Here is a 144,179-nt window from a genome sequence, read left to right as displayed (position 1 = left end):
ATTGTCATGCTGTTTGGCTGACATGGGGCTGTCAAGATGTGATTTACAATGTTGTATGGACCCTCTTACAGTACAGCCTCCGACCCATTACTGCGCTATTATGCTGATATTTTTCGTTGTGATGATCTGACTTCAGACTTGGCCACCCCTGACTGATTTGTCTAGAATCACCTTAATTTCCCCTCAGATGTATCACCATGCCCCTCTAAACTGCATATTACAGATCCTTTCATTAGTACTTTCTACTTAACCTGCTAGTTTAATACCTCTACTGTAACCTGCTCAAACCATTTGACTATTTGCTGTGATAGATCCCTTATTACATTTCTGTTACATCCATTCTACCTCTACACCAGGCCAGCTAGCGGAGGATGGGCTCCCCCTCTATAGCCAGGTTCCTTCCAAGATTTCTTCCCACTGGTGATTTTTTACCTCACTGTTCACTTATTGGGGGTTCAGGCCTGGTTTTTGACAGTTCTCCTTCTGTTAATTTTTAAAGCATCTTTGTGACAGTTCTCTGTCAAAACCGCTATATAAATATAATTAATGAATGATGATGATGATGATGATGATGATGATGATGAAAAATAATAGTTTTGTTGAGAGAGTTTAAGAAATACTTTGTTCAAATGTATTTAGACTCTGAGAGTTTATACAGTATGTTACCTTCACCAATGGCACCATAATTGTGATTCTGATAATAATAATAATAATAAAAATAATGATGAAAAATAGTAATAATAAATACACTTTATTATTAATTAACTAACCTAATCTAATGTATGGCGAGGCATACAATAAGGCATGTACAATATCTGAAATATTGTTTATGAGGAATTTTATATTAGGAAAAACTTTTTAAAATTTATTTTGATAATACGCAATATCTGGTGTCTGTATTTGATACAGCAGGGTTGGGGGAAATAGATGATAAATACATTCAAAATGTTTAGTATACTTAATATATTAAAACACATTCAAGTAATACTTTTGCAGAAATGTATAGAATATATACGGTTACGTAAAGAAATCTGTATGATCATATATTGAAAACTATTTTTGGTATGGACGAGCCATGGTGTTGTATCGCTTATGTATCAAAATGTACAACCAAAAGATGACAGAAATTGGGAAAACAAACGCTGCAGCAGCCGCAAATTGTTTTACAGGATATAGTAATGTGTTTGTCAACACAAACATATGAGAGCATATGCATGGAGCTCAAAGAGTACTTCTCTCTTAATATCCACTGTGATGTGGCATAACTGAGACTCATGGTCACACTAGTGGGGTTGTTTAGGCCCTCCAGGGTGAGTGGGAGTGGGGGCCTAGTATTCCTGAGAGAGGGAAGGAGACTAGACTTGGTTGATGCTGAAGAGAGAACTGGAATGCTTTGTGAATCTCTGAGTGGTAAACATGCACATAAATATCGTATAATCATATGTATTCTCCTGTGTATTAATTTCATCTGGTCAAATGGCCAGGAGACTCATTCTCGATCCCTTGCTATTATTCTTTCACTACTATCCTATGATCAATTGTGCAGACAGGCACAGCCACTTCAAGGCCAGATGAGGTAATCAGCAGAGAGTTGTGTTGGATGGGTGATGGTGATTGGGTGATTGCCAACATGGTGAAAACAATTAGTGGATGAATTCTATGGGTGTGACCCACATATGGGATTTCTGACTGTTGTCAATAAAGGTTGAATGTATCAGGAAATTTCTTCAGAGTTCTCTTGAACTGCGCAGGAGGTGCTCTCCCTGTGTGTGCACATAAGTTAATAAATTGTCACTGATTGTCATTTCATCTTTTGGGGTTCCTGGGGTGTTGGTCACATCACCTTGTGACCCACAGAGAGGAGAGGACTGTTCTACACCCTGTTGCCAGCCCTTTATTATGTGTTAAGCACAATTGATCTGCAATTCGTTTAAATTTGATTTGCGAGCAGTAATTTGTGTTCTGTCCGAAGGCTGGGTCAATAACCAGTGTCTGACATAGAGGGGTGACACGTCAGGGTATTGATGGTGTGATGGCCTGGATTCTTGTAGTGGAGTGGGGTTGAGGTGATGTGCTAACATGATCCCACAATTTTTTCAACTTTTTTTTGATTGAACGATAGCAGGTGTAAGTTCACTGATATGTTGAATATATCAACGGTTTGTGCAATCGCTAATAATTAGTACCATCTCTTCATCTTCAGATGTTCAAAACTGTAGGCATGATAGTGAAAAGGTGGCGTTCACATTTACTAGCCAGGGAGATTGCTATGAATAACATCATAGTGGTGCATTCCATCCAGACCCAGTATCTTAGCAGTAGTAGTGTTGCTAAGGTGTGGAATGGGAGACCAGGGTTCCCAGCTCCAGCAAGAAATCATTTCACATTCTCAGATGCTTTTCTGCGCAGTGCAAACATTGTAGTAATAATCTAAATATGGGTAATATGCAGTGAGGTACATGGTTTGGAAGACACTGGGTAGGATATGCCCAAAAAGACAGAGAAGTTGTGTGCCTTTACAGCAGCTTTTCCTGACAATATTTTTTCCACAAATATATCTGTTCCATACATGTGTTAATATATTCTGTAGTATGCAATGAACAAAATTGACAAAGGTGTTTCCAAGTGGCTATTGTCTGCAAGAGTGATACGCAGAGATTTGAGCAAGCCCCTCAAGTTGTTAGCCTATCACAATGCAATCGTTTGTGTATAACATTATTTTTGATGCCACCATGGTGTGTTTTTTAATCTAATTAATTTTGTTTTGATTTGAAATCCACATTCATATTTGTCTGGAGGAGTTGTGGCCTTACATATTATATTATAGATTAAGCATTTTCCTTCATTCACGGTAACACAGCTTTCATTTTTTTTTTTCACATTTGCACATCAATAGAGATATAATGTACAAAATATATCTAATGATTCTATCTGAATCTTACTGAAACAAAATGCTCTGATTAGGTGTTGAGATATATTAGCTTCTGTTATCGCACACCAATTAATATTAAGTATTTTATTTTTCTCTTTACAGGATTTGGACATTTATCTCTGGCAGAACACACCAGACTCATTCAGAAGGGGTCTAAGCTTGCTTGAATGATTGGAGTTAGTGTGTATTCTCTAAATAGCCGCAAGATTGCTATCCACCCCTCCTTACATCAATTAGCAGGACACAGGGCTCAAGAGAACTGGCCATTGATTTTCCAATGAAGAGGCTGGAACAACATTTGGGGTAAATAGGGTCCAGTTAGGCAGAGTCATCAGCATGTATGTCTCTGCATTTGCAATGTAGGGTTTCACCTATGGAGTCTTGGCTTGGTAAGCATCTCCTGAGAAACATGCTATGAGTTACATGGAAAACCTATTTTCAGTTTTTAAAAAATCAGCAGCGTCATGTCTACAGAAAATAATCTGGAATTGCTTATTAAGGCACACCAAGATACTCTGGTGCTGGATTGCTAGTGCTGGTATCAAGGAACTGCAGAAATTGTCTAAACATGATGAACATAATCTGTAAAATTATAAACTACTGCTAATGGTCATAAAATCTACACCAAATATTCATTTCAGAAAATGATTTCTCTTTAATATCGTAAGGACTGTTATGATCAGTTTTTCTCCATAAGGATTTTAGACAGAAATAAGAGACACATCTCATTTTATCTTTTTTATAAAAGGATATATGGAGTATTTTATTAACACTTTTTGACATCAACAAACCTCTCCACTGAACACAGCAAAAGAAGCCATAAAACCACACTTTTACTTTACTCTGAGGCACAAAGCAGGAATGGTACCTTTAAGTCATGTTATACATCTGTCAATTTTTTGTACATTTAAACACCTTTGTAGACAATCCTTACGTCAGTATATATTGCAACAGTGGAGGGGGGGTCAGTGCAGGGTAGGATGGAAGGGAGGGGAATAGACACTCCAACCACAAACACGACACATTTCAGTCAAATCCCAAACAAAGGAGGGTATCAAAACAGAACAGTAGTACATCCTCCAGAAGGACCACTGGGAAAATACAGAATACTAACAGATGATTGGACATCAAGGAAAAATAAAACAAAAACCACGTAGTTCAGAAATTCTGGTCTGGAAACGATTCCCCTGTGTTCCCTGCGTCATCAGCTTGTCAAATAGGCTTATGTCTGGCCCTAGCGATTTTTAAATGTTTTTTTAAACGTTTTCTTTTGTATTTTTGTTTCAATCATAACACGACTCAAAAAACACCTACAGATACATTAGTATTACATACATTTTTTTTTCAATGGAATGACGGCAACTGTTACCATGGATTTATTGCTTTGTACACCGAATGCATTTGCTCGGTCAGGAAGGCCCTTGGGGCTCCTGGGCCAAAGCTTACTTGATTCCTTGTGTGGTCCCCCTACAAATCCGGCTCTTGATGTTGCCTTTGGTTAACTGTGCACTGAAATAGACACTAGTAACAGCTCCAAACAAAGAGAAGAATAACAAATGTCCGACCATGCATTATTATCATTCACGGAAAGTCAAAATTGAATGACATTACTTGAGGCCTCCAAAGACACGCAAATGTTCAGCATCACGAATATCAGTAAAGAAAGAAAGGAATGGTCCATTCTGGGTCGCAGACGGTTTTGTCAACAAACCGCTCTCCCGAATGTTACTCCGATGTCCCCCTTGACCACAGCTCTGCCTGAGCGCTAGATGTGCTTCAGCAGACAGAACCCTGAAACAGCCCTGTCTGAAGAATATGGCCTTTTAAAAAATCAATGTGCTCTTATAGATCAATGACCTAAAGTCCATGATAGTCTCACAGAAACAGTATATATATATACGCATATATATATATCATATGAATTTGTAAAAACACATGAATAAGAAATTAACTTGCTCACTGCATTAAAAATGATGGGAATACCTCTCCATCTATGCATGAAATAACAAGTCAAATGTTTTGGTTCAGGTATGAAACTATGATAGTCGACTAAACCATATATTCTTTTATACCACAGTATCTGGCTCATGTGGAGGCTTTAGTCCCAATACCATCTCAGGGGGTTAGAGAACTAATGAACTTTAAACCTAGCCTACAATAATCTACAGGTGAAGAAGCTGGATTGGTGAGATGAGAAATATGTCACAATGTCATATATAAGATTGCACTCCAAATGAATATTCCATTTTTACATGTACAACTTGCCAGTCTGATATGTTACCTCTGTTCTATTTAAAGTTATACATTACTTTTTGAAGGTTATAATTTTTTGACTTAAGATTCAATTTGTGCAAACATACCACAATGGATTTTTTTTCCTTTTTTTCTGAACTCACAAACACTACAAAATAGATCTACTATGTATATGTAACTGGTCTATGAGTAGTCCTCCTCCTGCTTGTAGCTGTAGCTGCTTTGCTCTGCTCCCTCCTGTACGTATTCCTCCTTCTTCTCCCAGCCATTGGGCCAGCCTCCATTAAGCTGGGTGGTGGCCCCATAGGTCTTGGCGGGACCACCAAGGGCCCCATAGCTCTGGGTGATGTCACCTGTTTCTTCAGCCAGCTCGTCCTCATCAATGAAGCCACACTTCTCCTCACTGGTCACCTCAGGATCCGCCCATGGCTGTTTCTCCCCTGAGGCAAAGATCCCGTAGAAGATCACGCCCCCATAATGCACCAGGGCGGCGATCAGGAACACATACTGCCATTCCTCCCGAGTCTGAAGGTACAAGTATGGGAGATGTCAGTCAGTACAACAAAGGACACACGTATGGGAGACGTCAGTCAGTATGACAACGGAAACAGGCATAGGAGACAGTAAGTCAGAGGACACAGTTATAGGAGACATCAGTATGTAATACGACACAGGTATGGATCAGTAAGTCAGAGGACACGGGTATGGGAGATATCAGAAAGTGGGAGGACACAGGTATGGGAGATCTCAGTAAGTCAGGGGACACCGGTATGGGAATTAGCAGTAAGTCAGAGAACACAGGCATTGGAATTATCAGTAAGTCAGAGGACACAGGTATGGGAAATATCAGTAAGTCAGAGGACACAGGTATGGGAGATATCAGTAAGTCAGCGAACAAAGGTATGAGAGATCTTCGTAAGTCAGAGGATACGGGTATGGGAGACATCAGTAAGTAAGAGGACACAGGTATGGGAGATATCAATAAATTAGAGGGCACAGGCATGGGAGATATCAGTAAATGAGAGGACACAGGTATGGGAATTATCAGTAAGTGAAAGGACACAGACATGGGAATTTTCAGTAAGTCAGAGGACACAGGTATGGGAGACATCAGTAAGTCAAAGTACATAAGTATGGGAGATATCCGTAAGTCAGCGGATACAAGTACGGGACATATCAGTAAGTCAGAGGACAAAGGAATGGGCGATGACGGTCACTTGGAAGGAGTGTGAACACAGCCAGTCACAACAACAACTGCAGACTACAAACCGGCATGTTTCCTCTAAAGCATATGTAGCCTGTTCTTTTCCCTCTACAGTCCACCAGCTGAGTGACATAGCTGAGAAATGCACAGATGGTGTATGCCGACTGCAGGTAGCCAGTCAAACAGATGAGCTGCTGTTGCACAATGAGGTAGGTGAATACCCTGCAGACCATACCACCTCTCCCTTTGCAACCTAAATTGAGTTGTGTGCTGCAGAGCTACTGGTCACAGCATGTTTCTCTGTACCTTTAAGTCAAATACCACATGATCTGACGGTATATGGACCCTCCCTTTGGTACAAAACAGCTCCGTCTACTTGGGGATCCAACAGCTGTGCTGAAAAACTGTTGTTTGTTATTGGTCTGGGAGCGAGCTGCTAGCTGGGGACTGCCTATCCAGTGCCTATAGAACTGAGTATCTTATCAAATGAAGCTTAAACTGTTAAAATTAGGATCACGGCAAGGATTCCAGAACAGTTCAATGAAAATAAATAGTGGTTGTATGAAATCACCATGACATAAGTATGGCATAAAACCAAGAATGTTAACAGAATCAAGACAGTGTATGAGGTATGACATGGTTCACTGTCAAATTAAGAAATAAGAATCAATAAATTACTTAGAACCTATAGTACCACAGAACCAAGGCAGGAGAGCAAAACATGTTTTGCTAGAAATGGGTCTTTAGCCCCCTAAACCAAGTTTGCTTTAAAAGAGTGTTCAATTATCAAAACCAGATATTATTTGAAAGGGACATAGTCATCTAAACAATGAAAAATATGCTCAATCATCTAAATAGGTTTTACAAGTAGTTTGCCCACCTTATGTTTTGTCATGGCGCCAACAATTAGTGGGCACACCATGCCAGAGAGGGTGCCCACACCATTGGAGATGCCCATGAGGATGCTGGCATACCGAGGTGCTATGTCCAGGTGGTTAACATTGAAACCTACAGAAAGGAGAAGATAATATGTCCAGTTGGTTAACTTTAAAGCCTGCAGAAAGGATAAAATCATATGACCAGGTGGCTAATATTTAAACATACAGAAAGGAGAAGATCATACATCCAGGTGGTTAACACTATGCTCAGAATAGAGAAGAACATTGCAGCCCTGTAGAGGGACCAATAGGACCAATAGGACTGTTTTGAGTTTATGTTTACATTACATTCACGAAACAAAAAAGAACTAAGAGGAAGTTCCCATGAAGCCTCATTTTATATTTTAATTTTTAAAAATAATTTGTTAATTTATTAGTGGGAAGGCATTGTTGAGTATAGACACAGTTAGATTCACATATTTGTTTACAAATGGAAGGCCAAATCATCCAATCTATTCCAATTAAGTCAAGTGGGTCCAATTAGCATATAATATTCACACTAGGGGGTGTTCTTTCCCACCCCCTAGTGATATGGGCGCCGGCACCCGCAGAATTTTGACTTATCACATATACACAAATTACTCAAATAAATTGATCAAACATGCAAAAAATTTGCATTCAGAGCCGTCCAGAGATTCTTCGGAAGCTAACCAGGCCATTTGTTCCCATATCTGTTCTTCCTTTAGCTCAGGGCAATAAAACAAAAGGAGCCTCCCTGTTCCCTGATTGCTCATCACACCCTAAACCACATCATACACATATTAATGGGCTGGTGTATATGCATCAGTCTTCGTCAGTTCATTCGTTCATTTGTTTGTTTGTCACACTGTAGTATTTATCATGTGTCCACCACAAGGTGGTCACGAACCCATTATATCCTAGAAGTGTCCATTACACAACAAGTTAGCTCAGTCTCAGCAAGACACAAATTGAGGAGTTTCTGTTTTCACTGCTGAGTGTTGGTTACACATGTAGAAAGTAAGTAATTGTTTAATTCTTTTTACATTTTTATTGAGGTATCATGAAATAGCTGGGCTATGATGCGCCAGTCCAGAAGAGACATAGCTACATTGTTCTTGTGGGCTACATCACTAGCTTACAAATCGTAATGTTTGAACAGTAAATAACTAACAATCTTAATTATTCTAGTGATTACATACCTAAGAGCATACATCACATTTCCAAAAGTATGTGGACACCTGAATATCACACCCATATATACTTGTTGAACATCTCTTTCCAAAACCATGTGCATTAATATAGAGGCTGCTGTAAGAGTCTTCACTCTTCTAGGAAGGCTTTCCAGTAGATTTTGGCTCATGGCTGCGGGGATTTGCTTCCATTCAGCCACAAGAGCCTTAGTGAGGTTGGGCACTGATGTGAGGCGTAAGGCCTGGCTCACTGTTGCCATTCCAATTCATCCAATTCATGGAGTCCTCCGCTGCTCCAGATTCCAATGACGGTGTGTTTTACACCACTCCAGCCAATGCCTGGCAGTGTGCACGCTGATTTTAGGCTTGTGTATGGCTGCGCGACTATGGAAACCAATTTCATGAAGCTCTTGACAAACATTACTTGTGCTGACATAGTTTCCAGAGGTAGTTTGGAACTCTGTAGTGAGTGTTGCAATGAAGGACAAATGATCTTTACGCATGACATGCTTCAGCATTCGACGGTCCCATTCTGTGAGCTTGCGTGCCCTATTGCTTTGCGGCTGAGCTGTTGTTGCTCAAATACATTTCCACTTCACAATAACAGCACTTATAGTTGGCTGGGGCAGCTCTAGCAGGGAAGAAGTTTGACAGACTGACTTGTTGGAAAGGTGGCATCCTATAACATTGCCACATTGAAAGTCACTGAGCTCTTCAGTATGACCCATTCTACTGTCAATGTTTGTCAATGGAGATTGCATGGCTGTATTCTTGATTTTATGCACCTGTTAGCAATGGGTGTGGCTGCAATAGCAAAAATCACTAATTAGAAGTGTTGTCCACATACTTTTGGAAATGTAGTGTAGTTATATCATAAACACCCTGGCGTACAGAATCAAGAAGTACTGTTTGCTTCCAGATTGAAGCTGTTATAGATTAACATATCAGTTCCCAAACATTTATAGTTGCCTCGTTAGTACATTAGCTGAATGCAGTTTTTAAATGCAGAATGTCCTTGGGTATTGTATGTGTAGCTTAGCTTTGGGTATAACCAAGACAATAAAACGTTTCAATTGCATAACTCGAGAATTTTTAATTCGAGCATTTCTCTGGCAAAAACGTAAACACCAGCATAATCGTAAGCAGCAGGTCGCAGCAGTGGGTTCCATTTGTATTAGGTGAATTAGAAAACTGAACAAGTGGTTATCTTGGCTAATGCAGTAGCCACAGTGAAGCAGTTTTTTTTATATGTTACTTTGTTAAATTATAAAAGCACCAAACCAGTAGTGTCACTTCTATGCCTATCCTCCAATACAAACTACATAGTTATTATCAATATGTTATGTATATATGTATTTAGAATTTGTACTTTGGTTCTTGGTTACCATAGTTAACTTGTACAGCTGCATTACTCGTGACTTATTTTACACAATATTCTGGGAATTTTGTTAGATAAGTCTGGCAATATTCAGCCCTTGCACATATCAGCAGTTTAAAAAATCCAAGGTGGATTTTTAATATTCTGCCATATTCTGTTATCAATTTTTTTTTTCAAAAAACATGTTAGAAATGATTTAAGTTGCCTCCAATCACTTTTGTATTTTGTATTTTGTATTTTGTAATTACAATTTAAAAATTAACTAAAAGTAAATAAATAAAAATGCATTTGTAGCACTTCAGCATTGCCTATATTTAACATTGACATTACTAAATTCATACAGTATATGCACTTTAGTACACTTAATGTGCAGACGGTTCCATAAATGTTGTTTGTCAGCGCAGGCATTCACAGAGTTTAACAATTAACAATAATTTTAAAAGTATAAATAGAAAAATCAAGCGGAAGACACACAGTTTAAGTTGTAAGGTCTTAGGTATACATGCTACCTTGTAGTCAATGTACATATTTTAACAAAAATAAATAATAAATCCAGTTCTGTGAAAATCTTATAATCCATTCATCTTCCAATACAGCACGCGAAATAAATCAAATAAATAAATAAATCATTCAGAAAAAGTTTTAAATTTCCAGTTCACTTTCGGTATTTCCTGTTGGATCTTTACAGTTAGTTTGTCCATATAAATGTATTTGTAATCCAAAACAGACCTTTTTATAAGCTGTAGCTAATTCTGAGCTCCAACGCCATTTTGAACTCAATTTGAACTGTTGGTGATCAACTGGTTTCAGTTGTCTGAATAACAATTGGTGTCCTTACAAGTCAATCGAGCAACTGAGCAAATTAGAGTACTCTTAGCCTAAAAACAATCACTCAGAGGAGTTTCTGTGTTTACAGCTGAGGCCATTTAAATGGCTTTCTTAAAGAGGTAGTGCACTTTATAACAGTCTATAACCTAATAGTGGTGCATATTCAAATAAATTTGTTTTTCACAATGGCCAGGTTATTGAAGAACTGGACCAAAGTGAATTTTCAGAAACCCTTGTTGAATTTCACAGTTTTTACGATATATGCACAATTTCTTTCTCCAGCGGTGGGAAACCGCTAGAGATAAACTGTGTACCATAATTTTGCCACTGGCTGATATCCATTTTGAGAAATAAACAGTAGAGCAGGTAATTTATAAGGTGCTTCATGTTTTTTTTTACATTTATATTGTGTACCATGATTAATTCCTCACATAGGTTTTTATACTTCAAAAGGTTGTGATGGTACACTTGTGCCCTTCAAATACTGCCGTCATCCATGTCATTCACATCATCCTGTGTGTTGCCACAAGGTTATATGGCTTTATTCAAGTCAAACCAGCAAAACAACCTTTTTATTTAATTGAAGGCTTATTGTGGGAATATGGGAATTCAAGGTTACAACATACACTCACCGGCCACTTCATTAGGTACACCTGTTCAACTGCAAACTGCACCCGTTAACGCAAATATCTAATCAGCCAATCACGTGGCAGCAACTCAATGCATTTAGGCAGGTAGACATGGTCAAGACGATCTGCCGAAGTTCAAACCAAGCATCAGAATGGGAAAGAAAGGTGATTTAAGTGACTTTGAACGTGGCATGGTTGTTGGTGCCAGACGGGCTGGTTTGAGTATCTCAGAAACTGCTGATCTACTGGGATTTTCACGCACAACCATCTCTAGGGTTTACAGAGAATGGTCCGAAAAAGAGAAAATATCCAGTGAGCGGCAGTTCTCTGGGCGAAAATGCCTTGTTGATGGCAGAGGTCAGAGGAGAATGGCCAGACTTGTTCGAGCTGATAGAGAGGCAGCAGTAACTCAAATAACCACTCGTTACAACTAGGTATGCAGAAGGGCATCTCTGAATGCACACCACGTGAAACCTTGAAGTAGATGGGCTACAGCAGCAGAAGACCACACCGGGTGCCACTCCTGTCACCTAAGGTAGTGGCCGGTGAGTGTACATTTGCACACTACATAAAGGCTCAGATTTACTTAAGGATTGTGACTACTTTTCTGATACAAAAGCAGATGCTACAAGGTTGCAATATCTATGTTGTATTTACTAAATGGTTTCAATGGTCAAAATTGCTATTAGGATGTATTTTACAAGAATTACGTCACTCTGTGACTTTCATTTTGACGCATAGTTAAATGGTTTCATGCATATATCACCTGGAGTGAACATGCTAAAAGAGGGTGGAGATGCTAATGGTCCAATTACTTAAAGCATGCATTAATTGCAACTCCCCTCTTTGAGAGAAAAGTTTTAGAACTTCTGAATGCAGGTGGTAATTTGCGTAGATATAGCCTATAGCCTATAGTTCATAGGCTGTCAGGCGGTACACACACCCTCCACAGTAGAATTAGTTTCCCTTGTGGGCTGCATGGAGTGGAAATGAATGAATGCATCCTCTGATGCATAACACTCTGGAAAGGAGGTGGGATTTAAAATATGTTTTACACATTTCTACTTCATTTCACTTCTAATTTATTTTCAGATAAAATTACATTTTATTTGTCTTACTGAAAGGACACAGGACTTCTGTTTAAGTCATCGGCTAGCAGTTAGTTTAAAAATGCAGATCTGATTTTTTAAAATTTAAACAATTGATCTGCTTATGTATTCATCAAGGTTCATAATGAATTTAATAAACTATAGTTTTACCTTCAGACATTATGTGGCTTTCTCCCATCACAAGTTCATCTGTGTTTATTCCTTCCACCCCACACATTTTTCATTTTGGTAGGGATTTTCCACCTGTTGTTCTATCAAAATATCTTTGACCTTTGACCTAACAGTAGAAACAAAATGCCCATCACAACCTTTGGTTTGGGAGTGCGAAAAACAAGCATGACTGCAGTCAATAAGTCAGGGTCACACAGACATGAGATGAAGGAAGACACTTAATGTGCAGCTTGACAGGCAACCCAACCACTGGGGGCTGCTAGCCTGTTATGAGATCACCTCTATCTATGTCATTATATCAGCTGTCTGAAGCTCTCCCTCCCTGGATGATGCTAGTGCACATTATGCTTGCCCTGTGAGGCTGGCGGCCACAGCTGTCACATGCATGGTGCAGATTTGATTCCAGACATGGGGGAAAAACTGCTTATTAACCGTGTCCTTCCAACTACCAAGTGAATTAGCTAATTAGTTAGAACTAGCTATCTAATTACAGGAGATAAGCCACTGTATTTATGTCTACATCAATGCCATTAGCAAACCTTAGCTAGCTATGATGGCTAGTAAGTTATAATTAGACTGTGGCTATTTTCTTACAGTTGTTACAGCTACTGTTGCTTAAAGTGCTATTAAACCTTTAACATTTTTCATGGTATTTATGATAAATATACTGTGAATATCAAAAGAACAAAGCTAGGGATTACAGTATGTACTTGCTGTTTGAATACCTGCAGTTTGGAATGTACTTAGGACAAACAACATGGAAACTTGTGTTGCACTCTAACTACAATATAAGTATGTACGACAGTACACAGCCTTTATCTTCATTTTGCAATGTTTAACTTGTTTAATATACTTGCATAATTTTGGAAAAAAATGTTTTTATTTTTTTATCTAAGGGGTTAGCGTTTTTTTTTTGTTGTTTTTTTTTAATCTAAGGGGTTAATGGTTCTCACAGAAAGACATTTAGAATCATGTAAGTTCTATATTTCAGACATAAAAGGAAATTCAGCCCAACTGTTCTATTTTCTCCAGCCATATTGTGAGGGAAATGGCGTTTCCCCTCACCCCGTTACACCTCTCCTCAGCTCCTGCTTGTATGCTCGGCCTCCTGGGAGTGCTACTGAATTATTAAAGGCTCCAAGAGAGCAGTGAGCAAAAAAAAAAACACGAAAAAAGAAAAGCCTCTTGCGCCTGTAGCTGAATGCATTGACCGGAATGGAATCCTCTCTCAGGGGTGTGAAAGATCGAACGGGGTGCTCTGGTTGAAAAGCGATGAAGGACAAGACTTGCTGTTATAGAATATCACCATTCGATCTGGAGCTGTCCCAGGCTGCTCTGCCCCACAGCGGGTCTTTAATTGGTAACAGAGGAAGCAGATGCCAGTGCTCACCCAGATCCTGGGCCTAAAACAGCATTTTTATTCTGAATCCTGAAGAGGATTCATCACATTTGCCTGGAAAGGAAGCCTTCCCTGTATTCCACATTTTCTTGGTGGGGTGCTTTCTGTGTCCACCACAATCATAGCTATGCATTGAATGGATGCGGCACAGGCGAACTAAACACAGTGTATGCTCTGCTGCCACTATATTACAGGTATGATAAACATATGACAGGAGACATGATTGTGATTTTTACATTTTTTTTTTGGCCATTTTCTCCCTAATTTAGTCATTATACCAATTCCCCTTGTGTATCACATTCCTGGTCAATGCGCTATCCTCTGTCTGTCTGGGGAGGGTGTAGACTACCACATGCCTCCTCCGATACATGTGGAGTCGTCAGCCGCTTCTTTTCACCTGACAGCGAGGAGTTTCACTGGGAGAGCATAACACGTGCGGAGGTTCACGCTATCTCCCCCAGATCCCCTCCCTGCTGAACAGGCGCCCCGACCAACTAGTAGGAGTTGCTAATGCAACGATCAGGATTCATACCCTCACCAGCTTCCCACCCGCGAACACTGCCAATTGTGTTCGTAGGAACGTCTGACCAAGCCAGAAGCACCGCTGCCGGGGATTGAACCCGGGTCTCTGCGGTGGTAGGCGAGTGCTTAGACTACCCAGACGGCCCCTGTTTTAACGTTTTTTTAACATTAATATTCCCTTAAGTCAAATATCATTAGACTGTAAAACTAATGCATTTGAAAATTCAGTTTATAAATATAGTATCCATCCATCCATACATCCATTATCTATCCTGCTCATTCCAGGTCAGGGCCGTGGGGGTGTTGGAGTCTATCCCAGCATGCGTTGGGCAAGAGGTAGGAATACTCCTTGGACATGTCACCAATCATTGCAGGGCACACACACCATTCACTCACATACTCATACCTGTGGGCAATTCAGACTTTCCAGTTAGTCTAACCTTCTTGTCTTTAGACTGTGGGAGGAATTTGAAATGCCATGAGGAAACCCCTACACGCACATGTGGAGAACATGCAGACCCAGCCATGATTCAAACCCAGGACCTGCTTTCTGTGAGGTTATCCAATGCAACACCATGCCACCCAAACTATAGTGTAGGCATATAAAGTGACTACTGTATCTATTAGTTTTTTTTCACCTAGGTTTCACAAGATGAAAAGGTGTCATCAAAACATTCTCTACTAGTAGAAAATATAGTATGACCCATGTATTATTTACTGAATTAATTGGTAGAGCACCTCTCTGGTTTTTGGGAAATGTGAAGACACATCTGTCTTATTCCTCTTTTATTTTCCCTGAACATCACCAGGAAGTGACGCAGAGTGTGAACTCTCACCAGCAGTGTGAAGATGGAAGCTTACCTGATATGGCAAAACCACTGAAGCCCACAGCGAGGACGAGAAACGAGATGGCCATGCCTTTACTGTGGGAGTACCCTACCACCAGGAGCAGCGTGGCCTCCATCCCAAACCCTGCAGGAACAGGCACACAGCATCACAGAGGCTCACTGCATAATGTACATATCATAAATACATATCTGTTGTCACTCTTCCATCACCACACGGACCTCACCTGTCAGGCTCATAGCCTTACAATAAACACTGGACATGTGTCAAATACTTTATTTAAAATAATTTCATCTTTTAGACATCAGTCAATTCCTGCTTATCACTGACAATTTAAAAAGAAATTTCTATTTTAAAAAATAATAATAAATAAATAAATAAACCTTTCAATATATTGCAATTTTTGGATAGTAATGTGCCTTTCAGAAATTCTCCTGGATTTTCAAAAGTATTTTCAAATTTGACCAGAATCTAAAAAGTTAAAGGAATTTAACAAGCGAATCCACAATAGCTGCGACCACACACGCGCATGCATCCATGTGTGCATGCATCCACGCACACACCCTCACACAAACACGTGACCTCTTCTTTGGCTCATGACCAACCTTTCCACAAAATCTTGTGCAAATCTGTGAATCCATTCGGGAGTTATGCGCCTTTTTGTGATAGACCACGCCCATCACCACGCCCCCTCTTGGTCAGTCGGGCTGAAAGTTACTCTACCTTCGGTCATGACCAACATCCATGCCAAATTTCAGCCTCCTAGGGCGAAAACTGTGGCCACTACGGGGTGGGACACTTTTGTGGACCAACCGACCGACCAACAGACCGACAGACCAACAGACAGAGCTATAGAGCTGCGGTCGCAGCTAAAAACATTTGGCCCAGGTTAAATGTGAAGTAAGTCCAACTAACTTCAGGGATGTGCTTTGCTGCTTGAAGCCAATGGTTAGAGACATTTTTTGATGAATCATGATATTATATATATATATATATATATATATATACATATATATATATACAGGGGTTAAATTGGGGGTGGACGGCGTCCACCCACCTTTGGTAAATAAAAAAATAATTTTGACTGGCAGTTTTACAAATAACTATGACAATCCATTTTTCGTATGCTCCATGTGTTCCCTCTAGCCAGTTACTCGCTCAACCAATCAAAAATCCGAAGAAAAAAAACTCAGGAGGAACAGTCGTTTATATAGACAGGCACAGAAAGAAAAATATTGTTGATTGTCTTGATTGTTTGGAAGCGGACGCGGTAGGTAATTTCATTAACATGTAATTTAATCTATGCAACATTTTAAAGAGAGATGAATAAACAGCCCCCACGAACGCCGGCTATTATTAACAGCAACTTTGATTGCTTGAGCAAAATCATCAGGTTGCTGGTCAGCAGCTAAACTAGGATTGAATAGCTATTTCCCAGATAACGTTTTATTCAGCGGCGACTGGTGACTGGTGAGCTGAAAATTGGTGGGGCGCAAAACTTTCTTTTAAGCTAATCATTGATCTCAACCTGTTTTCATTAGTAATTTTCCTTTATAATCAAGCGTGCCAATGATCAGATTAATCAAATGGCGAGTAGTCTAACACACAGCGTCTTCATACCGTGTTAGGGGGATTAAATCATAAATTCAATTTATCCGTTAAAAATCAGTTTTCATCACCAAGTAGTCTACACTTAACAAACAAGATACACCCGTCTGTTATCTACCGTGTTAGCTTTCCGAATAACCAGCAAAAACAAAACCTGCAATTCAATTTTGTTTACAATCTACGCATTGCAGATATTTGCCATGAATACGAGTGCGGAGAAAGAAGTGTGGAATGTATCCGCAAATAATGTTGATTAAAAATGTGCACAATTTTGTACTGCAAATGAAAATACATTTGATATAAGGCCTAGGCCACTCGATAAAACTGCCTATTTGGGGAGAGCTGGTTATATACATGATAGTATTGAGTAGCCTATTTTGTGGATTAATTGTATTGATACTTACTGCTTAGTGATTAAAACTGATTTTTCTAAATCGCATTTATCATTTAATCTCCCTAACACAATTTGAAGAAGCTGTGTGTCCCTTTCCAATTGATTAGTCAGATGTTTGCACGCTTGTTAATCACTGAAAATTAATTAAAACAGTTTGAGATCAATGATTAGTTTAAAGGAAAGTTTTGCGCCCCACCAATTTTCAGCTCACCAGTCGCCGCTGGTTTTATTTTGTTTCAATTCGACAGTTTAAGAAAGATGGATAAAGGAGGAAGAAAGGGAGGACAAAAGAGAATGACGACAGATTATTTTCGGGGGTAAAACAATTCTTAGCATTAATGACACTCAACAAACTTGAAATATTTTATGTAAAAGCTTGCATCAATAGTATACATTCTTTTTAAAACATTGTTTTCCTTAATTACAATTTTGTGCACAATACATTAAAGGTACAACTATTTTGAGCTGAGACATTCATTGTACCTTTTTTCGCCCACCTCCTACCGGATCTCAGCTTCCACCCACCTCCCAAATCCCAATTTAACCCTTATATATATATATATATATGGGTACCATTGTGGGGCTGATCATGTCCAAATTGAAATGATTAATCATCTGCAACCATAGCTACGTTCAAACTCCTCTACCAAATTGCAAGTGTGTAGGCATCCATGGTTCTCTTCTGAAACCCATTGTGTGCCAGATGTTTCTTTTCACACTGCAGACTACAGTTAAGCTTGCTTGCATAGATGAGGAAGAGCTTTCATATACGGCTTTAGCATGCAGTCAACATACACTCAATCGACCAGCATGGGTTACTAGATAGTGGTGAACTTGGACCCTGAATCCTACCATACAGGGGCGTTAGAAGGGGGGGTGCTGAGGGTACACTCATCCCCTGCAGGCCAAGAGTGGAACAAAGTGAAAATAATATTTTTACAGATGTTTTAACAAGTAAATGAAATATTCACTGATAAACTATTGGAATTAGTGTAGCTAAGGGTGCTTGTGGGGATGGCTTTATACTATTTGGTGCAAGTATGAAAAGAAACGTGTGCCTTGGTTCACAATCATGTTGCAGTCCTGCATAACATCAGGTCAATGAGAACAACGTAGCGCATTCAAAATTGCACAAAAAATAATTTCTTATCTTCAAGCAGTTTAGAAGTAACAAATACAAAGGCACATGGCATCTTTTACAACCCAAACCATAGGACATGGGTCTAAAGAGAATGTAACATCTCTGTGGCATCTTTCTCCCCAAAACCAGCCACCCTCACAGCAAGAGCAGTTGAGGAGTCTCAGCCAGCAGTGCCGGAGACAGCAACTTTGGCGGGTGGAACTGAAGAGCCATGTCAACAAAACATAATATTTCCCAGAAAGAGATTTGGAACAAATTTAATTTAAGGCAAGCTAGTTTTCAAAGTATATCTCTGATAAAGACTGTGTTTTTTGCTTGGAATGCTGCAGTGTGCAAGAGAAGGGGTTCTGGCACATTGATGAAAAGATCAGTTTGTTCACAATAGGAGGATTTTCCAGTTGGCGTAAAGCCACCATAAAATTTGGCCTGCACAGTCTATCTGACATGCATCGCGAATCAGTTGGACTGCTGTCATCTCTCAACAACAAACTGATTACCGCCTTATTCTCTGATCAGATGGAGAAAGGTCAGTAAATTGCCAGGAAAGTTTTAGAGCTGCTTTTTAGATCTATTGAATTCCTCTGCCATGAAAGACTTCCAATGAGAATCCATAGTCACCGGACTGGAATTTGCAGACAAATGTATTATGGAGCAAACAAATGCATTGTCCAAAGCATATGAATGCCTCCAGCAAAGAGACAACTGGATGTACGATTCCAGTCAAAATGATATATTGCACATCTTTGCACATAAGTCATTCCACAGAAAATGGACTAGGCTATCGGGACTTTCTTCAGAATTCTTTCATTTTTAACTGGAATGTCAGGTATGCCATCCCGTGAAGTTACGCCTTGGCAGGGCGGCATGCCCCATACCTATACAGCACAGAGAGTTTGCCACTTTTCGGGGTTTCCTACAGAAATAACCAATGAGCACAGACTCTCAGCCCTTAAAAACATTCACTCTGTACCTTCTGATATCATGTCAACAGACAGAAGGAACAAACAACTTCACACATCCGCACATTAAAGCCCCAAACTTTTCCTTTGCTACTTCTTCTTCTACTTCTTCTTTTTCCTGTCTATTACATAATCACAAATGTTCCAGGCCCAATACGTCTCCCCATTTGACATTTTAGGTACACCAGCCAATCAAAGCGTATACACACCCAATGCACATACAGTGAGCACCATAAATCATTGGACAGTTACACATTTTTTGTTATTTTGGTTCTGTACTCTAGCACTTTGAGTTTGAAAGGATGCAATGAGGTTGAAGTGCAGACTGTCAGCTTTAATTTGAGGGTATTTTCATACATATCGGATGAACCGTTTAGAAATTATAGAACCTTTTGTACATAGCCCCCCCCCCCCCCCACCACATTTTCGGGCATCGAAAAATATTGTACAGTTTAACATAATGTAGAATAAAGTAATCATTTCTAATATTTGGTCACGTATCGTTTGCATGCAATGACTGCTTGAAGTCTGCTATGCATAGACATCACCAGACGCTGGGTATCTTCCCTGGTGATGCTCTGCCAGGCCTGTACTGCAGCCATCTTCAGTTCCTGCTTGTTTCGGGGATTTTTGCCTTAAGTCTCCTCTTCAGCATGTAAAATGCACATTCAATTGGATTCAGATCCGGTGATTGACTCGGCCAGTCAAGGATTTTCCACTTTTTGGCCGTCAAAAACTCATTCGTTGCTCTACCAGTATGTTTTGGGTCATTGTCTTGTTGCATGATGAAGTACCGTCCAATGAGTTTGGAGGCATTTTGTTTTATCTGAGCAGATAAAATATTTCTGTAGACTTCAGAATTCATTGTTCTACTTCTGTCTGCAGTCACATGATCGAAGAAGACAAGTGAGCCCGTTCCACTGGCAGCCATACAGGCCCAAGCCATAACACCCCCTCCACCATGTTTCACGGATGAGGTGGTATGCCTTGGATCATGGGCATTTCCTTTTTTTCTCCACACTTTCCTCTTTCCATCACTCTGGTACATGTTAATCTTTGTCTCATCTGTCCACAAGACTTTGTTCCAGAACTCTTGGGGCTCTTTTAGGTGCATTTTAGCAAACTGTAATCTCGCCTTTCTGTTCTTCAGGCTTATCAGTGATTTGCATCTTGTAGTGTACCCTCTGTAGTCCTGCTGTTGTCAGAAGGGTTTTCTTCACCAAAGAGAGTATTCTCCGGTCATCCACTACAGTGGTCTTCCTCTGTCTACCAGGTCTTTTGACATAATTGAGTTCACCAGTTGTTTTTTTCTTGTTAATGATGAACCTAACTGTTGACTTGGGCATGCCCAGGGTTTTTGCAATGTTCCCGATTGATTGATTCTCATTTCTGAGCCTTATGACAGCCAGCTTAATTTGCATCGACACTGCTGTCTTCCTCATGTTGTCACACCCCAACAACAATCTTCAAAGGCAATTGCAAAGTCTAGAATCAAGACTAGACATCAACAGCTCTCTTGTGCATTCACTAACGACACAAATGAATACACCTGCATAACGAAACACATCTGTGAAGCCCATTCAACAAATATTTGTAGTACCTTAAAATGGGGGACCATGTACAAAAGGTGCTGTCATTTCTAAACGGTTCATCCGATATGGATGAAAATACCCTCAAATTAAAGCTGACAGTCTGCACTTCAACCTCATTGTCATTGTATCCTTTCAAACTCAAAGTGCTAGAGTACAGAACCAAAATAACAAAAAATGTGTAACTGTCCAATGAATTATGGTGCTCACTGTATATATTTTTACTAAAAATATGGCCACTGCGGCTGAGGCAAGGGAGGCAAGGGATCAAATCCCACTTAAGGCTCAGGCAAATAACAATTGCGTATTACTTTAAAATTATTGCTTTTACAACTGTATAATCATTGTGGGAACTCATTTATTTTCCTGAAATTCATTCTCTATCATTTCACATGCAAAATCAACATAGTATCGTTTCATGCCTACAAATGAGTTAATTCCTAGTGAGCACCGAATACAGACAGTATCTAAATATCTGAAGGGATAGAAATCTAGGTTGACAGATGTTTTGACATAAACAAACTAAGTTAGCTCTATTTACCACTAATTTGCTCATGTTTTACCCTGATATAGCCTGCCTATGTCCTAGCCAGCTAGAAAACTATCACACTTCAACCAAATCTAGTTGGTCATTAACCGAAAGTATAGACTGTATTATGTTAGACCATCTAAATGTTCAGTTAACCAGCTATATTTGGTTGTAGTGTCAGTGTTCTTGCTGGCTAGGATATAGCCAGGCCATATGGAAGCAAAATCTCAGCTGAATTAGGGGTGAATTGAGCCAACCTACTTATGTCAAAACATGTCAGCCAAAATCTCCACCCCTTAAGACATCTAGATTCTAGCTATATCCATGCTTGGGCTTCCTGGGCTACCTTCTTCGCAAGAAAATGGTGGCATTAAAGAACCACTTTTTATTGCAAAGCCGTTCATGGCCATTTAACTAAGTAGGTGTTTATGACTTTATTCCCTTATGCAATATTGAAATTCAAATTATATCAGAATGTTCAATCCATATGTTTAGAAAAGGTCACAAGCAGGGAGCCATATACATTTCATGATGGCAGATCTATTGATTTTCTTAAAAAGTGACAACAGCTGACTGCTGTGGCGTTTCTACTGTTAAACTACATTTTTACTAGGCTACTGTAGCTAACGGTACCTGCAAACACCAAATTTTTAAATTGATGTTAGCTAGCCCTATTCTCTACCAATTTACAAAAAGTCTTTCTTACCATGGGTATATCAATAACCTTCCTTGCTCAGCTGTTGTCATTCAGGGTTTTTTAAACTGAGATGGCCAACACTCAGTCTCCTGACTTGCAAAGATGCTAATTGCATCTGATGAAATACATGACTTCAACATGCAAAAATGGAAAGTTACTCACACGTACAGTTAATGCCAAAAAATTACATACACCTAGGTTAAAGATATTCAATCTCAGTTTTTCACATCTCCGCACATTTCATGTTACCATACATTTATTTTGGCAAGTCAATTAGAGCGTCTACTTTGTTCCCATCAGAGGTCATTTTAACAATCGATTAAAGACAGATGTATTTCAGCTTTAATTCACTATATCAGAATTCCAGTAGGTGAAAATTTTACATACACCTAGTTGACCGTTTCTTTAAACAGTCTGGAAAATTCCAGATTCCAGAAAATGATGTGATTACTTTTTATAAGCTTCTGTTTTTGGGCTTACTTTTTAAAATTTGACTCCTTATTTTGAAGTGTACAAAGTGATCCTTTTTTTATCACAATAGTGGTTTCTATGGCTTAATGGTACATGCTAACTAAATGTAGCTATTAGGTATTTCCTCCAGTTTGCAATCTCCCCACTCCCACGTTTGCAATAAGTTTGTCCTTATTCATCTTATTTGTCAAACCAGTAGCAAACAAGTTGCCATTATAGCAGTATAGAGTTTGAACAGTATGTTCTGGAAGTCTCCAGGTAGATAAAGTCTTATTAAAGTTTGATATCTTGCAGTAATACCGATGTATTCTATTTCAAAGAAATGCAAATACATTTGTAGAATAAAAGCAGAATCGATTCTTTGATCCACTGCCTCCTGTAGCCATTTTTTAACTGCTGTTCATCAATTTAATTTCCCCTAACCAGGATTCAGAAAGTCTGTTTTTAAAATGGACACCTCCCCATAAGAGTGCCTGACTTTAGATATCAATTTGTGCTCCCACACAAATTCATGGTTAAATTATTATAAATTTGTGAATGGCCGTGCTTGTTTCCGGTTCTGTCAAATATGGAAAGCTCATTTTATCAAGAAAACTGCTTTACTGACTTACCAAATGATTTAAGTAGTTCATTTAAATTAGTTAAATAGCATTAATATGTTTCAATGTGCTGACCATTCTTTTCCCTTTGTCCATTTTAAAAACAAGTTTCTCTTTACTCTTATGACTCCATTACATCATCTCCTTACTTGCACTTCAATAAAGTATCAAAAAGAACTGAAGAATGATCGACTCAGTACAGACATTTTTAAGAGTAATTCAGATAAAGGCCAAATCACCTCCACAATTCATGATCTTCCTGACCATGGTGGTTGACATGATGTTCTTGGTCCGCAGGAAGTCAGCAATCTGGCCTCCGATGGGGACAATGATGGTCATGACCAGATGGGGTAGGGCAGACAGCATGCCGACCTGGACGCAAAGTTGAGTGAACATCATGTCAGTTTACTGGACACTTGATCAATTAAAGGTGTACTTAAACATATGTCCATTCACAAACAATTCTTCACCAATTGTTCTGTTTCATAAATGTCTGTTAGCAAAGACAACAACATGTATTGGATGCCTCACAACCACAATGACAGGCTCTGAAATGTGCCAGTTTGTGAAGGCCTTTATAGAGTGTGGATTGTAGGCGGAGTAGTTCACTCTGACCATTTGCCAGACTGCACATCTGTATTTTCAATGTTCTGGAAAAAATACTGTCTAAAATTAGTATTAGTTATTTAAAACTTAAATAGTTTAGTTTAATTTGTTTAGGTTACTATTCCTGGATCTTAATGGAGTGCACAAAGAAATAGCCTTGCACTGGCATGTGGTCAAGATCAATGGGAAATCCTTATTAATCTTGACAGACAGAGAGAACCTTTGCCAGTGTGAAGTATTTCGAATCAATCAATTCTATCAGCTATCCCAGTAAAATGTTAACAACCTCAATGTTATCCTTGATTATGAACTAGAAAAAGCATCCAAAATGTATCTCGTATTATGATAATATCTCTAATAGCTATTTTAAGTAATTTATATATGAATTACAAACATAAAATACTTTATGTCCAAAAGTATGTGGACTAGCCATTGCTAATCCTGATGCCCTTCTGAATATTCTAAACTTGTCAGCCAACTAGCGATACAAACATATTCAACAAAAATACACATGTTGAATATTACTTCTTGTTTCATGTTCTAACCAGTAATATTTGTTGGTGCCTGGAAGGCAAGGGGCAAGACTGAGAAAAATGTTCTATGAAATATGTTTGTTCAGACCTAACTGGCAGGAAAAAAGGGTTTTTTATTCAATGTTAATGAGATCAATCACTATAGTATGTTTATAACTGTCAAACTGGAATCTTTTCTGAAGGAATTTGCTCTTGCATCAAGAAAACAAATATGACATTAGTTATATTACTAAAAGTTATGAAAGATTTTTTATTTACAATGTCCCATGGAAGCAAATGCTCCTATTCATTATTATTATATCCTAAACTGTAAAAAAATATATATTTTAAAAATCCAATGCAATCGAGAATTTTTTGCCAAAAGGAAAACATGTACAGTGCCATGAATATTTGCACCCTTCCTGATTTGGGACTTTGTGCATGAGCTGTCGCTGCACCCTTGGAGAAATTTTGGCTGGCTGGCCACTTCTGGGAAGATTCACCACTGTTCCAAGTGTTCTCCATTTGGAGATAATGGCTTTCACTATGGTTCAGTAAAGTCACAGAGCCTTAGAGAAATTGCGTTGTAACCCTTTCTAGACTGATATATTTCAACAAATTTTTTCTCATCAAAGGAATGCCCTTTGATCGTGGCATAGTGTGCTTCTAGAAACTTTGTGGTGACTATTTCCCTCTGAAGGTAAGGTTCAATATTAGTGAGATTTATATTGAACAGGGCTGGCTGCAATCAAGCCTGGCTGTGTTTAATCAGCTAAATTTAATTATCAATAAAATTTGGTTAATTTGTTGATTGAGTAACTGAGGGGGCAATTGGATTTTCACAAACGTGATGTGAGTGTTTGATAATTATTTTTCATAAAATAAATTTTAAAATAATTTAAAGAATATTCTTTGTGTTTACTCAGTTTCCCTCGAATATTACATTTTGTCTAAAGATCTGAAACCACTCAGTGTGACAAATATACAATAATAGAGGGAATCAGGAAGGGCCAAATACTTTTTCACAGCACTAGCTATAGCTGGAAATTCCATAGTTAGGAAACACACGTCATTGGATCTTCTCTCCATGACAAATGGAGAATGACGACCCAATGCACACACAGTCTGATATGAAACACCCTGATTTTCATTGACCTTTGTTGTGCACACTGCAAGCTGAACCTCCAGTTTCATATCCAGCCTGATTTGCTTGCAGTAAGTTGCTTGCAGTAATCACCCACGGTGACAATCAATCCTGCTACCGAACAGCAGCAGTCAGCCAAGAACGATTCATATTGCTTACTTTCCCTGTGAGACATAAATCAACTGTACTGTTGGGATATGTTTTTCTTTTCCTCCCTGGTATTGGTAGTTTTAATCATAGTGTGGCAGGAGACCAATGCACAGCACACATTTACTCATGACCCCACTGACACTAATATGTAATGTTGAGGACCAATTCTTCTGCACAAGAATTTACCTGCGTCTCCAATGCATACAACCAAAGCCTAGAAATCACAAAATGGCTGCACATGCAGCTTTGTACCACAGTACCAGCAGTACAGTGGTTAACTGAAAACAGCCACATGTTTACAAAAGAACTGCATAAGTCCAGGATACTGTTAAAAGGAGATTATATCATCAACAAAGAAGAAATAAAAAACAATTAAGACATAATTGAGTCTGAGATGCATACTTAGCTTTCATGTGAAAACGTTCAGTTTAAGAAGTGCAGTTCTTTGAATTTTTATACCACACTTCTACCATGCTTCTGCAATGCTGTCAGTAATTATGTCAGTAATGATCAGATAACAGAAGACCCCAATGAAAACTATTGGCATTTCATAGGCTGATGTGCAATTATCCATCTGGGGGTCACCTTGCCTAGAGGGACACTGCAGTTTCCTGCATGGAGTGTCAATGCAGTCAGGAGATTAATATCGGGGAGAGCCATTTGCGTGATCTCAATGTCCAATATGCATAACACCCTCCAGTGTGTTATAAGGCCATTTCTGAAGCATGAGTTTCATAGAGGATGAACATATTACAGTTCAGAAGCATCATAATCACATTCATACGGTAAAGGTAAAAAGTACGGCAAATAAATGGAAATAACTATCTAAATAATAATGAAGAATAAAAACCACAGATCCGAGCATGACTGAGAACACAGGTCACAGGAACATGTGAAGGGTGGAGTGAAGTAGTGACGAGTCACTTGACCTCACAGGAACACTCGCTCTTTCTCACAAAGGCTCTTACCTTGCTAATCTCAAACCCAAAGACCTCCTCAAAGTAGGCGGGTTGGCTGATGAGCAGCAGATAGAAGGTCCAGCTCCTGCAGAAGTTGGCCACGATGATTGCATAGACAGGCATAGAAGTGAAGAACTTCTTCCATGGGGTCTTATATTTCTGCAGAGCAAACAGTGCAGTTTATTTCAGTAGGTAGGGAAGCCATGAACCAGTGAGTTCTAACATGACCCTCTTGTATGTCTACATGGGTCAAATAAAAATAAGGAATACTTTAAGAATAGTCAAGGTTAATGGCATAAAGACAATAATGTTTTATGCTATTTCTTATGCTTGCACAGCTATGCTTGTCATTCCCCTAAATATCATATATTCCCTTGTTATATCAGGTTGCACCCTACAGTATAACACTCATATGCAATACATTGAAGATAAAAATTACAATGACATAAAAGAGTAATAATTACTGTAATCGTGTTTAGTTCCACAAGAGGTCTTAATCAACAAAATATATATATATATATATATATATACACATTAAAAATAAATAAATAAATATATAACTACATGGACAATGACAGAAATTTTGTTGTTTTGATTCTGCATTCCAGCACATTGTATTTTAAATGAAACAATGAATATTGCCATACATGACCTGCCTGTTGACCTTGCTACCTCCACCTTCAACTCATGCCTCTCCCTATCTCTTGACTCAATTTGTCCTCTTGTCTCCAAACCAGCAAGATTATCAACCCCCTGCCCGTGGCTAACAGAATCTCTACGCTCTAGCAGAACCTCGCTGTAGGCTGCTGAGAGGAAGGATGTGGAGAAAATCCAGATCCTCTGACAACCTGACCTCATACTACACTTTGCTGGCAGCCTTTTACATTTGCTGTCACATTGGCTGAGACTTCACTTTTTCAATCTAAGTTCAGTGCATGTGTCCCTAATTCACGCGAACTCTTCTCCACCTTCTCTTCCCTCCTCATTCCCCCTCAACCCCCCTCTTCCTCTTCTTTTTCTCTTTCTGGCCTACTTTGAGGGGAAGGTGGCTACTATCGGGAACTCCTTCTCTCATCCAATGATGCCCCCTACTCCCACATCCCTCTCCTCTGTCCAGACCCTAACCCTAACCTTAGACCTGTCTGCAGCATTCAACACGGTCAACCACCAACTACTCATCTCCACTTTGGCTGATATGGGTATTTCTGGGACCTTGGTTTGCTTCCTATCTTCCTATTCCAGCACCTTATCCCCTTGTTAAAGGAGTCCCACAGGAATCTGTACAGGGGCCTCTGCTGTTCTCCATTTACACCAAATCTCTTGGTTCAGTCATTAATTTACATGGCTTCTCTTATCACTGTTATACACAAACTGATGCCTATGATACACAACTCTTCTTCTCTTTCCCTCCCTCTGCAATACAGGTACATATTTTTTCTTGATTTGGCTCTGTGCACATTACAGTTTGGTTGCAATTTTAAATCTGTAATCAAACACTGCACAAGTGGTTAGAGTACAGACTCTCAGCATATAGTAAAGGGTGTGTACACATTTTCACCATGTAGAAATTACAGCACTTTTTAAACATAGTCCCCCCAGAGCACCATAATGTTTGGGATCTATTAATGTTATATATATGAATGTAGTCATGTTTAGTGCTCCATCATATCCTTTGCATGCAATGACTGCTTGAAATCTGTGACCCATAAACATCACCAAGGGCTGAGTATGTGTGTTTGAGTAAATGTATGATGAATTCTGATGTGTGTTTTTGAAAGTGTGAAAAATAATGGCATTTCTTACATTGCTAAACAGTTAGGACCAGCATGGCACTGATGTCTATCAGATTAAATTGTTATGGAATGCTATGGAATTGTGAACACATATGCCCATTGATCTACCTATTAACATCTTCTTTTAATGCCCTCTGGACATCTTATCATTCTGGGTCAAATCAATAATATTAGCACATTATCTTTTTTACTTACTACCTAAACAGATTACATGGAATTTGGAATGAGAAGTGTTAAGGGGGGATTATGTTTATGACATGTGGGTAAAGGGGAGAACACTCACTTCTGCAGGGCCCAGTAGCTTGGCACTCTCCCCAATACTCTCCTCGATGTAGGTACGCTCCTCATCAGTGATAGTGGGGTGCACAGCGGGACTCTCATATGAAACCAGGATCCAAAACATATACCAGATCATTCCAAAAGACCCTGCAAAGAGAAATCAGGCATGAAGCTCAAATTCAAACACGCACACCATGGGTGTGTCAATGCTGAAAGCTGAGCTGTAATGTTCCAAGCAGGAGATAGCACATAGTGATTTCAAAGTCTAGATAGCTGTTTTTCTCCCTTTCTTGATAATATTAAAAGGCATACACAAGTGAACGTTTTCAGTGAAATAATTGGATGACTGCATTACAATACGATTTGTTTATTTTCATGCAAAATATTAAATAAATTTGACAAGGTCATAAAAATGTACAGATATTGTAGAAAATACTAGTTAAATTGTGTCAAGGAAGATGTCATTGCTTGCAAGGGTATTTAAAATTAATTTTAAAACATGATGGCCTGGTCACACACCACCACTTGATAAAGTGAACCAGTCAATCGCAAATAAAGATAAAGAAATAAAGATAAGGAGACAGCATGAGATTTACAGAGTGGTATCTGTCAAAAAGAACCAGACAAAAAGTAAAGTGAGAGAAAGTCTTTCTCCAGAGTGAGTCATACTGAAAGCCATGACAAACAGGCTGCACTGCATGTTTCAGCCCAGATAGGGGAATGTGGGGAGGCAGCTTTGATACAGTGAACGGTAATGTGCAAAATGGGTTTGAGATTTGCTCTCATTATTGGGCGGCTGTGTGTTCAAATCCCAGCAGGGCCTTAGCAATGTACCGTAGAGCAAGCATTTTTATCTGAAATTATTTTACAAAAAATCATTACATTGCATTTTCTTATCCAGACCAACTTATACACATTACATTTTTGCATGTACTCATTGAGGTTATGTAACTTGCTCATAAAATGGGGCAGCACCACAGTTGGAAATCAAAATGACTCCTTTTAATTTACAAGCCCAGGTCTAAAACCATTGAGCTATGCTGTTACACTAATTCAAAGGGTTACCTATGTTACCCCCTGAAAGAAGAATAGCGCCAGAGCATCCTGCCACCTAAAGAAACAGTAACAAGAAGATCCACAATTTTTTTGCATGCAAGCATCATAACAGTATACACCATACATTATTTAAAAGGCTCCTATTTAGGTCAAAGACAGCCAAACAGCATTAAATACTGCCTTCAAGCAATATCCCCCAAAACCCCTCAAAATATAGCACTAGCCCTAAAGCATGATAAAGGTGGAAGACATTCCACCTAATTAAGTCACTATCAGGAGAAAAGAGCAAATGAGCAAAAGTTAATGAGCAAAAGCAAATGACCAAAAGTAAAATAAAGGCCTTGCCGACAGCCAACATACCATACAAATAGAAGACAGAGGACCATCCAGAATATTGCACCAAAATCCCAGCCAGAGGCATGGCAATTACTGCACCAGCATAGGAACCTGCCAGAGAAAGAGAGGAAGAGAATGGACCAGTCAGGCACCATGATGTCAATTTGTTTTGGTGGCCATTAAGATGTAGTTATGTCCTAGAAGGCCTGCAACAGATTATTCTATTCAATAATAATCCCTTACACTTTATAATTAGTTTTGTATTATACTTAAATTTAAGTCAAATTGCTTCTTGTTTCAATGCTTCTTGGGCATCTTTCAGGGACAAATTAACCAATTGATAATAGTGTTCAAATTAATTGGCTTTTTGTGTACTTTCTAGTGGAGAATTATACATACATTATTGATGAAAGATGACAAGAAAATGAGAGAGAAAAACTTAAAGGAGGCATTTTAAGGTTTTTTTAATACACGTTCAAATAAATAAACTTTCAAAAAAGGTTTGTTTTGTTGAGAATTTAGTTTATTTGTGTGATGTCAAGCATTTTGCCAGTGGCTTCAATTTAAGGGTGATTTTTTTAATACAAAAATGGTCTTTGATTTTTGCTGACTGGGCATTTCTCTGGTGAATATACTTGAATCAAGGGGAATAGACAAGAGACATTAGCTTGACCCAAAAAGAAAAGTACTAGATAATTACCACCACACCTAAATTTAAACACCATCAGTACTGTCCAGCCAGTAATGCTGCTACCCAGTGTAATAATTACCACAGAAGGAGGTGGTGGCTAGGCGACTCCTCTCCAGAGGAGGGGCCCATTTGCTCCAGATCCCATGGCATGCTGGGTAGGTCACTCCCTGGGCACAAAAGCAGGCATTAGCTCATAAATAATACAAGGTTGGTAAAGGAATTGATGTTTAGCAAATACTCCTTGCCCATAAAATACTTAATGAATTATTATTTGTGCGTCAGATGAGGGTCAGAATTTCTCTGCAGCAGTTTACAGATTTTACAGGCAGCTAATACAATCAAAGCTTATAAGTATTCTCATTGTCCTCTTTTACAGACAAGGCATTCAAACCCATTGATGTAATGTGAGCGTAGTGTGTTTATGCAAGGCTGTCGTCTGCTGCGGAACTGTTGCCCCACTGTTTCAAATGGATGATGCAACAGAAAGCACTGAGCGACACTAAGCACTGCATGCTCCGCACTTTGCAATGGTATCATTGCTTACATTGTTTCATTTGAGGATCAAAAAGTGTCCATTCTCTAAATCACACCGTTACTGCAGTGTACACCAAGCAAGTAGGGCATATGAGATGCCCACTGAGACAGTAAAGGGAAATTAATTCAGTGTGACAGAGTACCATGACAGAGTAATAATTCCCCAAACACCACTGCCTGGCCACAGTGACAAATTGAATCTAACCACTAACAAAAACCAACATTCTTCTCTAATCAACTTTTTAATATAAATTAATGACTAATGCACGACTAAGGGAAAATCCAACCTGGTGAGCTACTTATTACACCAACTGATTCTTTTTCTATTAAATCTTCATTACTCACTAATTGGCACACAATCAGCCACTGGTAGACACAAATTGCTGGGGCTTGCTGAGGGGAGAGATCTGAAATCTAATGTTTGATTTGTGGTAATCAGCCAATGCAGATGGAACACATGAGCCTCTACTGATACGTACTGTGCAATTTCACCTATAGAATTCCTCATATTGGAATAAAAAGCATAAGAGGATGATGGAAGCCTTGTCCAAACCTGTACAGCCCATTTAGTCAGAGCAAATCCTGATTTCTGGAGAATGAAGTGGTTGGACGTACAAGTATACCCTCCAGACTGGACACAACCCTATCACAGGGTCATTACACTCATCCATCTCTCTATACCTGAGTACAAAACACAGACATGGAGTGCACCATTTTATGAGCAATTCAGTTGCTTCTGAATATGAGACTAAACCTACCACCACAAACTAAAACAGATACTTCCAGTTTTCCATTTGGCCACGATAGTTCACCTCTATTTGTTTGGGTGAGAGTAGACAGACATTCAATTCAGCAGCTCCCCTGCATGTTTGCTCCATCCACACCACCTCTCTCTCCTGCATTGTCTGCTCAGAGGAACCGGATTCTGACAGCTGTCACACAAAACAGGCTTTTAATGGTGTTTACAGAGAACTTAAAAGAGCCGCATTAAGGCAATCGCGCCAATGCTTCAGTATTAGCCAGGGCACTTTGCTGGATCCCAGGTGTGTAAGTGTTCTGGGAGTGAGTCAGGTGGGGGAAGGGGGTAGGATGAGGGGGATGGAAAAAATTTATATGTTGGGTGTGGTGGGTTGAGGGGGGTTCTCTGAAAAGCGTGAAACCACAATTTTTCTTTTGAGCATATGATGAAGTAATGTCTTATGCTCTAATTAAAATTATGAACACCACCTTGAGGACAGTGCGGTGTCACCTTTTCCAACCGAGAAGCCTGCCTCTCCAACTGAATCTACCCCAGGATGTAGTCTTGGCAACAGTGAAGCCACCGCCACCTGTTCTAGACCAAACGCCCACAGAGCCAGGGACTCCGAATGAGAAACCTGCCAGCGCATCTCCCAGAAAAAAACCTAAGCAAGCCTTTCCCTTAAAATCTCACCTACTATAAATCATCATATGGCAAAAAAGAATAGTGAAACCAAAAGTGTATTCTTCCATCTCTCAGGGATTCAGTTTGGATCCATCAAGGTAGCCCATAGGTTCCATGTTCAGACAATCGACCACTTTATTTACAATTGATCTTAATATGATGATTGCAAGGTACACAGTAATCTATCCTTTGTTAGTCCAATGAGGCTATGAAGTGCAAGTCTTTATATTTAATTGTGTTAGGACATGCCTGCAGTTTACTACAGTGTTCTTTTTTAACAAGTAAATGGAAAGAATACAATGTATAAAATAGCAACTAATAAGATCTTTGGCAATATCAATTCTTTCCAATCTGCCACATAATTTCAAGTTTGCTCCATTAATGCATTAACATCATAGCAAAACATGTTTAAAAGCACACACAAGATACACAATCTCTTTTCAGAGTGACTTAGAACCAACTACAGAACCAACAAGCTACAGCAAAGTGTTTGGATTGAATTTTACACCTTGATAATATTTTGCCAGTTGGGAACAGCTACCTTAATTTCCTTGTTAGAAAAAAGACCCCTGGAAGATTTGTTTGAACAGGTGATTTTGGTGAATGGCGGTTCAAAATAGTCAAGCTGATCAAATGTGCTAGCAGCTGCATCGCTTCAGGTGTGCACACTGTATTCCTAACAAGGACTGGCTTCACGCTCCCAGGCAGGTATCTAACTAAAGCATCATACCACTGCTGAATTTACATGGTTACATGGTTGTGAACGTAAAATTACAGACTATTCTGTAGCTGCTGAATATCATTTCAGTGATATTTTTCTGTTTTACAATTTGCAAACAAATTGTTCATTTGTTTCAGTTTGGGTGAAGTCTTTTGTCTGGAGACCTGAATTCTGCATGATTATATTCTGTAGAAGTAGACATACTATAGAGGAGAAACCTTTGATGATTATCTTGGAAAAATAATCTTCATCCCATAGTCAATCTCAAAAGTGATCAGCAAGGTAATGCTGAACAGGAGTAAGGAACCCAAACATGACCCCAGGGCCACCACTGGCCCACAGAAGGCTGTGTGGGCTAAAGCAACAGAATCTAACAATAGCTTACCAACATTTTGTGTTATACAGCTTTTAAAAAATGGTTACATGTAAAAGAATACAGTATGTGATGGAAATATTCTCATCTTTTAATTGTGAAGTATTACCTTTACATTAAGCCACATATGTGAACAATTAAAAACCATTAACATGCTAACAAGTATAAAATGCAGCAAGCTGTTCTACTGTCTAAAATAATTCTCAGTTGTGCCTTTGTGTTTTTCGATATGTAGGCTACAGTATATCACATGGTATGCACATTAAAATATGGTTCATGAAATGGGCTGTACCTGGCCCATGGTCCATTTTCCTGGTCACTGGTGTAAACGACCAAGTTAGGGCAAGGGCCGTTTCACATTCCCTCTAGATATGCAGTGATCAAGAGCCTCAAGAACCTTGCAGCTTCTTTCAGCCTACTGGGGGAATTGCAGCTCCTTCAATGCATCATACTAACGCTATAATAGAGTCTAGACAGCTTTTGTGGGACAATACTCCCAATATCAGCCATTTTCATACATTTTCCATAGTGTGAAACAATTCACGTATGAGGACTTGCCTCAGTTACTGCAATATGAGTTCTAACTAGCCGTCCTATGGCATGGTGTATGATCCTCACCAGTCGTATGAGCCTCACTGCATGATAGACTATTATTTAATGGAGGTTCATATAATAATTCCATGCAACACGAAAGACAATTTGTTTAGCAGTACTAAATCCCTCTGTTGTGTCATTTTAATGATGTGTTCAATTTCGTTTATTATTAAAATGAATGTATCGATAGTACACAGTTTAACTCCTCCATTGGAAGTTTATTTTTATCATACATTCCAGCAAGGAGCATCTGCCTCCACCAACATATCAAACAAAACGCTAATGAAAATTTTATTAAATCAGCGCACGCGTTATCTGCTTTTGTGGACTTCACTTTTAAAACATCGATTGTTACTATTTAAAGGCTAGCTGCATCTTTCGCGCATGCTCTTACCTCCACAAGACCTTGCAATATTCTTACAAACATCACACAACCGTAGTGCACACGTGCAGCCGAGGGGATGAGCATATTGAGCGTTGAGGTGAGAAGAATAGCTGCGCCGAAAACCCTGGAATCATAAGAAATATGCTCATTTTAACGGGAACTCAAAGATAGGAATCAGGATTTTAGTGTTAGCACGGCTTTGTCTCATAAAATACGCAGTAACCTATGGAATTCCTCGCTGTTTGTGCTTAAAAATTCGTTTAACCAACCTATTCACCCACAAGCGTATAGCCTACACAACTTCCACACTTTTTGTCATTTGTTTCTTACATTGATATGGGTGAAATGCACCAAAAATGTACAATTTGTAGCTTCGCTTTCAATATAAAAAGTCGTGAAGGGTGTTGCCTGGCTACTGATTTAGTTTTCATCAATCGTATGATCAGCCTCGCCTTTTATGGAATTAAATTAAATAATCGTTTTGAAAAACAAAAAAGCACGGGTCTTCACGTAGCCTATTAAATTGACTTTACCACACCTAGGGTCCATGTCGAAGGAGGTCGTGGAATTAAACAGATGTATGGAACCTAGTTTATTTTTAGGCTTACATGAAGTTTGCAAAACCAGGTTGGATGGAGAATCTTTAGAAATTGAGAAAAACGTGCAGTAAAATATGGCGACCGTAAATTATGACAATCAAAGAAGCACGTACGTGCTATAAAAGTCATTAAATGCTGTTTTTTTTAACCCTATGGAAATTTGCTATAACAATTTGCTAACAGTTATAATTTCTACCTGCGATTTTCCTTGATATATAACTACAAAGCGAAGGATATGGATTTTATAATGTACATATCATTACCTTTCATGGCATTTGCAAGCATCTTCTAAATTAACCAGTTTGCTTATTCGACAATACAACAACATCAACAACAATATAATAATAATAATAATAATAATAATAATAATAATAATAATATTCATATATAATATAATAATATAATATTATCTAGGCCTATGACTGCAAAAAAATTAAATTTTAACATGAAGCCATATATGCAGCCAGAATTATATGGGGAAAATATTAATTATTTAAACTTTCTGGGGAACAAATTACCCCTGAAACACAAGTAGAATTCATAGAATTATATGAATAATTCAGAAAAGCTCATTTTAATCGTGAGCATTGGTAGGAGTCACATGATACAGGCTCTAATATTTTATATCCTCTGTACAGTTGTATGGGTTACAATTGTACGTTATCCAAATCACATTATGTGATTATTGTTTTTGTTGTTGTCAATAATAATAATAATAATAATAATAATAATACATAAGATGGCTCATGGTGGTAAGATATGTATTACAACTACATATAATATTGATGCAAAAAGCAAAGCCCAGTGAATTTAAATTTGTAAATGGTAATTATTAAAGGATGAATAAAAAAATAGGACAGTGGGTGTTGACGGCAGGCCGCAATGCTTTGTTTATTCAGCTGAGTGGGAATAGAAGCGATCCCTAATGAATTACGTGGGCCTGCCATACTCGCAGCAATTTATTTTTCCATACAAGTCCTGTCACAGTACACCCGGAACGCCCTGCCAACCCCTCCCCTCGGGACGTGCAGGGGAACAACTGTAATCCGATTGAGAGAGGTCTCATATATGAGACTGGTTGATTCGATTAACTCTTAGTCTCTTATGTCGATTAGAACCAGCGAATGAACAGACAATACAATTTCTTGTAAAATCATACATTTTGTGAAAGGCTCACAAAAGCGTTAATGATTCGAATCATTTTCATTCTGAATATTGTCGTAAATAGGCTATATGAATGAATGTTAAATAATATTTTAATGTTAAATTAGGCCTACCATATTATAACTTTATTTCCAAATATGAAATTGTTAAAGACAATGAAAGATGGCCTACTTCCGCCGACATCGATATTGACATTAAAACTTAATAACACGGACACATGCCACATGTGAAAATGTTTCAGCATCACAAAATCATATGAAGCCAAGTCTGTACAATATCAATTTCCGATCATAGATTGATTTCTATTGGATTTTTTCGGTCTTTTATATTATATAAGCATATAAACATTGTAGACATAAATAGTGTGTTGCGCTGTAGCCTATTTAGGCCTGCATCGTGTAATTATATAATAAATATATGCTGACTGCGTGCATGTGGACACTTATGACGTTAAGATTCAGTCTGGTCGCCACGCCTCTAAACGTAAGCGATTAGACACGGCTGTCCTATGGGACCTCATTAACAGGTGGAGGAAAGCCCTGTGGACAAGAGCTGCTGCCAGATTTCCCTATCCCTGCAAGGGTCAGTCGCTCAATCTGCATTTTCTTCCCCATTAGCACCAACCGGTCTGTCATGTCAGCGTGTTATTGTGAGTGGTGTCTGTTAGGTCTTGGCCTACAATTCGGTGATTACACACACATTTTATTTAAATAACGCAATTAATATATGAAGATACTTTCAACGTTACGCCATCTTCAGTTCCACATAAATGACATAGAACATTATCTTCATAGCGGTAATCCAGGAAAGTAAGACTAGGCCTAGTTAATTAAACATCATAATTATCCCAGAGATTCCCCTATAACGATAAAATGTTTACGGTTTATTTCCTCAACAAAACTAAGAGGAAACACCCCGCTTCATCTGGTAGTAAGATTCAACATGCATTTACACTTCAGCCTTTCAACCAACTGTGAACGCTTACAAATAAATTTCATTATACGTTTTTACCTGTTGGCAGCCAGCCTCGAGGATATATAACCTCCCGGGATCTGTGTGACGATGTATCCCCAGAAAAACGAGCCATGGATCATTCCCACTGTTTCCGGGTCCCAGTTAAACTTTGCTTTCTTCGAGAAAAAATAAATGCATAATCAATAGCTTATTTCGTTTTAATCTGTCACTCACATATTTATGCTATATTTAACTAAATGCAACGATTTCTGATACACATGTTTGATTTCAGACACACATAATTCCTTAATCTACAGAGGAATCTGGCACAACAAAACATTATTATTATTTACTAATTTGTGAGACGGTGGTATTGGGTGTTGTATTTTTGTATGGATGGGGAAACAATTATTTAATTTAAAGGGTCATACTTCACACAAAACGAACATTGAAATACGTCAATTTTAATAGTCTATACATCGAAAGGTACCAATTTTCTCATCTAATTCTATTCTGTCAGGAATTTTAAACATTCAAAATAAAACTAAATAGTTGGCTCAACGAATCAAATCATGCAAATTAATACCAAATAAACTGCCATAATATTTTCAGTTTATGTAGGCTACAATATTTCCGACAACTATGCTACTCCAGATATACAGCGCAACATTTTTTTTTAAATTGAAAATGTCTTTAAAGCTACATAATATTATGTAACTATGTAGGCTAATTTTAGCTTTACATTGTTACTATTCGTTTATGGTGTTTTCTTTTTCTACCACGAAATAGGCTACAGTCAATTATCTAACTGTATTCAATGTCATGAAGGGCACAGTTGCATGTCAGTAATTGTAGGCCTACTCCAAATTCATAATACGCATCGCTTTTAATACGAAAACAAGAGGAATGACTTCATAATAAACAAAGCTGATTTTGTAATGGTAACTGAAACCGTGTTAAATTCCATCATTTCCAATATGGTGTATGTAGTAGCCTACGTCGATCTATAATTGAATGACGCATTTTCTAGTGCAGTTAATTTAGGCCTGAAGAGTCGGTAGTTGTGTAAGGGGGAGGGGCGTGCCGCTTGAGCACAAAGGTACGCGCGTCCCACACCTCTTTGATGATTATTTTGCCGCCTTGGTGGTAAGTGCTGTTGTTGACCATGCCCACTATGGCCACGCCCAGGTTGCAGCGAATTCCGAAGGAGATGCAGAACCCGAGGCCACTCATGATGGCGATGATGTAGCGGCGGGGTAGCCCAAAGCACGTGCAATCGCACAGCGGGGCTTTCTTCTCTTTGGTCTCCGAAGGTCGCCCATCTTCGGTCAACTCGATCACCTCTCCAGTTTTCTGTTTCTTCTCCATAACCCTGCACCAGCCAAGTTCAACGCCCAAGTTCATTTCTCACATATTTATTTGGAATAGTCAGCTTCGTACTGATGCAAATTGGAGACGCCCAATTAAAACCTCATTTTAATGCTGAGGAGATTTTATTTTTTTAAATGGCAAAATGTTTCAATTTTAACATTTCTATACGAAATGGTACAACATGATTTAACATAAAGGATGAATAACTCTATTAACAGCATTGTTTTACGTATCAACCTTGTAAATTATGCAGGTCGAAAAACATTCGTTTTCGTTCAATGCAGGGTTCTCTAATGTATGATTTTGGCCGATAAATGCAATGTTGGACATATGACATATGATGATTTTTTTTTTTTTTGCGTTGTGTTTAGAATTTATAATTTTGTATTCAAAATGCATATCTTGCGTAAGAAAATACTTATCCTCAAGTACAAATTTAATTATAGGGGGCGCTATAAAATGGACATGCACCGGAACAAATTCAGGCCAATATATGGAATAAAAATAAGGACCCTTATACAGTAGTCAGATTTTATGGAGACAGTTATACCTGAAAAATATCCTGTAATCCTGTATTATCTGTCATACATATATCTTTGAAAAACGAGCAAAATGTCAATCTATGGGACAACTTACGTCGGTGCAACAAGCCAATAAAAATGAACTCCATACCGCATTGCAGCAAGATAGCCAAGTCGCCTTCATCTTAATTTACATTTACATGGTCTTAGGCTCACGATTTACCGCCATACACTAGTCAAAGCATCAATTTGAACGTTGTATTTCACATGTGTAGGAAAAGAGAATCGTAATGGAAATACATTTTTATTTTTTAGGTATTCTTACCTTAGTCGCATTTTTCAGACATAAAACCATATATGCACACACAAACACACACACACGCGCACACACACAATCTCTACATTTGACTAAACTGGTATTTAGGATATATTGTAAGTAAACATTAAACAGATTGAAGTCCAAGTTAAAGGAAATCTCAAAATGATGCTAAATGCTGACCTATATGAAAAGCCATTATTCGATACGCATATAAAGTATGAGTATTTAGTCTGGAAGGGGAGGGCTACATTATGTAATATTATTCTTTCAATCGAAATACAAGACAATGAGTCAAGGACTGCAGTTTTTGGCATTTTTATTTCAAAAATATATCCATCACCCTTCTTAGTTATTTATCGAAATATATATTTAATATACAAAAATATTTTTTCTACTCTACTGACACTACTTCAAAAGAGAGGCCAACTAATATCCGTATATAATAGGCAGAAATTACATTTACCATAAATAAACGATGTAGAACAAAATAGTGAAGGATTTGACTCTAAAATAATATAATATAATAATATCAATTTGTTGGAAAATCAATCATTACACAGATTTAATATTTTAAAAATGGGGAAACCTGCGAATGTTCAGGAATTCGTCAAAGGAGACAAAACCACAGCAGCCATTATTTTGTACATATTCAAATTAAGTCTTTCCCACTGAATACAAAAAAATTGCGAAATTTAATAGCAAAATAGATCGATATGTATTCATACAGGGAAATAAATAATGTAAGAGATATTCTCAGACCTGATGCCAGGATCAGCCTTATTTCTACATTAATTATTAATGTCATCCACGACAGTTCCAATAGGGATTATACTCTTGGGAATGCTCAATCGAACGCTTACTATTCCGCTGTAGTTTGGCAGAACCTCAGTTATGCAATTAAAAATTGCGTTCTAATAAACCGAACAAATACTTCTCAGGTTGCATTATGAGTTGGAAAATGTTCTTTTCAAGTCGTGCCTAAGACAGGCGTGACAAACACATAGGCTACAAGGTACCTACTTATGTATGTAGAAAATCATTCAGAAAGCATTTCCCACTTGATAGATGTACAATAAATGTTTAATAAAAAGGATATTTCTGATATCTTTCTAAATAAATTATTTATTTTCTATCCTTATTTATATTATCTAAATGTATTGACAAATGGTTAAAAAAACAAACAAAAAAAAACAGTCACTTCGATTTGGGTTTCAGTTAATGAAATAATGCATCAACTTGTACCTGTACACTTGCCCCAACGCCTTCCCAGCAAAATTCTTCAGCCCTTCCTTGCTGGGGGCAAAAACTCGGTCCTTCACGGTATCCATTTCCAAAGACGATGCTCCAGTCGATTTTTACTAATGTTAAAGTATCATATTATGGTTTAAGATTACAGAACATACTGCTGAAATAGAGACTCGGTAAATATTTTAGTCGAAAGATAATGATCAACGAGTTACTGCTAGAATGTACGGAGCGAGCTGTAAAAACGCCTACATATGCGAGAAATCAGATGTGGTCTGACTGCACATTCAGAATTATAAAGTCTCCCTTCACCTCGCGCGCAGTAAACGAGTACAGTGCCATCCTATTGAGATTGAACTGATTATCTGAGCAGAAAAAAAGAAAATGTGCAATTAAAAAAAAAACAATTAAATCAGTTGCCCCTTATTGGAGCAAAAAAGGAAACAACTTGACACCCAAAAAGAAGAAGGGATTTGTAAGTTTGTTCACTAAAGCAAAGACGAAATTCGACTCCGAGAAGCGCCACGGTTTATCTGACGTCAGGAACACCTTTGGTTCAACGACGACAACGGCAGACCATTCAGCACCAAGGACAGCGAAACTCCAAGTCCTGCCCAGCTGTGCGTGATGTTCGCCGTCAGCTCTTTTCCACGGCGCACATTCAATATGCAGGCAGCGCATCTCCTCTCTGCCACCACCTGACTCCTTTTTTAGGGAGGGGTGAGGGGGCACGTGCAAGATGAGGATGGTATTCAGTGTTATTAATTTTTTCTGCTATTCACTGAGCATATTTGGTTTCATAACCCGCCCATTAATCATTGAACCAGCACTATTGTCAATGAATCCGGATCTCGAGATTAATGCAGGTTCTCAACTTTTTTGCCATGCAATTATTTATTTCTTTGCTGGGTATCACCGTATATCAAAGGGCCTTCCAAACCTCTCGGGGCGGTACTATGGAAACCAGATGCAGGATGGGATCATGTCTCTCCAGGCTTTCAAAGTGGAAACAGCCAAGCCTGGAGCAGGAATTTATTTTCAGTCATTTATTTCGCCGTCTCTTTCAGGCATCCACGCTCCACACTCACTGAGGCATTCTTCTTTTCTTTAATATATGAATTAAAATACCACAGTTCGTTCGTCGGATTGTTCTGCCGCGAAAGCAGAATGTTTATAATTAAGTTTAAAAAGAGTAAGGACTTTAAAACATGAACATTTGGTTTGAAGACGCATACCTTGACCAGAAGAGAACGACTGTATAGAAAGACGTGTTTGTATAAAGGCCAGTTATACATACATGAAGAAAAAAAGGCGAATCTGTGTGGATTTAGGGTCTGTCGCCTCCTAGCGACCATGATCGAATAATGCTAAATTAAAAAGCAGAAGTCCCTCTCTTAGACTAGAAGGCAAGTCTATAATGTATTATTACGCAAAACATTACAACATAAAAATAAAATATTAACAAAAATTCCAGCACAACACCTGAAAGTTTCCTTTCCTGTTAGCTACTGTAAAAATTACTAAGACCATTGTAAACTGTTGGAATCAAATATGGTGTTCTACAATGTTCTATAGGTGGCCAAGCTCAAGCAATAATTAAAAAATGTTGACTTAGAACCTCAAATTTTTCCCATGAGAAATATCCTTTTTTCAAATTGGACAACCAGGAAGAAGTAGGAATCCACTTGATGGATGTCCCATTGTTCAGTAGGTCTTGTAGAACTTCTAAGGAGGTGACATTTTCACATTGCACGAATGCATAATGATTAACAGGAATTGCATCTGATGAGGAGAATGGACATCATCAAGAAAGCAAGGGATGTTTCATTTGTCTGTGTTACTGTCATGATAATATTAGAGAAAATGTTTGGCAAAACAAAACAAATAATAACTAAAGAAATTTGATATTTTAGCATGCTCTCACACATTTGTTGGCTAAATTGTTTCTCCTGATTAATTTTCCTGTTTAACTCAATGGAAAAAATATTCAGGAGAAACAATGCTTGTAGTATCTATTGCATATCTGGCTACAGCACGGTGGTTTGAGGCTCATTTGATACCTTGGACCCTTGATGACTTAAAGCCATTTAGCCAGCAAATGTGTTCCATACTCTATCAGCATAATTTACAGCTGAATCTAGTCCCACCCCCAATTCCCATAGAGATCCATTCAAATGCAAAGAGTTTTTGTATCGCTTGTAGGACAACCTGACAATAAGATATCCAGAGACTCTGATGATGTTGATAGGTCACAGACATCAGGAAGTTATAGCATGCAAAGGATATGAACCAAATACAAAACATGACTCTTTTATTTGACATCATGTTAATTTGTCTAAAACACTTAAATGGGGGACTACGTATAAAAAGTGCTGTAATTACTACATGGTGAAACCAAAATGTATAAGAATACCCTTTAATAAAAGCTCTGAGTCTGCGCTTTGACCACGTGTGAACTGTTTGATTACAAACAGAGAAAATCAAATATTAAATCAGAAAAAAGCAGAAAAATGCAGGTGGTTTTAATGCTGTTGTATGCTCGGTGTATAACGTGCTTATATTCCTTTAATAACGTCAACGTTGAAGCTCTGCAAACACAACTTTTACTTATTTATTTTTTACTCTGACTTTAAATTGTAAAAGCAAAATACCATTGGCGGTGAGAAAATAACTACACGTGCAGGCTCATGCAGGCCACAGGGTTAAACCGAACACTGCGACAAGCCTACTTTCTTTTCTTTTTTTGCAGCGCTAAATAAACTAAAGCGACTCTGCAGTCATGGACACCCATCTATCAAAGTTTTTGCTCCTTTACCTTGCTGCGATTTTTTTCATAGAAAATGCTACCAGAAGGTCACCCGCCAACGTGGCTGGAAAGAGTGATGGAGTTACACGCCACTGCAGAATACTACCGCATTTGGCCTGCGCGGGTGTTGAAGGGGAACTGGACCAAATGTTGTAGTCTGTATCTCCCCAGTACTGTATCTGTGTCTGTGTTCCCTGAGCTGCTTCACTCCCCTGTATTTGTGTGATTTCACTATTCGGGTGGTTCCGGGTTTTTGTGGTTTCCCCCCTTCTTTCCAGTCTCGTTTTACTTACTTCCTGCTTATATCTAGTTTTACTAATTTCTACTAATCTTTACTAACTTATAGATTGTAAAGTACTAACCTCATTAATATACTAACATGTGAATATTACTAATGGACTAACACACACTAGTTTTGGGTTTTTGATAGTTTAGATCACTATACTAATACATTAACCATTCTCCCCTTTTCCATGCTGCGCTGTAGCTCCGCCCCTTTTCTTTCTAGCCTGCTCTAACGCTGAGTTCTGCAATTGCCTGCACCTGTCTCTTGCTCTGACTGCACTTCTCTCTCTCTGCACGCGTACCTGCTAAACCCAGGCCGTCTATTATCATTGTTGTCTATGTGATTCCAGTCCGCGTTTTGTCAGCCCCCTGTCATTTAATTAGTTATCCTAATGTTCTTCACCTGGATGTTTTTTGTTACTCCGCCCTCACTCACTTAACCCCTCCTTGATTGTTACCTTCCCCAGTGTATAAATGTCAGTCTTTTCCACCAGCTCCCGGTCAGAACGTTGATCGAATTCACTGTGCCGATGTTTAGTAAGCCTTTGATTATCGAGATTCCTGAGTCACTCTTTCTGAACGACTTCGAGTTTGCCTGCCCCTTTTGGTTTGTTTGCTTTCTGGTTTGACTTTCGCTTTGCTTTGACTTCTCTTTTGCCTGTCCCTTTGTACCTTCGCCGATCTGATCTCCTGGTTTTTGATTTTTTGCCTGTTTACCACAATTCTTTTGGGAACTCGATTTTGCACCGTCCTTTCTCTGATTACCTGGCTTCGAACCTCGGACTGAATAAAGACAACGTTTTTCGGATTTCCCTGGTCTGCGTTTGAGTCCTTGCACAGAACATCACAGTACGTTCTGACCAGGATGGACCCAGCGGACCCTGCCCAGGTACAATTTGTACTTGGGCAACAGAGAGCCATGTTGGGACGCCACCAGTCCCACTTGGAGTTGGTCTCTCACCAGCTGCAGACCCTAACCTCCTGCGTGGCGGAGCTGACATCTGCACTCCGGGCTTCCTTGCCTGGCTTCGCTCCCCAGCCACCTGCAGCTCCCGCTACGCCTGACATTCCACCTGCACCTGCTCGTGAACCCCACCTTCCTCCTCCGGAGAAGTACAACGGAGAACCTGGTGGCTGCCGCCCATTCCTTACCCAGTGCCGGCTGATCTTCCAGCTACAGCCAGCTACCTTCCCCACTGAGCAGGCCCGAGTTGCCTACATAATCATGCAGCTCACCGGGCGAGCTAAGAAGTGGGGAACGGCTGCCTGGGAGGAGGGGCTTCCCTGCGTGACATCCACGCTGCTCGCAGAAGAGATGAAACGGGTCTTCGACCACTCCAAGCACGGCCATGATGCGGCGCAAGAACTCCTGCGCATGCGCCAAGGGGGAATGACGGTGTCGGACTTCGCCATCGACTTTCGTACCCTGGCTACCTCCGGTGGCTGGGGGAAGAAAGTTCAGTACGACACCTTCCTCAATGGCCTGTCTGAGAGCGTGAAGGACGAGCTGCTGACCCGGGACCTGCCCGAGGACTTCAACGATCTCATTGCCCTGGCTATCCGCGTGGATTCACGCATCCAAGAGCGCCAACGCGCTCGCAGTCAAAGGGTCTACAACAGAGCAGTCACTGAGAGGTCCTGGACCACTGCCGCACCTTCTACCAATCTCAAACCTCCTCCAGTCATGATGTCGGACCCGGAACCGATGCAAGTCAACCGTGCTCAACTGACCAATGAGGAGAGGGATAGAAGGATGCACACCAGATCATGCCTCTACTGTGGGAAACCAGGCCACTATGTTGCAGCCTGCCCGCTAAAAGACAACGCCCACTAGTGTGTCGAGGAGCACTAGTGGGCATGATTCCAACCGAATCCTCCTCAAAACACCGGACTTGCCTGCCTGTCACTATTGAGTGTTAGGGACAGACCAAAGGGACCACCGCCCTCATCGACTCCGGGGCCGAGGAGAACTTCCTGGACGCTGGGGCCGCCGAGAGATGGGGGATCCCCTTGGAGAAGATATCATGCCCCCTAGTGGCCAACTCGCTCAATGGTCAGAGGTTGGCGAATATCACTCACACCAGCGTTCCTCTGAAGGTTCGGCTCTCCGGCAACTATCAAGAAGAGCTTTGGCTCCACATCATTGAATCTCCCCACTCACCCATCATTCTCGGGCATCCCTGGCTTGAGAAGCACAACCCCACCTTGGAGTGGAACTCGCACAAGATTTTGGGCTGGAGCCCATTCTGTTTAGCATCTTGTCTGCGAGAGGCCCATTCTTCTGTTCCTGAGTCACCTCCTCCCAAGAAGCCGACAGACCTGTCGGCGGTTCCTCTCGAGTACCTGGACCTAGAAGAGGTCTTCAGCAAGTCCCGAGCCACCTCTCTGCCTCCTCACCGCCCTTACGACTGCGCCATTGACCTGAAGCCCGGCACCACTCCCACCAGAGGTCGATTGTTCTCTCTGTCTCGGCCGAAGACGGAAGCTATGAACAAATACCTCCAGGAGTCCTTGACTGCCGGCATCATCCGTCCTTCATCCTCACCAGCAGGGGCCGGATTCTTCTTTGTGGGGAAGAAGGATGGCTCACTCCGGCCTTGCGTCGACTACCGAGCCCTCAATGACATTACGGTCAAGAACCGTTACCCACTCCCCCTCATGGCTTCCGCCTTTGAACTCCTGCAAGGAGCCACCATATTCACCAAGCTGGACCTGCGCAACGCCTATCACCTGGTGCGCATTCGAGAGGGCGACGAATGGAAGACCGCCTTCAACACTCCTACCGGACACTGGGAGTATTTGGTGATGCCCTTCGGGCTCACAAACACACCAGCTATTTTCCAGACACTGGTGAATGATGTTCTGAGGGACTGGATAAATAAGTTCGTTTTTGTATACCTGGATGACATTGTAAACACCTCACAGCTAGACCAATGAGGGTTTGTAGCTGGGGGGGAAGGTATCGCGTGTTCTCCCTTGGCTGGTGTGATTCAAAACCGGAGACGTTAGTTATTTTCCTCTGTTCGTAAGAACAGGGCACAATTATAATTAAGAATGCACTGGTTCCGTTGCCACGGGTTAGATATGAAGGCGCTGCTTCATATCCCGCTTAAAACTGGCCTGAAACGGATCAGTAGCATTCAGGTTACTCTCCGTTCGTAAACGGGGCTATGCTGTCATCAGAGATATATCCGATCTGTCGCCGGACTGTCAATATCCTAATGGGAGCATCAGAAAATTCACAAATGCGCGGAACAACACAACAGATATATCCATGACCACAGCAAGAAAGCGTAACAGTTACTATGTTTTACTCTCGTGTTAATCTGACTCCATTTTACATGATAATTTAAAATTTGGGTTTAACTATACGTGGAACTTGGGAGTGGTTACACTCGACTCTATCTTGTGCCATCATTCCTCAATATATGCTCCCGGGTTTAGCATTATTGTTAAATCTCAGTTCGGCGAGGAATCCAGAGGGTAGGAGGCTGACCACCATAATACATGCCTTCCATGCCTGGCTTACATGGATAGTGCATCGACAGTTATGAGCCCAGGACGGTGCGTATTGTAGGGGAAACAAGATGTTCCCAAAAACAGGTAAAATGACCGTTAGCCCAGGAAGAAGCAGATCAAAAGTTTGTAGTAAAAACAGGAAGATTTATTACGCAGCCGGCTACGGGAACAACTCAGCAAGGAAGTTCAAAATAGTATTGTTGGGTGATTAGATTTATACAGTGGAATTCTATTGTTGAAAGGGATCACTGCCTCTGATTGGTGATGAGGCTGTGCTTCCTTCTGATTGGACCATTCAAATTCAAACCAATCCTACCTATTCAAACAGGTACCATTCACATTGAAATTGAATTACAACAGGGGGGCTCGTCCCCTTCCCCCCTGGGGCCCAGCGGAAACTTCCCAAATGCAGAATACACAAAACTGTCTGTTTCCCAACAGTCCCTCCTTTTTGACCCAACATAAAGCATATGGCGAGGTCAACTTAGTTGGCTTACAGGAAATCAGAACAGTATTGTCACTTGGTCAGTTACACCTCCCACATATAGAACCCAGGCCTAAAATCCCCTTGTGGCACGCCTATGGCAACCGTGGCAAGGAAAAACTTCAAGATTTTAATATGAAGAAACCTTGAGCAGAACCCGGCTCACAAAGGGGAAGCCCATCTGCTGCTGGCCGGCACTGGGCAGACAGTAAGAGAGGTTGACCAATATTCTAAAAGTGTAGTAAGCATGATATATGAGAACCCACTGATATGGGTAAGGCCGGCTGAATAATGTAAGAGTTAAAGAAAACAAAGGAAAGAATTCTACAAGCGTCGTGTACAAGGCCTATTACCAGGTACAGGCACCTCTACTTACAATGTGACAATACACACAAATACTACCTTCTAGCCACTGGGCCAAATGCTGCATTTGTTATCAGGGTTTAACACCCAGCTATGAAGTGCTGGAGGAGAGGTGTTTACTGGTGACATCGGGAGTGATTAGAATAGAGATAGTGGTAGAGGTGTCAGTTAGATTAGTGCAGTAGGAAATGTTAGGCATTGAGTAGTTTGGTTAGAAAGTAGTCCTCCTTTTGTCACCAATATTGTGCCATTCGCTATTGACCCAGTGGCTGGCTACCTTTCACATTTAGACTATATACAACAAAACAAAAAGTACAACATTAAAACAGGACACCAAAAATGTACAACATTAAAAATGTCTTTTGTGGGGCCATCATCCAGGTTCAACTTCCGCCTGCCGTGTTGGTGCACATCTTGTCCTTGAAAGATGTGTCTGAATGGAGAGATAGATAGCCCCCAGGGGCTATAAGGGTAGACGGGGATTATTGTGCCCCATGTTGGGTCTCACCCTTGTATTTTCCTAACTATGTGATGTAGGACCACACCAGAGTTCCAGTCACTGGAAGCAGCTGATGGAATCATGAGCCTGTGTGGTCCGGACCAAATTTGGATAAAATGTCGTCCAATTATGTTTTTCACGAGGATCCAGGTTCAACCAGGAATGTTGCTTTGTCCTCAGCCGGGTCAGGTCCAGTTCTGTGATCCTGTGAAAGACACTTGGGACACAAGCCTGCAATATTCACTCAAAACAAATGATTAGTCCATTTGAATTGATTAGTTGGTTTCTTGTACCAATCCCCCATTTTGTATTGGGGGTTCCTGCACTAGTCAGGAATCTCCTATCCACCCACAAGCTCAAATATCACCAGTCATTTAAAATCCTTCCTCCATCTCTGGTGTATTTACATGGCCTCAGTTGCCCTTGGTAACCCCACAGATCACCCACAGTTACATTTTAATGTTGTATAATATTTATAAATATATGTAGGGCTGATAGCCCTATAGGATGATATCTTATTTATTTATTTATTTATTTATAGCTACTCCCTTATCTTGGGCTCATAAATTAAGAATATTTAGGGGCTTATGGTGTCCACATCCTTATATGCAGCCCATGCCCAATATATCACTACAGTCTCTCAAAGCGTAACCAATTCCTCCACAATGCTTTGTTTCTAAAAATGGGAAGACTACCATCAATTACCATGGTCAGGAAATCACCACTGCCTCTACTCAATTCATTCCCTGAATTACCATAAGATAGCAGCGTATCTCTAAAGGCCCGTTCTCACCTTTTTCCCTAGCAGAGAACACATAGCAGCCTTCCTAACCTTCTTCACTCAACCTGTCTTTCACCATTTTTAGTCCCCACAATTGAAAAACTCTTCAGAGATCTGTAGATTAGTCATTATTAACCTTACTCCATTATTTCAGGCTTATATAGGGTCCGCAGTCCTTAGGCTATTAGACCGGAACCTCAATCAGTTTATAATACTATCTACGATTCTATTATATTACTTAGGTAATATAATCTGTCAACTATATTGTGTACACTTCATATCAGTCTGTATCTAGATATAATAATATATAATTATAAATGCGCGTTACTGGCCAACACTTAACAAACTATCAAGAACAATACGAACACGAAACAATAAAGACTCAAAACAATGTCAAACAACAATAATGACCCAAAACGGTATCGAACACAACGGAACAAGATCAAACAACAATACTGACCCAAGACGGTACGGACAACGGAACAATGACGTGATTTACGTTGGACACGAGTAAGCTTCTTAGGAAAAGCAGCTATAATAGCCTGCTCCCCTAATACTCCAGGTACGGTTCAGATCTTCGTCCCCTGGACTGAGGGCCAAAAACTCAGCCTGCCTCAGCACAAACTCACAAAAACCTAAGTGAGAGACCACTCCCTTGTCTCCCACTCTAGGCCGAGGCGCAAATACTCAACTCTCCTCGGGACATAAAAACACAGACAAGAGTACGCTTTGTAGGTATTTCTAAACCTACTACCCAAGATATGAAAATAGTTTGTCACCTTGGACTGCGGGTTGAAGTGTCAACGTGCCGCGGTAACGTACTCACAGATACTCAAGTTAGAGACACTCCTTTGTCTTTAACTCTGAGCCGGGGCGCAAATACTCAACTCTCCCCGGGACATGAAAACACAGACAAGAGTACGCTTCGTAAGTATTTCTAAACCTACTACCCAAGATATGAAAATAGTTTGTCCCCTTGGACTGCGGGTTGAAATGTCAACGTGCCGCGGTAACGTACTCACAGATACTCAAGTTAGAGACACTCCTTTGTCTTTAACTCTGAGCTGGGGCGCAAATACTCAACTCTCCCCGGGACATGAAAACACAGACACAATATACGCTTCCTCGATCCACATAATCGAATAACCAGGCGTGAAAATAATTAGTCACTCTGGGCCGCGGGCCAAAAACTCAGCCTGCCGCAGCTACGCAACCACGTATTCACCTTTTTGGCGTGAAAACTCACTCTCCTCAGGTTAGGATGAACCTCACCCTGTCACCATATAGCTATATTCCAAAACATAAACAGCGCTGGTACATTCAAAACATTACCTGATCAGTTAAAACATAACATATGTTTTAAAAACAACACAATAGACACAAAAAGACGCAGCTTTTAACTACAAACAATGAATTGCTTCTACACCGGTCAAGTTACAGTATAGGTTACATACCACTGGGTGGAGCGTTCCAGACCTCCGCAAGTTTGCCTTCCAATCGCCTATCTATATGGTGGTAAAACAAAGTACTCACTCCTCTTGCATCAGTCGGGGAACCCACGGAGGTCAGGAATCGAATCCACCCTGCTCGCAGCGCCAATTTGTAGGGGAATCAAGATGTTCCCAAAAACAGGTAAAATGACCGTTAGCCCAGGAAGAAGCAGATCAAAAGTTTGTAGTAAAAACAGGAAGATTTATTACGCAGCCGGCTACGGGAACAACTCAGCAAGGAAGTTCAAAATAGTATTGTTGGGTGATTAGATTTATACAGTGGAATTCTATTGTTGAAAGGGATCACTGCCTCTGATTGGTGATGAGGCTGTGCTTCCTTCTGATTGGACCATTCAAATTCAAACCAATCCTACCTATTCAAACAGGTACCATTCACATTGAAATTGAATTACAACAGGGGGGCTCGTCCCCTTCCCCCCTGGGGCCCAGCGGAAACTTCCCAAATGCAGAATACACAAAACTGTCTGTTTCCCAACAGTATCTATCGGGCTCCTTAAGGCGAATTTGACAAGAACCGGCGTACTACGCCCATGGGTTCTCTTAAGCCAAAACACCAGAACCAATACCACCAATTAGTTATTGAAACTATGTTTTATTAAATTCTATTTGGTATGAAACATATTTCATTCAACTGCTTGAATTTTTCTGAATATTTCCATACCAAATAGGTCAAGTGGATGTAATATTATGGTGCAGTTGTCATGAAAATACCCTTCTGTTTAACCATTGTACATGCAATCCATGTTATTATTACATAAGGCATAATACAATAATACAATGAACACATGTGCATGGTTTGTAAGGTTTTCCGGGGTTTGTAAATAGGATATACAGATGGTTTATAGTCCAGATCCAGAAAAGAAATAAAAAGTGTAATGGCAGAGGGGCCCACTGCGCAGTTACCCCACCATTTGGCCAGAGGCCTGATGACCCTTAATGACCCCCACAACCATAAACAAAGAGACCAGTTCCCCTTATCTTAGTTGTGCCCAGGTGGCAACATTCCAGAGAGCCAACGACTTGCTCACACAACCATAAACAACCAGTTCAGTTCCTCTTATCTCAATCTTGTCCAGAGGGTAACAGTCCAGAGAGCCAAATGGCCTGCTCATCCCGAGGAAATCCGAGTAGCTTATTGTTTTACCACAAGGCTCTCGGGTCCTTTGAAGTACAGGCTGCGCCCCAGCATGCCGGCTCATTCAAATGCCAGCCTTTTCTGGGTCCCAGTTTAATTTCCCTCTTACAGCTCCCCCCTCTGGCCCAATGGAGGACACTTCAGAACGTCCGCCCAAGGGGTCATGGACACTTTCCCAGATGGTTGGCGCCGGAGGTCCAGGGTCGTAGGGCTGATGGTGGGAATAACTGGGAAGGCTGATATCAAGGGTTGTGTGGGTTGAGGTGTGTATGGTATGGAACAGATCAGATGTTGGAGTGAAGATGGGAACTTTTGTGCCTCAGATGACCTGTTGCACTAAGTCCATTCCATCAGTCGGGGCCCGCCGTGTTCTTAAGCACAGGAAAACTCACAAGACAGCTGACAGTGACGTAGGAACTTTGTACCAGGAGGTGCCCTCTCGATTGAATCTATCGAAGCAAAGTCTTGGAGAAGCTGTACTTAAGGTTGATATCCACGGGGCTGTGCAGAGGTTGAACCTTAACAAACTTGGTGGGATTATGGGGGAAAAAGGTTTGTGAGACATGGTATATATGAATGAGGTAGTTGGGAGTTTTCATGACAACTGCATTTTGTGGTAAATATGTTTTTTGTCCTTCTCATGGTAATATCCTTTGTAATTTTGGATAAACTGGATTTGGGAAATTAAAAAGAAAGGAGACAAAACTCAATACATTTTGTATGGATGGGTATTGAAAGTGATAGTATGAAAATAAAGAACCATTATAATGAACATACAGTATAAAAATAAAGAAAAACACAAAAAGCATAATTTAAGACATATAACACAAGTAGTGTTCAGAAACATACAATGCCTACATACATACATACAAACATTTTTGAAAAGTTGAAAATCACTGGAATGGTAATTACTGTAAAATAGTTTAATTGAAACAGACTGAAGAAATGTTGTCTATACTATGCGTTAATGGTAGAGGAGAAATTCATTATTGCACCAAGAAACTCATAGAATCACATAGGATAGTGTTTCTATTGTGTCCTATATGTGTGCTATTTGGGATTGGATGTGTGCTGGTTTGTGTGCTCTTGTTAGATTAGATGACTGTGAAGTTCTTAATGGGATGGGTGGATCCCCTAATGTAACAAATTGGGTGTTGTAAAATTTGCTCTGGTGCTACACCAGGGGGCCTGTTTAAAGTTAGGAGTTGGCTAAATGAGCTGCTGACATGTTTATGACCCCTTCAGAGATTTCCACCCAACTGGTCTGTCACCGATGCTTGAGGTGCTAACTTCTTTGCCTGTATTTGTGCAAAGAAGAGAAAATCTATGTAGGGTTACTGTCTGCATAATTTGGGGGTTAAACCACAACTGACAAAAATAAAAAGATGAAAAAACAAAAAGAAAATCAGACACTGTCTTGGGAGTGTAGGTTTACTGCTCCTTAAATATTCAACAACTGACAGAGAAGGGGGGGAAACAGAACAAGACAGACCGGTGGGGAGAAGAGAGAAAGGAGGAGGAGGAACAGTAAATGAAAAAGAAGGAGGGAATCTAAGGAGAGAAAATGTGGAAAAGTAGAATAAAGTGAGACCAGTAAGCCAGTCCTTGCCAAAAAATGACCCCCCTTTCAACATTTTAATGCTGAAAGAAAATTTGATGTAAACCTAGGAGTAAGTGCTTCTTCTCCTTATTTATTTATTTATTTATTTATTTGAGATATGTAGTTTGGAAGACTTCTTCCTTAAATAATTTTCATTGCAGGCACAGATGATACTGGCCCTTATTAGTTGAGTTAAAGTTTGATGACATTATATTCATTTATGGCATTTGACTGGCTTATCAACGGTTTGCTAAAGATTCTAATATGTATATGTTGTGCTATGGTGAAATTCACACAAAAATACCATTAGATCTCTAGTATCTAACATGCCTTAGCTAATTTAATTGGCACCCAAATAAGTCTGTTAGTGAATTCTAACAGTTTCTAAATGGCGTGCACAGGCATGCGTTAATAATTCATATATTATTAGTTAATATTATTCGTTTAAATCCTCTGATTTCCTCCTTGTGCCGCTAAGACACACAGAATAAAAACCCAGATGAAAACAATAGGGTACTCCAGAATTCACTACACTTTTTTGAAAGCGAGCTTTCTAAAGAAAGGTGAATGGTGGCACACCTATGCCTACATAACTTAATTTAGCTCTAGGCTAATGGTTATTTTAGTTATAATAGGTCAAAGTCTATTTTTTGGTTGGTTATAAGCCATTTTGGAATTTTACCTTCTACACTGGCTTATCTCAACTGTTTCATAAACCCTAACCTATTTATTTAATTAATAGTACCCCACTGTTTACTGAGACAGATAACACAGGCCAAGGACCTTGGTTCCAGCACCTCAGAAATGCAGAAGTTCTGTGTCCTGATACCTTTTCACCAGTCTCAGAGGTCTTTAGACATGAGTCCCACATGTGGCAAATTCCAGACGGTCGCCACCCTTGTTGTAGCCTGTGGCTACACTTCCAGAGGGATGGAGACTTGCATTTGCTGTGGCACTCAGCGGTCCTGTGACATTACATCGGGCGCGGTACTCAGAGGTACAGTGACTACACCGGCACCGGCCTCGATCTCTGAGACTTAAAGTATGGTTTCCTCCGGACAGATACGAACAGTTTCAAAACTTGGTGCAGCTGCAGTCTGCACTGTCAGAGGTCTTGAGACGTGTGTACTGCCGCAGGGCCATACCTGGGTTTAAGGATCAGCACAGACTCTGCTTTCAGGGCTGGAACTTTGAAGCCGAGGTTATGCACCTGATTCAGCATTCAGCAGTATTTTAATATTATTTAATTTAATTATAATAAGAAGCTTGCCACTTTTCCTGGGTTAGCCCCCTAGCAAAGTTCAAACTTCCTCGCGTGTGCGTTCTGTGATTGCACACGCTTACTGGCAGCTATAAACTCTCACTGTTCACCTTCAAAATTCACTGGCTTTTCACCAGAGCCTCATTTTCTCCTAAGTTTGAGCAAGGTTTTCTGCGCCTCTGCGCAGAAACAGTAGTAAGCCTTGCACCAAAACTCCCTTCCTTTCTACAAACGTTTACATTTCCTTACACATACGTAACCATCTACTGCTATAGGCTAGTTTGTTCTAGAACGCATTCCGCCGTATTATCACAACACATTTCATAAAAACATGCCAGCCTAAGCTTCTTTCTTTCCCTGTTCATGAATTCCCCAAAGGGTAGTAATATGGAAAATGCCTGGTTTCTACGGTCCCAGGCCTGTCTGGGATATGTCGATCCCCTATGCAGTGACTAAAACTCTCCCTAGCACAGGCTAATATACAACAGAATTGTGTCACTCACCACACCAAGGATCGGAAACCCAGAGAAGAAAATGCGAGATACCCACAGTGAAGGGTATCACGCCGGGATGAAAAACATCAGCAGAAACATCAGGGAACACTCCAGATACTTCCAATCACGTCGGGGACACCACTTGTAAACACCTCACAGCTAGACCAATGAGGGTTTGTAGCTGGAGGGGAAGGTATCGCGTGTTCTCCCTTGGCTGGTGTGATTCAAAACCGGAGACGTTAGTTATTTTCCTCTGTTCGTAAGAACAGGGCACAATTATAATTAAGAATGCACTGGTTCCGTTGCCACGGGTTAGATATGAAGGCGCTGCTTCATATCCCGCTTAAAACTGGCCTGAAACGGATCAGTAGCATTCAGGTTACTCTCCGTTCGTAAACGGGGCTATGCTGTCATCAGAGATATATCCGATCTGTCGCCGGACTGTCAATATCCTAATGGGAGCATCAGAAAATTCACAAATGCGCGGAACAACACAACAGATATATCCATGACCACAGCAAGAAAGCGTAACAGTTACTATGTTTTACTCTCGTGTTAATCTGACTCCATTTTACATGATAATTTAAAATTTGGGTTTAACTATACGTGGAACTTGGGAGTGGTTACACTCGACTCTATCTTGTGCCATCATTCCTCAATATATGCTCCCGGGTTTAGCATTATTGTTAAATCTCAGTTCGGCGAGGAATCCAGAGGGTAGGAGGCTGACCACCATAATACATGCCTTCCATGCCTGGCTTACATGGATAGTGCATCGACAGTTATGAGCCCAGGACGGTGCGTATCTATCGGGCTCCTTAAGGCGAATTTGACAAGAACCGGCGTACTACGCCCATGGGTTCTCTTAAGCCAAAATACCAGAACCAATACCACCAATTAGTTATTGAAACTATGTTTTATTAAATTCTATTTGGTATGAAACATATTTCATTCAACTGCTTGAATTTTTCTGAATATTTCCATACCAAACAGGTCAAGTGGATGTAATATTATGGTGCAGTTGTCATGAAAATACCCTTCTGTTTAACCATTGTACATGCAATCCATGTTATTATTACATAAGGCATAATACAATAATACAATGAACACATGTGCATGGTTTGTAAGGTTTTCCGGGGTTTGTAAATAGGATATACAGATGGTTTATAGTCCAGATCCAGAAAAGAAATAAAAAGTGTAATGGCAGAGGGGCCCACTGCGCAGTTACCCCACCATTTGGCCAGAGGCCTGATGACCCTTAATGACCCCCACAACCATAAACAAAGAGACCAGTTCCCCTTATCTTAGTTGTGCCCAGGTGGCAACATTCCAGAGAGCCAACGACTTGCTCACACAACCATAAACAACCAGTTCAGTTCCTCTTATCTCAATCTTGTCCAGAGGGTAACAGTCCAGAGAGCCAAATGGCCTGCTCATCCCGAGGAAATCCGAGTAGCTTATTGTTTTACCACAAGGCTCTCGGGTCCTTTGAAGTACAGGCTGCGCCCCAGCATGCCGGCTCATTCAAATGCCAGCCTTTTCTGGGTCCCAGTTTAATTTCCCTCTTACAACATCCTGATCTTTTCCAAAACTAAGGAGGAACACATCATCCAGGTCCGCAAGGTGCTCCAGAGACTGTTGGAGAACCGCTTATTCGTCAAGGCGGAGAAATGTGAGTTTAGTTGTAACACCACTTCTTTCCTGGGATACATCATCTCCGCCGGCAGCATTCAGATGGACCCCCAGAAGATCCGGGCGGTCGTGGAATGGCCTCAGCCAGACTGTCGTCAGGAACTGCAACGTTTCCTGGGCTTCGCCAATTTTTACCGCCGTTTCATTCGAAATTACAGTTCTCTGGCAGCCCCACTCACCGCCCTCACATCCATTAATACCCGATTTCAGTGGAACGCCCAGGCTGAAACAGCCTTCCGAGCCCTCAAGAACCACTTCACCTCTGCACCCATCCTTGTCCATCCTGACTCTGCGGCTCAGTTCATCGTAGAGGTTGATGCCTCCAACATTGGGGTGGGAGCCATTCTTTCTCAGCGTTCATCCAGGGACAATAAGATCCATCCCTGTGCCTACTTTTCTCACCGCCTGACACCCACGGAACAGAACTATGACATTGGGAACCGTGAGCTGTTGGCGGTGAGGATGGCTTTGGGAGAATGGCGCCATTGGCTTGAGGGCTCTCAAACACCTTTTCTGGTGTGGACTGATCATAAGAACCTGGAGTACCTTCACACAGCCAAACGCCTCAACTCTCGCCAGGCCCGGTGGGCACTATTCTTCTCCAGATTTGACTTTACCCTTGCTTACCGCCCCGGGTCGAAGAATACCAAGCCTGACGCCCTCTCCCGCCGGTTTGAACCACCCACCAAGGATCCTTCACCTGACACCATCCTCCCGCAGAGCTGTTTTATCAATGCCATTCACTTGGACATCGAGGAGATGGTTCGCAAGGCCCAGGAAGATGAGGCTGGTCCAAGTAATTGCCCGGCGGATCGTCTCTACGTTCCTGCCCAAGTCCGCTCTCAAGTTCTCATTTGGGGCCACGCTTCTCAACTCTCATGCCACCCAGGGGCCACCAGAACCAGGACATTTATTCAGAGACGTTTCTGGTGGCCCTCCATGAAACAAGAGATCTTGGACTTTGTGGCTGCCTGCTTGGTCTGTGCCCAGAACAAACCCTCTCACCACCCACCCTCAGGTCTGTTACAGCCCCTCCCCATCCCACACCGTCCCTGGTCTCACATAGCATTAGATTTCATCACAGGCTTACCCCCATCCAACACTTTCACCACTATCCTCACCATAGTTGATAGGTTCTCTAAAGCTGTTCACTTCGTTCCCCTCACCAATCTTCCCTCTGCCAAAGAAACCGCCAACTTACTCATTCATCACGTTATTAGACTACACGGCATCCCCACTAATATAGTTTCCGATAGAGGCCCCCAGTTCACTGCACGTTTCTGGAAAGCTTTCTGCTCACTGTTGGGTTCCTCCATTAGTCTATCCTCAGGATTTCACCCCCAGACCAATGGTCAGATCGAGTGGGTCAATCAAGTGATCGAAACTGTCCTTAGATACCTCTGCTCCAAGAACCCCACCTCATGGTCTTATCAGCTACCCTGGGCAGAGTATGCCATAAACTCACACACCTCCTCTTCCAAACTTTCCCCATTCGAGTGCTGCCTAGGGTACCAGCCGCCTCTGTTCCCTAGTCAGGAGGAGGAGGTGGGGGTCCCCTCAGCTGAAGCCTTCATCCGGCGCTGCAGAAAAACATGGAAGACCGCTCGCCTCAACTTGCTTTGCGCCAGCGCCAGGACGAAGGTGACGGCCGATCGCCGCCACTCTAAAGCCCCCTCCTACAGAGTTGGACAGCGTGTTTGGCTCACCACCAGAGACATTCCCCTACGGGTTGAGTCCCAGAAGTTAGCTCCTCGTTTTATTGGCCCTTTCCCTATTGTTAAAATCCTCAGCCCCACTGCTGTTATATTAAAGTTACCCTCCACCATGCGCAGAATTCACCCCACTTTTCATGTTTCCCGTTTAAAACCGGTTGTTACCCATCCCGTCTGCCCTGCCCCTGAGCCCCCCCCCTCCCCCCCGACTCATTGATGGTGGTGATGCCTACACCGTGAACAAGCTGTTGGATGTTCGTCGTCGGGGTCGCGGCCTTCATTACCTCGTGGACTGGGAAGGCTACGACCCCGAGGAAAGAAGCTGGATCCCCTCTCGCTTCATTTTGGATAAAAAGCTTATTAAGGACTTTCATGTCAAACACCCTGTGCCACCGGTGAAAACGCCAAGAGGCGTTTCCTAGGGGGGGGGGGGGGTACTGTTGTAGTCTGTATCTCCCCAGTACTGTATCTGTGTCTGTGTTCCCTGAGCTGCTTCACTCCCCTGTATTTGTGTGATTTCACTATTCGGGTGGTTCTGGGTTTTCGTGGTTTCCCCCCTTCTTTCCAGTCTCGTTTTACTTACTTCCTGCTTATATCTAGTTTTACTAATTTCTACTAATCCTTACTAATTTATAGATTGTAAAGTACTAACCTCATTAATATACTAACATGTGAATATTACTAATGGACTAACACACACTAGTTTTGGGTTTTTGATAGTTTAGATCACTATACTAATACATTAACCCTTTTCCATGCTGCGCTGTAGCCCCGCCCCTTTTCTTTCTAGCCTGCTCTAACGCTGAGTTCTGCAATTGCCTGCACCTGTCTCTTGCTCTGACTGCACCTCTCTCTCTCTGCACGCGTTTTTACCTGCTAAACCCAGGCCGTCTATTATCATTGTTGTCTATGTGATTCCAGTCCGCGTTTTGTCAGCCCCCTGTCATTTAATTAGTTATCCTAATGTTCTTCACCTGGATGTTTTTTGTTACTCCGCCCTCACTCACTTAACCCCTCCTTGATTGTTAACTTCCCCAGTGTATAAATGTCAGTCTTTTCCACCAGCTCCCGGTCAGTTGATTGAATTGATCGAATTCACTGTGCCGATGTTTAGTAAGCCTTTGATTATCGAGATTCCTGAGACACTCTTTCTGAACGACTTCGAGTTTGCCTACCCCTTTTGGTTTGTTTGCTTTCTGGTTTGACCTTCGCTTTGCTTTGACTTCTCTTTTGCCTGTCCCTTTGTACCTTCGCCGATCTGATCTCCTGGTTTTTGATTTTTTGCCCGTTTACCACAATTCTTTTGGGAACTCGATTTTGCACCGTCCTTTCTCTGATTACCTGGCTTTGAACCTCGGACTGAATAAAGACAACGTTTTTCGGATTTCCCTGGTCTGCGTTTGAGTCCTTGCACAGAACATCACACCAAAAACCTATTTTTTATATTTCCCCGTGTTGTTTGGCTCTAATGCACTCAAAAAATCAAGTTCCACAGGGAATTCCAATGAACTGTCTAGTCTGTCTAACTAGAAGTGAAGCGTGGTCTGGTCACGTGGTCCCATTCAATTTTATTCACTTCGCTACTTCCGCATGTGGCACCACCGCAAGATGGCTGCCACGACCCAGAAATAGAATAATAATATTATTATTATGAGGCTGCCATGTATTTACTATCAGAGTTATAGAAATTCAACGAACTTGCGCCTGCGCGAATTAGATGCCAAAAGTTCACATTGAGGTAATCAATAGAAGCAGGTAATAACATTATCCATTTTTCCTGGAGCAAAAATCTTTTTTGCCTGAACAGAACAGAGAAAATTATGACCAAATATCACTATTCCGATTGCGTTGACTAAGCAGACTGATCTCTGATTGGCCGAGAACAAAATTGATTAGATTTGAAACAAGGTCTTGGAAAAAAAAAACACTGCTTCATCATGTGACAGGGCCTATTTCCACAGTGGCTTCTTCACTTACAGAACTGTGGGTAGGCCAGGGGGCCATGGATTGCCATTCTCTGTGAAGCTCATGAACTCCAGTTGTTACTCGAGGTATTGCAGTTTAGTAAGCCTCTGGTGCCAAAAAGCAAATTTCTCCATTGAAGTCCATTCAAAACTACGAATTTAACCTGGCCAAATTAAATTATTTTGGGCATAACTTTATCTCTAAACTTTCTTCACACTGAACTAATTATGCTCCAGGCACCGATTTTTGTTCTGAGTCGGAAGAAGATATAAGATTTATTTCATTTCAATTTTGTCCACATAGATTTACGTCACAGTGCTCGTAACTACTAAGACGAACACACCCGCTCGTTTCATACATGAACGAGTATGAGACTGTTATTGACGCATCGATGCAGAAAATTCAGAGTTGCTTGCACAGAACCAATATATGCAAAGTATTAAACCATGGTGTCCATTGTTCATGGTGATGACTCATGACAAATAAATAAATATTTAATAGCTATTAAAGCTAGGCATAGGTGGCTCTTAAATTAAGATTCTTTTATGCTGATTCCTCAAGACTACATTCTCACTTTGATATTGCTACTAATAGCCTAATGTCATTAAAATGTTATTAGTTGTAATATTTCTGTCTTTGCATGATGATGGTGCTAATGATGACAACAACGTAATCACATATGGAAAATAAATAGGCCAACATAAATTAAATGATGATAATAGCTATATTTAATTTACTCTTAAATTATGTTTCAAATGATGCTGAGTAAGATGAAGTGGTGATGAAGATGGTAAACATGTCATTTACAAAGATGACGATTGTGTGAATATAATTCATAAACCTAATTTATCAAGATTTTACGTAAATTTTTGCATTTTGGCCATTTATTTATTATTTCTTTGCTAACTCATAGTTCAATGTGCTCATAGGCCTAAGCGTGAAAATGGGCCGGTGTGCTGTGATAAACCGACCATCACATCAGTGACTACAGCTTTTTGTAGAATACCACTGTTTTATAATTCGCTTTGTGGTTCCCTTTAGATTGTAGGCTAGCACAAACATTCAGTGGCAGTCGACTGCCACTGAATGTTTGTATCGTTCGGAAACGTTAGCCATCTACAACTGTTCTACTGTCTAGCTAACTGGCTGTGGCTAGTCAGTAAGACAGCTCGATAGATAGCTCACTGCATTTCAGTCTTGCTAGTGTAACAGGCGTGATCTTGCGTTGTGTTGTGTAAAAGCACCACAAACCAGGATTCCCAGTTGAGCTGATTTATTCTGATAACAGACAAACAGTGCGATCACTGGACTGTTCTCAACATGTATCTTCAGCAATGGTGATTGCTTGCATAGGCAAGTTAAACTGGGAAATATAACCAACAATATAAATTACAGCATACATATGTACCTGATAACAGACAAACAGTGTGATCACTGGACTGTTCTCAACATGTATCTTCAGCAATGGTGATCTAAAAATGTAGAAACACTCATGTTACCACACACACACACACGGCCTGGTAAGTGGCTAACTTAGCTAGCAACATAGCCTACATGCCGTTCGCTGCAGTTCGTAGAACAGATATAGTGGATATACAAATCTACAAATGCACAAAAGCCTTTGTCCATATTTAAACTCCTTTAGGTACATATGCATTGATATAACGATATAATTGTGAACAAATATGAACAATCTCTTAAAATAATTGGCACAATGTTAAAACGTGACCTACCGCTTGCATGGGCAAGTTAAACTGGGAAGAACATAACGTGCGTCATTCCCTTAAAGGCAACTACACAAGTATTTTAAAGTGACAGAACACTAGACCCAAGATACACACATACACCTCTGGTCCAATGGCAAGTGTAATCATTATTAACCATGTTACACCCTCCCCCTCTGAATTCCACTTGCCATAGCAAAATAAACGAGGCATGCAAAGCCTTGCAATTATATGTCACCAAACATTCCTGTCTTTAAGACCATTCCACGCCAGAATGAGGGAGCAAAATTAAATCCCCAGGTAAACATGCCTATTACATGTTAATTACACTTGGTAACATTACAAAAATCAGCCCCAGTGAAAATAAAAAGACCAGAAATTGGAGAAAAACATTATGAAAACCAGTAATCACTCTAAAATGTAAACGTAAAGAATTTCACACCCATACGGCCACTCTCTTAAAGTCATTACCCAAGACTCTCTGTGTCTGCATTGTTTCTATGAGTCTCATAACAGGTTTTATGTAACGCCCAGCCCTTGACATGGTACGTCTACCAGTCTCTGTCGTCTGACAGTCAGGAACAGAAGCCGGGGAGTCAGTCACGATAGAGTCACCATCGCCATGAGGTTGTACTGAGTCACAGGTAAGAGTCGGGTGGTAGACAGGATTTGAATCACAGTGTCTTAAGTCAGAGTCCATGCGTTGGAAGTTAGAGCCTGTGCCCTTGTGCCCAACGTCAGAGTCCACAGCCTTGGGGTCATTATCCACTGTTTCCCCCCCAGGAACATCAGTCAGCGGGCCAGAACCGGGCGCCAACCCACGTCCCTCACTTCACCTGCACTCTTCCTCTATGTGATCTGATCTCCCATCATCCGACACATCACTCATCAGCTCCGATACCCACACACTTGTTCTCTCCTCAGCATTCATCTCATCAGCAGGTGCATCACTTTCATCAGAACTGGCGACTTCATCAATTATCTGCTCAGGTGTATCAAGCAATGGCAGGAAGTTAACTGGCATGATAAGATTGCGGTGCACAGTCTTCTCGTGACCTGTGGAAGTGTTGCGGATCTTATACGTGTGAATGTCACTGTTCTTCTCTGCAACAACATAGAGGGTATTCTCCCATCTATCCGCGAGTTTTCTTCTGCCACGTTCCCCCTTATTCGCCAGCAGCACACGATCTCCGATCTCCACAGGGGCCCCTCTGACTTTCCTGTTGTACAGGTCTGCATGCCTCCTCAGCTGTCTATTAGCTGATGCCTGAGCAGTCTTTATGGCCTCCTGCATCGTAGTCTACAACCTCGGAGTCATGCAGCACCTCCCCGAACAGCATATCTACAGGCAGGCGTGGTGTTCTCCCGAACATCAGCTGGAATGGAGCGTGCCCAGTGGTCTCGTGGATTGTACAATTATAGGAAAAGGTCAGAGATTTGAGCATTTGAGGCCACTTGTGTTTTGCTCTGGCTGGCAAGGCCCGGATCATATTGCCCAATGTCCTATTGAATCTCTCGACACCACCGTTGCCCATCGGGTGGTAGGGAGTTGTGTGAGATTTCTGTACCCCAGCCACACTGAGGAGCTCCGCGATGAGATTGCTCTCAAAGTTGGCTCCTTGGTCGGAATGGATGCGACGGGGGAAGCCATAGACACAGAAGATGTTGTTCCACAGTTGATGAGAAACAGCTTTTGCTGACTGATTGGGGCACAAGAAGGCATGGGCCAACTTGGTGAAATGATCTGTGACGACGAGTACATCAAGCGACTTATTAGAAGCATCTTCAGCGCACCGGAAGTCCACACAGACCAGCTCGAGGGGTTCGGTGGTGATGATGCTTTCCAATGGGGCTCTCGCCTCAGGCTCTGGGGCTTTGCTGAACACACATCTTCGACAACACTTCACATACTCTTTAACATCAGCCTCCAGTCCTTGCCAGAAGAACCTCCGTCTTGTCAACCACAGCGTCCGTTGCTGACCTTGATGTCCGGCCTCATCATGGACACCATTCAGGACCGCTGACTTCAGTGAGGCAAGCACAACATATTGGTAGGACTTCTTCTTGGATACTGCTTCCTTAGTCACCCGATACAGCACTCCTATTCGCAGGGACAACTTCTCCCATGCTTTAAGCAGCCTCACAACCCCCAATGGCTCGTGGCCACGTTCCCTCCTAGAGGGTCTCCGACCCCTCTCCATGTAGAAAATGACTCTGGCTAACATATCGTCCTGCCGTTGTGCTGACATGAGGTCTACCTATGACAATGCACCAACTTCAGCCACTTCAGCCGGTAATAATGATTGAGGGAACTGTGGCAGCAAGAGTGCACGGCTTTGGAGCCCAGGCTCTCCATGAATATGGGAAGTCAAGATTGCAGACACCTCATCACTTGATAAGGATCCAAACAGGGATGGGATGGTGGATTGGCAGTTGACAGCTAAGTCAACCTCCTTGGTCTCTGCATTCAAAGAATGGCTCTCCAGATCCGCCTCACATGGATGGTTGGACCAGCGGAAAACGTCCTGTACCCTCTTGGCTTGCACTCCAGCAACCTCGTCCAACAGCTCGTTGTAAGGGACTCTCGTGAGCCTGTGGAGGGTACTGGGTTTCACAAATGGTTGCCTGCTTAACGCATCTGCCACCACATTCCTGGACCCTGGGATATACTTGATGTCAAACTCAAATGGGGCCAACTTGGCAACCCACCTTTGCTCATATGCATCCAGTTTGGGTTTGGACAGGATGTAAGTTAGTGGGTTGTTATCTGTCCAGACTGTGAATGGGCGTCCTTTTAGCCAATGGCTAAACTTATCACAGACCGCCCAACGTAGAGCAAAAAACTCCAGCCTATGAGCAGGATATTTCGACTGCGCATAGGTCAGCGATTTAATTGCAAAAGCCACAGGTCTGGCCTTGTCTCCATCTTTAGGCACCTGAGAGAGCACGGCTCCCAAACCATTGCTCGACGCATCCACAGACAACAGGAATGGTTTGTTAAAGTCTGGGTGGGCCAGGAGGACCTGATCAAGGAGAGCTTGTCTTAGATGATTGAAGGTCTGTCTGCATTCATCCGTCCAATCTGATGCAGAAAGCTTCCTCGTGACTTTCCGTTTCGCCCTCCCTTTCCCATGGCGCGGAGTCTTGGGTCCGGTGGTCAACCCGAACAAAGGCTTGGCAATGGCTGAGCAGCCCTCTATAAACTGTTGATAATAGACCACCATGCCGAGAAAGGACCTGATCTTGGATTGAGAGGGTACATTTGAGTTGTTTTCCATGAGATCATTTTCTGTCATTTCAGTGATAGCTCGGACCTTCTCAGGATCTGTGGCAATACCAGCTTCACTGATAACATGGCCCAAGAATCTCACAGACTTCTCCATGAAGTGGCATTTCTTTGGTGCCAATTTAAGATTGTGCTGCTTCAAGCGACTAAACACCATCTCCAAACGCTGCAGCCCCACTTCTTCACTGGGTGCGAAAACCAGCACATCATCGAGGTAGCAAAGGAGGCTTAGGAAATTCTGGTCCCCGAAGATGCTCAGCATCATTCTCATAAACGTGGCTGGGCTATTACACAGGCCCTGAGGAAGCCGATTGTACTCAGAGTCCGAAAGGCGAGGTGAAAGCCGTGAACCTTCGGTCTTCCTCATGCACCTCCTCGTTGTAATAGCCAGATGTCAAGTTCATCGTCGAGAAATAGGCATTCCCGCCTAAGGCCGCAAGTGCATCTGCTTGGTGTGGCAAGGGGTGAGCATCCTTTAGCGTGCACGCGTTGAGCCGCCTGAAATCAGTGCACAGACGTAATTCACCTGACTTCTTCCAGATGAGAACAAGCGGAAAGGCGAACTCACTGCTGCTCTTCCTAACTATCTCACACTCCTCCATCTCATCCAAAGCCTGTCTGAGTTTGTCGTACTGATTAGGAGACAGCCTACGATAAGGCAACCTGAAGGGTCTCTCATCACTCAGCCTGATCCTATGCACAAATCCAGTAGCTTTTCCACAATCCAGCTTGTGCCTTGAGAAGATGGACTCGTAGCGTGCTATCAGTTGCACTAACTTAGCTCTACCCTCAGCTGACAATTGGGGGGAGTCGACATCTATGTCCCCAAGTCCCAGCATTCGCAGCACTTCGCTACCTGCTCCCTTGCACTCAGGGCCACTGTCAATGGTCAAGCTGTCGGCACTGGTATTGTCACCCTCGGAGTTGCCATCCATCTTCAGCACCCGCTGCTGTAGAGTGGGGGGAGGGACTGCAGATGCCACCAGTTCATCTGTGTCAAAGTCCTCCAATGCCATACAGGGGAATGCGTCAGCGACTTTGGCATTTCGTCTCAATGTTACTGGCCGGGGTAGCGGGTTGACGATCTTCACTGGGAGCCATCCATCATTTCTCAGGATCGCTACAGTTCTCCCTATGAGAATGTTCCTCGGTCTTGAGCGAACACTTGTGGGTTCGATGACAACTGCACTGCCAGCTGAAATGCTTGTAGTGTTCTTCAGCCTAGCCCAAACTAAGTGCTCCTGCATCGGCTCCAAAGTAACTGCCTGCTTCAGCCTCAACGTTCCCACTTTGTCTGGCACATCCCTTCCCTGCCACCTCTCCACATTAGCCAGAAGAGAGAAAAGCTGCTCCTCATCATCAGTACGTCCTGTTGACTGTGTCTCAAAGAAGTTGCTTGTCTTCATTACATGTATGAGATGTTTGATAAAGTTGCTGCCAATAATCAGTTCATCAGTTTGGCCATCCACAACTAAGACAGGGACAGAGGCTTTATAGCCATACGCTGTCAGCATCAACTCACACACTCCCACAGGTCTAGTCCTCAAACCCCCACACCCAACCAGCACCACATCAACTGGGTTGAGTGAGCCGCTTGATAACACTCCAACTTCCTGTAGGCGTGGCACCACCGCTGAGTTCAGTGTACAGGCCATAGATCCGCTATCAACCATTGCCTTCACCTCCATCGCGTCATTTACAATAACACGTGTAGAACAGATTGTCGTTCGAAGCCACTCTCTGTATGTTCTGATAGATTACTTTTACACCATGCTCTGCAGAGTCACATACACTTGAATACACAGATTCCACATCCTCATCACAGTTAGTTAGGGGGACTTCATTAGGCCCATCACGTATCCCCTTTCCGTGTGGGCCATCTAGTTTCCCTGCTGGTTGGCTAAACCCTGCTGGGTGAGCCCTGCTGGCTGGAGAACCTGTTCCTGGGATGAAGCTCGCGGACATGCTATGCGTGTATGGCCAGGAGCATAACAGAGGTAGCATAGATGATCAACTCGACAGTGTTCTACTGTACTGTGGTTGGCATCACCACACACTGAGCAAGGCAGGGATGGGTTTACTCTGTTCCTGAATCGTTGCTGCGGACGGGACCCAGGATTGTTTACTGTCTGCTGTGGGCACTGTTCAAGCACGCGCTCCAGCAAAGCAATGACTCAGGCCAAAGGTTCAGATGAGCTGTGCGGGGGTGCTGGTGATGAAGCAGGTGTGTGTTCAATGGCTGGCTCTGGCTTAATTGCTGGTGAGGGCTGGCCCATAGACAAAACCACTGGAGAGAACACTTCCTGCCACAGAGTGGAGACCATCACAGGTGGGCATGAGAGATGTTTGGCTTTGCTCTCCCTCCGATGTTCCTCCAGCCTCTCGTGGACATCCCCAGCAGTCCACTGATGCAGGGGTTTGCACTTGAAAATCAGACATAGTTCAGGATCAGGGCAGTGTCTGATAAACATGATAGTTACTTCACGAGCAGGATCTTCTAGCTTTTTACCCTGTCTCCTCATACAGTCCTCTGCCACATCAATGGCCCTATTCAGTCTGATCCAATAGTCAAAAGGGTTTTCACCAGTCAGTGGCAAAGTCGCATAAAAGTCTGCTAATGGCATGTCAGAATACACTGTATCGCTGAAATGTTGCTTCAAGATGTCAAAGATGGGGCTCGGGCCTTGGCTCAAATCAATTTTGGAGTTACTACGTAACCCAACTCGGAAAACATCTCGTGCTCGTCCCATAAGTTTACTCATCACTTCAGACTGCTCTTGTGCACCGAAACCCTTCTTACGCATATAACCCAACATAAACTCCTCCCACTCCTGTACTGTACACTTCTCAGAACCATCTCCTCTAAAACACCCTGGTTCTTTTACATCAGATTTCAGCACCAGACCCATGCTTTAAATGTCACCAATCTTCAGTTCCCCTGTCCCGCTGTTATTCCGAGGACCCACCCCATCACCCACTGCCTTAGCTGCTCCCAGGCATGACACTATGCTTTCACCAATAGAGTGACCCACCCGCTCAACAATACCCGCCAGTAACTCAATTGAAACCTCCCTGTTCCCTGAAGGTGAAACTGGCTCAGAAGCATTAGCTTGGGGTTCAAACTCACTAGTGGTGTGTGCATGTTGTGTAGTGGAAGTTGGCAGAGGAGTAGAGGTAATGGGTTGGATTGTGCTAGCCCTATCTGCTGACCCAGGAGAACCCAACATAAGAACACCCCTACCCCTTCCAATACTTCCCAGCCCACTATCCATTATGAATCAGTATACGAAATATGAGTAAGGTAATCAGAAGAAAGGAACAGAAATATCAATAAGCAATTGATCATAGGCTATACAGTAGAAAATGCCCCAGCAAAATTATTTTAACAAATTAAACAAAAAAATGTATATCACATGTAACCATAAGTTCAATGTAATTTCCCTGTGAAGCTGCTTAAATAATCACATTCAAAAAGAATATCTCTTTCGGACCGGCACAATAGTCAAACCAAATCCTCCCCAAGTTTCTCTGTCAGAAAATGGCTCCATACAGCATGAATTACAGTGCTCCACCGTGTGGCCAAAACGGGAACTACAATGGCGCTAGGTCTAAACACGACAATACGGACGAGAATGTTCTCCAAAATTAAAACATCGATCTTTAGGGGTTATTGAAATCACTGTACAAAACAACAATTTTGTTTGGAGCATATCTAGTAAATGTCTAATTATTTACAAGCTCCTTATGAAGCCTAGAAGACATACATTTTCGCACAGACACAGTATTGTGCAAGCTAAAAGGCTAGCTAAAACAAGCCAGCTACGCTACCGAGACCACGTGGAGATACAGCCCTGGTGATTCTTGTCTGCTTGTGCGGCGTCGGTAGTCCTCTTCACCAACGTCCAGCATAAACAAGAAGACCGTTACGGCACCAGTGTAACAGGCGTGATCTTGCGTTGTGTTGTGTAAAAGCACCACAAACCAGGATTCCCAGTTGAGCTGATTTATTCTGATAACAGACAAACAGTGCGATCACTGGACTGTTCTCAACATGTATCTTCAGCAATGGTGATCGCTTGCATGGGCAAGTTAAACTGGGCAATATAACCAACAATATCAATTACAGCATACATATGTACCTGATAACAGACAAACAGTGCGATCACTGGACTGTTCTCAACATGTATCTTCAGCAATGGTGATCTAAAAATGTAGAAACACTCATGTTACCACACGTACACGCGGCCTGGTAAGTGGCTAACTTAGCTAGCAACATAGCCTACATGCCGTTCGCTGCAGTTCGTAGAACAGATATAGTGGATATACAAATCTACAAATGCACAAAAGCCTTTGTCCATATTTAAACTCCTTTAGGTACATATGCATTGATATAACGATATAATTGTGAACAAATATGAACAATCTCTTAAAATAATTGGCACAATGTTAAAACGTGACCTACCGCTTGCATGGGCAAGTTAAACTGGGAAGAACATAACGTGCGTCATTCCCTTAAAGGCAACTACACAAGTTTTTTAAAGTGACAGAACACTAGACCCAAGATACACACATACACCTCTGATACAATGGCAAGTGTAATCATTATAAACCATGTTACACTAGCTCGGCGTAGCTTTTTCGTCAGTAGACAACGTATCTAGCTAGATAATGTAATGTACAGTCTTGCTGAATGCTTCTATAAAAATATCGACTGTCTTATTTATTACTTTTACTCGCAGAAATTTAGAAACCATATCAGAAATCGGCAGAATGAGTATTGTAGCTAGCCAGCAATGCCACGGTCGCAGTTCAGTGGCCACAGTTCATCAGACGATTTGAAATCGGAGCGCACACCCGCGGGTTAACGTCAATTTTCTGCGTTTACCGTGATCCTTCACCTTAGGTACCCAGTGCGCACACACTGGTGCCAATGGCCCATAGTCAAATATGGTTGCGTCCATGAATTGGCTTCATGCGCCTTTGGACAGCTCCCATAGGAATCCATGGAACGGAAGCTGTCTTCTTATTCTTTTTCTTCTTCTTCTCTCGGTTTTACTGGCGAATCGCAACCAACTTAACTTAAAGGTCCATACCGCCACCTGCTGTACAAGAGTGTGTAACATCATAACATTACTAACTATTTACAGTGTCTGTTGTGTCCTCTAATGCTTTTATTATGCTTTAGTTATATTTCCTATTACACCACTAGGTTTCACTGTAACTTTTGTGTATTGGTATTACCTGCTGTGTTGTTGTATGGTAGAAAGGAAGTGACATACAGGAACCAAGAAGTAAGGACAATGTCCACCCAAAGTGATCCTAGTCCTGACATTTTCCATTCTATAACCCAGACCCAATTGCCTGAGTTGATGTTGATTAATCCTTCCCGCAGTGTTACATCTAGATCTTCTCCAGATATATCTACAATGTTCAAGTATTTCCTGGCAGCGTCCAGCACCATCTTGATTCTTTCCGACTTCCCCTGTATTTCAGCAACGCAATTTATGACCATTGCAATGAATGCCAAAAATCTTTTCTTTTCCATGCAGATATTCTGACCAGCTCCATTCCTTTCCTGCTTCGGTTATTTTTGCATTATCACCATCTCGTCGTTTCTCTCCATTCTCTAAGCAGCTTCGGCATACGACAATCGCTTTTCTTCTCTCATCTTATTCACTTTCCCTGCCTTCATTCTTTTTGGACACTGTGCTGACCCCATATCGTGATGTCCCTCACAGTGCAGGAACTTTGCTTGCTCTTTCTCAACTTTACATACCTTCGCATTGCAATTGTCCTTCCCACACCTCCTACATCTTCTGACTCCTCTACATACTGCAGCAACATGTCCATATTCTTGACAACAAAAACATCTGAGAGGAGCTCTCTCATATGGCCTCAGCCACACATAATCCAGGTATGCTCTTTCCGGCAATTCCCCTTCCAAACTCAAACATACAGAATTACTGTCCTCCTTTACCCCTTCTCAGAATCTAGTCATTCTTCTTGCCTCACACACACCTGCAAGATCCCGAAACTACTTAGCCTTTACTGACAGTGGCACGCCACTCATCGCTCCCTTATTCCTTGCTTCCGATCCAAGTGGGAAGCAAGACACACAGCTATAATTTCCAATTAGGAAAATGGTTAATTAGGTATTCTATGTATGCAGGTATGCATGTATGTATGCATGCATGCATGCCACTAGCAAAATAGGTCCTAAGTCCTGACTGAACCATGTCACCTTCTGTTTAATGAGTAGAAGGAACTCAACATGAAGTAGAGGGGAATTCCGTTTTGACCAAATAGAAACTAATTTAGAGTGTAGCTGTAATACCCAAAACACAGGATCAAGAATACCAGTTGAGGCATGATTACAAAAATGATCTTTATTACAGTTTCCATGTTAAAAATATTTATTATACTAATTAAAATGAGATGGGTTTGAAGATACCACACTGCCTGCGCTCTGGAGAGCCACATGATCACCTGCCACCAAGCCACCAAGCCACGCCTCCAACTAAGTGCGTCTGAGGGGGAGATAGTGAAGTGAAGAGAGAACTCCACATCGCACACCAAATGGAGGGAAGATGACACTCATGCAAAGCCAAGGCCACTGCAAATCAAATGGGTAGATTAGTGCAAAAATCAAATATTACAACACTGCGGGTGCAGGAATCCCCACACACCAAAGCCGAGACCGCAGGCAAGGACAAGAGGGTTACACCCGACTTCTCGGGCAATAAGGCAGACGGCACTTGAATGGGCACTAAGAGGACAAAAGTTTACATTCACCACAACCTTTACTGCCAAAGATACAGAAATCACTTTGCCCCAAACTGGGTGGGAAATAACCAACCCTTGCGCTATAAAGTGCACAATTGCTTTTAGACAATCCCTTTTTGAACAATCATGTGAATACAGTGAATAACTAGGAAAACAGTGGCTGATAGCACCTGGGGCGGGGCATGCCAGATACACACGCACTTCACAATGCGGTCTTACACAAGGGCTTGCATTTGTACACTTGCAGGATTCAGACCTCTGCAAATAAAATAAAGCCATGAGTTCACAGCACTGAGGACTGATGATAGTTGGAAGTTAAACAGTAAGTGTTCTACATACTTTGCAATGCCGCCTTTTATGCTTTGGCTTGCATTAGTTCACTTGCGGGATTCAAATGTCAAATGTCTGAAAATAAAAACAATAAATAGTAAAACACAGCTTAACCGTACTATAGGAATTGCTAAATCAAACAGTTACCGTCAGCAATACAGAATATTGCCAAACTCAATTGGTGGTGTCAGCAAGTCAGCAAATTAACAGGCAACGCCGTACAACAATGTGCAATAGGATAACCTTGAGTGGATTGCACAGATCCCAGTTTAACGGGCAACTAACGGGCCAGATAGAATTATTTGTGACAGTATACCTCCAAACAGAAGAATAACTTCAGAAAGTGCCCAGGTCCCAGCAACAGCAGTGTTTGGTCTCGCAAACCAAAAGACAAAGGGCTTAAGAATCATGCTCCTAGTTGCTCATTCACCCATTCGCACCTGTAGATGATCTCACTACTTAGGGTCATTGAGAATGGAATCAGTAGGCTTGTATGTAAATTGGTTGCAAGTTAGGGTGACAATGCATACAAACAGAACTTAGTGGGTCACTAGTTAGGGTCACTACATTCACCCCCCCCCCCCCCCCCCCCCCCCCCCCCCCCCGAAATGAATCGTCACCCCGACGATCCAGTAATTCTGTTCTAAGAGGGGCGTCATTGTGTGTCTGGGAGGGCAGCCACCCCCAAACTCAGGTCCACATACCCCATGGAATTTGCCGGTCTTGGTAAATTGTTAGGATTGGAATGTTTACTCGTAGTGGTCATGCTTGCCCGGCGAGGCCTCTCAGCCCTGGACAGCTGTCCATCACCTTGCTCATGATTGAACTCTTCACCTAGATCAGTAGGAGTGTGCAGTTGGGACTGTGTCCATGTCTGCAGGAGGTGCTAGAGGCCTGCTTGTCCAAGTCTACAGGAGGAACATCTGGATGGTCATAGTCAGCACTATTGGAGCCTTCAGCTGGAGTGGTAGCCCCTCTGCTTGGACGTGTTCCTCCACCTCTTCCAGGATGACATTAACCATGTCTTTTCATTGCACAGCCGTTCATGGCCATTTAAATAAGTAGGTGTTTAGAACTTCATTCCCATATGCAATACTGACATTCAAATTATATCAGAATGTTCAATTATTTTGTTTAGCAAAAGTCATGCACGTTTCTACTGTTTAACTGCTGCTTTTTAATTTATTTTTTATTATGCTAATGTAGCTACCTGAAAACGGCACGTTTCTAAATTAATGTTAACTAGCCCTATCCTCTACCAACATACAAACAATTAGTAGGTCTGTTGTGTCTACAATACCTCACTTCCATTTAAAAATGTCAAACACTTAATTTATCATGAGAAAAATGACTAATGGAAAAATGGCTGAATCATCTGTTTCTTAGCTACAATGTATATGTATTTGCATGTATGTATGTGTATGCATGTCTCTAATACAGCCTACATTTATATGCATTACTGTTATCAGTTACTCATAAAAAACACAGTACAAAAAATGATATTGAAGAAAAACACTTTTTATAAGAACAATCTAAATGTTTTCAGGTTTTGTGTTTTGTATTAGTTACGGGTGGGACGAGGAAATGGTTTGTTTTAAGCTTTTGATATCATTTTGATTTAGATATATATAATATATAACAAGAGAAACTCAGAAGGATGCAGTGATAAATTTGTAGTGATAAACCATTTTGTCCTAAATTGGTGGGGTTGATATAATATTCAGTTCAAATGTGTTTAGATACAATACCATTAATTCACTGCATGCTGATGTTTTGCCCCGCACAAAAATGACAATTTAGACAATTCTAACACATATGCCACAAATAAATATCTTTAGATTTTCTGGCTGACATCGTTTATTAACTTTAGACATCTGTTGCATTCCATAAATCATTGAAATATATACAGATTGACCTTAAAAAATGAAAACAATGGTCATCTTCATTAACAATAGGAAATGTTACACAAGGCTCAATATATAAAAACAAAATTACTGTAGGATCATTAAAAAATCCTTTGAAGTAATTAGCCACTTCATCATACATCAAGAGAAAAACAAGAGAAACTTAGAAGGCCCTGAAAAGGAAAAACTTCGGCAGAATGGCAACATAGTTCTGTTTCGTGTATAGAAGTAAATCGGAGTTAAATTATCAGGTCTTGAAACTATAAACGTGATCATGTTTGAGTATTATTTTAATATTGTGAAAAGATTTTGCATTAAGAGTTTACACAAAAAATGACTTGCTTATCTTGCTACTTTAATGCAACATCAGACAGAGCAAAAAGACAAAGAATAAGACCTTCCAAAGCAACATAACAAAATAACTTTCTTCTAATTCTAAAAAATAAAAAATGAACTAAGAATACATATGGACATAACAACATAAATTAACAATGCAAATAAATAGGTAACTATGACTAAAAACAAAAAAGCCATATTTTTAAAACAATTAGACAATAAATCCAGCACACTTTCATTAATTATTTATGATCTTGAACTGAAGTAGTACATTGTGCATAACTAAACTAACATAACCTATCTGAAATTTGATATGGTAACTATAGCTACATGGATACACATTTTTAAAATACAAAATGCACTTTATCTTTCTCGGAGAAAATAGCTTTATTTCCTTGAGTTAACCATTTCAGCTATAGTCCTGCATCCAAACACTGATAATGTGGCAAAATTATATAACTCCATTTGAAGAGTGCAAGTCCAATTTCTAAGTGCAGTGTGCAAAAAGAAAAAAGCCTCTTTTCTTTCATCCCACAAATGGCAAAAAAAAAACAGAAAAGACATACTGCTCTTTGTATGACAGAACTGGCCCTTAAGATAAAGAGGAGCCCTCATTAACACTTAGGTAAATATAGGCACATTAAGAAACATTTTAGTCATTGCACCCACACCCTGATCACTGAATGCATGGTTAAATGGTTAAACTTTGGAAGCTGGAGCGATAAACTATAAGCATCCTGGAAAAGGATGGAAATGGAAATGGAAAAGACTGTATACCCCATTTTTGACACTGGGAATGGATGGTCGTTGCACCACAATCGGTTAGTGTTTTTTGACAGTATACAATGAAGAAATACATATTATGTTATATATATATACGGCCAACAGTTTGTCTCCCCTTGTTTTCTCGCATGGTTCAGTCCTACACCAGCTAGAGGTCGCAACTGCCGTTCTGTCCAGCCCTTCTGAAAAAATTAGCACCACCCCAATAATCTACATTGATAAAGTATTTGCCACTAATTAAGTACAGACAATGATTGACAGCGATGTTTACTAGCGACACTCACATTTTAAATTCAGTTCAATTACTACCATGGACTTGCTGCAGTATATGTAAGTGTTGTACAGGGACATTATACTGTAGGTTTTGGTAGAGGCAGTGGGAAATGCTCACATTAAAAATAAGAGCAGTTATTTAACATTTAATTTGTACAAAAAAGTAGTAAAAAATATTACTTCATCCATCCATTCATTATCTATACCCGCTTATCCTGGGCAGGGTCGGGGGGGGGGGGGGGGGGATGGTGCTGGAGCCTATCCCAGCATGCACTGGGTGAGAGGCAAGAATACACCCTGGACAGGCTGCAAATCTACACAGGGCACACACACTATTCACTCACACACATACAACCTATGGCTAATTTAGAGTCTCAAATTACCCACATCTTGGACTGTGGGAGTAAACTGGAGTACCCGGAGAAATTACTTAATGATTCAACTAATTAACTAATCATGGTTTTTAATCAATATTTTAAGTAGAATCAGATGTCTTAGTGCTGGGCTAAAACAAAGACCTGCACCCACACTAGCCCTTTTCGGATAGGATAGGACAACCCTGCTTTATATGATTGCATTTTTCTTTTTACTGCAGCTAAACACACTTCTGGGCGTGGAGAGCAACAGAGTCAGTTGGTTTTTGTTTTTTTCTGAAAATCAGAGACTGATTCAGACCCAAGAAACCAGGTGACCTCAGTTAACTGTAATCAACTGCTTTAACTAATCAATTGCTGTGCTACTCAAGCGCTGAGTAACAACAAAAGCCAACATACAGACCAGGAGTGAGAACCATTGGCTCAATGACATGCTCTCCATAGCATTTAAACTATTCATGTTCACTTTCCTTCCTGAATCTCCCCATATTAGATAAAGTTTCTCAATTAGAAACTCAATTGTACGATTAGCCACTTGACTCTGTTGTTGGGAGTGCCTCTGAGGACCCCTGGAGGATAACCATTGAAATACAAGTGCAAATCCATGCAGGTCACATGGTGGAGACAAACTGGTGGCCCTAGTCATATACAGTATCAACAGCTTGGAGATACAAAAGAGTCCTGTGGAGCCCTCAGGACATCCTGCAGACGTGAAGTGACTGTAAAATGCCTTCACATGTAATATATAATTGGGTATTACTCTTACTACTAACACATTCCTAAAAGGAGAAATAAAGTGGTTTAAATATAAAAAATGGCTGCACACAAACAATAAAATAAGCCTGCTTTCAAACTAAAATGAGCCTGCATTATCTTACATTGAATGTAAGTGTCATAAGTGGCTACCTATGGCCCCGCAGCCACAGGTGGAGCCAAGCTGAGCGGGCTACCGTGTGGGGACCCCAAAGTCAAATCCTGCTTAGAACCCTGCAAAAGCTAGGGCTGGTTCTGTTTGTTATTCACAAAATATGTGGTCAAGGCACAATTGATGCTTGAACTGTGATTATTTTACATGATACCTCACAGATGCTGCAGTAGAAGACATTAATGAAACAAATGAATCTAAACACAAAGATGATACTTTCACTGTTATAATAAAAAAATAACTGAATGGAACTGACAGTGAAGTCTTCTTTGGAAGTGGCTTGAATTCAATCCTGTAGTATGGCAAAAAAAAGCTTCAGCTTCAGATGAACAAAAAGGTCTGTATACCATTTTTCAATGCATTTCACAGTAAATCACACTTCTGTCACATGCTTGCTAGGTAAACTAAATTTTACAGAATGCAATTGCACTGTTTGGACTGGCTGTATAATATTTGGGCCCAATACCATTGGCCTAAAGGCTCAAGACATGAAATACATAAACACATACACATTAACTATGTCTGGGGATCTACCCCCTCCTGCCCACAGTGGCTACAGTGTCATGGATATTTCCCAGCCGAATTCCTTCGCTCCAATTCATGTACAGTTACACTTAAATAACTTGTTTCCAGCAACAACAACAACAACAATTGCATAACACATATGAACTTGAACTTTCACTGATATAACCCTTCTTATTTATCAAAACTGAAGCATTATATCCCCTCAACAATATTTTTGTTCCATAGGTCTGACAGTACACAAGCAGTACACTATGATATTTATATCTGGTATGGCCCATAATCTTAACATACTTGGAAACAGACAATTTTATATACATCAAACCAACACCTAAACCGATGCATGCATGCTATTTCCTTACACACATAAATATGTATAATTGTGGCTGGCACTGTGGCTCATTCATTTTTGGTGCTGCAGAAAGAGAGACCTTGCTGAAAAACAGTCTTCACGTTGGGGCTGTACCTCGGCTATAATAAGCGCTGAATATTCACTTGAAGCTGCCTGCTCTTGGTTTCTTACAGTACGGGCGGTTTGCATGGAAATGGCACGTGAGGGAAAGAAGAGTATAGACTAAAATCGGAAGGCATGAGGGCTGGCCGTCCACTCCCACACATCCCATCTCACCCCCTTTTTCTCCAAAATTTGGAATGCTCAATTGTGATTACCAGCACATAGCAGGCACCCAGCTGCCCCAGGAAAACAGTACAATTAATCAATGCATTAATGCAAATAATGACTGATGACCAACAGTCTTAGCTCAAATTAGGTCTGAGAGGCCTGTTCTGACAGTTAGTCAGAGTGAATGTGTGAACTGGCAGCAGTGTAGGACAGCAATGGTGGTGATGATGATGAAAGTCATTGAGATACAAAGGCCTCAGGTTCGAGCTGCATATTAGAAAACTGGAAACCGAAAGCCAGGGCATTTCATTTTAACAGCATTCTCCAGCCACAGATGCCTATAAGTGCTACTTTAGGAAACCCGAGCCATGAGCTGAGCAGAAGCGTGTCCAGCACCTGCTCTGAGGTGGGGAGGGTGGGGCTGGGGGTTACAGGCACTCTGGTAAGACCTCTGTAGTCTCGGCAAGGGTGCAGATGACCGTGGTGTGCTCCGGGCTGTGGTAGCCGTTGAGCTGGCTGAGCTGCACCCTCAGCTTCTCCACTTCGTAGTTGTGCAGGTACTCCTGCACCAGGTAGCGCTCCCGCTTGACCCGTGCCTTCACCTCCGAGGGAACGTCTGGGATCATCCACGCCACGAACACCTTCACTCCAAACACCACATGCTGATGGGAAAGGACAATGGATCAGACAGCAAGAAGCAACATCTGTGTAAGCGATAAGGGTTTGATCTAGAGTTGTGTCATTGTGATATATATCAGTGTTTGGTATACTGATTTATACAAGGGCTTGGCTGAATACTCAATTCCGATTGGTCCAAGGGTGGGCATTCATTTTAACATTTATGATTTTTTTCCTGATAGAATCACAGCAAAACAACATGCCAAAAGGGCCGTGGAAGAATATTTCAGTTTCAGCTGATTATGTCAGCTTGGCCTCGGCCGTATCACCACCCGTATCGTACACTATTTTCCAATAACGGGACAGCCCGTCGTGGTTTATTTCTTACGTAACAGCATGTGCAACAGAACTGTACCTGTGCATGATACCGAGATATCAGTTCAGTGTGTAATATACAGATATGTCAGTGTGTGGAACAGCTGCATATAATCGTTTGCTATGAAGATACATCAGTTGAGAGATATAGACTCATTAGTGTGAAATACAGAGATATATCAGTGCGTGGCATAGAGATATCAGTGAGTGGTATAAAATATATTGCTGCATGTGGTATAGGGTATAGTCCTGTACCTCCATGATGATGATGAAGGCCAGCTTGGCTGCTAGAATGTGCCAAAACTGCATTGTGTGGAAGTACTGCTTTTCGTGACCAGAAGCGTAGCGGTAGTCACGGTACCTGAAACAACATGGGCACAGAGTCAGTAAAGGCTTGTGAGGAGACAGCCACGAGCACACACTTGTCTCTACCACGGCCTTTACCTGCAGGTGGTTATTACGGAGCTGTTGAACCAGGCAGGGTTCTCGCCATCCTCAGGTTGGTGTTCCGGCCGCAGCTCGGAAATGTTGAAGACTGACAGGCTGTTGCTGATGTAGCCCTCCATGGTTGCTGACTTGTTCGGTTGGTAGACATACAGGTAGACCAGTCGTGGGATCATGTCAGAGGTGAAGGACACAATAAAGGCCTGGAGAGTATGAGAGGGAAGACAGGAGAGGTGGAGTAGGATAGAGTGGCAGAGGGGAGAGGAGAGAGGGATAGAGCAGTGGGGGGATAGAGCAGTGTGAGAAGGGAGAGCAGGATAGAGGGGTAAGAGAGGGAGAGGAGAGTGGTTATCAAAATGGAAACATATGGCAAAACCATTTTGAAAAATTATACCAGAAAGAGACATCAAGCCCAGAGCAAAAGCAAACATGTGCAAAATTGGAAAAACTTGAACAGAACATTAGAACATTAGATTACCAAAACCCTTTATACTCCCCAATAACGCCCTAGCACACTCTCTAATAATTAAGAGCTATTTGAAAAACTGAAAGACCTATGACCCAGAAAAACCTGTTATGCAGATGGGATCCTAAATGAGGATGTTAAATCATAGCAATTAGAAGTTAAAATTAGCTATCCTAAGATTCTTCACCTTGGTTCTGAGCGTTGGTTACTTCTCTGGAACAAAGGACTCATAACACCCATATATAAAAGTGGAGACAAATTTGACCCAAAAAAATACAGAGGCATCTGCGTGAACAGTAATCTGGGGAAGGTATTCTGTAGCATAATAAACAGAAAACTTATAAAACGTCCTTATGGAGAACAATGTCTTGAGTAAAAGCCAAACTGGATTCTTACCAAAGTATAGAGATCACATCATATTTTCACCCTACACACCCACATTTACAAATATGTTCACCAAAACAAAAGCAATGTTCTTGCCTGCTTTATAGATTTCCAGTGGGCTTTTGATTCTATTTGGCATGGTGGTCTTTTTCTAAAACTTATTTAAAGTGGTGTAGGGGGAAAAACATACACTGTAATTAAATCAATGGATACAAATAAGAAAAGTGCAGTTAAAGTTGGAGATAAACCAAATATTTTTCCCAGATAGCACAGGGGTCATCTATCTCACCAATTCTTTAAAATATTTATATAAATGAACACTACTTGAAAAACCTACAGCACCTGACCTTGCCCTATATGATTTCTAAGTTAAATTAACCTGGTTCTGCTCTCCCCAACACCAGAGCATCGACAACAGAACCTGGATCTGCTAGAGTCATACCTGGGCCCTGACAATAAACCATATAAAAACTAAGGTTCTTCTGTTCCAACAAATATCCAGACACCAAAATAAACATCACATTATGAACAAGTAAAATTGAACAAACTACTAATTACACATGTTTATGATTAAAAATCAGTTCTACAAGAAGTTTTCATTTGCCTCTGAATTAATTGAAAGAGAAAGGAAAAAAAGGCTTTCTATGCCATTAATAAGTCAATTCAGTCAGAAATTCCAATTGCCATTTAGCTGAATATTTTTAAATCAGTAACTGAACCAATTGCACTTTATGGCAGTGAGGTGTGGGGTCCACTAACACAAAAAGAATTTGCTAAATGGGACAAACATCCAAGACCATGCACACAGAGTTTTGTGAAAGTATCTTCCAGGTTCAGAGGAAAACCACAAATAATGCATGCAGGTCAGAATTAGGCCAATATCCACAACTAATTAAAATTCAGAAATGCCACCAAATTATGGAAATTTTTAAAAACGAGTGATTCCCACTGCTATCATTACAAAGCCCTGAAATTCCAAGAGGTGAATATAAAGAAGAGTCCCTTCAGTCAACTGATCCTGGGACTCACTGAAGTAAATACTAACACAACTAATAATAGCCAGCCCCAGAACAGTGACACCATCCTAGCTCAATGACTTTGACCAAACGCGATTATAATGAAACAAAAATAAATAAATTTGACCCATTGAAAAGAAATAACAAAAACCCAAAACAAACTTGATGGCTGTTTGGGCCTGAACAGACTGTACACCATGGCTAATTACCTGACCATGGTGATGGAGAGTGAGCAGAGAGAAACCTTGAAAATATACACTCAGTAAGAACAGCATGGCCATTATGAAAAGGCCAACACAGGCAGACCCGGATGCCCTGAGAGGACAGACAGTGCTCACACTGCAGCCAGGGAGTGGTGGAGCTGCACTTCCTCACGTGTAAATGATCAGGACATAAGGGAGAATGTCTACCCAAAATTCATAAAAATATGCCCTGAATTAAATGACCACCAAATGCTCCCCTACAGAAAATGCACAGGACTAGCAGCAAATTATGTTACAGCTTTCCATAAATAGACGGACAACCAGTGAGCATATTTGGATAGGCTTATTATTTTTGTCAGCACACCATAGGTCCATGTTTATGCTTTCAGTTGTGTATGTTCTTTTCTGTGCTTAGGCAACATAAGATGCATCATTTCATGCCAATAAAGCATTTTAAAATTTGAATTTGAATGGCAGAGGGGAGAGAGGAAGAAGGAATGGGAGGGGGAGAAAGGAATAGAGGAGTGGTGGGGCAGAGGAGAGGGAAGTGGGAGGGGGAAGGGATAGAGGTGTGGGAGAGGGGAGAAAGGGAGAGAGGAGAGAGGGATAGAGGAGGGGGAGAGGGCAGAGAGGAATAGAGGAGCAGGAGATGTGAGAAAAAGAGATGGGATAAAGAAGTGGGGAGCTACCACAACTGCATGGTATTAAACACCACATTTATATAGGGGTATTACTTAATTATATTCCTTATGCTTGTCCACTGGTTACAATACACAAAATACAGGATGTGCAAAAAGATACCCAAACACACACACACACACACACACACATACACACACACGTACATTGGTGATGACAGAGAGGACGGCCATTCCGTTGAGGATCTCCAGCCAGGCTCCAATGCTTCTGGCCTTGGAAGCCATGGGCCGGCGGAACTGGGTGGTGAGCTTCCAGGCGTCCACACGCACCTCCAGGATGTTATTACACAGCGCCAGCAAGGGCGCCAGTGGGAAGGAGGCCACAAAGAGTGTGATGAAGCCAAACTGGATCACTGTGGGTACGACAAGAGAAGAGTGTGATGAAGCCAAACTGGATCACTGTGGGTACGACAAGAGAAGAGTGTGATGAAGCCAAACTGGATCACTGTGGGTACGACAAGAGAAGAGTGTGATGAAGCCAAACTGGATCACAGTGGGTACGACAAGAGAAGAGTGTGATGAAGCCAAACTGGATCACAGTGGGTACGACAAGAGAAGAGTGTGATGAAGCCAAACTGGATCACTGTGGGTACGACAAGAGAAGAGTGTGATGAAGCCAAACTGGATCACTGTGGGTACGAGAAGGGAAGAGTGTGATGAAGCCAAACTGGATCACTGTGGGTACGACAAGAGAAGAGTGTGATGAAGCCAAACTGGATCACAGTGGGTACGACAAGAGAAGAGTGTGATGAAGCCAAACTGGATCACAGTGGGTACGACAAGAGAAGAGTGTGATGAAGCCAAACTGGATCACAGTGGGTACGACAAGAGAAGAGTGTGATGAAGCCAAACTGGATCACAGTAGCGAGGAGGAGAAATGTGTGGGTAACACAGGGCATGGCATGGAGCAGCAGCCATCCCCATCTGAGAACACAGGCAAGGCAGGGGAGGGGGAGATTCCTCTCCAGTGTTTCTGCTGGGGATAAACTGATCACTGTGCCCAAACAGATTTCCCTGGCCCAAGTGCAGGGAATATTGATCTGAGCATGCCCTTCACTCAGGTAAGCATTTCTGGAAACTCACATCCTCTCCAAATCTCTGCACATAACTCACTGTAGATCATGTTGAGAATAATTAATATCGAAAAAGGCCTTCAGATAAATTATGGTATTGCCTTGGAAGATTGCCTTGCTAACGAATAAGTGGTTGAGAAATTCATTGTCATCTGTGGATTGATAACATAACTATGTGAGGCCATACACTGTACAACGGCCAGCTATCTGTGAGTGTGAATACGCTATGTTCATACACTCTTGTGCTTGGGTTCTGAACTTGAGTAAGGGGTGTGTAAGGGGCATGCCACTCTGTGGGGCCCTCCCAATCTGGGATCATTTTTATCACTTAAATCCCTCAACTTCCTATAGAACTTTAATGTTACACATGTACTGTACCTCCTGTACCACTTTCATCTTACATGTACCTCCATCCAGAACTTATATTGGACTTTGTATCATTATCTTGATGTTGTAGCTTGTCATGCCTCCTAGTTTGACTCAGTATAGGTTAGGTCAGAGTGTTTACTGTATGAACTGGACTTAATATGTTCATGGCTATGAATAACCGTTACAAAATGAGTATTGTACCTTAACGGACCTGTGTTTTGTAGTTATTCCAATGACCTTCGTTATGCACTTATTGTACGTTGCTTTGGATAAAAGCGTCTGCCAAATAAATGTAATGTAATGCATGCGGGCTTGAGGAGCTCCTCTCACCCATCTCCAGGTACTCGTAGAACAGGCCCAGCTGGCTGAAGTTCTGCAGGTCGTGGTCCTGCTCCCAACTGCAGTAGACTCTTTTATCTGAGGGGTTGCGGCCCTTCCTGCTGCCCCACCAGTTACACATCCACCTGGGGAGGGAGGAAGGCTGACAGATGAGCTGGACACCCAGCGCCACGGCTCTTGGACTTTTACCTGAGCCTCACTTTCCAGTTCAGAAGCTGTGGAAAAACTGCTGAATGACGGTTACGAGAATATTATTCAGCCCCTAAAGATCACACACAGGATCAGCAGTCCAATGTAATTACAGTAGATTTATGATTCTCCAGCAAGCATACACATTCATTTAATATGACAACATATGAAAAAAACAGAAGGTCAGAGGAATCCAGGGAGCAAAATGGAGATGACATTATTCAATCTATATCTATGGGAAATCACACAAAAAGTGCATACAGTATATGAGAGTGTGCTTGCGTGTGTGTGTGTGTGTGTGTGTGCGTGTTTGCATGTGTGTAGCCTTATGTGTGTGGCACTGAACCCTGTTTGTTGTTTATTTATATTTCAGATTCATGAGCGGGTCCTTGGGCTACTTCAATATCAGATGCAATAGGCCAGGAAAACAAAACACAAAAAAGTGTTTCTACCTCCTGCATGGTTGCAGCCATACTTACGGCACAAGCGCCTCTTGGATGTTCCCCCACACCTGCTTCCCTACCATCACAATCACCAGCTGCGTGGTCAGCTCGATAAGGCAGCCGCCGGGATCACACTGTGTTGGGACAGGGTGAGAGCAGAGGAAGGAAAGAGATAAGTTTACATCACCACAAAACAAGTCATCTTCATATTTGGAAAAATCTGAATTAGGCAATATATAAACAGAAGAAGGCACCCATTGGAACTGGCCCTTCTCTCGTTGCCATATTGGAAAAGGAAGTGAAGCAGTGTAGGTGTATACAGGTTTCCTGCCAGTGGCAATAGTGATGGCAAACTGTGCTGAAGAGGTGGTGTAAGAACTGCTCTTTAGCATATGTGTCACACATCTACTAAACGTTCATCTTTCAGATGCTGTCTCAGTGGTGAAAAAACACCCCGAGATCAGACTGCTGTGTCTGCAGTGTTATGTTCATAAAAATGTTAACACATGTACAGTTTATTGTTAGTACTGTTACAGAAAAACAATGGAAGCTTGGCTATTCCTGCTTATTGTTTTGCTAGGGTACACGATCCTCATTTCTTACTCTAGCTTTGCACCGTTGCGAATGGTGGGAGCACACCTAGCAGCCAAAAACTGGAAATGGCACCCCAAGAGAAAGGCCTACCTCCATTAAAGAATAAAATCACCTGGCCTAAAATAATAAATCAAGATTTCACATGTATGAATTGTTGGTTTTACAGTACAAATCACTTGTAAGACTAGCAGGTGATTTTATATATTTTAAGTGGAAGACACCTCTACATTAACATGTCAGATCAACAACAAATCTGTACTTCTTAAAAATAACTTTTAATGACATAAAGTAGCTACTGTATATAGTACAGATAGTAAATGTAGTGCTCTGAAGTATCAAGCTTATGCCAGGTTTTCAGAAATGATCATTGACATAGCAAATGCAACAGAAACACAAAATAAACAACATTACCAACTTATTATAAATGCATGGCCAAAAATGCCACTATTACAAACTGTACTACTGAAACAGTTTCACTCATGCCATTTTGTGATTTGGCAGTAATCACACAGAAGTGATTCTTAATTTAAGTCCAGAGTCACTGCTTCAGTCATCCATCGGCTGTTTGAAAATGTTTTTAATTCCCCATCATTGCATGATTTTGTCCCTCTGTTCAAGCAGGTTTGAGAGTGTAGACTGGATATGTTAAGAGACTCAGTACATGACATTCTTTCAGTTGCCATGCTGACACTTTTTTCAAGTAATCTTGTTTACGTGAACATTTTAAAGCGCAGTTACCTAAACGTTTTAAAATGCTGGAAAGAACAGAAAACTGTACACCTTGAAGCAATTAATATATTGAGCACTTGGGGCCCGATTCTAAATTTGAAGAAATTCTTTTAAAATTTAGTGATTTTTTAAAATGTGCTTTTCTCTTTTTCTCCCACTTTTGGAATGCCTGATCATGCTCAGGAAATCTTGAGAAAAACTCTCCTGTTCATTTGGGAGATTGTAGACAAACATGCGGTCTCCTCTTGTCACACTCAAGTTGGTGGAAGGCACTTCATGTGCAGCTGAACAGACAAACTTATGGCCTGCTCATCCAGTGGGTGTCAATCGTGCGTGATGAGTTGATGTCATCCAAGTCAATAATCCTTCTCATCACAGGGTGATACTAGAGCCAACTGTCTGTCGCCCCAGGGGGCTGCCTGCCATTCTGCACTGGAAATTCTTTACAAACAATCCATTTACACAGCTGCATATTTACTGAGCATCGTGCTAAAGCATATAACGGCAGCACCCCAGCTGGGACTCAAATCCCCAATCTTTGAGTTACAAGCCCAGTCCCCTCCCCATTATTCTGCACTGCTGCTACCCGGTAGGTTTACACAGTATATTACAGGTGGGCTGCACTGTATCAACAACTACAGACAAACTAACAAACCATTTTGGACATAACCCAAAAATAACCCAAAAATGAGGGCAGGGGAAAAGCTTGCACAAACGCAGGTTACGCTACCTCTTCATTCCTCAGCTTGCCGAACATGTAATTGTAGTCACCAGGGTGGCCCACAAACTTGCCCTTGAAGAAGGCTACATAGAAGCAGGATGAGTAGTAGTTGACAAACTGGAAGAGGAACATCTTCATGGTCAACCTGTTCTCGTACTCCAGGTGAGTCTTGGGAATTTCTGTGGAAAATACAGTGTTGTCAAAATTATTAGACAGAAGAGAGCAAGTGCCAGTACTTTGGAACTTCTGGAAGGAAAGGTTGATACAACCCATCATGTTCATGTAAACAAGACCAACCTAAAACTGATCAAATAATTATTATGGCATTTAGTAGAAAGGCCTCAGTCAGTGTGCACTGTGCAATCATAATTATTCACGCGATTTCAGAAAAATGAAATGAAATACATGTCTCTGTCGGGTAGAACTTCTCAAATAAAAATGAAAACATAAGGCACAGGTCAGGAGATGTGCCGCAAGTCACTGAATATGCCTTTAAGTATGGTCAAGTCCAATTACTAAGAAGCAGGTAAGTTAACTGTACCACCCAGACACTGCCTAGTGCAGGTTGTTCCTTTAAACTGAACAGCCAGGCAAGGAGGAAGGACTGGTTTGGGAAACCACTGTGAGGTTCAGTTACAGCTTTCGACACCTGAGATGGAGCCAACAACATCCTGGTCACTCAACAAAACTGGCCTGCCAGGGTTCAAACTGGATCAGTTATAGCAGTTAACCCAAAAAGGTACAATTTTGTTCCACGACCCCAAAGCCTCACTGAAATATGGGATGAGATACTTTTTTCCAATAACACCATTCTTCCACTGCTGCACAGGACAGGTTTGTGAATGTAAATTACACATGCAACATATGCAAACTAATAACAGAAATCAATGTCCTTCAATGTTAACACATGAACTGAAGTTTATTGAAGTGTGTATTCCGACCTAATCCAGGTGGGATTTTCCTCTTTCAACACCCAATTGGTCAAACTAAATTCAAAATAACTGATGGATAGGGATGCTAACAATTACTCAATGACTATTATTTATTGCACATTTACAGGAATCAAGGTTTAAAATAAAAATAAAAAAAAGATTTTGTTTTGGGTTGCCTAATGTTGCACTCCTCTTTTGGAGAAACGTAATGAATTATTTTAATGATTTATATTGTCCACCAGATGAAGCTACACATTTTAACCTACTGAGATTTGAGATCTGAGGCTTGGATATCTACAGTACATCCAGGTACTGGCACCAATTTCCAAGTGCCTAAGGAAGATATTTATAGCTACAGTATGTTCCATTTGCCTTGCCTATGCCCTGTTGCTGAGTTGAAATTACCTATCAGTAGGATTAAGTAACAATGAAGTTTTGTAACTGTGACAAAATGCCTTTCATTTTTTACTACACACATGAAGATTATATCCTTGGGCTACATCTGTGCTGTTTTAATTGACAATTTAAGTACAGTAAAGCAGGCAGAAGGGAGGGACACAAAATTATATGAGCCCCATTGATTGTTGCATTTTAGTCTAAGTTCAACAGCTATCTAAACAAATCTTGTTCTGTACTGGTCAAATGCTCTTTGAATGTGGGTGAAAACCAACCCTTTTAAGCCTGGAGTCAAGAAAAGCATTGCCTCTTGCATCACTCACATTTTTATTGATGAATGATATAGCTATATAGTACATGAAATTTACCATAACAACTATCAATTAATTCATTCTTTAACATCAAAGATCATCAATCAAAGGAATTACTTAAAACGTGCGTCCCTACTGATGCACGAAAAGGAGTTCCCCCTCACCCATGTCGGTGATCCAGATGGCCACGCGCTCGTACATGAAGTTGAGGATCATGATGATGGCGAAGTTGATGCAGGAGGCAGTGACGGAGGTGGCGAGCTGTGGCGTGATGAGGGACCCCACCAGCTGCAGTTTGCTGGTGGGGCTGTCTTTCATGATGCTGGCGAAGGCTGCATACACTGCCAACCGGTACGCGATCACACCAGTGATGCAGGCGCAGATCAAGGCAATCTGGAGGGAGCGAGCGAACACAATTCACAGACAGCCGACTAAAACAAACACACATCAGTACACACATATACACAGGCTAGCTTATGAACTGTACAGAACCACACTGACATAGACACAGGCTAGCTTATGAACTGTACAGAATCACACTGCTGCGGACACAGACTAGCTTATGAACTGTACAGACACACACTGACATAGACACAGGCTAGCTTATGAACTGTACAGAATCACACTGCTGCGGACACAGACTAGCTTATGAACTGTACAGACACACACTGCTACAGACCAAGACCAGCTTGTAAACTGTACAGACCCACACTGCTACAAACACACGCCAGGTTATGAACTATACAGACCCACAATGTTACAGACACAGGCCAGGTTATGAACTATACAGACCCACAATGCTACAGACACAGGCTAGCTTATGAAATGTGCAGCCACACTGCTATATATTCCAAATATCAAATGCATGCTGCAATTCCTCTGGGTGAAAACACATGCATTTGATGGTAACACACACTGAAAGTGATGCCGACTCACCCAGAATATGACCGTGGCTCCAGACAGGCAGCAGCGAGCACATTTGCTTGTTACTGACAAGTACGGCTCCATTTCCTGCAGAACAAACAGGGAGAATGTGTTGTCAGTGGCCACAGAACAGCACGAGTAACCTGGGACTGTTGTGCAGCTGAGACAGACAAGGACACCACGCTGGATCAGAAGTGAGTTATTTCTGTGGGAGATTCCCACAATGGACTGCTAGACCAGTAGCTTTCAATATGGGTATGCTGGTTTTCGTTCCAACTGCAATTGCTGAAGTATTTTAGTTTTTGTTTTGAGGGATTACTTAACCTCTTCAGTCATATTACATCAAAAATAGCTACGCATTCCATGAAGAACAACAGTGCAAGACCACTGCCCACTGGTTATCATTACCGTTTCCACTGGTGAATCCACCAGTCTGAACCAAGCTGTTATAAAGCAACTAAAAAAAGGCCTCATAAATCCGGCCAGGCAGATTACCAAACAGAGGACTCAAACAGACATTATTCCCTTCCCCTCCCACTCAATGGTCTGTGAAGGACCCCCAGTTAATCACCAAGCAGTAGCATCACATTACTCTCCTAAATGGCGCATTAGGACAAAGCCTACAAGAGATCCCTATTCAGGGATTATAAAGGGCCTCAGAAGGTACAAGCCTTTCAGAGGGTGCTTGAGTCTACATATCAAGCTCCAGAATGTGAATAATAGAGTCATTAAAACTCTCTGAAGATGCTGAAATCAATATTTAAAAGCAGGTATTAGATATGGCCTGAGGCTGAGTTCCATGCCTGAGCTGAGTAGATAATATGTGACTAAATCATCCTGGTTTGTAAATGGTCAGTTACATTCCCAGCATAGTTACATACAATCCTTTAATACCCTGTACTGCACTTTTTCTTATGGAGATCATCATGAGCAAAAATCCCCAAACTTTCTCCAGAACAGGTATAAACATGACCGGACCCTTCCAGGTAGCAGTTAAGGCTACGGTACAGTACCTGGGTGATGCGGTTCATCCGGCGGCCGCTGCATTTGGTCTCGTACTCAGGCCTGAGCTGCAGCTGCTGCTGCTCTTCCTCAAAGTCCACCAGGTCCCACTCGTACTCCAACCGGGCCTGCCTCCGCTTCCAGAACTCCAGGAACAGAGTCACTGTGGGCAGGAACATCAACATCAACGTGTCTGCCGGCTCCCACACAGAACAAAGGGGAGACTATGTATAAAATGGGCTGTAATTCCCACATGGATCACCCAATAGTGATGTAAATACCCTCACATTAAAGCTGACAGTCTGCACTGTAACCTCATTGTATCATTTTGAATCCAATGTACTGGAGTACAGAGCCAAAACAACAATATTGTGTCGCTGTCCAAATACTTACTGACGGCACTGTAAATATAAACCTCCCAGCCCGTTTATTGCTTGTGCAACGGGCAGTATTTTCTTTCATTATTGTTTATTGAAATAATGAAATTTTGCATTGCAACACCTTAGAATCACTCAATACATACAGCCAGTCAACCATCAAACAAAGTTAAGAAACATCCATGGAAGATAAATATCAGGTTAATTACAACACTATGAATATAATGCTTCAAATTAATGAGTACACTTAAATTATAAAATGCAAAAAGACTCGAAGCGCTCCAAGACTCATCACATTGGTTCAAATGAATGCAATGCTGTATTTTACCAGCAGGTGGGGCACAAGAGGACTAATGTTGTGACACTTACCCCATATCCCCATAAATATGGCAAAAAACACCGTGCCCACATTGTCAAACAGATGTGATTGCTGAAAGACAAGATGAGATGTGTCATATCACCGTAAATACTTTAATATCTCAAAGCAGACATTTAATAAATACATAAAATTACAATAATAGTACTACTACTACTAATAATGCATTCAATAAAATTCAATAGTGCTTCAATCCAAAAAATTAAATAAAATCATTACTATTACTACTATTAGCACAACCCACCTCTGGAAGTTGGCAGACTTGTATAGGTCAAAGTGTCAACCTGTTCTGGCTTATCGTCTACTAAATTTTGCCTGAAAAGTGAGGCCGTTCTGGCGACGATGGTCTGCTCATTTAGTGTTCTTACCCAGGAAGCGGTGCACGTGGAGTTAAGCTTCCAGAAGCCACACTTCTTATCACACAGCGGACACATCACAATGCTGCCCCCGATGTTGGAGTCACAGATTTCTTTGCTGGGGAAAACAGAATTCGAGAGAGCAAGTGGGTTCCTTTAGGCACAAGTGTCTAAAGGCATTGGCGTTCATTCCTGAGGGATGACGCTAACCAGAGAGCGATGTCGGAGCACAGCTCTAAATAAGTCGGAGGGCGTACCTCCAGATGTTGTCGTCGTAGGTGACGACGCCGGAGATGAAGCAGATCAGACCCACTACGGCGGCGAAGAACAGCATCTCGGTGTAGAAGCCCAGCCATGCAAAGTAGATCCCGATCTTCTCCCCATAGTACTTCCTGTCACCGCCAAACAACTGAGTTATTCTTAGGGATGTAGGGATGTGATTTTCTCAGTGACTGAGATGCCAAATTCTATCTGCTCCTGCATACTCACACTGGCTAATCATTGTGTTTTCTAATATCTATCCACCACTTATAGATGTTTGTAGTATTGATGGTAATAGTAAAAACGAGCAATTACTGTAGTTATACAGTCTGTTAGTTAGTGTTGTGTGTTAGTGGAGTGCGTTTTGCTACAGCAGAGTATTGATCTTTTTGAAGTGTGTAACATACAGATACGTAGGCTAGGACTTGTGCAACTTATAAACAAGCTAAGAATGTGAACCTGCTTAGTCATTATTTCAAGTAGTTCTATCTGTGGCCTGGTACAATGACCACTGACAAATCTTCTTCAAAAACTCACAGAAACCATATTAAGTGTAAAAAGCATGTTTAATTGAATGTTTGGCTCCTGTGAACATGTAAAATAAAACTGCTTGCACTATTGAAATTGGGTTGCGCATCCTTTGTCCTGCTGAGCTTGTCTGTCCAAACAAATCTCATGATATGCCTGTCTGTGTGAATGGCACACATTAACCCTTCACTATTTCTCCAACATTTCATGTGGAAAGGTGCAAGCAATGTTGTGTGCTTTACATATACACAAGCTGTGGCGTTTAACTCTCCAGTCAGCTTTAGTGCCTGGCAGGAGAGGGGCTGGACTGTAGTGTGAGATGGTGTCAGTGAACAAGCATGTTCCACATTCCTTCATACGCAGGCAAAGGCAAGGGCGAGACAGAAGTTACCAACCATTTCCCTCACAAACAAACACACACACACACACACACACACACACACACACACACACACACACACACACACACACACACAAACACATAACTACAGATTCTATTACATAATCACCTTGTTAATCACTGATAACTCTACTAATATGTTATACCTGATTGCTACTTCATTCTATTGTACTAACTGGACAGTTTTTGCAGTTCTGTGGCAACGCCATTCCTTCTCATGTCTCCCCCCCCTTCTCTTTTATCCTACTGCTCACTAAAGGGGCCTTTGCTGCCAGGCAGTTTCTGTGTCTATCTTCTACCCCTCCAGGCCTTGAACAGGACAAAGAAGGGAGCACAAGAGATAACAGATGCAGCTGGCTGCTAAAAAAGACATTTATTTTTTCACTTAACAAGATGTTTTAAATTCCTGCCTCTTGCCCAATACACACTGGGACAGGCTCCAGCACCCCCCTGCCTAGGATATGCGGGTATAGATAATGGATCAATGGATGGAAGATGTTTTAAATATAAAAATGTAAACAAAGGAATAGGTATAATTGCCAAGGAACCTGACATGTAACCAATCTTTGTAATATTGACTGATACCATCCTAACCAACCAGAGTAATAGAATGTAAGTATTACCAATGTGGAGACTTTGTAAATACCCCTGCAAATTAGCATCCTCAGCAGAGCTCTGTGTGGTTGCTGTCTTCTCCCAAGCACTTGTATTAAAACTGCATGAGAACTGCATCACTGACCTTACAGCAATACATAAGAGTACATGGAGACAGACTACTCAAGGCTCACTAGAATATGTAATCAAAAGAGTTTAAACAATGCCATTCCTCTGACACAATGTTTTGTATGGTAGACTTAAATTCACACTGGGATATGAGGCATCTAATTTCAGAGGCATTTCCGTATCATTCCCTTACTGTAGTGCTTAAAAGGTATGTGATGGGTATAGTTTACAAGGTTTGTGCTACACCATTTATGTGTGAGAGGCTTTAAAATTGTTTCTCACCGAATGAGGTTGAGAGGCTGTTCTTTGTAGAAGCAGCTGATTTGGGCCCAGTTCTTGTAAAGATTGTACCTTTCGCTCTCACATTTTGAGTTCCTGGACTTCATCCAGTACCGACTCTGCACAGAGAAAGAACACAGCTGAACAGGACTCTCTCATACAAGTGTAAAGGATGTCACTGCTGCATCTAGCCACTTCTGTGTGGTAAGATGGGTTATTTTCACACACTTGGACACTGTCTGGGTACTAAGGGACAGAACTGTAGCCACCTATGCCGTGAGGCCAGGAAACAAAAACAATTTAAAATATTGTTACTTTAAAATTTGTGTGCAATGCCAGATAATGACACAGGATACAAGGAAGAAAATACAAATTTCATACTTTTTGAAACATTTCTTTGTAAAAATCTTAAATCATAAGATTTAGCATTCCTATGCTGTGAGAGAATGATGAGTAAGCAGGGAAGGCCCAAGCAGTAAACGCTCAATCGCAGTGCTCGTGGAGAGAGGGTGGACGCTCTTACATCGTGCAGGGGAAAGGCCGACTGGTAAGTGCCATTGTTCAGCAAGCGCTTGATGCCCTTCTTGTCCTTGTCCTTGTGATCCTCCTTGTAGTATGCGCATCGGGAGAGGATGTAGTACACCTGTGGTGGGTGCAGACAGACAGGTGAGTTTCAGTTTTACTGGCTGTGGCAACTTCAGCAGCACGTCTGCTCTGTGGACAACAGACAGTTTCTGCACTGCCTAGTCTTTCAGGTGATTATGTGTAAAATGAGTGAAATGTTTTGACATTTCCCTGTATATGATCCACAAATATTATCGGGATTAATTTTGAAAGACTAAGGCCTGGTGTCAACCTTAAATGTAACTTAATTATTTATTTTATTTGGATCCCAATTAGAAGAGCATGGTACTTACAATCCTGTTACGAGTGGACGGGGGGAAAAGGGTTTCTTTGTCACTGATCAGGAAGAAGTCAATCTTTTCCTTGTTGAAGGGAGAGGTGAAGTAATCGGGCACGGGGTTCATAATGTGCTCCGGGAGGCGGAAGGGCCTGAAGAGCCACTCCAACGGGGTGTCCCGGGTGTTGGGGATGTCGTTGACCTTGAAAGGGACCTTGATCTTCAGCACCTCTGCGTAGGTGGCCAGCACCTCCCACGGAGCATGGATCTTCAGGAAGTACGTCTTCGAGTCTTCAGATTCCTGCCGGAAGTACCACACTTTACAAAGTGTGCAGTGCTGCAAGTTCTACTGGCTTTAACAAGGCTAGCTGCCTAAATAAGAAATCTGACAGCCTATAAGGAGATCTGTGATTACATATATTTCATAAACAACATGCAAACTGAAACAGTAATCAAATGCAGCAGTTGAGCTGCTGACTGAAATGTGGCAGTAGTTTCTTCCAAGTGTGAAGCAAACCATGCCTCACCATTGGGCAATGGTCTGCAGACAGCCTACAGGCACCACCTTAAATAAGCTTGCTTCTGGGCTGTACATACGATCAAGAATGTTCTGCACAACTAGCATGCCTGTGCAAGTAATTATCCTGGGGCAGTGTACTGCTACACTGATTAGTGCATTACACATGCTGATTAGGCTGGTACAATGAGATTATTGCAGATTCTGAAGTCACAAGCAATAGTCAGTTGAGCACAACATGTCTTCAGACTAAAACACATTACATGAATTCTTTCTCTTGTGGTCAAAAACATTGGACAAAATTAAGAAGTATCAGAGACAGCAGACAAAACACAATATAAACCAACCACTAGAGGGAGTCCTGGCTACACGACAAATTAAAATGTATAAACCCTGCTTGACTGCACTAGGGCAGTGGTTCTCAAATCTAAAGTATAATCTCAAGGGCGGTTATTTTTAATGAACACACTTGTAATGTTTAATAATGGATGGCGTACACTGACTGCTCTTAATGCCACAGTCAGAAACAGGTATTTGTGTTACAAAAAGGAATACTTCTTATTCACTTTAAGACTTTTAATCAGTCATATCCATTCACAGATATCAAATGCTCTCATTTTCTGTCTTTAATATGCTGTGGAAAAAAATTAATTGAAAGAATTGAATTGATTGCATAGAGCAGAAATTAGTAAAGTACTAAACACTGAACCTTTAGCCACCTGATCATTGAAACTAAACCATTTGTGGAAAATGAAATCATTAAAAATCATTAAAATCGATTTCAACACAAAATTTTGAAACTTCAACAAAAACCTTCAACAACCTGAACTGATCAAGAGATTATTGGAACAAAAACCACACATACAGGGATACTTCAAGCCCAGGGTACAGAACCACTGCACAAGAGGGGTGTCAAATTAAATTCTGACTGAGGGTTTTTTTGGTTTTCTTTTAATCAGACCTTCAGCACAAGGGGAGTGGATACTTTAGACAATCAATGGATTCAATGACCCATGTTAATTTGGACAAATTAACATAATCTGAAATACAGTCTTTGCATTGAATGATTGCTTGAAATCTGCGACCCTGGTATCTTCCCTGGTGATATTCTGCTGGCGTGTACAGCAGCCATCTTCTGTTTGTTTCAAAGCTTTTTGTTTTCAATTTTGTTTTCAGAAAGTTAAATGTATGTTTAAATTAACTCATGTCATGTGAAGGACTTGGCCAAAAATGCTCTGGTGGCTTAAACATTGTGTTTTGAGGCTTTTGGCTGGCTCTGACAAAGAAGATGTTTCTGTACACTTCACAATTAATTCTGCTGCTGCCGTCAGCAGTCATATCATCAATTAAGACAACTGAGTCAGTTTCAGTGGCAGCCATACTGTACATGCCAAAGCCATAACAATATCTCCACCATATTTCACAGATGAGGTGGTATGCTTTGGATCATGAGCAGTTCCTTTCTTTGTTCACACCTTCTTGTTTTGTTTCCTTATATCACGTTAACACTAATCTCATCTAACAATAAAACTTTCAAGCATACTTTTCAGCAAACTCTAACTTCGCTTCTCTGTTCTTGAGGCTTACCAGTCGTTTGCATCTTCAAATGAACCCTCCAATGTTATGTTGGTGCATTATCCTCTATATGGTAGTCTTTGACATATCTATGTCTACATCCTGAAAAGTGTTCTAGATTTGTTCAACAGTTGAAAAGGGGCTTTTCCACACAATTGCAAGTATTCTTTGGTCATCCACTACAGTGGTCTTCCATGGTCTACCAGGTCTTTTTCTATTGCTCTACTCATGGTTCTTACCAATTTACCAAGTACTTCATTTTGACATTCCCAATATTTTGTATGTTTCTGATCAATTTCCTCTGACTTTATAGCCTCATGATGGCCTGCTTTCCCGGCACTGACACTTCTTTGGTCCTCATGTTGAGAGAACAGCAACAGACTCCAAATGAAAATGCCTCACTCAGAATCATTTCTAGACCTTTTGTCTGCTTTCTTGTGTACAAACTAACGATGCAATGACAGCTGAGCAGCCATCTGTCGGGGCAAATTTTACGGGGCAAATAGCAGTTGGTTCCAGTTAAGAGTGAAAAGGTCAATCCTTAGGACCAAATGTAAAAGTTTTAATATCACCTCTCATATAATTTTGGTTGCTGTATGTTATTATCAATATGCAATTACCTCTGGCCCATTGGCTTTTCTGGATTGGACGGCTTAAAGATAGTCACAAATCTCCTGCCCACTAACTGAAAAGGATTGTGCTTGTCTTAATGCTTCGGTTCATGTTTTTTATTTTCTCACTGTCAGAACAGACCCTTAACACAATGAGCCATCCAGAAGCCCCATGTTGTGATACTTTTAAATGTCCCAGTTCTGCTACTTACCGATTTATCCTCAGTTTCCAGCTCCAGCCCTGCCTTGATCAGATTGGCCTCATACTCTTTCCTCCTCTCCTGTATAAACACAGACATACACACATACACACACACGCACGCACACACACACACACACACGCACACGCATAAACATGCACACACATACACACAACCATTAAATCAATGATTAAGCACCCCTCAATGTTTCAGATAGCCCAGGATAAATCTTGTAATAAAGGCTAAGGAGCACGGGATGGCATTGTGCTGTGGTAATTAAGGAGCTGGGTCTTTATTCTGATGGTTGCAGGTTAAATTCATGGCACTACTGTTCACTCAAGAATGGTGTTTAAAGCTAAGCTGCATAGCAAACCCTATTATGATGAAACTAATTCATCAAACTGCTCTTTCCAAAAGGCTTTAATTTCACAGTATTCAATCCTGCTAATGCTAATGTTGTAACACAGGAACATTACACAAACCTAAAGGCTGTTCTGCATTCCAGTATTACTTCCTTTATAGGCTCTGAGGTAAGTAGAAAGATAAGGAAGTAGAGAATTTTCATATCAGAAAACACATTCAATTTTTACCCTCAAATTCAACCATCTTTATACACCAAATACACCATCTTCTGCATTTCAAACACTTATTCTTAACAAAAATGACACTATCACTCTTCACAGTTGCAGATATCTGGGGGGTTACTGGCTCCAACAGGACCTTTACCAGGCACCTCTAATTTAGTAAACAGCAGTCCTTAAAACAAGGCACGCCCACAGACAGCATTTATACAAGGCAAATACAGAATGAATTCAGAATTTCTCCACTCCTTTTACAACCCATCACCAATATGCTGTACCGAGTCATACAACAGGACCAAGGAAAAGCAACTTCCATCATCCTGCATGGCTGCCCAGTTCAACACTCTTTTTTTCACAGGGGCACTCATTGTCAGTAATTCCGTATCAATGGTTCAGCAGTTTCACCTCTGCACTGCTTTTAGAGATAACCTAGGCCCTGCACGCCTGAATTCCCCCACCCTGAACGAAAAAGGAACGGAAGCCTGCTTCGGGTCCAACACTGAACGGTGTTTGCGTCTGCCCTGGGTACCAACAGAGAAACGTCTGTTCTCTGCCTTTATTTTTCGACAAGCCTTGGCAGGAATGATGTAAGACTTCTGAAGGTGGTTTCACATGAGGAGTGGAGGTGGGAAGTACGCTCAGCGTCACAAAACCATGTGAGAAAGACTCACGAGCACAGATTCAAGTCTGCTTTTGCAGCACAAAGGCGGTGGCATAATGTTTAAACCCACAGCCACCACTTCCTCTTGCTATTCTGGCACTGTGCAGCATCTGGTTTAAGACGGCCCTCTCTCCCCTGCCAAATGTACTGCCTATGTCTGGCACTAGACCTGCTGCATTAACCAACACAGACAGCCCTTTCACCTCAACCATGTAACAGACTGTCTGCCAATGACAGATATTTAAAGAGTACAGCCAAAAGTGCAGCATTTTCTTCAAGGATGGGAATTCAATACACATAAATATAAAATACACATAAATACAAATCTGACACTACTGTATAAAACCCACCACCCAGTATTAAATATTTATATCCTAAACATTGGAAGAACTTACCCAGAACTTACCTTCTGTAACTCAAGATTCATTAACACGTACACCAGCATATATTGAGAATATACAACTAAAATGTTTTTAATAGAAATCAAAAAATTGCATTTACTGTGTACCTAACTATGGCAATATTAAATTTTACTGGTGTGAAAGTGACTGGAATATATTACTTTTTTTCTTCTTCATACTGACCTTGTGACCCATCACAACCCTTCTTATTTGAGGTGTTTTCTCAATTTTCTTCTTTGGGAAGCACTGCTTTGATTAACAGTATAGCTTTGTTCTGCTTTGTTGTTCTACAGCTCACCACTAGATGGCTTTGTGCAGCACACAAACAGGAAGTGGCTGAGAGTGTGAGTGAGTAAGTAAAAAAAAAAATAAAGGGGCATGGGGACATTTCTCAGGGCCATGAGAGAGTCAGTATAGACTGAATTCACAACCACGGGTGAGCTAGCCTTCATGTGGGTGTGAAGGGAAGAAGGGAAGTAAGCTAGCTCAGCACACCACTCCAGCATCTGAGATACAGAACAGACCTGATGCAGAGGTAGGTGTTACACATGCAGCACACAGGCATTTTTATACTGTCCATGTATTAAACTATCTATATACCTGACTTACTTTAGTGTACTCAAATATTTTTCTGGCACTGGTGTAGGCAAAGATATTTTGAGTATGATAATAATTATGGGGTTTGAGAAAGAGGGTTGTTATGATATTTAACTTTGCGCAGACTTTGGCTACATTACTTTGTGTGAATGTCGGACCCTTCCGGAGCACTTTAGCATTATTTTTTTTCAGCATGATTTCATTATTAGAAATGTGGTTTTACAGTCATTCATCCATAAGACTCATTGTTTCACACAAGCAAAATAATCTCAGGGTCATCTTTTCATGAGAAAATTATAGATCAGAAATTCAATAGGGATGGTTACATGCCAAAAAAAGTGTCTCAAATTGATTTGGTGTGAGTCTTATGACAGTTCTTTTGTGGTACCAAGTGCTGCGTACAAACCTTTTAATGAAACTCTCCGTGGCAGCTTTCACTGAAGCACAACAGAGAGGGTGTAAGGCCTGATAAATGGCACCAAAGCCAAGCAACTCAGACCAGCTTTTGTTTATGAACCAAGGCCTGGTCTCCAAGGAACAAGTTCATTATGTGCTGGCCTCATGTGAATGCCCCATGTACACAGTGTGACTAAATGAAAGACATGTTTACCGTTAATGAAGTCTTCACTGTGCATTAGTGTGCATTAAAAGGGTGCCTCTCACCTGCTTCCTCTCATCATTCTTATCATCCACGTAAGCCAGGACGAAGTCAATCCTCCGCACCCCATCCCTGAAGAAGACAGAGTCTTTGCTCCCTTGAGAAGTATTATTCTGCAAAGAGAGTGCCAGGGGGATGAGAACACACATATAGCACGCACACGCACATACACACACGTGCACAAACACACACATGCACGCGCACACGCACACAAAGAAGTCTTTAAGGAAGGCCCTGCAGCACATCTTATACACTACTGTACACCATATTTCCCATACCGCTTTAACAGATTAATTAATACTGTACTGGACACTACTAAACCATTACAGGATACAAAATACTACTTACATCATATAAAGTCACAGCAGCCCAATGCAAAGACATTTGTTTAGGTTAAAATATAGTTGTGAATAAACAAAGCAAATATATCTTGTCGAAATAGGAAAGATAAAAAGGTTTGTTTGGTACATGTAAATCCAACAAAATAACTAGTTCAATATTATAAATATTATCAATATTAGAAAATATTATACATCATGCACATGTATAATACGAGACAAATCAAATTTTTCTGAAGCAGACTGCTTTTTATTAATAATCTCGCTCAGTGATGTAAATGAGGCCCCATCTGTGACATGGTATATCACTGGTATGGAGGCTGCACATGTTTGTGTGTTTGTGTGCTTGCAATTATTTTTAGGACAGTATTATAATGGGAATGCAATATAAGTGATATAGCACAGCAGGATTTAAAAGTATCTGGCAAACACGAAGAGGCATCCTAAACACAATGAGCTCCTGAACTAAGGAAAAAAAAAACTCATCCACACCTCATCTCATAGTTGTGCAGAGATAGGACGGGGACTAAAAATAAAAACAAATACTGGGTCCTGCAGACAGTATAAGCTTTGCAATTTTTTTTGATGGTTTATACTTGCAAATCACATAAAAGCATATCAATGTAACATATACTTATGCTGCATTAATCAGTACTGTTGCCCACTGCCTACTCAGTTTTTATCATTTGCTGTGAATATCTTGCCTGCTGTTTTCTGGATCACCAGAGGGAGAGAGAGTGGTTTTGAACACAGCTTCCCCCTGTTCTCTATGTTTCTATCTGTTTTTCTCTATACAAAACTGAACCTGGAGATTCTCAGTGCAGCCCCTGCTCTAGGCCCAGCACTTGCCGTTTTGACTGATTTTAAAATCAGCCGTCTGGCCTAATGTTATTGTTAACGCTACCGTGGCTTCATCAGCTGCTGAAAAAGAAATAACCGCCATACCATGCCTAGGGGAGCAGATGTATCCTTGGCAACAGCTACTATGCATCAATCTGATTAAAAAGAGAAGCAATTCACCTCCATGGCCGCCTCCGGTCCCAGCGATGTGTCGTGTGACATCGATGTTGGATTATTTAAATGGGGTCTTTAAGACTCCCCCTAGCCCTGTAACCACACCTCTGACTAACTAAGGCCGGGCTTTCTCTGTTCTGTCCAGGGACGGGCTACCGCACGCTCAGATGCGCCGGAGAGACATGGCCCTGAGAGATGATGTCATAGACCACACAGCCCCTGAGCTGCAGTCAATAATGCAATCAGACTCGACAGCAGGGCTGGCCTCTGCTTGGAGAGATTCACATGCTGAATTGGAAGAAGCAGAATCACAGTTCACCTACTCACAGAGCAGGCATTAGTGTTTAAATATTTCAGAACACTGTTAAATAAAATCAACTGGAGCAGTATATCTGTTTGCTGTTCTTTATGCCATGGGTTAGGGCCACCAGTTTGGCTCAACCATGTGACCCGCAGGGATTTAAACTTGTATTTCAATGGTTATCCTCCAGGTGTCCTCACAGGAACTCCACTTGGCACAGTCAAATGACTGATCACACAACTGAGTTTCTAATTGAGACACTTAAAAAAAATAATTAGTTGATCTATGGGGAGAGTCAAGGAGGAAAGTGAACATGGACAGAAGTTTAAATGCTGCGATAAGCATGTCTTTGACCCAGTGGTCCTCACTCTTGATCCTGGAGAGTCGCAGGGTCTGCGGGCTTTCGGTGTTACTCAGCACTACTCAGCACGTAAGTAGCATAGCAAAATGGATCAGTTGATTACAGTAATCTGGTTTCTTGGGTCTGAATCAGTGACTGATCTTAAGGAAAAAAACAAAAAACCAATGATTCTACTAAAGGTCTTGATTGAAGACCATGATAAGTTAATCAAGAATGCCTCATTTTTTTCCCCACGGTGCGCAGGAACTGTAGGGTTGCAGTGCATAAATCCCTCATTACAAAGACAAACGCACAATTGAGAGTTCAGTGGTGCAAAAACCATAGGCACTGGTCTAACAGAGATGATGAAACATTTCTATCCTGATGGAAGTGGTCTCTTCCAGGATGTCAATGTCCCATCCACAGGGCACGAGGGGTCACTGAATGGTTTGATGAGTATGAAAATAAGGTGAATCATATGTTATGGCCTTCGCACTCACCTGATCTCAACCCAATGGAACACATATGGGAGATTTTGTACTGATGTGTTAGACAACGCTCTCCACCATCATCATCAAAACAGCAAATGAGGGAATATCTTTTGGAAGAATGTGTTCCATCCCTCCAGTAGAGTTCCAGAGACTTGCAGAATCTATGCCAAGGCGCACTGAAGTTGTTCTGATGGCTCGTGGTGGCCCAACACCTTACTAAGACACTTTATGTTGGTTTTCCTTTAATTTGTCACTTGTCTGTGTACACACACACACACACATATATATATATATATCCTTATTGTCTTGTGTATGTGTCTCGAAGGATTCACACAGAACCAGACAAAGGTGGAAACAACCACAATCACGTCAGTGTTCTATAACTCCATTGCATTCAATGACTTGTAGTGATTTTACATTAGCATTAGAATGTTCAACTAAGAACTAAGAACTTTCTAATCACATATCTTACACCTTCAAGGGTTAAATATGTCTGTTTTCACAGATTATGATCATGGGCATGGGCTTTATTCCACTTGGACCAGCAGACTGCAAGTGGGCAGTAAGTGTTCATTATCGTGAATATTAACATTCCAGAAAAAAGCAACAGCAGATATTAGATTTGAAAGTACAAAGTTATCTTCCCAGATTTAGCTGTTATTTTGCTATCTATATAAAAATAAAGGTCTAAATAAGGAAGTGCACAAGCTGTAATTGTGCACATAGCCCTGGTTCAAAAGGACCTCAGCCTTGGTGGCACCCATGTTTGGTACAGGCCTGTCATCACACCAGGGCAGGGACTCCCTCTAGCACTGGTAAAAGGGCAACGCCTACACCACAGGCTTCCAAAATACACCTCTCTGGTCTGTTTTATCCTTGGAAAAGATACTAACCATTTCACTGCAATAGTGAGTATCCAGATGAGCAAATGGAAAATATGATAACTGTAAGCACAGGTACCCTGGCAACCTTTAGCTACTACAGTAAATAAACATCTGTAATGTTTACCCAACCAAATTTAGCCTGGACTGAGTGGTCTTCCAAGGTCTGTGGCAAATATTAATATGTCATGGCCGAATTTGTGTGGCCTTTCTAGTTTGTAGGGCACTATATTTGAATGCATGTCTTTAATGGCTTGACAAAATTGTTTAACCCCTTAAAACTCACTTGAAACCCAGGGCTTTTGCAAAAATCCCCACTGTCTTAAATCAGCCCCATTATCTCCAAAACTATATACAGTGGTTCAAAGCTTGAAATAAACAGCACATTTATTCCAACATTACCAAATCCCCTGATCATATGTGAGTCTCATTCAGTAAACATACAGTACATATTTACTCCGGGGGAAAAAAAAATCTTGTTTTGTGTTTTTTTTTAAACACAATTATGTAGTGATTACATGTACTTCTGAGACCAGGTGGGGGTAGGGGCTGAAGAGCAAATTTAACTACACTCATACACTGAACATATGATGCAGAAAAAAGCTTTACTTAATTTTATACAGTGTTCACAAAAAATACACTCTGATCATATTTTCACAACTTATTTTCAGGTTGGTCCACATTCTAAGACTCAGGACAGAGATGTGAAAAACGTAAGTGATTATTTTAATCAATAAAGTTGCAAGCACAGCAAAAGGTGCCGTTTTGCGGACTTATTTTATTATTATTATTTTATTACATTTTATTTTATTCATATTTGCATGATATCGTGCTAGCTTTATGTCTGCCAGTAGATTTGAATTTTATAGACACCATACTACGGACTCTGTATACATGAATGTGTGTATGTGTAACTAACCTTGAGGCAAGTGGAAAAAAAAACATGTTTTATTATTCTTTTGTTTTCTCCTCTTTAGGGAGTAGAAGCTGATGAGTCACAGGCGCAAACAACTGAAAAGGTGTTTCAATAGTTAATGAAACATGTGGGTCTTTGTTTTTCCAAGGACTATACCTGGAAAAGCAAAGACCGACACTATAACTGGAACAATTCGACTACGGCCTTTATACTGAATATACTGTTGCTTCTGCAGGACTCCATATTCCTATGTAGCTGACAATGTAAATGTCATTTGCATGGCACAATTCCTTGTAATGCCTACATTATTTCATCAGATATGCCAAATAGTGCTGTTCTTATGCGTACTGGGGCAGTGCAACACAATAAAGATAGGCCTATTCCATTTCAATTTCATTTCTTGTTTAATTTTAGGTTTGGTGTCTAATCAGCCTACTTTGGTTAAGGCAGGTAAATACAATTTAAAGAAAAAATATTAATTAATAAACAATTATTTTAAAAACAATACATTAGCAATATAAAACATTTACATGTAAATCACTTCTGTTGATATATATGTCAAAATCAATTCTGTTGTAAAGGTCTAAGAATTTTTAGACTAACTGTGTTGGGTCTAACTGCTGCATGATTGTGGTTGATACCACCGTTGCCTGATTTTTAGCCTCGGAATACCCTGTCTTTCTCATTTGCAGTCAGCATTTGATACTCACATTTTTTGTTTAGAAATGAGAACTAATACAACAATCCAACAACTAACACACGTAGTAATCTAGTTTACAATGCGAGAGTTCAACAGCATGGCCTGTAACAGCATACAATGTATGTGGGCCAGATTAACAAGTAGCGTAGATGTAAACAGACCAATCCCAGACACAGTATGAAATGAAGGGCTCCAGAAATAACCCCTAAACCTAATGCGAGGCAAATTAAAGAGTCATGTGCTTACAGTAACCATGCAATTACTGTGAGCCAGAGGGAGTGAGGATTACAGTGTACAGTCCATGCTTGATTGTTGTTATGCTGGTAGATCAGAACAAGCACACATCTATCATGTTACAAGCAAGATACTTGATCCAGGTGATGAATATTAATTTTACCATCATAAACAAGCCATTGGGATGAGTGCAATTCTTTGTGGATGAGATCACTTACCATCCAGCTACTGCAAAACTAAGTGGATCGGAGCATTGATGGCAAAGCCCTAATCTTGAGCAGGTGAGGGAACATTGTGTCTGTGACGTCCGTCTGACGGAACTAAAGCTGTCCCCGTCTGGCAGCTGTGGAAAACCTCATCACTCACCAAAGCTCCCACATCTTTCCCATGATCCTTTGCCTTTGTGTACATTATATCTCCATTTCCTGGCTTTGTTTTTAACAAACCACATTTTACAACGAAAGCCCCACATTTTCCAATCATGTACAAAATCATTGATCATTGGATCACACAAACTGAGCCCCTCCCCATGCAATCATTACAATCACGATGTGAAGACACACACAGAGACGGGTAAGACGAGTTGGAGGGTGTTTGGCCAATACAGCCTGTGTGATAGTGGACCAACAGACAGACATGGAGACATGTGGACTGTCGGATGTGGTCCGGTCACCTCTTACCCCTGAGAGGCTGGAGATGAGGGGCACGGTCTCCACGACAAGATCGCTCTGCGGTCCGGGGGGGTGGGGTATGGTGAGGTGGAAGGGGAGAGAGGAAGGTTAGAATAAGGGACCGTGCAGTGAGAGGCCTTGGTGAGGGCACAAGGGATCAGGTGAAATCTGCATGATGCAAGCCACCAATAAAAAGCTTACCCAGACTGTCGTACTTTGCTGCTCCGTGTAGCTTTAATGTGGGCAGTTCACTAAGGGGGAGGGTCTAGTAATTCATGGGCGCATCTGCTCACCCAGTAATCCAGAATCTCATTACAGAAGCTCAACCCACTGCTGCAGGCCCACGCTAACTGCAGAGCCTTCATTTTCTAATAGACCTGCAGACACACTAATCTTTAAATCACCTGGATGGCTTATTCTATTCACAGGGCCATGTGTATCAGTGTATATACATGCTATGAAGACCTGAGAATCTGCGTAGCCTTGCTCTTAAACACATAGCCCACAGAAAATACCAAACAAAACGCTCAGGTTCCTGCTGAAGCAAAAAAAAAATGAAGATACACTTAAGGTATCATATTTACTAAGCATGCCACAAGTTACCGTCAGTGGAGCAAAATTCTCCATCGCCGTTTTAAATTTAGTGGGGTATTTACCAAGACTGGTTCTGAAAATGAGCACAGCCACAGCAAGTTCATTTAAATGCACTGCTGGTATTTAGGATGCGTCGTGCACATGGCAGGAAAGCAACATTGTTGTACCACTCCATCTCTGATGAAGTCGGGTTTTGGAAAGGATTTCCAGTTGTCAGGATCCATGGATGCAATGGATAGGCACTGTCACCTTTTATATGTTAATATATCTCATTAGTAAAAACTTTAGAAATTAAAAAAAAAAAATATTTTACTCATCAACATTGTCAGACAAGTAAGGATTAATTAAAAATGTTTAAATTAAATTGCCAAATTCATTAATAGTTCAGCCTACAGTAAACTGGTGAAATCAACCAACAAGTCAAAACAAACTAGGCTATATCAGGTCTTAACATTAAATAATTGAGTCCAATAAGAGGTAGTCAAATTGGAATAATGAACTGAAATTATACATTCTTTTTTGAATGCAGGCTCACTACTTCTAAATTACAAAACATAAGAGATTAAACAAAACATTAAACAATTCATTTAAAAATACCAGAAAAGAGAGAGATGGATAAGCTAGATCTTAAACAATATGTGTCCAATTCACTGTCTCTCTCTATAAAACCAGAATCAAAACACTAGATATCTGACAACATGTTTGACTTTTTAAGTTAGTTCAGTGTTTTAAGTTAGTTCAGCTAATTTTCTTTCTGGATGCTCCAAGTAATTAATGGAAAAGAAACAGCTGCCTGGCCACAGGCATTTATGATAAGCTCACACTAGATTGGTCTGCATGGTCAGCTATTTGCTTTGTAAAAGCTTACCTGGGTGTTAAGAAACAGACAACGGCAGCTTTACTGATCTATTTGGACGTTACCACAACTCCACTTCACTCATTACAATATGTTACAATATGTTAAAGTTGCTTGTGTGTCAGTGTTTACAGTCTTTTTTTCATGAATGCTTCATAATCAGAAGATATGCCTGGTCTCACATTACCTGGAAAGGTGCTTCCTTGATTAACATTAGTATGTGCAGAAAGTATAAGTAAAATTCCATAATGCTATACTAAATATTTTCTGAATAAATTAATGAAATCCCAAAACTGTTACATTTATGGCGAGCCCCTCCTACTCTAACATGCTGACGATGTCTCCTCTTAAGAATGGCCATGCTGATCATGTGTGGGATTTTAACACCCGCTTTTTATAGACGTTAAAAAACAGACGCTATTACCTTTGCCACAACAGTCACCAGCCGTGATAAATCAGCTGTAGCAGGTCAAATGCATAATTTTCCATTCTCTCTTCCCATATTTTGGCAGTCTAACATACACAACAGAACACCCTAAAAACTGCATACATGCCCAAACAGGCAAATTTTAGGGATGCCTCATTTCACTCATTTCACCAGCGTTAGCCCCGGTGCGGTGCCTTAGTAAATATGGGAAAATTATGTTTTTCTCATTGGTGTCCATAAAAGCCCCACAAATCTTTAGTAAATATGGTCCTTAGTCTCTCAGTGGAAACATAGAAGAATCTAAAAAAGCTTGTACGCAAGTACACACGCACACACACACACATACACACAGTTACACAAACATCCCATATCAGTATTCATCAAAACCATTTTCTAATGTGCCACTTCTGCAGAATGAATAAAGTTTTCAAATGAGCACTGTGGAGTTCAGCAATTAATGCACAATCAACATATGACTTAGTTTAAAGTCAGACATACGACTGTTCACACTCTGTTGGGCCAAAATTAAATGGATGTCTTAAATGTGTCTAATATCTATCAAAATGAAAAAGCAAGCTGACTATGGACTTATTCATTGTGTACTTCCACACCAATTTTAGTTTTTATTCGTTTTTCATAGATTTTTGTTGTGGTAATTTACATAGATTCATGCAGTTACTTTATGTAGTTTCCTAGCTTCTCAAAGCATCACTACATCTGTCTCAATCTTCTGAGTTGGACACAGTCATGACATCCACTCCAAGCATAGCCCTGGATAGCAAGCAATATACTTCTGTTGTAAACCATTAAAAAAATAGTAGTTAGTAATGGAACAATAGTCCTTTTTACATTCCAACTTGAACTAATGGATACCACATGTTCCTTACATTCATCAGATAATTGGTTCCTTCCATCGTCTACTTATAAATTACAGGAGGTTCTGGTACTTAGCCTACATATTATAGAATGCCCGCTGCCACAGCACTGTACTTGGTAACTTCTCTAATGCATCAGGAGAAATTGGAATGTTTCAGATTCAACAGTGGAGAGACAGGACAATGGTAATAAAACAGAGTTAAGTATGTGGTGAATCTTTATAATCTGTACCAACACATCATTATATGCTCAGATCAGACAATGCCATATGTAGCATGTGCCTTGCCGTCATGCAGCCGATAAGTGTCAAATTTGGAAGGCTCACATTTGGCCTAATTCTGATTGTAAGGTTTGTTCTTAGTGTGACACCACATCTGAGTGTAAGACTAAGTTGCTTGCTAGTTATCTCAGTTAAATCTCATTAGCTACCTGGTATGTAGAAGCCTATTGACTGTTATAGTTCTGTAAAGCTATTTGGGTGCTATTTTCAGACTCTGAGATCTGACAGGTGCAATTAATATCAATTCTCACCTTGCTGCTCACTTTCTACATTTTCAATTCTATATTGCCTTTTTGATTTATATCCATTGGTAGTTTCAATCTTGCAGAAATGCAGAAATGAACCTCACTAATACATGTCTGTACAGGCTAACCGTTGATCCACAATATCTTGCTTTGTTGTAGTCTTGCAAGTCAACAATGTCTTGTTGAGGTCATACATTATACAGCCTGATTCAGCTGGGTTATCAATTTCCGTGCATACCCTGGGTGGCACAGGGAGGTTACAGAGATATGCCACTCACAACGGAATTTCTGTCCCCCCAAAGCCACATAACTCCCTGAGCCACCACACATCTCAAAGCCAGGCAAACTGAAAGGTGGTATTGTGGAATAGGAAAAAAAATTATTGCCTGTTAATTAATATACACAATCATATGAGACTGGCTCCAAACACAGTATGTTTGAAATTTGGGTAGGACCCTGTACTTATTTAATCAGAATAGCTTGTGAAAGTATGGGAAAGCAATAAATAAGCATTTATAATATACAAAATGTTTTAAATTCCCATTCTTCATTTAATTCCCATTCTGCATGTTGTAGCTTACGTAGGTTTTTGAAGAAACAATAAAAAAATGCTTTCTTAATGGTAATCATTGTTTAAAAAAATACAGCAAAAAAATACTATCCAATAAAAGAACCATGTGTCTACTTTCATAAAAGGGACTACACTTGTATTGAAGCTCTCTCTTCCAAATAGACAGACATAATTTTCAGACTCCATTAAGTCGGTGAAATAAAAGGGGGCCAGTAGCTTGTGCATGTGGATGTAGTGAAACAATCAAAGGGATACATAGAACTGGTTATTAGGGGTCCAAGCACCGCAAGAGACCATCCTCTAAAAGGTTACCATAAAGAGGGTTGATACGCCATAAAGCATGGTGCAGTAATCCAATAAAAATTGATGTGGGTGTGGTTAATCAATGCTAATTGCGCCAAAACATTTTGACGAAAATTAATGAAATTTGGAAGCTACATTGGCACTCACAACCCAAGCCTATCACTAATGTATTGGCCCAACTGAGTCACACAGTAGTGCTACAGAGCACAATAGTTGAATTCAAGAAAAATCACTGTTGTCTTTTAGATATTTAAAACTTGCCGCAGTGATGAATTTTCTCAAATGGAACATATATCTGTATCTCATGTTGACGCCATCTACGATTAGCCATTTTGGAAATGCTATTATCCCTTTTCCTCTGTCCCCTGTTTTGGCCTAACCAGATGAGTGAGACACATGCAACCTGACACACTGTTACACAGTATGCCTTTGCATCTATTGACTGATTTTGATGTGGTTTAGTCACATGGTAATGGTCAGATTAACATTTTAAACTAAATAAATCCCATGTTTGACTTAGGGATTTAAATTAATATGACTAGATTCTCGCTTCTTACAAAGAATTTCCCTTAAAGTACTTGCGTGTCAACATGTGTGTCTCAAAATGGCCACAATTATGCACTACAGGTCACTGTGCTACTTCTCTGTTCTCACTGAAACTGATGCTGACAAAACTACTCAGACTCTCACTCAAGCATCCACCATGTCATCCAGGGCATTCCTTGGCAGTGACCTCTACAGATTCAGGGCTATGGAATTTAAAATATCTTGGAATAATGGAATATTTTAAATGACTCAGGAGCATATTAGAGAAAATGGTGACTGTCAACATCGTGAGACGAAAGGGGAAGGAAAGGGAGGGAATGAGGAACTGAAGATAAATGGAATATGAGTTGAACAGCTCTTTGGCAGGTTTCAGAGGCATTTCTGGGAAGTGGACGGGACAAACAAACACACGCATACAAACATATGCAAACACACACTCGGAGTGACACCCGGCATATCTATCTTACACTAGAAACACATTTTGCATCCCACAGGGCTTCACCCTCAATGCACTTGGTGTCATTTACTGTACTATATTCACTAGTGTCCTTACCAAAGCATTGAATATGCCCCACCTTTTCATTGATATCTATATTCATTTATATTAATTACTGCCAAAACATATTAAAATTATTGGTACCCCTATTTTCTGTATTTTTCCCACCCGTCCTTCACTAGGATAAAATTACCATGTCTTTTATAGAGATTTATGAGACTGCTGAACATACTGGGGATTCTTCAATCTGTGCTCATGAAATTGACCTTTTCAGTTTGAATTACAAATTTTCAGGGGGGTTTGGGTCTGAAAACTAAGAGGGCCATTGCAGGAAAGTCATTTCATGGCCAGTTAAACATTTTTGGTTGTTTCAGAGATATACTTGGCATGAATATCTTGCATAAAGATCCATTTGTAACAAAGTTTGAGCTTCCTAGGGGAGACCAGGTTTTTGGCCAAAATGTTTTTGTCCTTGCTGGAATTTATGATTCTACCTTAACAAGAGCACCAGGACCAATAGATGCAAAATAACGTGTAACAACAAATATCCAGCACCATATTTCACTGCAGGTATGGCATTCCTCCAACACAAGCATCCTTCTGGCATTTAACTCATCACTTGTGTGTATGCGCAAAAGGCACAATTTTGGCCATAGCAGCCACTTCCACCTGACATTCCAATGCTGAACACAGTATTATCCTTTAAAGAGAGGGCACACAAAATGTCAGCTATTTAGACTCAGAGGTTTTCAGTCCTGGTCCTGGAGGGCACCAGGTCTGCTGGTTTTTGTTTTTACTCAGCACTTAAAACCGTTAACTACATGGATAACTCAGCTCACCTGGTTCTTGGGCGTGAACTGGTAGCTGATTTTGAGGTGAAAACATAAACCAGTAAACCCTGTGGCCCTCCTGGACCAGGATTGAAAATCTTTATTTCAGACCAGTTTTTTCAAACAGACCAATGAGCAGAGATTTCATCAGAAGACACTACTGATGGTTCTGGGTCTTACCTTGGAGTGTTCTGACAGCTCAGATTCCTTAACTGATATGGAGTTCAGGCTTAGGTCATTGTCGTCTCCTGGACATAAAGAGAAGAAAGGTTAGTCATCATGTCAATGGGTTGGAGAAAAAACTGCCACTCTTTCTACTGAGTTCCCCCTGTTAGAAACTGAACTGTGGTTGTATGGCTAATATCACACTGTAGTCACGCAACTGAAAACATGATGTGCATTGATGCTGTTTCTGTTACAGGGTACCCAGATTCCCATCTGAGATGTCTGACTTCTCCCCAAGGAACACTGTGAGCAAAAACAGTAAAAGTACTACAACAAAAACACACAGCAATAAGGGAACTGTTTAAATATTAGGAATCAACTTTTATACTGTAAATATCTTAAATTTAAAGATTGGTCCGACACAAAATGAGAATAAAGTGTGCTTGCGTTTGCAGGATAAAAACAAGCTGTCAAAACAAATTTCCTGCACAAAATTTCTAAATAGAAAATTTCTAAATTAAGCAAACAGTTTTTTCCACACAGCACCAGGCACTAGAATAAAGTTCCCCTTTCTTTGGAACTGTACTCTAGGAGTGCCTGGTACTGTGTGAAAATGTGGAAGAGGTCACTTTTTAGAAGATCAAATATTTTAAACTGTTTTAAAAATGAACATATTCAAAATATAATTAATTTTTTTAATTTTGTAACTGGAAACAGAAATTTTATATAAGGGGGACAAAAGTCTGATTTCTTTGGATGCAGTTTAATAGATGTGGACACACCACCTGCGAGAAGTCCTTTGTGCTGTGCTGAAGAAGGGCTTTGCCCAAAACATGTAGCATTAAAAACTACTACGCTTATTTTTTCATTAAGCATACAAAATAACATTTGGTCTCAGTCCTGAATAAATTCATAAAAATTCAGACCTGGAATATGGCAATTCAATTGGTAATAGAAACTGAATTTAAAAATCAAAATAAGACAAAACTGCTGGTGTAACTGGTCACAGGCAGGCCACAATACAAGGCCCAGGATTCTGGGTTAGAAGTTCTCACTGAGGGTACATAGTATCATGTGAAGTGAGGTTACACCACACTCTTGGATCCCTGGGGTGGGCATTGATTCAGTGGCAAAGGAGCTGGAAAAAGCACCAGGCTGTCCTCAGAACACTGCATTACAGCAGGCTGCTCTGCTCCCTTCCCCTGGCATTAACTGCACCCCAGCTGCTAGCATTAGCATTTCACCAGGGAACTGTTTAAACAGGAAGGCAATTTCATGGCCAGCGCTCTATGTACAGTATGTGAGCAAGACATGAGGGCGGCAATGGTGTGACTAAGCATCTAAGCATGCTCAGTCCTCTTCACACATTTCAGTCCGCTAGCCCCAGCCCCAGCTGTTTCCAGCAGGCCAATGTCAAGGACAGCAGTATCAGAGAAAGGAAATTGTCATGAACTTGGTACAGTCAACGCCTTATGAATGCAGCACTGTGGAGCACTGCCATTGATCTGTTACACAAGGTATTAAACCTGAATTGCTTCAGTAAATATCCAGCTGTATAAACTGCATGCATGTACAAAGAATTTAAGCTGTTTAATGGCTAAAATGTAACTGAAAACGCAGTGAACATTAAATGTGCAGAACTAATGTAATCTGCGTTAGTTTCCTTCCTAGAACTCCGTATATAATAACAACAATTGGTTAACATTTTTCTGATCTCTTTGTTAAAGGCATTGTTCCCAATCAAACATTCTAAGAAAAATAAATGTTTCCTGTTAATTAGAAGCAACATTAAGTTTCCAGAGGCTGTACATAGGAACAGATTGTATAGAGTTTACTGACAATTAAAAACAGGTATGCCATCCAGCCCTTAAAATCTTTAATTTTTGTACATTCTGACCTCATTTCAACAGACAGAATTCATAAACAACACAATAAAGCCCCAAACTAAAGGGATTTTGCGTTTTTTTCCTTCTTCTTCTTCTTTTTCCTGCCAGAAATGCTCCTAGCCCACAAAGAATGTCTCCCCATTGGTCATTTTACGTACATCAACCAATAAAAACATTGGATGCAATCAAAATGATCATATATACAAGTGTGCATGCTTAAAAAGGTACAATTTGCATCTCTGATGTGTAGCCTACTACCTGCGTAGCCTAGTGGGTAGTGTCATTGTCTTTTGGTTGTAAACTGTTTACAGGACTGAGAGACCGGGGTTCAATTCCCCCTCTGACTACAGCAAATCTCTAAACTCAGTACACTGGCTTCATATATCAAAATGACGGCAAGTTACTGTACTATAAACAACATAGTCTATCTTTAGCCAGTTTGAATGAAAGACAGTGCTTTGTAAGTGAGAGTAACTTGCCATTTTTGTACGTTGAAAACGTGTTTTTAATGAGATAACACTAAAACCGTACCAGCACGTCTTTCCTTGATCCTTGAATGTGGTGGCCCTGGGTTGCATATTCCATGGGAAGTAGGCTAGTTCCAACCAAAAATAATAATAGGCTAATTGTATTTTTTTGAAGAAATGTTTGGGAATATACACACAAACAATCTAATACCACCATAATCGCTCAGTATAAGCTGCTTTGGAGTTATTTGAAGTGAAGTTTTTTTTTTTTTAGACCATGAACCTTGGAATAAAACCAGCCATTGTAAAATGCAGAAGGTCATCAGAAACCTCTGTAAAGGTCACCAGAAACTGCCAGGAACAAGCAAACATATAGGCTACATAAAAACAGATATATTTTTAAAAACCCCACATAGTGAACTATTTAAAGGTTTAGGCTACTATGTAGGATTTTTTGGATGCCCTTTGTGTTTGTAAACCTCACTAATACATCCTCCGTCCTCAACCCCACCCACACTTTCACTAAGGACACACCCTTGAGCACTACAAGCAAAATGTCAAGCAAAGAGGTGAGGTGGTCTGAGATATTAAACAGCAGTTTTAGCAACATGAATGATTCCATAGATGGTAACAGTAATTAGGCAGTGTACCTCTACACTGAGTGGACGCCTTAGTGCGTGGGAACATCGTACGGTAGCTACTCCATAGTGGTGGTTCATTTTTTTCTATTCTAGTCAATGTTTCACGACAATATACTCGTATTCATTCATTCATTTTCCCTGATTGAAATACATGCAGGTGAATTACCTAGCCATTTAAGTTGCAACAACAGCTAAGTTGCAACCTACAGCAATTCCCATGGGGGAAGAAGACATCTTGATGGAAGAACACAATTAGATACAAAAGCTACCCTATCTCGGGCATCTAGCTGCGTAAGGTAACTAGCTAAAAGTGATGTTACTTACAATTCCAACAGAAAACAGGCCTTCATCCCCTTGGGGAACATCCGCTGATGCCACTGGAGAAAAGTCATTCCAAGGTTGACTCTAGTTTTTGAACGAGCCCTGTCAGCTTGTCTTTTTGCTTCACTGTATCTAGGCTTCTTAGTGTCTGCCATTTCAGCAGCTGGCTGGCAACAAACACGTTGTTGGAATCTGATCAGAAACCATCTTCAGTGTAACAAAACTGTTAACAATTAATAAGAGTAGAGAAGGGGAAGTTTTCAGCATTGATTGATTTCATATATGATTGCCAGTGCATCATAGATATGCCTTAGCATAGTTATTTTATAATATTTTCAAATAAATATTCTAAAATATTTATTTTAAATGAGCCCAAACATACTGCTATAAAGTGATCAAGGATTTTTTTAGGGCCAAAAAGTGAAATGTTTTTGACTCACCAGGTCAAACACCCGACCTGAATCCAATTGTCCATGCTTATCGCTTGTTGAAGACAAGACTGAAGGCAAAAAGCCCCCAAAAGAAACAGCAACTGAAGATGGCAGCAGTACAGGCCTGGCAGAGCATCACCAGGGAAGATATTCAGAGTCTGGTGATGCCTATGGGCATTGAATGCAAAGGATTTGCGACCAAGTATTAAATATGACAACTTTAAGACTACATTATAGTAATTTGTCCAATTACACACGGTCCCCTAAAATGGGGGGCTATGTATAAAAAAGGCTGTAATTCCTAGAAGAATATTCCTTGATATGCATCTCTCAAATTAAAGTTTACAGTTTGAACTTTAACCTCATATTCATTGTTTCATTTCAAATCCAATGTTCTGGAGTACAGAGCTAAAATAACAAAAATTGTGTCACTGTCCAAATGCTTACAGAACGCACTGTACCCACGTACAAACCTCATACAGTACTTCAAATAGTCCAGGACAGATGCATCCACTAAGCTGCATCTATCAGCGGCAATGCATTTAATTGACCATGAAAGCCTCCTCCTCATCTAGAGGCCGTGTACAAACAGAGTGGTGCATACTCTGACTGAAAAGGAAGATCACACTTGTGACAGGTGACAGATTGTGACCAGCTGGACAAAGTAATGCAGTACTTCACTGACCCCATTGCTGAGAAAGCCTCTTTGTGCCATGGTAGTTGAGGCGATGGCCTCTACAGACTTGTCTTTGTTCCCGATACAGAACAGCTGATCATGATGTTAAGACAACAGACTACTGCCTTCATTTTTCTTTCCCAGCCTCTTACACAAATAACATATGTACATTAATCACAATTTAGTTTATACTTCTATATGATATTTATTTATAATCTTCCTTATGCATTTAATATATTTAACAATATATTTCAACTACAGATTACAGTCAATGATCTATTATCTGTCAAAATGAGCAGAGCATTAGTGCAGTAGTACAACATGTAGATACAATGTAAGCTGGCATCTTGGTGCTCATGTGTTTGAAACCATGGTTTCAACCACATGCTGGTTCCAAAAATCAACAGTGTAGCCTGTTAATGTGTGAAGCTAAACAGAAAATCACATTGCAAGTTAGGGGCCTTAAGTTTAGTGAAGGGAACATTTGTTATTTACATGACTAGCAAACTATTTTTAACAGGCATGTTGAAGTAGATCCTTAAGCGTGAGAGATTTTTAGGCAGTCAAGCCAGCAGGGAAAGCCACTGCCTATACAGTAATGGTTGGGGGGAAATGTGAATATGAAAACTAGGAATATCACTTGGCCAGAAACATTTCTTGTTTTATAGTAGAACATTTGAATTAAGGCAATGAAAGCCAGAACTACCACTGCGCTATTTTTAGACTTGCCTTTTTAAGGTCAGATACTGCCACACCAGAGAGCAATGACTCAGCACAGAGGCCTCTCTAAAAACTTGCCTTCCTGCCACCTTAAGATTTTCCATTTGCTGAAGGAATGGCCACTCATCAGATTAGTGTAAACTCCCCCACAGTCTGGCAGCCAATCCAGAATCAAAGGGGATGAAAAGTTCAATGGAATCTGTACCCACTGAATCAGACTGCAGTAATATAAATAACTCCAGGCCTAATCTTAAAAACGGTGTTTCTATGTCTAAGTACTGTGTTACTTTATGATTGTCTCTCCTTTAAAAGTAATTAATTGTATATTTATTCTAAATATATATTCTCCTTACTCATAAGTGAAAATTAATCAGATGTACAAACATTTCATGATGAGTAATAAAAAACATTGTGCACTTTAATATAGGACTGTATTTCAACACTTTTGAGTGCTTACTGGAATATATATATTGCTGTATTATAAAGGGTACTCAGTAGTGAAGATGAATGAGGTGAATGAGACCGAAAATGTAGCTAAAGAACAAAATACTGTATGCTATCAGTCACTCACTGATCTGAACCTATCTATAGAGATAAAAAAGTGGTTAAAACAAGTCAATGCTTAACTATAGCTCCACCTATTATTAGGTTCACATGACCTCACGCTCCCATCACTAATCTTCATTGTAACAAAACTGCAAAACAATTAATAAATAGAGTAGAGAGTAGAGAAGGTGAAGTTTTCAGTATTGAGTGATTTCATATCTGATGCTGTTCAGGACCACTGATGCCTGAAACAATGTAGCTTGGGTAAAGGACAAGAAGGAAATCCTCTGCTTCAGAAGACATATTGAAGACTTATACCTACTTTTAACTGCATCTACTTTGTTATGATATGAAGAAATGGTGAATTTACAGTTTCCTTCAGGCGTTAGGCTAATAAAAAACATTTAAATGGGTTTGGGCATTTGTAAATATGGAATTTTAAAACAATTAATGATAAATTTATATTGTTTTCATTATTGCACTACTCATAGCAACCAAATATTTGTGAAGTAATGAGAGAATTGGGAATGTACTTTTCGTGCCTGATCAATACTATACAGCAGGGCTGCCCAACCCTAGTCCTGGAGATCTAATGTCCTGTAGGTTTTCACACTAACCCTAACAAAGCACACCTCAATCAACAGCAAGAGATCTTGTTCAGCTGCCAAACAGTAGAATCAGGTGTGCCAAATTAGGTTTGAAATGAAAACCTACAGGATGGTAGATCTCCAGGGACAGGGTTGGGCAGCCCTGCTCGACAGCAATCAAAATGCGAAAAGTAATGATACGTCATTATGCAGCAAAGATATGCAAAGACCCTCAAGAAGATGGTTGAGCTGAGTAGATCGTATACCAACAAACACACAAACACTGTCATCGCTCACTGCCTGCGATAAAACCAAAAAGTGATCGTTGTTTTGGATCCAAATGAAAATGTAAGAACTGTCAAACAGAATCCAGCAGGTGAAATTCAGTCTGTAACTCCAAATAAACTTAACAGTTATTGAATGCTGTATTTTATAGGCTACATTTGGCATTAAAGCCTGCAAACAAAAGACCTGCCTATGTTCAGTGTCAGTCGCTGTGGTAGTGCCAAGCACTATAAATCAACAGCTTGACTGACAATGGGGAGCGCAAAAGGACGAACAGTGAACATGGATGGGACAGGAAATGCACACACTATGAAATGCACGTCTTTGAGCAAACTAATTTAATTAATTATTGCAAATTTAAAATTTAACAATAAATCATGCAAAGAGATTTACAATTAAGGGACTATTGAAAACAAACAATTAAGGTCTGACAAACAAACATTAATTGAGGTTTGAGATCAAACTAAGGGGACTCAGCTCTCAGCAGGGAAAAAGGCAGCCTTTAGCACCAGCTCGGTGTAATGCAATATTTAACAGATGCGTTCTTAAGTGAAAATATTCCCCTGGAAAAAGTGGTGTGATGGTAAGTGTTAATCCCAAATTGTCATGCATTTTTAAACAAGCATGGAATAAATGGCAGGGCAATTCCATCAGCTAGAAAGTATGAACATGAGTATGTGCTGCAGAATGCAGCTTTGGATAAAATAAAAATATTCCTCATAATAAAAAGGCAAAACCATACTTGTCAAGTGTAAGCAACTCCGTCAATGACGAAAGATAGGCCTCTTCACATAAACATGTTTTCTCCGAGGACTGCCAATCAGTGACAAACTAGACTAACCGTGATAAAATTCTAATTCAAGCTTGAACCTTGAATTTTAATTTGAAATGTGTATGTGACATTCACTTCAAATTCAACTTTACCACTGCTACAACCTATTATATTATTGATACTACTTAAGTATTTCTGTGCAAGTTAAATGTCTCAACAAAATCATGTTTTCAATTTACAAAAATGCCATGTTACTCATGCATACAAAGTACTGTCTTTACGTCATTAATTAAAACTAGCAAAATCCAGGCCAGCCATTAAAAGTATCGATATCAAAATAAGGCCAAATTAAAACAAATGATATTGGCTATCTTAGCTCACACAAATTAAACTAGCTCTATTCTAAAGCAATGCTGCCCGATGTTTCCTAAATTATGTAATATAACTTGGCCTTGTGCTTTTACATCTTACTATGTGAGAATGTGGTCATTTTTGTTGAGATATCATTTATTTTTATACTGTTTGTCATGCATAACTGATAATAATAATGCACATGTATGAACCATAGTAATTGAATCTAGAGTGACATGCAAACACATACATACATGCAAACACACATAGGCCTACATTCTAGCTCAAAGAAACACAGAGGTGTGAATTCAGTCATTTTTCCTTCACCATGAAGTACAAATACAAGAAAATGTTTGTCATGTTTTAAATGGAATATGTAATATACAGTAACATGCCTTCAACCTAGATGATTGGGGTGGTATTTTTGCGATATCTGTTTGTTATATAGCCGGAAAAATCACTACCTCATTTTGGTGTGAAGTAGGCTACATATGAGAAAACAACTGGAGTTATGGCCTTTCCTGTACTGCACTTAATAATCCAGCATCTATGCATGGATACTTCCACAACATATTCAATAAATAGGCCTATTTATTTTTCTAATAGTAGTCCACTAACAACTTCTCTGAATTGCTGGTTAATGACTGCATTTTTCTAAGACTATTCAGCCCCCCTAAAACTGTTAAACACTACTGTGTCTGGGAAAGCACTAAAAACAAAGTTTCAAATGTGGCTGTATCACACATGGACACATTTGGTCACCACTCAGCAGGTCAAGAGGGTTGAGGACACAAAAGATTTTGTACAACAGCTACAGATTCTTCAGTTAACAAACAACTTTGTACTGCACTGCAAAGCATTGATTCAAAGCATCTTGCAGGCTACACTATCTATTGCTTACTTTGTTCACTATCCAATTCAGGAACAGATCTTATGCATAGGATATATCAGTAGGCCACACTGAGATATGCAGAACAGTATCCATTTTGGTAGATAAAGCATTTACTGCACATGCGCCCGCAGTCCTTTAACTTAATGAATTACCAAATGCTGCTTGTGCAACAACCACTTGAACACAGCCCTTACAAACCACCAAAATCATTTGAGCATGCAATTTAACCCACTTTACTTTCAAATGAGCTAAATTACATTGTATATTGACATTTTACAGTTAATTTCCACACTCGACCAAGACAGTGCTAGGCACATAGGCTTGTTAGCAGTAATATGGGGGTTCTCACTCTGGTGATGGGCATACAATACAAGGTTATGGGCTCTAATTTCGGAAAAGATGCTACTGTCAAAAAGCCTGCATATCAACTGCTGCAAGAAAGATCCCACATTGAACTGAATCGACATATGTTGGACTTGATATGTATGCCTGTAAACAGCAAGAGGCCAATATGGTATGATCGTGAGAAAACAACTTTTATGTTAAGATTATGAGATAATAAGTTGTCATTTATTCAGACATTATTTTTAATTCTTTTACATTACTCTGCAAATTTGTAAAAAAAAACAACCTTATGTTTCAAGGGCTTGCAACTTGCATGGAATCAAACACATGGTATAGGCTACTTAAACTGAGCCCTAATTAAGCTAAATCTGAACAGACCTATTGCAGCATTTAATTTTCCCTGACTGTGGTAGTTGTCAGTGTAAAGCAAAGACTAAGTTTGATCTATGCCAATTTATTCACATTTTGTTTATAGCAAAAAAGCCAAAAAATATTTTGGAGTGATTATTGTGCTCTCCTCACTCAAGCACAGATTCAGGAAAAAACAAAAATTTACTGTCCTGATACATTAGGTCTGAGAATGTAGTCTCTGAGAATTATCATTCAGAGTGAGTTAAATGAAGGGCATTACATCACCCTGGTTTAAAGCCAAAAATCTCCAAAACACTGTGTCCACAAACCAAAAATAGAAGTGAACCGTATTGTTGTATCTTGTTAGGCTAATTGCCTTTCCGTTGTTTTTACTGGCAATAACAAATCCTGTAGTACTGTTATAAAATAAAACAAAGTTAAATTCTAATTCTGCATCTGAACTTCTACCTAAAAACAGTACAGCAGTCCCTCACCAACCACAGCTTTGCCACATTCCACATAACCATGGTCTGTATACCATTTTACCAACTGTGGCAATAATTTCTATGTATCCATATTTCAACCAGGGAGAGAAAAGCAGTTTAGTATTAGCCTAAATCAAGTTTTTCTACAAAATCACCACTATGGCCACTGAGAAACAAAGTTATTGTTGTAATAGAGCCAGCTAGAGTGCTATGGAGCTATTCCAGCTTTGTATTGACAAGGTTCAGTAGGCTTGCCAATGGGTGGGTAAAATGTAATAGTCAAATTTGGTTAGCAATGCTTATAATTTTGTTTTTAAATGATGCTCTATATTAGCCTGTTTGCTATGCAGTTTCAGTAACAAGCTGCAACAAAATGTTTTCATGCTAGCTAACATTAGTTAGCTAATCTAAGTTAGATGTAGTGAGTTAATAGCCATCACTAACACAAAACTCATTATTAGTTTTCAAGTTTTATTTCCTTTAGGTTTCATTCACAACTAGTTACTCTACAGTGTGAGCTTCAGTGTCAATGAATTACTGATCATAAATCACAGAAATCACCCTTCTCTTCAAAGGTTACTAATAACCCTGCTGAAAATTCCATCTAAGATCAGATGGGATTTTAATCTGGTTTTAACATGGGTTAAGTTTCTAGCTAGTCATAGCTGGTCTGTGGCTGGTCAAAACTGGTCTCTAGCTGGACAAAGCTGGTCAAAGCTAGTTAAGCTGGTACAGTAGGCTGGAGGTCAAACTGGTGGATGAGCTGATGATATAGGCTGCCCAGCTGGTAAACAGTTGGTTGACCAGCTAAAAGTGTCAAAAACACAGCTTAAACCAGCTTGACCAGCTCAGGTTGGTTTAAGCTGAAATTTTCAGCAGGGAAAACCACTTGTTTAAGCTGATATAATTGAATGCCTAATATATAATTCTTTTCAAATGGTGACATGTTGTTTCCTGGAGTTTTCATAAGAATGAATCTCAAGTTTATATGTGCATATGTATTTCTATAGTACAAAGAACAGACCTGCAATGGTTTATGTTGAGAAATGTCACATCCTGTGGTCGATGGGTGTTACAGGATTCAGAAAAGCAACCATTTGCACCACAAGCTTTCATCAGTATAAAGTGCAGCCATGAAACCTAACCCCCCATTTCCCATAGGCATTTAGGTCTTTCCAAATGCAGCTTTGTTGACCATGGGGGTTTTCAGGAACTTTCACCCCACAGTTGGCTTGAGACCTTTGAACGACATTCCCTACTCAGTGGCAGTTAAAAACAGAACGGAGTATATGCCTTTTTAAAACTTTTTTTTGTATATGATGCATCAAAGCAGAGTTTTTAGTTTACAGTAAGTACACTAGTCCATTGCAATGCTTTCCACATTCCCTGTAAATGAAGGGTAGAATCATTTCAAGCCACTGTGATTGCACTCACAAAGCAAAATGGTGCAAACAAAAATCTGTGTCTAGTGCAAGTATCCCTCATTTTCCATTCACTGCTTGTGTAGGACAAGCCTTCTGATTTGACTAGTTATTTTCATATTTGATAGCCCATGACACCCTACACAGGATAGGAAAAAAAAGTAAATTTCAAGTAAACTTTCTGAAAAGAAAATGACATATAAAGTTTATTCATGGAATATATGCTGAATTTGTCTGGTAAGGTTAAATGGCAAAAAGCAACAATAATTATAACAGTCAATAATCAGACAGTAATTTCAATTATTATTAAAATAGGCTCTAGGAGACAGTGAAATCTTTCATTTATCAAGAGTGACAGGTTTTAAAAGATTAGTCATTTTTTGCCATCATGTCACCATACTATATACAGAACATTTTTCATAAGATAAAACAGGGGATGAAAATACCAACCTTGGTGTACATGTCTGTGTACCTCCATGTGCCATCCCAAATTACCCATCTTCCCTGGATAATTTGCATCTGCATTTTTGCTAATGAGGGGTTTTTTTTTGCATCCACAAAACAAAGCCCATAGTCTGATTCATACCCTTTAAAAAAGGGACCATCAAGGCTATCATCTCCACTGCCTTTTCATATTCAGAGAGAAATAATAAAGATATTCCACCTCACTCTTCTGGTAACAATTTCTGGCAAAATATCACACAGCTAGAAAAGCACTGACAGTTGCTTGATTATTTGAAGAGGCAAGCCTTCTTGCGCCCAGCGGAACAACTCTTTGAAGATCTTTCTCAAGTAGAAGGCTAAAATTGAATAAGAGATAATGTTCTCTGTATGTTTTTTATGTGAAGGCCACGTAAAACATAAGATGCTGACCTACAAACAACTACAGTCAGCACAGCAATCCTAAAAGGTTGGATAAAGTTTGTGCTTAATGCTACCAAGAGTTAATGCTTAACTGCGTATGTCTTAAGTAAACTATCCCACCAACGGACACCAGAAAAGAATCCAATACCAGCGTTACGGTTTTAAACAGCTTGTAAACTCAAGAGTCAACCCATTTACCTCCACTTTATCTTAGCCTATATCACAGCAGCTATCTAGAGCTCTCAAATTTTTGCATTTGTGCACAGATGTACACAGTGAACATAGTTTCTTAGTAACACACGCTGCTTTGCTACAAAGGTTAGAGGTTAAGGACAAGTGGAACTGGCCTCAGGCCTGACAACATGTTCAGTGATACCATGTTCTAAATTGAGAAAAATAATGTACAAGCAGAGCAGAGCAGTGAGAAGCAGGGAGTGATTCACACTCTTCTCAGTCAGGGTGTAGTAAATCACCTGTGTTTCTGGAAATGACATAAACCTCATGTTTCTGAGGATGGCATAAACCACACTTTTCTGGGGATGGCACAGACCATACTTTTCTGGGGATGAACTACACATTTCTGGGGACAGTGTACATACGTTTCTGGGATAGTAGAAACCACACATAGGCTATTTCTGTTGATGCCATAGAGCATTTGGATAAGCTCAAAGTTTGTCATGTTGACATCAAAGGCAATATACAGGGTTCACATTCAGGTAAAGTTATGGGCCCGCACACTGAAACTACTAGCCCATTCGTTTTGGTGCTGCCAATTTAGTATTCTCATTCAGACATGCCTAAATCATATATTCAGAAACAAACAACTAGTGATACACAATTTCTATTCATTCAAGTTTTAAATATTTTTCAACTGCTTATCAATTAAAGCTGAGAAAATACACAGAAATGCATGTATATTCAATCTCTTTCAGCATGCTCCTGTAGTTGCGTTCGTTTTAACCTTTTGTATGTGTTTTTGGAATTAGCATTACTTATTGATTTGGAGCTTGTTTCCTTTCATCAGCGTTTGATATAATTTGGCCCCCGACTATTTTTTGGGGGCACTGTCAAATCTCAGGGAGTCAATATTAAAATAATAACAGAAACACCCATAATTTTCCCACAAGTAATTCAAACTTTCTTTTATTGTGAAACACAATATGCTAATTAATCTTTGACAATAAATGTATTAATCCTTTATAGTAAAAACTGAAATTTAAAAAAGATATAAATTTTATTAAAGAAAATTTTTATCTTTTACATTAGTTTTCAATTTGTATTGTCTATTATTATTATTATTCCCTTTCTTCCGAACCCACCTCCTCCTACAGTTTTAAAGATAGACATAGGGGAGATCGAGTACATTTGTAACACTGGTAAACAGCAGATTTTTGTACAAATGTTTTTTATATCGGTGTACCAACCAGGTGTCAAACAAGACCAGGTCAAAACCTAGTAGCCTATATGGCTGGACACTAACACACTTCATCCGGCCGACCAATGGTGTAACTTCATCACTCAGTCACAGACATTCGCGTTTGTAGGGCTAGCCCCAGTGTTGCGGTCCAGCCAAAAATAATGCAATTCCACAAACAGCATGTAAATACAAGGAATACTTTTGTTATAATTGTCATCGTTTCAGGGACAGTTGTAACAGTGCCATGGGACAGTTATTGCTCTAAACTATAGGTGGGTACAGGGCATATTTTTGATTATGCCAAGTTTTAACAACTAAATTAAACAGTCAAAAAAAAATGTTCTGTAGCAAACTTCATCACACAGGACAGGCATCACTCTCTCACAAGGTGTACTGAATGTCAGACCATGTCAGATTTGAGTGTATCAATAGACAGTCACAGCAACAGTTATGTACAGTATGAAATTTTAAATGGATCCACCATACAGTCTTCCTTGCAGTGAACACTTACAGTTAATCATTTAAAATGATTGTATGGAACTGTAGAAAGCCACCACGATTACACACAGAGAGCGAAATGGAGTAAACAAAATCTATTGTGTCTAGTGCAACCAAACTGTTGGCATTCTGCATGCTTAATCACATTTTCCCAAAAAGATAGTCATACTGTCATATAATTTCACAGTAAAAAAAAAAAAAATTATATATATTCAGGGTTTTTATTCTCCCACTGGTAAAGTGGGCTACAGAAAAAACATACTGGCCCGGAGCTCAGAGAAAACACTGACGAGCCAGTGGGCAAGTGGTTCTCAGAATAACAATTCCAGGAAGACAATGAAAACAACAGTACTGAATAGGTGAACACAATCAAAATACAAAAGCTATTACAGAATGGGAAATCAACCACAACAGTTACTGCAGCAACCAAACAGAGGCAAGAGGTATTTAATACCGCGAACAAACATTTCAAAACTATGACACACAATTGTGTTTTTAGTGCCTTCCTGAGAAACAACGCCATCTTTAAACCCTGGTATTGAAGCTAACAGCCATCTGCTGTGCCACACTGTCTGACTGTCAAAGAAAATGTAATTACTGAGCCAGTTTCCAGGGTAACCCCAGCTCTCCAGTACACTGCACCATTAAAAGACCCCCTCCCCCCCCCCCCCCCCCCCAAGAGCAGACTATATCAATACACAAGCTATAAAACACCATAAATGGAATGAAAGATTAAGAGTAAACATCAGCCAATATACAGTATAAACTGTGCACAGCTTTATTACTAAATGTCTTGATAAAGAATCAATGGTAAAATACAATGGGATTGCCTATTTTAAGTTTAGTCTGAAGTTCTCATGCATCCATGGAGAAAACAACCTTCAACATTTTGTAGCTGTGATCCGAATTGTACTCTTGTCTTCTACCTAGAGCATAAAGCAGATGCAGAAGTAAAAAGGTGAGGTGACCAAGTGCATTCCAGTCAAGAATGCAAGATTTCACCAGAAGTTCTCTTCGCATTCTTGGGAGGACTAAAAAACAAAGTGCACTTCAATGCAGACTTTTCCATGCTTTTCCTTTCCAGTAGCCATTGCATTTTCTGCTCTGTATTTCAGGCGAATAAGAATTTTTTATTCAGCCAAAAAAATGGATGACAGAAGGGAGGATTTTGTTTACAAGAATAAGTACATTTACTTTACTGATTTCTGTAGTGCCAATGTGTTTCTTGCTAAAGTTAGAGGTCAGTAGTGGTGACGTCAAAGTAGTACAAGTACTTATCAAATCGAACGGAAATTGTGTTGTTACACTCGATAAGTGCATTCTTGCAAGTGTACCAGGAGGTGTGTTCTTACAGGAACACGAGAACACAAGTGTACAATTTGGAACACAGACTTAGTTACAAGTCAGGACTGCACCAATCATTGGTTATATACACTCATCGGCCACTTCATCAGGTGACAGGATTGGCACCCGGTGTGGTCTTCTGCTGCTGTAGCCCATCTGCTTCAAGGTTTGACATGGTGTGCATTCAGAGATGCTCTTCTGCATACCTCGGTTGTACCGAGAGGTTATTTGAGTTACTGTCGCCTTTCTATCAGCTCGAACCAGTCTAGCCATTCTCGTCTGACCTCTGCCATCAACAAGGCATTTTCGCCCAGAGAACTGCCGCTCACTGGATATTTTCTCTTTTTCAGACCATTCTCTGTAAACCCTAGAGATGGTTGTGCGTGAAAATCCCAGTAGATCAGCAGTCACTTAAATAACCTTTCTTCCCCATGCTGATGCTTGGTTTGAACTTCAGCAGGTCGTCTTGACCATGTCTCCATGCCTAAATGCACTGAGTTGCTGCCACATGATTGGCTGATTAGATATTTGCATTAACGGGTGCAGTTTGCAGTTGAACAGGTAGGCCTATACCTAATGAAGTGGCCGTTGAGTGTATATCCAAGGCTGGCACAATCATACTAACACTATGCAGTGTTAAACAGAGTTTAAACTGAAATCCAAATTATTAATTAACTTATGCTTTCACAATAGGGGAAAATGACAATGCACAAAATGAATTGTTCATTAAATAATATATATTCTAACATGTACCTCTTGGGAAATTTATGATTACATATTTTTCTTAATTATTTATTCTTGGCAGGGTCTTATGTTGGATGCTCCATTCCGTATCTTTGGCTTCCACCCATAGCTGTTCACTAACTTCCTATTTGTGCTTTCCTTTTCACAAATGCCCAGAGCCCTGGCCATTCCTGAGCCTGCTATTGGTGCCCATCCCCATGCTGCTCCAGCCCAGCACCACACCCCAGTACCGCCACCTCCCGATGCTTCACACACCTGTCCTGAACTGATCAAAAGAATAAAGCCCTTAATTTATAATTATACGCTTTGGCACTCTTTCAAAAATATGACAAATGGTTTGCTTTGTTATAGGGCCCAATATAGCAGTAAATGTGGGAAAGTAGTCTGCCATTTTTTACTTTTAAATAATGGTATGAACCACACTAATGTATTTGTACAAAATGTTCTATTTCATGTCAGAGGTTTAATTTCTGTTCCATGTTTAGGATGAAGGCTGTACGGACTATGGGCCTATTTATTGTACACAAGTGTACATGACTAGCACAGCGTTCACAGAGCGAGCAACTCGGTTGATGGGTTGCTCAAGTTTACTAGGCTGAGGGAGGGGCAGGAGTATCCTCTAAGTGGTCTCGTGCAACTACATATTATTGAACAGAAGTAATGGCATCATCAAATCATATATTTGCCGTATAGCCACATATCGTCTCCATGACAAATAGGCTATTTGTTATTGCTATCTCATTAGCCATATATCTCTCTATATCTCTCTCACTAGTTGGTCACCTAGCTTGTGATCTCTCTATCCCTCTCACTAGCTGGCTAACAATCTCTTTGAGTCTGGTTGAGTTTCTCGCTGTGTGAACGCACCGTAAGAAGACCATTGACCATTGTACACTTATGCATGTCAGTGCATGATTTCAGTCATATAAACAAAAAGAAGTTCTGTATAAGTAATTAAACATTAAGCTTCAAGTTTGAAATCCCTGAAAACATCTATAAACTGAAGTGAATTTATGCATAAAACAGAAATATTCTTAAAAAAAGCCTTTTATAAAAAGGTCACAATGTTGACACCAGCTTTGCTGAATTTTGTAACATCAGTGAGAAGTATTTTTTTTTTGGTGGGCATGGTGTTCTCTGAATTGACAAAGAAATGAAAACAAAGACAAGACCTTCTGGCGAGGTCAAGGCCTCCTTTGCATAGAGTGCACAATATCCCAGAAATGTTTTTGGTAGTCAAATTAGGTGAAGTCACGGCAGATGTCCAGTTACATACATATTCTTTGAAGTCATAAAGGTCTTCTGCCATTCTCCAGAGCAGTCTTACTTAAATAAAAGCAAGTAACGTGCAAAATAACAGACCCTTCCCTTCAGCCAATGCACGTCACTCAATGCATTGTCCTTATCTGCTCTTGTCCATTTCCTCAAGCCGTTTCACCAGCCACCAGCCTGCATGTGTTTCTGGGAGATTTCAAAGGCCACTGTTGCTGAAACCGTCAAAATTATGCATCAACAACTAAGATTGAGACTGCCGAATCCCCAGAATGCACAATAAGGTTAGAAAGATAGTAACAGCAACAGAGCCGGTAGCACAAACAATAACTGCAAATGTTAGTGTTCAATTGGGGGAAAAGCTCATTAGTTCTTCCAGATCAAAAGATTGGGCTCGATTTTCTACTTGGTGTATGGTGTGTTGTGAGCTGTCACACAAGCAAAATGGTATTTTTGTCAAGGATTTTGACGTGTCTGAACCATTTGCCAATTTCCTTACTGGCCATGTGCCAAAGTGCAAGTGGAGCCACTGGTGGGGGTGTGTCAGTCAATATTGCATAGCTCAGTGCATTTTTGATGCAACTTCTCAATTCTTTGGTCAGTCATGTCTTCCATTTGCACTGTTCACTGCCCACCTGCTCAGACCACATCTACTGTGTAAAGCGCAGGCCATCATACTAATTTTGGGAATTTCCTATCCAATGCACGCATAATCACAACCTATTCAAAAGCCAATCAACAATTTTTGTGGATCATATTCTGTCCAATTTGACTGCAAATTGAAGTACATACTTTACATTTATTGTTCAGTTGCTGGATTTATTTCTATATTAAATTGCGGAGCCTGTTTTTATAGTGCATTGTGGTCCCTGGGATATCGTTTTCTTTCTTTTCCTTACACTGGTATGTACTGAGAAGAATAATATGCAATAACAATAAATGCAACTTGAATAAGCTTTTCATTTACTAGTTAAATGATGGCTACATTACTGGCACAAATTATGGCTGGACTGCCTTTATAAACAGAGTTTTATGATTAATACAATATTTTGTGACAATCTCTCTTTTTGGCAAACAAAATGTAGGCCTAATAGGTCATAAATGTAATATCAACATAAAACAAATGTAGAAATAATTAAAATCCTACTGAAAATGATAATATTCGCACAAAGACAAAAATGATGTTATGGCTTGTATACTTTATTTAAAATGACTGATGGTCACAGAATGTAGTCAAGAAGATATTTCAATACATTGAATAAGGGAGAATAAGCAGAACTGAAACTATTTTCACTTTTCACTAAATTACTTAAAAGTAATGTGATCAAAATACGTGAAATTTCACTACAAAGGGCTTGTCTGCTACAATAACTCACATGGAGTTTGAGGTGATCACGAATGGTTTGTGCGCAATTTAAATAAACGTTAATGCAGTCTGATGTTACATCTGCAAGGTATGTGCAGGACAGTTGCAGCAGAGGTGCGGTACAATTGTAACAACAAAAAATAACAGCATAAACAATATATGAATCATAATCATAACATCTGCAATATTTACAGGACAAAACACTGCTGATTCAATACCATACATGTGCATGGACGTTGAAATCAGAAACCAATTAGAAAGCTTGTGTTTTATTTTATTTATCGACAAAAACGATACGTATGCAAAACTGGATAAGTTGTGGGCTCTGTTCTAACCCCTTAAACCACACTTAAAATCCAAAATGACCAAATCCCCTGATCACATGGGAGTCTCACTCCATAAACATACAGGGCATATTTATTCTGACAAAAAAATCATTTTTGTATTTTCTTAATTCTGTGGTTATTATATGTACTTCTGATATTGGACAAAACCAGATTTCTTTTCCAATGGTACCCTAGGATGTATGCAACACCAGGAAAAGGTCTGGAGCGTTTTGAACAAAGCAGTAAACTTTTACATGCGTTTTCCCAAAGGTGGGCCAAAATCTCCCCGAAAACCCCAAATGGTACCAAACCTCTTCAAATTGGAACATTGTGTATATCTTTTTTCCCCAGCCATATTCCACTTCCAAAAGCTAATTCCTTTAAGGGATTCTTTACTTTACTTTTGACTAAGTCCTCTATATCAGTCAAATGCTGTTCTTTTGGAGAGCTTTAATGCACAAAATGTATTCATAATGGTCTGTTATCACACGCTGAGAAACAATCAAACCACTTGGTTTTACCTTGCTGTATGCTCAGACCTGCAATCAGCTGCTTGTAAGCAGTAAACCTCCTGATCACAACAGAATGAGAGCTCACAAGGGGGAAAATGACAAAAATATAAAATCAAATCATAAACTATTTAGACCAGGTCGTAACAATTTATACCGCGTATAGACCCCCTGACATTTGACAATGACTCCCTAAAAATAGAAGGGGTGGGGCAGGGGGCCCCTCTAAATCTAAATACATCCTGGATCAAACATTGAACCAAAATTGCATCTTGCTCAGGTGTAACACTTTGGCTGAGCTGTCAATTACACAGTTACTTTTGTACTTGCAGTGTAAGTTTATTATTATACCAGTTTTATATCCTTGTCACATTGATCTTTCAGCTATAACTGTTTAAAAATGTGGAAAAATATTCTTCCAAGAATTTAAATTTGAATGCCCTGAACTTACTGCATTGTTTGTGCACTCCATTGAATGCAGTGTCTATACGTTTGTGACAGAGGCTCCTGGCAATAATATCACTGACATTCAAATAGTTTCCTGTCTGTTCTGTCATTTAGCATTAGTCATGCCATTAAAGGTCATTCATGATTAAAGATTTCTCTTTAATCAATAATAAGGAGTGCCCGCTATGAGATTGGTTTGTGCCAGATGATTGATCTGTCACTTGCCCAAATGGGCCAGTACCCTAAATAAGTCTTATCCGGGTCGAAGAGAAAAAGATGTTATTACCACCCTGGAAATGACACTATACACTAACGCTAGTCGACTAAGCAGATATACACTTTGTCTTTGTAATTACTACATCTAATTCAACAACATTACAATTTAATATACATTTAGCCTGTATCGCTATTAGATTAGACATGCTGTCATTTAGGATGAGAAAAACACATTAACATTTAGAAAGGTCAATGGTGACTGAGGAAATTTAGTTGAACGTTTATAGCAGGGTGAATCTATAGTTATCATTACTGAGTGCAGCTCGGAGGCAATATTATTTTGGGGTCCTCTGCTAATGCTAGCTGACTTGGAAATATTTGCAATCTTAGTATTTATTCTCTTATTCATTTACCTATCAATAGCAGAGTTTATGACGGTCACTTTTCCATCATTTGCGAATGCACATTGGCAACTTGGCATTAAGATGGTAGCATTAGCTAATCAGCTAAACTGTCTGTAGCTAGTTAAGTTACATATAATAATAATAATAATAATAATAATAATAAACTTTATTTATATAGCATATTGCGAACACTTAAGTGCCATTCAATGTGCTTTACAGAAAAAGTGACAGAAGTGAAAACTGACATGTAAGAGGACAAAATAAAACAGTACAATATAGTATATAAAATAATAGTAATAAAATATACCAGAAACAATAAGGCAGGAATTTTTTTTATTATTTTAAAAAAATTAAAATAAAAAAAGATGAAATAATAGAAAATCTAAAATAAGTAAAAATAGTTCTGAAGGAAAAGCACATTAAGGCAGGTCTTCAGATTTCTTTTAAAACTATACAGATTCAGATACCCTCAGAACAAAAGGAAGCTTGTTCCATAGTCTGGGAGCATATAAGCTAAAAGCAGTCTCCCCATAAGTTTTAGTCTTAAAGTAGGCCTATATGTAGAGACCGAAACACCAATTTAAACTTATGGGGAGCCATCAGAACCAGGAAGTACAATTTTTTTGCTTAGCAGACATGCTTAGTTGTGGCCCTTAATCGGGGGATAGCGCAGACATTGACTAAAATAAATAATAAATTAAAAATTCATATATTTGTCTATGTGATATAATTTTTTCCTAAGTGATTTTTCTTTCTAATATAATGCACGGTGTTAACATTAATATTTCAGTGGAAGAATTTTATTTTTACTGTCAAAAATGAATAGAGCCCAATGGGGAAACTTGATTTTTGAGCAAAAATCATAGATATCAGCAGGGGGTGACATTACATCTGGTGCTGAGGTTGAGAAGTTGGCGTGGGATGGACAATCAGAGGGAAACCAAGTTTCTGAGAGCTCTGACAGGAACATATTTTAAGATGTGATCATTTAAATAATCAGGGGCAAATCCACAGGTAGTTCTAAAAACCAGTAAGAGCACTTTAAAAATCAATTCTAAAATCAACCGGCAGCCATTGTAATGATTTTTAAATAGGAGTAATATGTGCACATTTCCAGGTTCTAGTTAGTACCCTGGCTGCAGCATTTTGAACTAGTCGCAGTTTATTAATTGCTTGCATGGAAGGCCAGTGAATAAAGAATTGCAATAATTCAGGTAACTCGTTACAAATTCAATTTTTTGGAATCTTCTTTCAAAAGGAAGGATCTAACTTTTGCAATATTTCTTAGATGCCAAAAGGCAGTGTTGGTTACATTTATGATATGTGCCCTAAAATCCAGGTTGATGACAATTTAGAGAAGTAATATTTAAAGCTCTAGTTGTGAGATACAATTTTTTCTCTCTTGATCTTGATCTTGGATGAAAGTTAAGCCATCCACATATTTATGTCTGAATTACAATTTAAAAGAGTGTCAAAAGGACAAAGATCATTTGGCATGACTGATATATATATAACTGGATATCATCCACATAACAGTGGAAATCTATGTTGTGTTTGCGAATAATAGTCCCTAACGGGAGGATGTACATAGCCAGTTAAGTACAAGTCGCTATATTAAAACTACAACACTGGTCGCATTCTAGCAACCGCCACTCAAGTTTACATACTAGTCTGCCTACACGTGACAATCGTTGTAATTTCAATATAGCAACTTGCTAGCAACTTACTTAAAGCACAAAACAGCTTAGGAATTCAGTCTTACCATTTTGTATCAGGCACATTGAGCATTGCCAGCATATTTCCAACCGTTCTGTCTGCAGATGGTGGAATTGACACAAGGGGAAGTGCTAACATTTTTGTTAATCGCCACATGGGCATGGTCAGCTTCTCAAAATGTCAGAAATCGCCCCCGATTAATTGGCCAGCTGATATAGAAAGGTCAACCACTAATTGTTTTATCCTCAGCTAATCTGCCAGCTTCTCATCTGGAAATTCTAAATCCCCAGGCAAAGGAGAAGTCATCCACAATTTCCAACAGTTCACATCTGCGATTAGTCGAAACCGCTCAGAAAGATGAAGCTTGTACATAATTTGGCAGTGGCAACTGATAGATTTTCACAGGTAGCCTAATAAACTACATAACTCTTTTTTTTCAAACCAGTGCTGTAGTTTGGTGTTTTGACACTTTTTAATGCAAATAGTCTGTATAATCTTAACGGCGCAGTATGTAAGCTTGGAGAAATGAGCAAGTGAGCTAGATTTTGAAAAAAAAAGAAAAACATTCCAACCCCTCCCCTCAGCTCTCCCTCCAAACACATACATGCATGCTGCCTGACATCTGAGTACTGGAGAGGACATGTGACCTGTTCTATCATAATCAGTCAGAAGTCACTATGAACAATTTAATATAAATCGATGTTTATATCAAAAATGTTAATTTTTGGTTTTAGGGTTTCATTTTAGTTTAGCAGAAAAATATTGTGGCTTTCATAATCTGTATGTCTTAATGCGAGTAAAACCATAGTTTTTAAGTGTTACACGTAAGATGACAGCGCCAGTTTTGCATCATTTGGAAGCTAACTTCTCTTTTTCTCTTCTCACCAGTCACACCATCACCTCAGATGCTTTCACAGCTACAAGCTAATGGGTTTCATGATTTTACCCAAAAATGTCTTAACTTTCATGATCAGTATGACTTCATGTCAAATTCAGTGTAAAGTATTGGGCCTAGCTAGTTTTAAACGTAAGATGACAAGCTAACAGCAAAGTTGCGTTAGACTACTGAGACCACAGCTCCTGTCGTTTGTCATCAGTCACACGTAGAGACTACTTATTATATTGGCTTTTATGATCTGTATGTCTCCATGTCATATTCAGTGTAAAATATAGTTTTGAAACTTTAAAACATAGGATGACAAGGTAGCACTGGAGTTTTGCCTCGTTTTGAGGCAAGCTAGCTTGTCACTATTCACCAGTCATGTCATGTCAGCCGTTTTTTTGTGGCTACAAGCTAATATATTGGGTTTCATATGATTTTACTCTAAAAATGTCTTTGCTTAAATTATCACTATATCAATGCAAATTCAGAGTAAAATATAGTTTTAAAGGTTTTAAATGGAAGATGGTTATGTAAGGTATTCCTGGAGTTTTGTGTCGTCTGTAGGTCTATCATTAGCACCATCTCTACAGTAACATTACCTCTGCTCTGCTCTGATCTGTGTAGCCCCACCCGCACTCCCGCCTCACAGTGCTCTGGCAGCGCTATGAATGCACAACAGGGTTCAGTAACAGCATCAGCATAGCTAAGAGCTGTCCTGATTGGCTGTTAAGATTCAGGCGTGGTAAAAAATTTGGAGTGGCTGATTTCAGAGCCTGTGGCAGACAGAGAGACCAGTTTTTTTCTTAGACCATTTAATTTAGCCTATCTTTTGGGATGTGATGCAAATTTAACCAGATATGAAGAAAAGTGTTCTACAACAAACTTAAATACTGCACCTCTAAAAAAGTGGTTATAGCTATCTTGTGCAAGTGACCTTAACATTGAGCTCTGCTGTTTATCACTAGCTTTACTGAAAGTTCAAGTAATAACCTATGCACCGTTCTGTATTTTAAATGGCTCAAAATGGTCTGACGGTTCCCAAGAACCACTTTTCTAATTACAACCTGCTTCATAATATGTCAATGCAAAAAATGTTGTTTCTTTCCATTGGAAAGATGCTATTAAAAATAGGCTACTCCATCTCCCCTTGCATAACCAATCTACAGATCCATTAATCTTCATTTTAAATAGTCTTAGTAAGAATTCAATTCAATTTTATTTGTATAGCGCTTTTTACAGAGAACTGTCACAAAGACAATTTACAGAGTGGCAAGGCAAGAGACAGAGCAAAAAAGAGCAAACAGAGCAAACATCAGGCCTGAACCCCCAAATAGTAGGTACATAAGGTAAAAAAAAACTCCCCGTGGAGAGAAAACCCTCAAACGGTGGCGAGAAAAAACTCCCCAATGGGAAGAAATCTTGAGAGGAACCCGGCTATAGAGGGGGAGCCCATCCTCTACTGGCCAGCCTGGTGTAAAGTAGCAGACAGCAAATAAAATGGGTTGAACAGGGTACAGCTGAGGTGAAAGCTAACAGGAATAGAGTAAATAGTTACACCTTGAAAGCTGTCTTTTAGAGACACTCTACAACAATTACAACGTATAATACTAAACTAGGGCCACACATATTGAAATTAATGTACTATATTCTGCTACCAACTGATAAAAATCTTAAGAATCAAACATCTATTATGGTTTGGGTCTTACTAGGCTATGTCTTGTTATTACTCTAAAAGGAGGACTTTTCCTGCACTATGTAAAAAATTATAGTAAGCTACAAACCTATACTTTAATTAAAGGGAACACATCAGATATCATAAAACATCAAATATACTAACCAAATGGAAGACGTTGTCCTATTTCACGATTCACAACATTCAAAACATAATTTTATGGAAAAATGGCAAGAACCGTACCATTACTTAATGTTTCGGCCCTCCCCTTTTCCCCAATCTTCGGAATTATCACCTAGGCTATGTCATATTTTTCTGATGTTGCAGGTGGAGGAAGTCAGATATTCTCAAATTAGCAATAGACATTTTTCCATTAAAGAATTATATCGCTACAACACGATTGGAAAGTTATTGCAACAGTAATGGAAAACGAGTTAAATCGACACATGATGTTGGACTAATTCACTTGCTCAAGGTGGATTAGGGTAGACCCTACTTTGATTTAGTGTAACAGAAAAAGATGAGGCAACAAAACAGCAGATGTTGCACTTGTTGTAGCTCATAGATGTTGTTTCAGAGTTTGCTGGACAAAGAAACTCATAAACTGCTGGTTAGCTGGCTAAGTAGGTTAGGTAGTTAGTAAAAGCACACTTATTAAATATAATGTACAGTGCGGTCAGTATTGTACAATCTGCATCATACATCATAAATACCTAGAATTTATTTTTTCCCACAGCTGGTTGCTAACTTCATACATGGTACAGTTAATAATACATACACTGTTTGTGGTTTAGCTGGCATTAAATCATTAGGTTAACTTGTTAAGTCTCATCAGTTACATTTGTATTAGTGAAGAACACCAGCATAATGCTACTAGTAAGCTAACATTAATAATGTTTAGCCCAGGACATCAAATAACGTATCCGTCCCCTGAGATATTAATGCGTTTTAGCCCAGGACATCAAATAACCAGGGGACGGATACGTTATTTGTCAATGAAGTTATAGTTCTGAATGTAGCTGCCTCTAAAACTAAGATCTAGCTGTTTTTTTTAACTCACATAGACACAAGATACATTGTGTAAATTACTGAGCTTTGGAAATGCGGGAATGTGTATTTGCCTCATTTAACAGAGCTAAGGTAGTAGCTAAGTGAGTGTCTTCCACCTGCAGCCGTTGATAGAGCTGCGCAGATAGCATGTAGCCCGTAGATAATACCTTTATACTGGATGTACAGGGATGAAATTGCTATCAATATTCTCAAATGATTCTGGGTAAGATAGGGGCGATATAGCTCAGGAGGTAAGACCGATTGTCTGGCAGTCGGAGGGTTGCCGGTTCAAACCCCGCCCTGGGCATGTCGAAGTGTCCTTGAGCAAGACACCTAACCCCTAACCTCTAACTGCTCTGGCGAATGAGAGGCATCAATTGTAAAGCGCTTTGGATAAAAGCGCTATATAAATACAGTCCATTTACCATATAAATGTAGTCCATTTACCCTAGCCAAAATCACTCTTGGATTGTTGAGCTAGCAAATAATCCTCTGACTCCAAGCCATACACCTCTGTCTTAAACCTTAACAGCTGTATTGCAGTATCAGGATCAGCTATGCCTTCTACAGACTCATCAGAGTCAAAGCCATCTAAGTAACTGATAATGTCCTTTGAATCAGATATTTCAGTGCTGTCCATTTCTATCATCTTTTCAACCATTGTGTTCCACCTGTGATGTCATGCATCAAAGAAGTCATCAATTCAGGGGTTTCCATCAGCAGTCATCAATTTGTCATATTTGATGCCATACTAACAACAATTTCAGCTTGAATGAGAATGAATAAAAAACCTCTACAATAAAAAGAACTGGTCTAAAATCTTTGGGGAATGTTGTTATGTGGTGCAAGCCCTTTAAATGTTGCTGGCATAGACTGTGAAGGCAGAAATAAGGACAGCAGTTGCATCAGACTTAAGATGCTACACTCTTGGTGTTTAGCTAATTGAAGCAATCAAGACCACAAGTAACAATGGTGTTTAAAGGGGCTAATGAAGACAGAAAGCTGATCACCCTTAGCTTTGGCCAGAGGTGAAAGATACATGAAAATAGGTGACCCATTTTCCCCTTGAACTAATGAAAAACAAATTCTGTGGCTGTGTACTAACTACATACTTTCATGAAGACTTATCAGGTCTAAGTCGAGATGTTTAAAGTTCAGTTGTATGCTTGTCTGAAAATATATGATAATTGAAATATATTTTCTATATTTTGTCTAAAGAAATATATATTTTTTTCACTTCAGAAGACTGTCTGTAATGTCAGAATTGATACCAAAATGCCATTAAAATGGTTTTTAATTTAAGAACGAGTTATTTCAATCAAGTTGTATGTCCACACATATTTCTCCCAGATAGATTTGTAGGCTATATGAATCTGATTTTAAAATCAAGGTCTAATTATCTGAATCAATATCTTTATCAACTAGATGATACTATTTTTGCTTATACCGTATTATTCCTCTAAGCTATTGACAGCGGTTCACATTCCTATACATTGACTTGATGACGGTGCTAAAATAACGTTACACAAAAGAATCCTTGATAACAGTTTCAGTCCCTGTTAACCAAGCTAACCTAACATTATATAGTGCTCCCATCTTAATAGAACCGTAAATTGATTTGCTCTCATTTCGCCCCATCTAAGAGTCCACCTTGCTCGTAGTAACGTTACTGAATCCTACAGTAGCCTAATGTCTACAGCAAGCCAACTAGAAAGCAAGTGATGTCACACTAGTAAAGGACGTAAACGTTAGCCAATTTAGCCACGTTGCCTAATCGACAAAAACGAATAATTTCAAGTTAGCCTACTGGTTAAAATGGCATCACATATTTAACGATATGAAGTGGAATAATGTCATACCGATAGCTCAACACAAATATGGAAAATATTTCAAAGTTTATAAGCGGCAAACCTCACAGCTGTAGGCTACCTAACAATGCTAACTTCGCTTTCGAGTCTACAGGCAATCCAGAAATCCAGCTACCAGCCTCAAGATAAATGAAGGGTTTGCTTATAGTCAAAATTACATATAACGAGTATAAGCTTGAGGTAGCAGCCTTCTGCTGTAGGTAGAGTCGGCATATTGGCCAGCTACAGACATTCAGCACTGCCTTGAAGAATGCGTTTGGGATGTCAGGAAAAAGACCGTCAGTTCTAACAAATGCAAGGTAGCAGACAATATTTTGACCAATTCGAACGAAAACTTACCCCCATTTGGAGATTCAGTCGTGCTTTGCATCTCTATTAACGTTTCATCCTTCATCTTTCCCGTTATCCGCTTCATCCTATCAATGCAGATGTCGCCTTTCTCTCTCACTGGGGAAAAACCAGAGATGATGGACAGACCGAGTCGTTTCCGCCCCTTTTCCTTTGCAATGATCTGAATCTGTCCCTGCATACGAGTCAGCCTTGTAGCCTACCCCAGGCTGAATCTGATAATAACATCCTGAGACACGAACCATGTTTTTGTGTGCTTTACCCTTGCTTTTGTAATTAGTAGCACCTGATTACTATGGAAACTAATCAATGTCTTATAACAGGAAGTGTTTCTTGAAAAAATGATGTCCTCGTAAGAGGACAATGAGTTTATGTTCGCAATAAATGATATAATGTAGCCTACATATGCTATAATTTATTAATACAATTAAATTGCCTTTTACTGAAAAACACAAGTCAGTGTGTATCAAACAGTCTATTTCAATGTTAAAACGCATTGAATACAAAAACCGATGTCTGATGCAGCAGTTCATTTTTGAATATTTCTTATATATTTGGATTTCTATAGCGCCATCATGGGGTTGGATTGGGCTAAGCCTTAGAGGCTGGAATCTTGAGTCAGTGCTCATACCAAGTTTCCTAACTTTGAAACGGTTGTGGGTTTATTAGCATATTTGTGATAATATAGGCTATATGGAATGTACAAGAACTGAAAAAAACCTAGTCAAAGGGTTAAGAGGGATGTTTTGAGGACCTCCAGAACTGCCACGTCCGTCTGTATTTTAGAGCTTTGTGCAGCTGCAGCTGTTTCATGGTGATCAAGCCAATGCCACACAGTAGCAACAAGAGTTATTTCAAGAGTGAACTGCAGTGAGCTTTCCCTCTACTTTGGCCATCTGTTGGCCTCGCCCAGCTTTCATTCAAAACCATGTCTTCCATCACAGAACTGCTCTCAGCCAAATTTAGTAGCTCTTGCCCTCTTTTGCCTTACAAGTGGTTTGCAAAGTACCCAGCTCACATATCATCCACTATGGGTGTGGCATTAAGCATAGCTACATAGTTATTTTCGAGGTCTATATTTTTACCAAAATAAAACAAATTGTGTTGAGAGACGTGAAATATATGAGGACCCTAGAATCTTGGTGACCTTACAGCTGCCAGATAAAGAGTCTAAAAACCAAAGGTGTGGGCTTGGTGACCACGACAGGCAGAGTTAGGGTGGTCCCAGTCTAATTACAGAGAGTCCGAAAGAAGCAACGTTTATCATATACGTAGAACTGCATGTAGCAAGCTCACCCACTAATTTTGATTCAGTCAAAAGAGGATTCTGTTACAGGACAACTGAATAAGTGGAAAATTAAGTTCTCAAAATTGAAAAGACAGGAAACCTAAATACTGTAGGATATGTAGTGTTTAGATTTTGGCCTTAGAGAGGGAATCAGTGAATAAGAATGTGGCCTGGCCTCCCCGTCACAAGCATCAAAGCAAATGTGATTGGGGAAATATAAAATCCACTGATACCCTAATCTAGGCAGACAATCTATGGGTCTCACCCCCTCTGAAGAGACAAACCAGATGACACAGGACACCAAATCGGGGGTCGGAGACCCTACATGCCTAACATTTCCCTCTTTAAGTTTGAATGCAATCTTTAGGTAGGCCAGTCCTTGTCATAAATTAGTCTGACCCCCCTTCCCTTCTATCCTACACCTTAACTCAGCATCACCCAATCAGGGCAAACATCCTAAAGCCATGCTGGGTAAGGTATTTAAGATGGCCACAGAAAAAAGTTTTTTGGGTTGCGTTGATGTCGGAGCCTTGAAGAAGACGTTTTCCTCTTTTTATTTTGGTGGTGGTTCCTTGGTTGTGCGCTTTTAGCTGGTTTCCTTGTGGTGCTTATACTGGAAGTGGGTGATATTTTGGCAAGGTCTGGCCGATCCGTTTCTCTCTCTCTCTCTCTTTCTTATCCATCTCTCTCTCTCTCTATTTTCTGGTATTTCTAGATTAGTTGTTTAATGTTTTGTATTATGCCTTCTGTTGTGTAATTTAAAAGTAGTGTGCCTGCATTCAATAAAGAATGTATGTTTTCAATTCATTATAATTGACTGCTACTTATTGAATTCAATTATTTAATCTTAAAACCTGGTATAGAGCTTGTTTTGACTTGTTGGTTGATTCCACAAGTGCACTGTAGACTGACCTATCAATGAATTTGGCGATTTAATTGATAATTCTTATTTTAAATAATAATTATTAAATTAAATCACATAAAATATATTTTACATGTAGGTTAAGTGAGGGGTTCTAGCATGCAATATCGCTTGGTTCAGTAATCAATTTTATAATAAGGCTGTAACGTAACAAAATGTGGAAAAAGTGAAGGGGTTTGTCTTAACGTTTGTCTTAACGACTACTTGTATTGTATTGTATTGTATTTTTATTTATTTTTATTTTTCCATAGATTGCGTTGTTGCCGTTCTCGTTGTTAGTGTTAATCAGTTTAACCATCAGGGTCCAAGTTGAACTATGCGGTTGTTCCCTGTACTTGGACCGGTACTTCTCTCTAGGGGTTTCGTCATACTTGTTCCTGGTTATGGTTATACACTTTGTTGTACGTCGCTCTGGATAAGAGCGTCTGCCAAATGCCTGTAATGTAATAATGTAATGTAATGGGTTTGAATACTTTCCGAAGGCACTGTAAATGAATGGG

The 144,179-nt window shown here is 40.3% G+C and overlaps 2 protein-coding genes and 1 long non-coding RNA gene across 6 annotated transcripts; 1 reads left to right on the top strand and 2 right to left on the bottom strand.

The window, feature by feature from the left end:
- Nucleotides 1-3,674: 3,674 nt before the first annotated feature.
- On the bottom strand, nt 3,675-41,756 carry LOC118227995 (vesicular glutamate transporter 2.1). Its single transcript, XM_035419151.1, has 12 exons — nt 41,074-41,756; nt 38,737-38,992; nt 37,678-37,796; nt 34,913-35,027; nt 30,953-31,040; nt 30,207-30,293; nt 28,795-28,937; nt 26,728-26,877; nt 23,587-23,719; nt 15,376-15,486; nt 7,270-7,397; nt 3,675-5,710 (listed from the first exon to the last, which is right to left on the bottom strand). Exons 1-12 carry the CDS (start codon nt 41,157-41,159, stop codon nt 5,369-5,371), a joined length of 1,758 nt encoding a protein of 585 aa, XP_035275042.1. The 5' UTR covers nt 41,160-41,756; the 3' UTR covers nt 3,675-5,368.
- A 36,155-nt stretch (nt 41,757-77,911) lies between these two features.
- LOC118227482 (anoctamin-5-like) lies at nt 77,912-141,762 on the bottom strand. Of its 4 annotated transcripts, XM_035417985.1 has the most exons (21): nt 141,461-141,762; nt 113,364-113,431; nt 107,169-107,216; nt 101,279-101,386; nt 98,388-98,456; nt 95,489-95,773; nt 95,095-95,214; nt 94,575-94,690; nt 92,638-92,772; nt 92,393-92,498; nt 92,018-92,078; nt 91,283-91,434; nt 90,282-90,356; nt 89,510-89,738; nt 87,716-87,885; nt 85,699-85,796; nt 85,022-85,155; nt 83,397-83,602; nt 80,483-80,685; nt 80,294-80,399; nt 77,912-79,707 (listed from the first exon to the last, which is right to left on the bottom strand). In XM_035417985.1, exons 1-21 carry the CDS (start codon nt 141,648-141,650, stop codon nt 79,474-79,476), a joined length of 2,913 nt encoding a protein of 970 aa, XP_035273876.1. In that variant the 5' UTR covers nt 141,651-141,762; the 3' UTR covers nt 77,912-79,473. The 4 variants fall into 4 exon arrangements, with proteins under 4 accessions (XP_035273876.1, XP_035273877.1, XP_035273878.1 ...); XM_035417986.1 differs by lacking the exon at nt 107,169-107,216 and having other exon boundaries at nt 141,461-141,761; XM_035417987.1 differs by lacking the exons at nt 107,169-107,216; nt 113,364-113,431; nt 141,461-141,762 and adding an exon at nt 102,632-103,440.
- LOC118227483 lies at nt 100,317-105,945 on the top strand. Its single transcript, XR_004765290.1, has 4 exons — nt 100,317-100,553; nt 104,263-104,319; nt 105,310-105,351; nt 105,616-105,945. It is a non-coding gene; the product is annotated as an uncharacterized LOC118227483 (long non-coding RNA).
- Nucleotides 141,763-144,179: the final 2,417 nt, after the last annotated feature.

The sequence above is a fragment of the Anguilla anguilla genome, chromosome 5 (assembly GCF_013347855.1).
Source record: "Anguilla anguilla isolate fAngAng1 chromosome 5, fAngAng1.pri, whole genome shotgun sequence".
Taxonomy (NCBI): domain Eukaryota; kingdom Metazoa; phylum Chordata; class Actinopteri; order Anguilliformes; family Anguillidae; genus Anguilla; species Anguilla anguilla.
Note: the sequence above shows the minus strand (reverse complement) of the source record. Positions and strands in the feature narration are given on the sequence as shown.

Coding starts and splice junctions, on each gene's coding strand:
- LOC118227482 (XM_035417985.1), bottom strand. CDS start 141,650: ATGCAGGGACAGATTCAGATCATTGCAAAGGAAAAGGGGCGGAAACGA. Junction 92,499..92,637: donor TACGACGACAACATCTGGAG/GTACGCCCTCCG, acceptor TGTTTTCCCCAG/CAAAGAAATCTGTGACTCCA. Junction 79,708..80,293: donor CCTTCATCATCATCATGGAG/GTACAGGACTAT, acceptor CTTTCCCATCAG/CATGTGGTGTTTGGAGTGAA.
- LOC118227995 (XM_035419151.1), bottom strand. CDS start 41,159: ATGGATACCGTGAAGGACCGAGTTTTTGCCCCCAGCAAGGAAGGGCTG. Junction 37,797..38,736: donor GCAAAATAATCATCAAAGAG/GTGTGGGACGCG, acceptor TTTTTCTCGAAG/AAAGCAAAGTTTAACTGGGA. Junction 31,041..34,912: donor TATTGCAAGGTCTTGTGGAG/GTAAGAGCATGC, acceptor TTTTGTGCCCAG/GGAGTGACCTACCCAGCATG.